Source organism: Gossypium arboreum, chromosome 8, assembly GCF_025698485.1.
Source record: "Gossypium arboreum isolate Shixiya-1 chromosome 8, ASM2569848v2, whole genome shotgun sequence".
Lineage (NCBI taxonomy): Eukaryota > Viridiplantae > Streptophyta > Magnoliopsida > Malvales > Malvaceae > Gossypium > Gossypium arboreum.
Window position 1 is genome coordinate 137123956 of NC_069077.1, and position 116472 is coordinate 137240427.

A 116472-nucleotide genomic window follows, 5' to 3' on the forward strand; every position below is an offset into this window, starting at 1 on the left:
AGCTTAATTTTTTTTAAAGCTTTTTACACCATAAATATAAATATATTTACAATTTGATCCATGTGTTTTTAACATGTTTAGAATAAATTTGTGATGACATTTAACGTCTAAATTAATTGTTAAAACTACAAAAAGACTTGATTTACTATGTTACTGATATATTTTGAAGATTCATTTAGAATATTGTAAAGTTTAAAAATTAATTTGAAATCCGAATCATGAAATTAGGATGTTTGATGCAATTATTCTGGAAAATCGACAACAATAAAATGGGTGTGAATTAGATCTACTCATGAATCGAATGGCTCACCTTTCTTAATAAGCTCGGCTTGACTTGATTTGAACTTGAATAAGAAATTTAATGCATTTCATCAGATTTGATCCAACTCTTTAACTCAATTTAAATAATAAAAATATCAAAATTTAAATATTAACATAAAATATATTTTAAATATTTTATTAATTTTGAAACAATTAAACAAGTCGATAAAATGATTGAAAAACTTGAATTTAAAAATTATTTTGAAATCAAATAAAGATCAACTCGAATCGTGAACACCTCTATTATATGATATTATTATAGTTCTAAGGGCTAAATAGGCTAAATATACCGGGGGTTAAGATTTAGGGAAATAGACAGATTTTAGAAAAAAAGTGAAAGCACGTCTAACTGTACAAGCTTTCCTGATAACTATGCAAAAAGCTCGTTTAACTAGACGTGTTTTCATATACTCTCTCCTTAAATCTTGAAAAAAAAACGTATTTAATCTAATAAAAAATCGACATATATTTGTTAGTGAATTATAAGCATGTTATTATTCATTGATTTTTCCGCAACGTAAAAACTCATAATTTTATAAGAAAGAAGACGTCAACATCCATGTCAAAACTTTTTAACATGACAACATTATCAAATTAAAATTACTCCAAAAAAAAGGAAAAAAACTTTATAGCTATATGAGGTACCCAATCAATTAAAATATTGTTTTTAGGTAAATTACACTATTAGTCCTCTAATTAGTAGTGAGTTTTTGTTTTATTCACCAAATTATAAAAAATTTCAATTTCGTTATTAATGTTTTCGATTGATTCTATTTTTGACACCCTCCATTATACTGTTAACAGAAATGCTGATGTGCCATTTTTATTTAAACAATAACATATTTAGTCTTCAATATTTATATATTTTATCAATTTAGTCATACTATCAAATAATTCAATAAATTCAACTCTTCTATCAAATTGGTCCTTAAACACATTTTGTTTTTTAGTTATATAAAATTGACATGTAGGTTAAAAAGTATCAACCGTTGTGTCATATAATTTTTGATTTATTTGAATTTTCATGAATAAAAATTATTATTTAATTAATTCTTTTAACCTAAAAGAAAATTGGTAATTATTTTTCGAAAACAGGTGATGGTAACATCGTCGGCCACCATCATAGATAGTTTTCTCTAGTATCAGAATTTAAAAAAAAAAAAATTACAAGTCAAAGCGAACTTATAATCCCTAATCAACCTAAACAAAAAAAAAAACCCAAAGGCTTCGAGTAAAACCTCAAATTCACTCGAATTTTTTTCTCAATTTAGTCATTCTAAATAAGCTAATTGTGTAAATTAGTCACTATCGTTAAACTTTCTGTTTTCTTTCAACGGATTGTTGATGTGGCACATTAGCACATTGACTGATAGACACATGACATTTTTGTTGACTTTTGACTAAAGTTTAGGGACCTCCTTATAATTAGTCCAAAATCTCCCCCTAAACTTTATAAAAAGGTCACATGTCAATAACTTAATGGCTAATGTACCACGTTAGCAATCTATTAAAAGAAAACGGAAATTTTAACGGTAGCAACTAATTTGCACAATAATCTTATTTAGAGTGACTAAATTAAGGAAAAAAAATTGGAATGACCAAAATAGAACAAACCCTATTTTAGAGTAACCATGAGTGCAATTTTACCCAAAATTTTAAAATTACTACTCCTTTTATAATTTTTTTAGAATTTTTATATATTCCTAAAAATAATTTAGGCCCTCTTAAACTAATTAAATTATAATTAAATTCTCGTAAAATAATTAAAAATCAAATAAGTCCTTCACGTCAATATTTTTTCATAATAGATGTTATGTCAGTTGTCACGTCATTCCATATTAAATGTCATGTCATCAACCATGTCAGTACCTAACAATTTATCTGGGGCTTCGACAGAAAACCATATTGGAAGAGTTCAAATTAATTACTAACTTTCTACTAAAGGCTCAAATGGTTGTAGTTTTGTACAATGACTCAATTAATTTTTGAATTTTCCAAAGACTTTTTCAATACTTGAACTAATTTTATATTAAACTTTGTAAAAGCAATAATAAATTAGTCATACCTTTGAATGCAGAATAAGAGTCCTTACTTTGAATACTTTTATTGAAAGTAGAATAAGACTTTTGAAGATCAAGCTTACTGTATTGAAAGATTCTTGGGTTACAGTCTAAGATGCCAAGGCTACAGTGGGTGACCAAGAATTTGTAAACTGCTGGTAAATTCCTAGTGGAAAACTCCAGCTTCTACTTTGTCTTTAACCAAAGAATTCAAGCTTTCAAAGAAAGAACACTTTCATTGGAAGTTTTACAGTGTCAAGGTGGCTTTGCCTCTTTCAATACTACTTCTTTTCTTAAAAGAAAATTGTTGGAAGATTGATAGCTTTTTATTTACGAGTTTGTATTTAATATATTGAATAAATTTATTTACTTTCAGTAAGTCATATTAAGAAACGTTATCAATATAATATATTTACAGATATCAATTTACTTTTAGTATTTATATTTATGTATTATAAAATCCTATTTCAGTTCAACTTAATACAAGTCGAACATTGCAGGGTGTTAAATCTATCGTCGATAACGACAATATAGAATGATTGCAAAGCAGAAAGAAAAGGAAAATTAAACACGTAGATTTGGAAACTCTTTCGGGAAAAAAAATTACGGGTAGAGGAGGAGAAATTCACTAATGTTAAAATTTGAATTATACAAGAGGAGTTTTGACTACATATCTATTTAAAAGTTGAAAAACTTTATTCTAATCAAAGTCAAATAAAAAAAGTATAGTTCTATACGAATTCTACTTATTTTTACAACTGTATTATTTCTTTAACTATAACACAAGATCTGTAAAATAAAAATATATATATATATTTTAGGGATCAAAATTAAATTATAAATTTTTGAAAAAATTAAAGTATAATTTTATTATTATACGAGGCTAAATGATAAATTTAGCATATTTAGAGGGTTCCTAAATTGGTCAAAGCAGAAAGTAGAAGAATATTTTGATTTTGTTTTTTGAACGAAGGTTCCTTCCTTTCTTATACTCCAAATTTCCAATTAATACTTTTGAATTTCTCTAAGAAGAAAAAGAAATAAAGTTACTTTTAGATAAAATTATTTTGGGTGGAGTTGTTTTTTTCTCTAGGATCTATAAATATTATTATATTACTATTTAAAAATATAATTTTATTCAATTATTTGCTCTAGAGTTGATGATGGGACAGGTCGGTTCAGGCCGGGCCCAAATAAAATTTTAGGCTCGGGTCCAGCTTGAAATATGGGCCTAAAAAATGTCCAAGCCTCGCCCAAAATAAAATTGTTAAGCCCAAGTCCGACCTGGCCCGACCCATATTAATTTTTTTAACTTATTTCATTAAATAAAAAAATTTAAAATATAATAAATTAAATACATTTAAAAACATAAATGATACTAAAACAATTTATAAAACAATACACAAATTGAAATTGAAAGTGAAATTAGAAATGTAAAGTTAAAAATTTAAAATGATTAAAAATAAAATAAAATTTTTATTATATAATGCCAAAAAAATCTTGCCCGAGAAAACGGGTCTCATTTTTTTGTCCAAGTCCATTTTTTGAACCTATATTTTTTCTTGAATCTCCCGTTTTTGGGGCAAGTCTTTAGGCCGAGTCAGGTGGCCCAACCTATGATCAGGTCTAATTTGCTCTCTCTTTTTCTTTTCATAACTATATTTGTTGACGACTAATTTGTCAACAACTGATTAAATATAGATTTGTTTCCAAAGGCCTGTCCAAAAATTAAGAGGATTTGAATAAATATATAGATTTAAAAAATGAGTTTGGATAAAAAATTAAGACGCATTTAAAAAATGGATTCGGCCTCGAGTAAGACTTTTTTGACCTAAGTTCGACCTGAATTAGCAAAAAGATTTAAAAAAAAAGGTCTATTATTTTCTTACTATTTCGCTACTATTTTCTTGTTGTTTTCTCATTATTCTTTGCTACTATTTCGCTATTATGTTATTATTCTTTGTTATTGGTTCGATATTATATAAATTTTATTTTATTGTTAATTTTGTTACTATTTTAGATGTATACGTTTGTTAAGTTGTACTTATTTTAGTGTCATTTAAGTATAAATATTTTTAATTTATTTTTAATTTTAGAGAAATATTTATTTTAATATTTTAATATTTTTATATAAAAATAATATAAAAAATTAATTAAGACGAATCGAATCGAACCTATTAAAAGGGTCTAAAATTTTGACAAAGCTCCATCTGAACCGAACTATGATATGTCTAATTAAATAGTAATGGAAAAAGAAAATTCCAGAATCTAATTTGTCTTTGACGAAGGATTCAAGCTTTGAAAAGGAAAAGATAAACAAAGTCTTTATAGTGCCAAGATGGCTTTGCCACTTTCAATGATATTTCTTTGTCAGCAAAAAGAAAGTTGGAATTATGAGAAAACTTTTTCCTTTTTCTTTTTTAGAAAAATTATTAAGCAGAGGAGTAAAATTAAAATATATGATAGATTTTAATTTTATTTGTGAAATTAATTTTTTAATAAATAAATAAAATGCAAATAATTTAACAGTGGATATTCATATTAATTTTCCACTCCAGTCCAAATCTATAAAAAAAAAAAGAAAAAAAAAAAAAGAAAGGTTCTTCCCACTTAAATTTAAGAGGTAAGTGGTCTTAGCCATCACACCCATCATTATAATGCAAAACGAACCAAAGCATTTTGGTTCCAAATTCCATACTTCACTTTTGAAGTTTTGGTTTATTGAGAAACTTCTAAAATATAGCTTTAAACGTATAAATATAAATATTTTATAATTAGAAATTTTATCGACGCATACGTATGAAATCCATAAATATAGAACATAGATGTGTGTGTTTATAAATAATATATGATAAATAAGAAAACGTAAGGTTTGAAACTAATAATATTAATGCATATAAAATATGTATGAAATTAAAATAAAAATAGTTTAATTTATGAGTAAAAGAAATAAATAAATACATCGTATTAAGAATATTTATCACGGTGTTGTCATTTTTCTATATCACTTCAGAAAGTTATTAAAAAGAAAATTCAATATTATTAGAAATATATTTTAAAAATTAAATATCGAGTTTACTTGTGACACCAATGCAATAAGTGAGATTATCTATATTAGAAATCCTATCACCAAAGACGAATCTAGGGGAGGCTGGAAGGGGCCCCAGCCCCCCTAAAATGTAAATTTATTATTTAGGCCCTTAAATTTTTTTAAAAATTTTAAATTAGTAAATATAAAATTACACTTCGGCCCCTTAAAATTATAAAAATTTGATTTAATCTTTTAAAAATTATAAATATATAGACTATAAAAAATTAAAATTTCACTCAACTCCTAAAAAATTATTTTGACTTCACCCCTACCTATCACGTGCGTACGCTTGTACAAACCACAAATATAAAACTCAAATGTATGACATCAACGCAATTAATGACATTATCTATATACAGAAAATTGGTAAGAAATATTAAAATTTTTAAAAAAATTATTTAGGAATTATTATTGGTGTAGTTGTAAAGATTTTGTTTATAATCCTTCGAACTTGAGTTCAATCCATAAGCATATTATTTTTAGTTCTTTTATTTAAAAACTATATAAAAATATGAAAGACAAAAAGTCCATCAAAACAATAATAGTAGCCTTTTAATAAAAGAATAGATTAGTAATTTTTAACTGAGTTGATACTTGATTAGCTCGAACACCAACTTAATAAGAGGTTTTGTTAATAGTATAGATATACAATATGACTCTAACAGTGAAATTAGTTAAAAATATTTTTAATAAAGTAATGTATATTAACATAATATTTTTTTCCTTTTACTATTTTTATTTAAAATGCTTAAATGTTTAGATGTTAAACCGAGATTGATGTGTATTTACTTATAAATACTTATCATTCTATTTATGATTTAATTGTTGAATAAATTAATATAATTATTTTAATAAATATTATTATTTAAAAAATTGTTTCCTCAGCCACAAATATGCGATACGAAGTATAAATATTAAATATAATATTTATATTTATATTAAATTGATTTCAGAATATCACAATTTAATTGAGTGACGAAATCAGTTATAAAAATATTATTTATTTTAAATCATAATTAATATTATTTTTCGCATACGAAAACGTTAATCATTATTCAAACCCCGAAAGTACGTCAAATTAAGTAAAAGATTAGACAAAGATTTGTGGTTGGTAAATGTGTTTAGATAGAAACCCAAAACACTAGCTGGTTTGAAAAGGGTTAATTACTTTTTAGCTCTTGAATTATTTAATAAATTGTTTAATGTAATATAATTATGGATAATTATTTGGTCCTAAAATTTAAAATTTCACAAAATAATGACAAGTATCCTTTGAATAGATTCAAAAATATAAAATTAAATAAATAAGATACTTGTTACTGTTATAACCCCGTATTAAATTTGTTTAACGATTGTGTTATTTGTCTAAATTAAAATATGATTGGATAAAAATTTAGTCCTGTTTAAAATATGCACCAGGCTTGATTTCCAATATTTAAGTTTTAAGCTCGACTTAACCCAAAACACTAGAACACGCACATCAAATATTTATTGGACCACATGATGTTATTTAGTTTGGATACTAAATTGAATATTGAAACCAAATTTAAGTATTAAATTGGGAAAAAAAAGCGTAGATGCTAAATTGAACATTGAAGCTAAATATGGGTACCAAATTGTATATTAACCCAATTATTAATATCTCTAACAATAACTGTTGCACGAAAATAATTCCTTTCTTTACGTTGATAAGTTTAGGGATGGCAGAAAAAAAAAATCTTGTAACCGACAGGTTTCGAACTGATTTGACTTAATAGTATTGAGTAGTTTTTTTTTTTAAATCGAGTTTCGAGATGAGTCAAGTCAAGTTAGCTTTATAGAATAGTAGGGTTGGGTCTAGTCGAATTTAGCGTGAAATAACAAAATTACCCTTACATTTTTTAATATTAAATTAAGTTAAAAATCCTTAAACTTTATTACTACCAACATCATTTTATCAGTTTTATTCCCATTTCAACTAGTTTCTTTTTTCCTCTCATTTTAATTTTTTTCCCAAGTCTCCTCATTTCCATTTCTTATTTTTTCTTCTTTGATGTAATACATATTTTTTACTTAGTCATCCCAAGCATGTTTTTTTAAATATTTTAAAATTTAATTAATCACATTTTCAAATAAAAAATTGAATTTGAGTCGTATTGGATCAGATCAAATCAAGATCGGATATATAATTAATTTTTAAATTTGTGTTTGAGATAGGTTAATTTTTTTTTTTTTAAATTCGGAATCAAGTCGAAATCAAAGTATGAAGGTAGAATATTAAGTCTAAGATTAAGGCGAGCAAAAATCCAACCCATTCCATTCTATTGCCATCACTAGACAGGTCACATATAACTAATATAGAATTGAGAGAGGGAGAGAGGGGAAGAAAAAGTAAAAGAAAATTTATTTTAATTATTAGTCCATGTTGCCATGCAGCCATATTGGCTTAAAAAATTATTTAAATTGATTATTACATGTCCAAAGCATTAATTAACAATATCAGAGATGGCTGTATCATTAATTAACATAATAGTAGCAGCCATGAACAGAAAAAGAGAAAAAAAAAAAAAACATAGTAGTAATATATAGTGCATGTGAATCCTAATTAACAGTTATACTTTTTTTAAAAAAATAAAAATTAGATTAAATTTTATCTCACTAGCTCGGGATGTCGGTGAATGAAAATATATTTATAAAATTATTTTAATAAATAATTATTCGTAAAGTGATAAAAAAATTTTCTATTTGAATTTGTTGATTTTTGATTGATAATATAGATGCTATAAATTAAGTGGGGTAGTGAGGAAATTAAGAATTAAGACTGAAAAAGAGAAATTATTATTAGCATAAATCTATTACACCACTTTTGGCCCTAGAGGGTTGGTGTAGTCAAGTGTGAATTTGAAACCTTGATTTGGAAACATAGAAGGGAAAAAGGTAGTCATTAATTTCTTTTGACTTTCACATTTATTAAGAACAAAAATTCCGTATGTATTTAATATATAGATGGCGTATAATTTTATAAATTATTGATAAAGGAGATATCTTGTATAATATAAGTGAATCTATTTTAAATTTATTTTTTTGTGTGTTATAAAAATAAAGAAAATTTAATTTATTAGCTCTATCAGATTGTAAAATTGTTAAAAGTTTCTTAGGAGTTTCAGTAAACACCTGTACATCAACTTTCTTATTAGATACCATTTTAGTTAAATGGTTTGCAGCTAGATTTCTCTCATTTGGGATATATATTACTTGCTATAAGGCTTGAATGATCATCCTGATCAGAATGGAATTCAAAATAGCTAAAGCCCTTTACTAAATAGCTAAAATTCTAAAATTTTCAATTATTTATTTATGTTACTAAAATTACACGGATTCATTTATTATTTTAGAAATTATGTATTTTAAATTGTTTATTCACTTAATAATTAAAAAATGTCAAATTTAAATACATTTGACTGAAAAATCAATAAAGAATTATATATTGATGGATTGGTGGCAGTTGATTTAAGCAAGTCTTTCAATGAAAACAACTAAAGAAAAAAATGGATGAATTAGCATTGGTGAAGAAATTTTCCAATTATTATTTTAATTCATTGAATTAAACATTCATTATAATTGAGTCCCTTAATAATCAAATGCAAATAGGCATACACAAATAGAAGGATATGACAAACTTTGAAACCTTATTAATTTTTTAATGGTACAATAAAAATTTTAACTCTCAATACTTACAATTTTTATCACTTTTGCCCTAACAATTTTTTTTTACAAAAATATTGATTAGACCATTAAATTTTAACGGCGCTATCATGGTCCTCATTGTTGACATAGAGTGGCAAAAAAAGGGTTGAGATGATGCTCTCATTGAAATAAAGTACACATAAATTACCACTTGAGTTGTCATATAAATGTTGTTAAGAAAAATTAATGATTTAGTAAGTATTTTTGTTGGGTAATTTACTAAAAAACGCTCATTTCAAAAATTATTTAAGGAAATGGGCTAATTTTTTGATTATTTACCGAAAAGGTCCGAATTCCCTGAAAGCGCATCCACGTCAGCGCGAACTCAGGGGATGTGTCAGCAAAACGGGTCCCTGGGGGAGCGTTTTGTCCACGTCAGCATAAAGCGTTTCCTTGAGGGCGCGCTTTGTGCTGACGTGGACAAAATGCTCCCCCAGGGACGCGTTTTGCCCCAACACTAACGGTCACTTGACCGTTTGACCTCCAACGGTAAAAAAAAAAATTATAAAAGGCCCCCTCCTTTCATTTTTTCACACAAAAGTCCTCTCATAATTCTCTCTAACTTCTATCAAATTTCTCTCATATTTTCTCAAAGCTCTCTTTAATTTTTGCAAAAAAGGCCTGTTTAATTTTTTTTTTGAATTAGTTTTTTAAATTAAAAATATTCGATCGTGTTAGCAATGGCCAGAGATTTAATTCGTCTCGATAATAAACACATATCCGTCGATCAAATGAAAATGGTAAGTGATAATTTTAATCAATTTTTCAATACTATTTAATTTTTTTCATTTATGCAATTTTAATTAATTTTTATTTTATAATTTTTTATAACAGTCTGTAGATCGAGTGTTGTAATAATATATCCGTAATATGTCTAGTTCTCCATCGCTGTTGATAGAGAATTACTTGCAAGATGCGGGTTTTTGGCATGTGGCCACGATAGGCCGGGGGTGCAAGTTGGACCCAAAACTAATCAGTGCATTGATAGAGAGGTGGAGACCCGAGACGCACACTTTCCATCTTCCATGCGGAGAGTGTACTATCACTCTGGAAGATGTGCAATTGCAATTGGGATTGCCGATAGATGTGTACATAGTTATCGGGTCCACTCAATCTATTGATTGGGGAGCCGTATGCTACGAGTTTTTGGGTGCTATTTCGGATAATATTAACGGATGTCAGATCGAGATAGGCTGGTTATGAGACACATTCTTGAAGCCGGATAATGATTCGACTGAACTAGAAAGAATAGGATATGCTCAGGAATACATTCTTAAGATGATTGGAGGTTATTTGATGCCGGACTTGTCACGAAACTGCGTACATTTGAGGTGACTGCTGAAACTCATTGATTTTAGAGCAGCTGGTGAATTTAGTTGGGGGTCTACCGTGTTAGCAACATTGTACCGGGAGATGTACAGGGCGACGCGACTGAATAAAGCCAAAATCGAAGTTTGCCTATCACTACTGCAATCATGGGCACAGTTCCGCTTTCCATTTTTACGTCCTTGAGTGAACCACCCATATATATTCCCACTGATAACGAGGTAAATTTTATATTAGATTTTACAATTATTACGTAGATTTATAATATAATTGTATGCTAAAAATTTATTTAATTAGGTGGAACCATTGGGCGAGTTATGTTGGAATACCCACCTCTCTTGAAGATATACGAATTCTATTAGACCAACAATCGGAAGCACAAGTAAGTAGTAAATAAAATATATATACATAATAAAATAATTGTTTCGTATTTAGTATTTAGTATTTAGTATTATATATAACTAATATTTTTATTATGTTCATATAGTTTCAATGGACACCATAAAAGGATCTGACAATTCGGGTAGTAATTCTGGATGAATTTTTTCAAAATCTGAACATTTGGCATGTGAAGGTCCCATTGGTCAACTATGCTATTATGGAGATACACCAGTCAAATAGAGTATTGCGGCAATTTGGATTTTGGCAATCGATTTCTGTGGAACTTGAGGTGCTCGATGATGAGCACAAAGTCGACTTACGGCTATTGAATACGAATTGGCCGAGATACTGGTCAGAATATATCAAAATGTAAGAAAATCAGTATGATTATATACCTACTCAAGAATCGATCATCATTCCTAAGTTAGCGTGCGTGCCGGAATACATACCATGGTTTAAGATCCATAGCAAGCCATATTTACTGTCGGAAAAGGAGAGGCGACGACAAATTTGTGTCCAAAGGGAACGACAGAGCCCTTTAAATCCAAGAAGAAGGGATAACGATTCGGGCCCATCAATAGTGCCCACACAACCACCGAGCCCATCAACAGCACCCACATGGTCACCGAGCCTAACACTTCAACCGATGAAACCCATATTACAGCCTTTTCAAATTATGCCAAGTGCGTATCCTAGCCCTTATATGTATCCTAACCGTTATATGTTTTCTTTTTCCAGGCCTAGGGCAGGTTAGAATGTATGGCCCAGTTCATCTCCGTTACCGATTACTCCGAGTCAACTGCCGATCAATAGGCCATCATCGCATGAGGGATCGGACGAGGCGCCGTCGGGGAGCCATTCTTTTTACCAATCCTCATTGCCTTTTGCAATTCAAACACTTTTGCCATGGGTGATGCAAACACCTCCGCATTCATTATTCGATCAAGTTGGGTCATCCTCCCAACACCCACAACTAGATCCCCTACCGGAGGAACCACAATCCCTGCTGGAAGCTAAACCAAGGAGGAATTCAGTGCTTAACTGACGACGACCCTCATGTGGCACTGATTCTGACTGGCACCAACATTGATTTTTTTAATAAAATTGTACAAAGTTTTTTTATATTGTTTCATTTAATAAAATAAAATTTGTTTTTAATATTTTAATTGTAATTTACTTTTTTAATTTTAATAAAATAAATGTTCTTTTGAATAAGGCAATATTTTTAATATTTTTTATATTTTTAATAAAATATAAATAATACAACATAATTTTATTACAACAATTATCAACTATTCCGATTTGGACATGGTTGAGTTGTATGACTTGGGTTCCTACACCATCCGCACAACTTCTGTTGGTTCTTTATTTCTCGGATATCCATATTGTTATGTATTCTAGTCAAGCAAGGTCGACCTTTTGGTTTGCGACGCAATTCTCTATCAGGTAATAACTTAAACGGAGCAAGTGATACAGACCGCTACTTACGTTCATTTGGAATCAGTAGAAATACGTGTCTCTACACGTTGTACATGTATTCTATTTTGTACACTTCGTCGACATAGCTCATGAGATCCAGATGGATATTCTGACAAGCTACAATTACATGAGCGAATGGATAACGTAATGTGTCAAACGTTCCACAGTCGCAAGTCCTATTTCTCAAGTGTACACAATATTGCATGCCAATAATACCTTGGTTCAGTCTGGCGAACTCTGTCACATGAAACTATAGGTTGTCGCGATCGTGACATACTGTGTGCATGGTGTTGGCCCGTGCCTCCACCTTGTTAATTTCTTGCATTACCTTCGTGCACCATACATGGCCTCCCTGCATTTGGCCTTTATAAATTGCATCTCGCTTTGGAAATAGTGTCGCTAAATGAAAATATGCCTCTCACACAACTGATGTTATCGGCAAATAATGCGTTCCTTTTAGAACATAATTTATGCATTCAGTCAGGTTTGAGGTCATATGACCATATTGTAGGCCGCCATTGTATGCTTATGTCCACTGTTCGAAAGGTATGTTACACTAATCTGTGCTTTCTTCGTTAAATGAACGCAAAACCGCCAACATCTCATGAAAACGGTCCTTATTTATCTCATACCCTGCCAATATAAGTTGATAGCGAAAATTACATACCACTCTTTCATTCAGAATAAATTGAATATTACAAACGAAATTATATTAATAGAGATTAAATACCCATGTTGATCACTTGTCGTCATTCAGTTGTAGATCGATATTGCCTATAGTAGTTAGACGCAACGTGCCTTAGGCAATACTGATTGTGTGTGCGATGCCATTGGCTTCCCTGTCGCTTAATTACGGCTAGTATTCCAGTGCCCCGATTCGATATAACACAGATATCAAGTTGGGGGTAGACATACCTCCTTAACCTAGAAAGAAAGAAATCTCAGTCATCAGCTGACTCCCCCGGTGTTATTGCAAATGCAATTGGAAGGATTCTCTTATTGCCATCTTGTGTTACAGCTAACAATAACCGGTGGGTATATCTACCATACATAAAGGTACCGCCAATTTGTACCAATGGCTTGCAGTATAGAAATACGTCCCGGCATTACTTAAAGTTCTAAAACAGATGCTTAAACACTTGACATCCACGGAACAATTGGTCGTTGTAGTACGCATGTACCATTTTAAGGTCTGTTATGCAACCTGGGACATATCTCTCCAACACCTAACACCATTGCCATACTTTATTATATGAAGCGTCCCACTTACCATGCATCTTTTCCAACGCTTTCTGTTTAGCTATCCAAACCTTGCGGTAAGAGGACATGTACCTCAATTGGCTACGAATATTAGCAATTAAGACCGGTACTGAAGTCTTGGGATCTACCATCACCTTCGGTAGTATTAAGCTAGCTAACATATCTGAATCCATCTTCGGATGATCTTGTGAAACATCTGTCAATGAAGTACATTAAATAATGCAACATTACGTGATAACAGTATTATTCAAAAACCCTAAACACCTAGTGATACTGTACCACCAACACATGTATGTGGACCTTTAACTTTTTTATCTTCCACAAGCCTGTTTTTTTCCTCAACGAGGTCATGATTTTCCATGAACATGTATCGTCTTACACTGCACACTTGGCCTCAAACTTATCAGATTTGGATTTAACCATGTTGTAGTTAACCTCGTTCATGATAGTATGTTGTTTCAATGTACCAAAAAAACTATCCTTATTGGAAAACTCCCTACCAATTTCTAATTCAATCGAATCCAATGATGAATTTGTACAATCACACCTTCTGTGTGGTAGATCTGGAAACTCCAACGCATCATCTTGAGATAAATCAACATTATGCATGTGGGTTGGAGGCGAGTATGCCCTGAATCACGGATCTTCTTCTTCTTCATCTGAACACCCTTCAACATCTTCAAGTATGGTTGGAACAGGCTCCGGTTCAAAAAATAATGCAACTTCTGCACCATCGGGCCAGGCTCTTGAGGTGCATCCACATCGGACTCATCATCCGACCCATCATTATCTGCAATGAATGAGGTCCCCTCGCCGGTGAATATCATAGGGAGTATATCATCCCTTCTTGTTGACATTTCATAACGTTCCCAATCAGATGTGGATTGCCAACCACTAGAAGTTGATGTTATTCCCCAGTACGTATTTTCAGTATCAAACATCGACCCACCGAGGTGCATATCTCATCTACCAACGGAGTGTCGTGCAGGGTTTGTGTATTCCATACTACTACCAAACACGGGCGTTTTCGTGTTTTGTCACCCACTTCGGAGTGTCAGACATGAGTCGTGTATTCCACTCGGACAACAGTCGATGTTGAAGTCGCAAATGCATCATTTGGTGATGAAAATTGTACATATAACTCAAGATATTGTGATCCATTGGCAATATGAGTCTGCACCATTAGCTCCAACTTACGAGGACCTTTGATGTCGAATGAGTTTGTAACGACCCAAATTTCAGTGATATCGGAATAGTGATTTGAGATCACTAAATCCGACATGTGAGTTTAGTTATTAGTAAGTAAAAGCTAAGTATGGTTTTAGAAACAATTTCGAATTAGTGAAATTATGAATTAAAAGAAATTTGTAGATTAAATAAGATAAAAACGAGGTATCAAGACCTCAAATTCATAAACTGAGCCATAAATATTTTTATAAATATTTATGGAGTGTTAGTAAGTTAGTATTAAAGTTTCGTTAAGAAATTTTAAGGTTTCGGTAGTGAATTGGGTAAAAAGGACTAAATTGAATTAAGTGCAAAATTGTGAAATGTGATTAAATAGCTCTAGTAATTATTAAAGGAGGACTAAATAGGTAGTTAAACACCTATTATTGGGCTGGAAGGCAGGTGTGTGCTAGAAAAATAAAAATCAAGTGTGAACAAGGGGCAAAATTGGAAATGGGTAAATATTAAATTGTAAAATATGATATATTAGGTAAAAATCTAGAGTTTTCTTCAATTTTCTTCATCTTCTCCAGAAAAAACACCATTGAAGGGTTCTTTTAAGCTGGTCTCTCATATTTCTATTACATGTAAGCTCAATTCTTGATTAATTCTTGTGATTTTTTTGATTTTGAGACTTTTGCAATTAGGTCCTAATATCTAATTCAATAGTTTTTGCTTTTATGAATATCTTAGAAAGTTACCATGAGTAAGTGCTGAAAGTTTATGATGATTTATCATGGAGTTAAGGTTTTAATTTCATTATATGATGATTTTATGAAGAGATTTGCATAGAAATTTATTTTAGGACCTAATTGTGAAAGTTGTCGAAATTAGGGTTTTGTGTTGAAGCTTGGAATGTCAAAGGCTGTGAAGTAGTTTGTAGTGTTTAGATAAAATGATGTTTGAAAGGAATTAGTTTGATTGATGAATAAATTGAATAGGGATTAAATTGTAAAAATTGAAAAGTTTGGGGTAATTGTGTAATTTTAAAAATTAAGGGCGTAAATTGTGAAATAGAATGGAATTGAAATAGATGCTAATGAAGGAATGATTTTATAATTATAGATCAAGAAAATGAAGTGAATTGTAGAAATGAGAAAATTCAAGAATAGTCCCTGAATTTCTACGACTTTTGCAAATTAGCCCAGGTAAGTTCATATGGCAAAGTTCAATTTTTGATATGAAAATCTTATGATTGCTAAATTATTTTATTGTAGATGAATATTATTAGATTGTATTAACTAATGAATAATGTGTAACAAAAAGAACAAATTAGTTGGAACAATGGTTTGAGTGCTTTCATTTTATGATTATAATGAATTGACGGAAAAGATGTGATATATGCTTCCGTATAAGACCATAGCCGGGCTATGGCATCGATATAATGTGATTCGCGTTCCCGTATAAGACCATAGCTAGGCTATGGCATCGGTGTGATGTGATAATATGATTCCGTACAAGACCATATCTGGGATATGGCATCGGTATGATATGTGATCCGTGTAAGACCATGGCAGGGCTATGGCTTCGGTGTGTGATGTGTGACAATGTGAAAGTCCATAGTTTACTATGGCAATGTGATAATGAAGCACTCAATCCCATTATTGTTCCCTAAATTGACAATGGTAATAAATAAGAAATGGGCCCAAAAGAATTAAGTTCGTGAATTACATCATGAAAATTATTCAAATGAGTTTATTAATGAAGTTGTGATTTGCAGGATGAATTAGTTTAACTAATAGATATATGATTGTGTACAGTGTTTGGTAAGATTTGTGTTCTTATGCCTATGAGCTTACTAAGCTTTTATAAGCTTACTTGTGTATGTCATTTGTTTTGTAGATTGACTTATATACATACGGAAGATCGGATCTACAACAAGGATCACACTATCCAGATTTACTCTGGTAGATTTTGTTAAACAACTTTTTGGTTTATATGGCATGTATAGGATTTGATTTAGTAATGTAATTATATGAATAATTAAGTATGCAAACTATGTTGAATGTGATGTTTTGTGATTGGAAAATGAAATATACATGTTTTGGTTTGAGATAATTGATTGGTTGGACTCTATTAGTGTATAATTGTATTTAGGTACAAGAAATGGATAAAAAGAATGATATTTGATTAAGATACATAAGTAAATGTTTTGGGCATGAATAGAGTGTGTTTAGTATGCGAAAATAGCTTTAAAATGATCAAAAATTATGTTTTCACACGGCCAAATCACATGGGCGTGTGCCCAGGCCGTGTGGAAAAGTCAGAATCTACACATGGGCGGGCCACACGGGCATGTTCCAGGCCACACGGGCATGTGCCCCTATCTTCAAGGAAAATTTTCCAAAGTTCCCGGTTTAGTCCTAAATCAATTCTAAAACATATATAGGGCCCCGTAGGCCCGTATTAAGGGCTTTAAGATAAAATTTGATAAGAATTGATCTGAACTGTAAAGTTTATAACTCGGTTTTGTATAAATATTAGTGTATAAGACCAGTAATGCCTCGTAGCCCTATTCTGGTGACGGCTTGGGGTCAGGGGGTGTTACAGAGTCATATCTCACGGGATCAGCCAAAGTACAAAATAGATACTTAATAGACAAAACTTTCATTGGCGTCGTTCCAAAGATTTTACGCCTAATTCTTTTACGAAGTTCTGTCAAATCTATGTTCTGGTTAAAAACTAGTCGCGCTGTGCTCTCCGATAAAAAAAACAACGTCGTTCTTCGTTTCATGGACCTCACCATCATAGTAAATAACATCACTAATACGTTCACTCATCTTCAGTTTTTATTCTACTTTAGCCTCAGTTTCTCTTGCTGAAACTTATGCAACCTCAGAATGAAATTCGACTTATTTATAGTCTAAGGCCAAATAGAAACTATTGTAGCAAAAGAGCGTCCACGTGGGAGCTTTTTTCAGTAATTTTGCTGATAGTGCATCCTGTTTGAAGCGTTTTGGACATTATTTGTTCAGAAACGTCTTCTCAAAATTATTTTTTCAAATACTACTGTAGCAAAAGAGCGTTCACGTGGGAGCTTTTTTCAGTAATTTTGCTGACAGTGCATCCTGCTTGAAGCGTTTTGGACACTATTTGTTTAGAAACGTCTTCTCAAAATTATTTTTCAAATACTACTATAGTAAAAGAGCGTCCACGTGGGAGCTTTTTTAAGTAATTTTGCTGACACTACATCCTGCTTGAAGCGTTTTGGACACTATTTGTTCAGAAACGTCTACTAAATATTATTTTTTCAGATACTATTGTAGCAAAAGAGCGTCCACATGGGAGCTTTTTTCAGTAATTTTGCTGATAGTGCATCCTAATTTAATTAATTAAACCTAAAAACCCTAAACCCTAATTTAATTAATTTTTTAAAATTAATAGTTAATTTAATTAATTAACCTAAACCCTAATTTAATTAATCCTAAAACCATAAACATAATAAAACACTAAACTCTTAAAAACCTTAACCCTAATCCCTAAAATCATAAACCCTAATTTAATTAATTAACCATAAAAAGCCTAATCCCTAATTTAATTAATTATTTTTAAATTAATAGTTAATTTAATTAATTAACCTTAAACCCTAATTTAATTAGCCCTAAAACCCTAAAACCCTAAACTTAATAAAACCCTAAGCTCTTAAAACCATAAACCCTAAAATCATAAATCCTAATTTAATTAGTTAACCATAAAAACCACGAACTTTAATTTAATTGATTTTTAAATTAATAGTTAATTTAATTAATTAACATTAAACCCTAATTTAATTAAACTTAAAACCCTAAACACAATAAAATCCTAAACTCTTAAAACCCGAATTGTAAACCTTAAAATACTAAATCAAGCACAAAAAATCCTAACCCTAAAAAGGGGCAAACCTAGGGGAGCGTTTTGCTGACACATCTCCTAACTTCGCACTGACATGGACGCGCTTTCAGGGAATTTAGACATTTCCGGTAAATAATCCAAAAATTGGCCCATTTCCATAAATAATTTTGAAAATAGACATTTTTTAGTAAATTACCCATTTCTGTTAAAAAAAATTAACTAAAAATGAAAGATTGGTGGTCAACTTGCTAAAAAAAAGAGAGAAAGAATTAGGACATAAATAACAAAATATGTAAGTATTGAAAGCTAAACTTGTTACTATGCCTTTCCTATTTAGACAAATCATTTGACATTCACGATGAGTAGGGACGGAGTCAGAAAATTTTTTGAGGGGGGTCGGAATAAAGTTGTATATTTTTATGATAGTAAAAGTGAAATTTCACCATTTTAATAGCCTATAAGTTTATAATTTTTAAAGGATTAAATCAATCTTTTCTCATTCTTAAGGGGGGCAAAGTGTAATTTTACCATATACCAATTTAAATTTTTTTAAATTATAAAAGGATTAAACGTGCAAATTTTCATTTTAGAGGGGGTTGGGGCCCCTGCCAGCCCACTTGACTCCCCCCCTGATGACGAGCTTCTTTTTTAGTTGTAAAATTTTATTTATATTTTTTTGGTATGTTATATGTTCGTTTTACTGTTTATATTCGAGATTCGTGGTTATCTATTCCAACAATGTTGTTTCCAAGATTCGAATTAGCGTTTTCTCCTTGAGAATGCAATGTAATTTATTATTGCACTCAACATTTGTTGATAAAATTTGTAGCGACGTAAAAATTTTAGCTTGGTCGCTAATTGTGGCGATTTAGTGAAAACTTGAAAAGTGAAGTTTGATTTTAAAAAAAATGGAGTCACCACCGATCATTTTTATATGTGTGATCGGACACCTAATAAAACATCTTTTTGAAAAGAAAATTTATTCTCGAACAAAAACGAAGGCTAAATTTAGGTCTACGTGAAAACCAGAGTAAAATAAGGTTCGGGAGTCGGTTACGCGCGAGGAAGGTATTGGCACCCTCGCGACGCCCAAAATTGGTATATCGTAAAACACGTGTTGTCTTGATTTTCAAAAATACGAGTTCAATGTAATATTTAGTCGTGATCCGATTGAAAGGACGAGAAATTTTAGTTTTTTTTTTAGAAGGACATACCATTTTAACACGAGTCAATTGATGTTCATCCAACATAGTGATGAAATTCGATGACTTAATGTTAAATCGGTACGTTGCCTTGATTATTGAAATTAATTAGAAAGCAAGAATATTATTTTCGACGTAATGTAAAGCAAAATTGATTTGGAATAAACGTAAATAAATGGAAGAGTTAGAAATATATCGAAGCAAATATAAGTGTGACAATAATATTACAAATAATAAATATATATGTAATACTAGACATAATACTAGAATTAAACACGAAATAGAAACAATGAATGTATATACATAATATTAAGAGTATATAAGTAAACTATATATAATGTTTGATAGTAAAATATAACTAATAATGTTAAAATATATACATAATATATACATACATATGTGAAAAATGTATGTACATGATATATAGGAAGAGTATATACATAATAACATTAAAATAAAATAATAGAGATAATAGTGAAAAGAATAAGTATAATAATAAATATAAGAAAATAATATTATATATAAAATATGTGTACAAGAATAGTAAAATATATGTACTAATATTAATAGTAAATATAGTAGGGTAAAATAGATATAATAATAACACGTACATAATACAATAAAAGATATATATACATATATGTGATAAAATATTAAAAGTGTATACATAGTATATATACTAGGGATAATAATAATGGTGAAGAACAAACATTAACAATGTGCTACATAAATGGACGTGAAATAGTAGTATGTACATAAGATCGTATAAAAATATATAATTATGGTACCAAAGTAAATACATAATATATATGAAAACGTAATATAATGTTAGAAATATACATACATAATTGTAGAAATAAAAATATGTATATATAGCACATACTAAAAGAATATTCATATAAGTATACATATGTATGTACTAAAATATATATAATAATATCACTTAAAGAAATACATATTAGAGATGCCTATACGTATTATGGGATTTTAAAAAAAATATATATATATATATATATATATATATAAATAATAATAATAATAAGTAATGAATAAATATAATGAAAATAGTAAATATAGAAGTAAAAGGAGAAAATATAATATATAAACAACAAAAAACTAAGTATAATAATGATATAAAGAAAATAAAACAATAATATGTTAAAATAAATAATAAATATAATAACGCACAATAGTGAAAAGCATGTCTATACGTATATAATAAAATATAGATTAATAATAATAATAATAATAATAATAATAATAATAATAATAATAATAAGGATAATATAAGTATATATATGAAATAGTATATAAAATATATATATAATATAATACATAAGTATATTAAAGACACATACATATAAAAAGATTATACACTAAGACATAATGATAATAATAATATTGAAGTATATAAAATGAATGTAATAAAGATCTTAAAATAAAGAAATAAAGTAGCATCATCAATAAATATACATATACATATACATATGCATACATAATAAACATACACTACTACACGTGATAAATACGATAAATATAATAAGTATATTATAATTAATAAATAACAGAAAATAATAACAAGTTAATTGGAAAATAAATAGTGAACTAACACAAAAGGACTAAATCGAACATGAAACAAATTTTTGGGGCAAATTCGAAAAAGAAATAAAGAAAAAGGATCCAAATGTGAAACGCGCGTAACCTAGGAGGACCAAAATAGCAATTTCCCCTTCCCATCAAAACGCAGCGTATATGAGGGGACTAAATTGAAAACCAAAAAAATATGTGGCCAAATTAAAAAACATGAAAGACTTAATTGCAAAACCTTTAAAAAGTGGAGGGGCTAAACGTGCAAATAACCCATCCGTTAAAAAAACACGCGGATCCTAGAGGGTTGGGTCGGGTCGGTCCGACCCAGGGCAAAACGACGTCGTTTTATGCCCTGGGTCATTAACGCAAAATGGCGCCGTTTCATTAACAATATAAAAGTGAAGTTTCTTTTCTAATTTTCATTTCAGCTGAGTTTTAGGAAAAAAGAAAGGGGAAAGGGTCTAGGGGGCTCTGGGCATGGGCGATTTCTGGCGATCGGACAGCCGTCCGGAGGTGCAAAATCGACCCCATTTTAAGCCCTTTTGTTTCCCCACCCTAGATCTGTAGTTAAAGTATCCAAAAACCTCAACAAAGCCGACAGAAATCAAGAGAAACCTTTCGGTTCTACTCTCCGATTGTCCCAAACAAGGTAACATTTGATATCTTTTGTTTATCTATTTAAGGATAATAGAAATAAAGAGGAAAAGGAACAAAGAAATCACCTTTCCCTTCGATTGCTTCTCAATATTAGTTGTTTTTGTATTGATTTGTTTTTTTTGAATATTTTGAAAAAAAAAGAGAGCCCTGGTACAAACGTTTTCATTCGGTTTTATAGCCTATTTTGTCACACTGTCTGCTTTCTTTTTGTTGCTGTTGCGTGTCTTTCTTGTTTTGCAGGTGGAGCAGGTGGTGGACGGCATGGGTGTTGCGGCGCTGAGGTGACCTTGTTGATGGGGTAGGTGGCTAGGGTTTCATACCATTCTGTTTTGCTTGCTTTTTTTTTTTTTTGGTTGTTGGGCTAGGTCTAGATTTATTGGGCTTGATTATTGGGCTTCAGGGTTTAGGGGTTAGTGGGTTGTTGGGTATTGTTTGGGTTTTAAGGGGTTTGGGTAATTGGGCTAATGGGTATTGGGTAGGTTGTATGGGCTGAAGGGTTGTTAAATGGGTCAACCGGGTTTGTAAAAGGAGTAAATGGGTTTGTAAGGGGTTTAATTAAATGGGTCAGAATTGGCCTGTAACAAAATTATATTTTTATTAGTTAATATATTAGTTATTACCCAAAAATAAGAATTAAAAAAATAATTTTTTATTTGTTCAAGTAATTTTTATAAAAAATCCTAAAATTGATGTCATTTTTTTTAATAATCTCATTATAGGTTTCAATCATATCTACTCCATTTGACACAATACTTAGAACAACTCATGACTTCTCTTTAACCCATAAATCGAAAGATAATGCACTGAAGCGCACTTAAATCATATCCTCAACCATATTTAAATTGTTGTTTTTCTTATATATATACAATATTTGTTTTTCTTATATATATACAATGTAATAAATGAATTTTGTATGCTCATAAATTTATGATGCACATTTTTTCAACTTATAACATTTTTATTTTTTAAAACATGTTTATTATTTAAAAATATTAATTCAATATAACATTTTGGAAAGATGTCAAAGTTAAATGTATTTGACACATCATGTCAAAGTTACAATAATACGTACAATATGTTTGGTTGAAAAGTATAGGTATAAATATAATAACAAATAAATATATTTGAAAAGGAGTCAAACCAAAATTTTTGGGTAAATTATACTAGTAGTCACTTAATTATTAGTAAATTTCTTTTTTGGTCACTCAATTATGAAAGGTTATAAAATGGTCACCCAACTATTAGTACTTATTTTGTTACTCAACTATAAAAAAGTTACAAATGATCACTCAACTATCAATTTTGTCTTTTTTGGTCACAACTAGTTGATGATGGCAGCTTTTAAAATGTGCATAATAATAAATTTAATCCTCAACATTTATAAATTATGTCAATTTAGTCTTTATTCTAAAAAAATTATCTTCAACATTTATACATTGTGTAATTCGGTCTTTCTTCTTCTTCTTTTTTAGTTTTACTCTTTTTTTTTGTAACATTAAGAGTTAACTTTAAAAGAATGAGAAAAGATGAAAATTATTATCTTAAATTTTTAGTGTTTCTATTTTTTGTATATTTTAAATCAAATTTAGCTGATATTTTTAAGCTTTTTAGGTGAAATGGTAAAAAAGAAGAAGAAGCAAAGTTGCAAAAAAAAAAAAACACAAATTACACAATGTGTAAATGTTGATGGTTATATTTCCTAGAATCAAGACTAAATTGACACAATATATAAATGTTGAGGGTTAAAATTGCTATTATGTCAATTTTAAAAACAGCTATCGTTAGCCCAATAGTGACTAAAAAAGACAAAATTGAATAGTTGGGTGACCGAAAAAGAAATTTACTAATAATTAAGTGGCCATTTTATAATTTTTCATAGTTGGATGACCAAAAATGATATCTTAGTAATTAAATTACTACTAGTGTAATTTACCCCTTTTTTTTTTTTTAGGAACAGTTTTTTAGGGTCAAAATGCAAATTCCCAGTGTTGTTCCTCCATCCAAATAACTATAACTAAATTAAATCATTACATGGCACACCTGATCTAAAAAATCGAAATATATCGTAACTTAAATAAGGTTTACTCAATATAAAATTAAGATAAAATTCAAAAGAAATATTAGAAAATCTATAAACAATATTAGATATCTTTAAATATTTTATGTAAAATATAAACATGCTCATAAATATTAAAACAAAATAAAATTAAACAAAAGCTGGATAAAAATTTAGCCTCCAGCCATTAATTTTTTTATATATCAACTTTTATGCTCCAAACAATTCACTTAAATGGTGCATATTTTTACGAATTGCTGAATATAGGGACCTCTTCATAACTTCTATATATAAAGTTATGCATATGTACGTTTTTCCATTAAAAAACATACCGCATTCATAATTTTTTCAAATGAAGCATTAACACCTTCAATAAATACTAAGCACAATTTATGTTAATCAAAATATGATAACCATCATCATTAATAATGTTTTTAATTAACATAACTTAAATTGATAAAATTGAGAAAAAAACGTTTGAAAGTTTTATATATATGAAGAAGAAAAATTTAGGAGAAATTCACGGGAGGAGATTTTTTTTTTAAAATAATTTCATTATAAGTTTTGGTTATATGTGTTCTTTTTTGTATAATATCTAGAATTACACATAACCTATAAATGGGAGTATAATACATTTCAACGCACTGAAACTGATTTCTTCTTGTATTGACAATAATACCTATGTTAATCGAGTTAAGACTCAATCGAAACAGGACAGAGATTTTAACCTCAAAAAATCGACTAATTTGAGAGGGAGGAAAGGATAAGATGGAAACAAAACGAAAACCATTAGCATCGGTTGGAAATTCAAGCAGCCCCACAATATGGTGAAACCATAATCCAATTTCAAAGCCGAAGGGGTAAATCGTAAGTGGGATAGTGACTTGAGACACTATGGGGCCAGTGTGTGTGAACGTGCGTTGGGTAGTTCGGGTCAACTCAAGAATCCTTATTTCCAAAGCTAAATTAATCAATCTTCACTTAATGTAATTTGGCATTAAATTGCCTTGCAATATCTCAGCAATTTCCGTATCAGTTTTCCTTAAATTCACTTTTTTATTATATTTACTTCTTATTTTTTTTTTAAAAAAAGAAATTCTTTGCCCAGCCTATATATATTTCTCCTTCCATCCTAATTCCTTCACAATTCAATCTTTTCTTTCTTTCTTCTCTCAACCAAACAAATAACAGAGTTTATAAAAGAAACCAATCTTTCAAAAAAATTAGAATGGACCGACTCTCGAAATGCGAAGCAAATTATGTGCCACTTACACCCTTGTCGTTCCTCAAAAGAGCTGGCAGTGTGTATGCTAATCGTACGTCCATCATCTACGAGAACACTCGTTTCACTTGGCGTCAAACCTACGAGCGGTGTTGTCGTCTGGCTTCATCTTTACGTTCTCTCAACATACTTAACAACCATGTTGTAAGTTTCTTTCAATCGCCATTTGTGTTACATGTATGTATGTTAGTGTTTTTTTTTTTTTCTTTTCATTGATGTTTAGAAAACATGTCTTTTTCGTAGGTATCTGTGTTGGCTCCTAATGTTCCGGCTATGTATGAGATGCATTTTGCTGTTCCCATGGCTGGTGCTGTTCTTAACACCATTAATAGCAGGCTGGATGCTAAGAATGTTGCCACCATTCTTCGTCACTCTGAGGCCAAGGCCTTGTTTGTTGATTATCAGTACGTGCAGTTGGCTAGCGAGGCTCTTCGGATTTTGATGGCGGATTCACAACAAGGGCAGTCATCGATGCCATTGGTGATTGTCATAGATGATGTAGACTCCCCCACGGGTGTTCGACTTGGGGAGTTGGAATATGAGCAGCTCATCCAAATGGGTAATCCGAGATTTGTCCCCATTGAGGTACAAGATGAGTGGGATCCTATTTCACTCAACTATACATCCGGAACCACATCGGAACCCAAAGGGGTTGTTTACAGTCACAGAGGGGCTTATTTAAGCACTTTATCCTTGATTTTAGGGTGGGAAATGGGGAATGAGCCTGTTTATCTTTGGTCTCTCCCTATGTTCCATTGCAACGGTTGGACCTTCACTTGGGGAATTGCAGCACGAGGTGGAACCAATGTATGTATACGCAATACCACCGCGTACGACATGTACCGAAGCATAGCGACTCACAAAGTGACCCACATGTGTTGCGCGCCCATCGTGTTCAACATCCTCCTCGAAGCCAAACTAAACGAGCGCCGGGAAATTTCCTCTCCCGTCCAAATACTCACCGGCGGTGCACCCCCTCCAGCCCCATTGCTCGAGAAGATGGAACACCTTGGTTTCTACGTAACACATGCTTACGGACTAACAGAAGCCACCGGTCCCGCTTTAGTGTGCGAATGGCAAGCCAAGTGGAACCATCTACCCGCAGAACATAAGGCGAAAATCAAGTCCCGACAAGGAATTAGTGTACTGACGTTAGCAGATGTAGACGTGAAGAACGTGGAAACCATGGAAAGTGTCCCGCAGGATGGGAAAACCATAGGGGAAATCGTTTTGCGTGGAAGTAGTATCATGAAAGGGTATCTCAAAGACGAAGTAGCCACCTCCAAAGCCTTTAAAAAGGGATGGTTCTTCACCGGTGACGTGGGAGTTATACACCCCGATGGGTACCTCGAAATAAAAGACCGATCAAAGGACGTAATCATATCTGGAGGCGAAAACATCAGTAGCGTCGAGCTTGAATCGGTTCTTTACAAACATCCCAGAGTTCTAGAAGCAGCAGTGGTTGCAATGCCGCACCCACGGTGGGGGGAAAGCCCTTGTGCTTTTATTTCATTAAGAGAGAACGAAACCAGCCAAAAAGGCGACGTGAAAGAAGCCGATATTATATCATACTGCCGTAAAAACCTCCCACATTTCATGATCCCAAAGAAGGTGAAGTTTCTATCACAGCTGCCCAAAACTTCAACGGGGAAAATACAGAAATTCCAGCTAAGAGCTATGGCCAAAACATTCCAGGTTACAGAGAAGAAGTCTACGCAAATCAATAAAGAAATTCCTCAATATCACGTGGAGGGTCATGAACAGATTCTTGCTATGTCACGCCTTTGAAAGTCAAAAAGAGATTAGTTAAATTAGTTCAAAGTCATGGAATTGGAATAAACTATACATGCGAGTACTTGTATAGAGGCCCCTTTCCTTGATATTTTTTATTTGCTTTTGTACCCTCTTGCAGATGGCTTGTGAAGAAACACTACTGCTTAATCTATGTTATAAATAAACAATTTTGTTGTTAACTCTGTTTTCTTTTTTATTGTTTAGGAAGATGGTTATCTCTTTTCAAAATCTGATTTGTCAAAAAATGCGTACAATTTCATACAATATCTCCTAGTTTTGAGTTATTATTTAGTCTATTCCTGTAAAGTAAAACAAAAACTTGAATGCACGTCATATGATGATTACTGAAGATATTTAAACTCTTTTAACATGATTCCGAATCGTATTACCTCATAATATGAAAGAAAAAAAAAACCTTCAGAGAATCGAAAATAAAAACCATTTAATTAAAAGAAATCATAATAATCATAAAACCCAAATTGATTATGATTATCAAAGACAAAGACAAAAGGTAGTCAGTGACCTCGACCTCCCAAATGGCAGATTTGTTAGTTAGTCTCTTAAATCTTTATAAAATTACATTTTAGTATAGTGATAAAATTATATATTGACCCCGCAATAATTTATGATTAATCTCTAATCCTCTCGAAGCAATTTTCTAACTTAATCCTTGGTTACTAAAACAATGGTTAAATACTTATTTGGATATGACACAAGAAACATCTAAATATGAAAGCAGTGCCATGAAAAAGAATATTCTTATTTTCATACAGAATTTCAAATTAATTTAATAGATTCTCAACTTAAAGCTTTGCGAATGTAACTTCTCGTATCTCGAAAATTTTGATTTTTATTCTATTGGAACTTAACATAAATATCTTCAATGGTTACATAAAAATCTTCAATGGATTGGTCAGTACATCCATCAAAAGAGGTGGCTATGCCCTCTGCTGTCAGCTCTGCATTTTTGTGGGGGTAATGAAATGTAGGTCATCCTCAATCCATGCTATATATAATAAAGGATGTCAACAAGGTGGATTGTTGTTCACTTGCTTGCTTACTTTATTATCCATTCATTTTAGCTTATAAATAAAGGGGATAATCGTACCTCTTCTTTGAACGAATATTAAGTTGGCACCCTCTAGTTTTAAATATTTAAATCTGAATTTGATTTCTTAAGGAAAAAATATAACAAAAATCGATGGCGGATTTTAAAATATATATATTTTATTATAATGTTTAAGATTTTAAATTTTTATTTTAGAATTATGGTTAATTTTTTTATAAAAGTGTGAAAAATTTTCACTATAATTCAAAGGCTAAATTAATAATTAACTATTTAAATTAACGTGTCATATTATCCTCTTAATGATAGTTAATGGAAAAATGACCAAAATGTAATAATTTAATAATGTTAGCAACTATTATGTAACTTTTAAAAGTTGGGTGACTGAAATGTAATTTTAAACAAAGTTTAAGGACAATTAGTGGAGTTTACCTAATTTTTTTGTGTGTTTTATACCACCTTTTAGAGTTAAAGTGAATTGAAAGAGTATACTCTTTTTCTTATTTTAGTATCGGTTAATTGATGAATTATAAAATACTAAAAATAATTTTTTAAATATATATTTTTAAATTTTAGAGTTAGGATTAAATTGATAAATTTTATAAATATTGAACGCTAAATTTATTAAATTTTTAACATGATTTTAATATTCTAAATAATTTTAATAATTTATATTTATTTTAAAGTTTTAAAATTATTATTAAATTTTAAAAATTTAAAATGATATTTAAACTATAATTCAAGAATTAAATTAATAATAAACCATTTCAATTAATATTTCACACCATCATTTAATATAGGATTAATTTTTATATTTCGAAATATACATAGACTAATTATTTTTTTTTTTATGTCCCCGAGTCAGTGAAAGCTACTGTATTATTTGGCATGTTATTAAGGTAGATGCTTACCTGCCACGCTGCTGTTTCGAGCTGACCATTGTCCCCACTTTGATGTTAATATGTGGGTATCCTCTATCAGTCTAATGAAATCCGTGAGTTTTGTCATTTACCACAAATTACAGAAGTAGCACATAAAATTTTATAAATCTATTCTTACATGTCGCATTCTAATTAATTGGATATGTAACGTGGCACATTTTGATTGTTGTCATATGCCAATCAATTTTTTAACTATATTTAAAGGATCAAATGAGTATTAAGTCAAAATTTTAAATTAGTATATAAAAAAATTGCATTGTCCCCCCCAAATTTTTTTTTTATTTAATCATTTAAAAATTATAAAAATATAAATTATTAAAATGGTAAACTTGTATTTAGTTCTCATTAAAATATACAATTACGTTCTGTTCTAAAAAAATTCCTAACTTCACCCCTGATTTCATGATAAATTTTGACTAGTATTCTCCAAATCCAATTTAGCTTGTAGGGTTGCCTCTAGAAGATTTCAGCTTGTTCTGTTATAAGCTCTCATATCAAGTTTTAGTGCCCCAAAATCTCTTTTATATTTTTTTGAACATTAATCTTATTATATGTTCTTATAATAATGTCTCAAACTACCTATAGTTTCTTCCCAACTCTTAAATAAGAGGATAATACACTTCAGCACACTCGTACTCACATCCTTCTACATTGTTAAAATTTTTTTAATTTTATATCAGCTGGACTAATTTCGCTCCAAGGGGTATGGTATCACTTATTTGTTATTATTGAATAATGCAATGACAATAAATTTGTATTGAATCAAAATGACCGGTAAAATAGATGAGTTTAGAAAATCTAATAACCATTTAACTGGGACACATGAATATACTAAATTAAAGAGTCTCATTAATTATCGATTGAGTATTAATTCGATTGTTGTCGGCATTGTTGTCGGTGTAGAATGGTGTTTATGAGCCGGACTAGATTTAAGTTGGACTTAAGCATAATATTAACATACTTTGTACTTGCTTAAGATTGGCCCAACTCGAAATATAAACTTTGTTTCATGCCTTAGAATTTTATTATATAGGTCGAATAATTTAAATGTTGGGTCGAATCTCCGATCAAGTTGTAATTATTATTATATAACACATACATTTTATTTATCGAGCACTTTACTAGAGATGTGAGGATAAATTTTTGAAAACGTTCATATCAAATAAAATATAAATTTAATTAATATTAACATTTTCAATTATTTTTTATTAACAAAACTTAGTTTCTTATTAACAACCAAGTAATTTAATATATTTATTTTTAAATATCATTTACATATTTATTTTCAATAAAAATCATATACTTTTAAATAAGCATATACGATAGTACTTAAAAAATTTAAGACTAATTTTGTCTTAAAAGATAATTTTAATTTTAATTACACAAGGATGACATATTTGGCTAACCATTGTAATTAGTGGACCCATCAAATTGAGTATAATTGAAACACCCTAATTACACTCTTCAATTCTTAGAGGAGAGTGAGAATTGAAATAATTACACATGTAATTTCAATTTTAAAAAATTATATCATAAGCATGAACACGTATGAGTATTTCGGATGAATATTACGAAAAGTTTCATATATTATAAATCTTAAAAAAATCTATTACAAAAATAATGTGTATTTTATAAAATTATAACAAAAAAATTATATTATTTAAATCCTTAAATTTTTCTAAAGTTATGACAAAAAGTTTTTATAAAAATAAATTATATGTTATAAAGGTGTTATAATATATTTATTTATAAAATTTAAGATCAAAAATATAGACGTAACTTATTTATGTATTCATTATATATATTATAAAAACAATATATTTAATCATAAAAACTTGTTATGATTTTTTTATCGAACTTCTTTATAAAAAATAACTTTTTAAAGTTATGACAAAAATTATATTATTTATAAAAATATTAAGAAAATTATTATAAAACTTTTTTATAAATGTTATATATTATAATTTTATATAATTTTTGCTTAATTTGTATTATAAAAATGATATAACCTAGTATAAGTCTTTTTCCAAATTAAGTTTATAAACATGGGGATTCATGTGTCTTTGTACATATACCTTATCAAGATGATCTAAGGGCTTAGAGAAACAAACTCCATTCATCCAGACAAATGAAATATAATCTCAAACCTAAAGATTTCAAACTATGTTTATAAACAAAGACTTACATTTTCCACTGTCCACATCTGTGTGATCCAACCTATGACATTTGTTGGAACCTAGCAAGTGCTTTCTTATTAATCACAGTTTTGTAATTATCGCCAGCTTGCACCTCAAGGCTGGGGTCCAACTTCTTCACCTGACTTCCAAGTCCTGTACTTTTATCTATTCCCTGTGCTTCAACTGCTTCTGTCATTCCACTTCCATCCTTCCCCATTCCCTATTTTATCACATCAAATGCACACAAACATCAAAACCTAATCCCCCCAAATCTAAAATTGGATGCAACTTTCGGCTTCAAAGTTACAGTTGTTAACAAAATGCCAGCTAAAGAAGATGAGCCTAATGTTATTTTCCCTGTATGCATAACAACTATTACCTAATAATAGAATGCAAAGGTCCAAAACTAGGGAGAAAGTGCTGGACAGGGGGATGCATCAGACAAGGATGTTCAGTTATTTCCCAAAATTTTCTACATATTTGTAGGATCAAAAAGCCATTCATATCCAGCTAATATGTGTTCGAAATGAGCAATTAGGAGGAGTTAGGAGTCAAGTCAGACATAATGGGGACAGAAATTTCAAGGGGAGACGTGTAGCAGCTCAATAGCACTTGAATATGTAATCAACAGCTAAAAGGTGCAAGAGAGAAACAATACCAATCCTTCATGCCAACCCATACTGCGGAGCATTCGGTTGCCCACATTGTTCTCATCAATTGCTTTCTTTGCTGTGATGACCTCGAAACTTTGTACATCATCTGATACAGCCCCCTGTCCACCACCAACTCCAGGTGGGAAAGGCATTGGATCTGAGGAGAATTTTTTGAATGCTAAATCTCAATCTTCAAAATACACAAACGAACAATTTCTCACAAGTTAACAGAAAATTTTAAAGATAAATAAATGAACCAATCAAGTTACACAACCAAGGCCTTTAAGCCACCAACATTAGAAATAAATCCAAGGGATTTTGGAGATAATTTCGATGGTATGAAACAATGATTGGCATAACATGAACAAAGAAGATTCAATAATCTTAAACAAGCTTACTTGAATTCCAGAACTGATCATCAGGTAGATCATCAGTGGTGGAAGATGATGAACCATACAAGTTCCTCCTCTCAGCTGCACGGTCCCTATAAGTGGTTTGAGACTGCTCCTTGTTGGTAGTGGGAGGCACTGGTGCTTCAGAAAACCTTCTTTTACCACTCCCAGTTGTAGTTGAAGGTGCAATAGAACCCGATGCAGATGCATCAGTCCTAAAGGGAGTCATAGATGCAGGATCCGAAGTTGATGACAATGAACCCTCTGCAACTCCACCAGCTGAAGAGGTTGAAACCCTGGCAGATGATCTGGGAAATGGAATATCAGATTTCACCAGGCCCCTTGCAGAACCTCTTATTACTCCCATTAAATTCCCCCCTGAGCTGTTATTTATAGGCCTTGGCTTGACTGGAGACCCCAAACCCCATGTTGATGTAGCTTGGGCAGTTGTATTGACTCCTGAACTTCTTGTATCACCCTCCTTCAGGTCCATCATATCAAATTTATACTTGCTTTTTGCATGTTGTTCAGCTGAAAGAGGCCTATCTTCAGATGAAGCAGACAGGTGATTGTCATTAAGACCTGATTGGGATGCCTTCCCTTCATGACTCCTCTGTTTCCATATGGTTAACACATTATTCATCTTCTTCTTATTAGCCAGTATACTACTCTTTGAAGCAAGTTTTATCTCTCTTGATTTCTCCTTCTCTTTCTTCTCTGCAGCCAGTGCTGCTGCTGCTGCAGCTTCAACCGCATCTGGTAGTGAGGCTGCCTTCTCAACTGATGTGACCATAGCAGCTGGTGCAGATGTTATTACTTTTGAATTACTGGAACCATCACCTTCTCTAGAAAGCTCATATTCTTTACCAGGTATTATTTTGTCATTCTGATCACTGCAAGGGATGTACTGCTGGGATTGGGGGTCGTACAAAAACCAAGTCCCACTGTTACTGTCATAATAAAGGCCTGCATGTTGAAGCAACCGAAAACAAATTAGGCCTAAAATTGCAACCCTTTAGGTGTGTTTGAATAAGGAATTTTTGAAATTTTGAAATGCGTGAGTTAACCAAACACCAACTCAATAATAAAGAAATAAGTAAAAAACCCTTCTATTTGAAAGGTAACAAATATTATTATGAGGGTATCTTTGTTTTTTTTTATATTTTTATATAAAATCTATAAAAAGAACAATTTAAACCTAGAATCTGTATAAAAACAAAGAGCCCTGAGCTTTTGTCATTAGAATTGACGAAAATAAAAGCTATATTAGAAAAGGAAACAATCCCCAAGTTTTATTCAGCTTTCACATCAATATATTCTTGGTAACGACTGAAGCAATAACCCAACTAAACCCCATCCCCACCAATAGCAGCTTGAACTTCGGACACCATGCAATATAAAATGATTTTGAAGCAAAAAAGCATTTGAATGCAAGGGACGCACCCCCAATAAATCAATTTCTAATAAAATAACAATTTTCATTCTACAGTTAGAAAATTTTTAAGTTCTCTGAGAATAAATTTAAAAAAGAAAAATCAATATCCTAATATTTTGACTTCTAATGTGCAAAAGGAAAAAAGCAACGGCATGGAAAACTTCAAGAAAATGCATGCAAACCTGTATTCCTGTCATAGTAAAACCCAGAAGCAGCATCAAAGTAATAACCAGAGGCTTCATCCCACACAAATCCAGAATGCAAAGCTGAATGGTCCAGTTCAACTGCAAATGAACCACCAACCTGCTCCTGCCAGCTAGTAGACTGTTTGTCATCTGGGTTATATTCCTTTGCTGTCCATCCAACAGCATCATACTGAAAGGAAATATAGCAATACCGTAAGTCCAAGAAACATTTAGAACTAAGATGGCAACTAGGATGAACAAAATAAACAGCACCTTGCATCCCATGAAATTACATAAAAATGCAAAAGCTTAAGAAAAGCAATACCAGAGGAGCAGCATGGAATCATCAGCTGGGCCATTATATATATATGCATGTATGCATGCAGATGACTGTACTAATTAGTAAAATCTAAGGTAGTTTGCTTTCAGGTTTTAAGGGTTTATTGTAGGGTATACTCTAGCTAGATTTACAGGGTACTAGATAACAATAAATAAATAAATAAAAGCACCATCTGTGATAATGACCATATGAACATCAAACACTAATAACCATGAAACAGAATAATTATGGCAGCAATAGAACAAAACCCATGGCTATCAGATTATATCCCAAAAGTATTCAGCTAGAAACCCCTGTGAATTTACATGCCGAATTTTTGCAGTCATGAAATTGTACATGCCATAAATTGCATCAGAATAAATTGACTATATCGAAAGCAAAGAAGTTGTAGTATATATACATAACGCATTAACCAGTCATGTTTCAGTGACCTTACAACATTTTCCTTCTTTGCATTTAAAACAAAAAAAAAAAAGAAGGCATTTTCACTCCTAAATGCTCATGATTCTTAAATCTCTTTTATTTCCTTCTGTACCACTAGACCATGGACACTGATAACAAAATAATGAAAAGAGGTGAAACACTCCAATCAGTTCATCGTATTAGTAATAGAGATGATTCTACGTAGGTAATTATATTCTCAATAGAGTAAGGGTTCTTAGTCCATGGAACTCCATTATGATTGATTCTTTTAAGCTTCTAACCCACAACACATCCTAGAAATATGCCACAGCAAAGAGTTGACCAAGGAAGCCAAAATCCAAGAGTAAACGTCACAATATTAATTCTTTCTTCAAAAAAAGGTCCAAGTTCAGTAGACATTGGAAAACAATTGACTTTGCAGGGACACCTTATAGTGACATGATTGTCTACAATTTTTACAACTAACTATTGCTTCGTTTTTCTCAGTATTACTTTATACTTATCACTTCTGTCATTGGAGTTTACCAGATATGGAGTCTTCTTTCTCTCCTTTCTCTCCTTCAGTTCCACGTACACATTTAGAGCTTCTTTCAGTCTTCCCATGTTTTTCTTTTGGGTTCTTATCATCAACTTTCGTGTAAGTAGTAACTGACTCAAAATCTTCTTTCAGTCAGTTCGAAGCACCAAACTACTTCATTGTAATGTAAACATCATGATCATTGCCTCCTAATATTTTGTTTTCTTCCTACATGTTATCTCTCCTTCACATCACATCTAAGATCAATATCTACAATTACATTGACAGTGGTAATTCCGGTTTCTGAGTCTCAAGTGTATTGTCATTTTTGAGTCTTAAGAGACTTTAGCAGGTGGTAGAGGTGATATGGAAGTAGTGTGCAGGCCAGAGCTGGTGATAATGATTTTGTTCTTGGGCCTTGTACTTCTTTTTTCCAGTTAATCAGGCAAATTAAAACCAGATTTATCCACAATCTGGTTTTGAACACTTTTGACCAGGTTTTAATCTTACCTCAGCTGACAAGATTGTCCAGCCTATTCTTGCCAGTACAAGCAGGAAAAAATATATTTATAGTAGAAACTATCATCCATTCAAAAGTACAAAAATCTATGCAGACATCATCATTAAAACTAAAGATACATTCACATACCTGTTGAGAAAAAGCTGCTGCCTCAATTGCAGCAGCTGCAAGGCTACTTGACTGTAAAGATCCCAATGTCCCTGATCTTGGCCCAATAATGCTCCTTGCATATGCTACTCTTAAGATTTGCCCATTCTTCTCAAGGGTTGTCCCATTTGTGGCTTCAAGGGCTTTTGTGGCATCACCAACCTATATGACATCAAACATTCAGAGGTATATAGCTCATTTCATAAATAATTTTGCCAACCAAAAATTCCTAGACAAAATAACAAAAGCAGAAAAGTATTAAGTACAACAGCTTTCAGCCTACAAGGGAGCACGGAATTCTAGAGCATCGTTTATTGAAAGCGACCCCAGGACATAGGATAGTAATATGCGTTAAGTTATCCTACTATGTTGAAAGTGTATTAATGGAGAATAAATCAGTTGAAGAAATTTATGGATGCAGATATTTTCTCTTCATCACCTACAGACATGATGCTCTTCATTTGAACAAGAGAACAGAATTTGTGGTATTCTTCATATATTACATTGCAGGATTAGTAAAAATAACATTTGGAAAATAGCACTATTCTTTTACTTTTGAATAGCCTCTGCTATTATGTATAATATTTATAATTAACTAAAAATAAATGTACAAAAACTCCAAAATGTCATTGGTTGTAAAGAAAAAACCTTTTCCAATAAATATACTAATGTTTGAACCAATGTGCACAATAGAGATGATAAATTTCAAATTTTTAGAATCAATTTTTTTCTTTATTTGCTCAAGAGAAGTGAAACACGCTAAAAAATTTGGGAATACACATTCTCAGGATTGCTTTCTTGACAGCTGCCAATGTGACTTATTAGCAAGACAAGACTATTATCAGATTAATGGCATGTAAACATATTAATAATAAAGAAAACCATTTATAACCCATTCTTATTTGCAGGTATTGTACTTAGATTTAAATATAAAGCACAGTCAAATTACCATAAAGAAGCAAGTCATACCGAATGGTAATGTACAAAAGCAAATCCCCTTGAAACATGGGTGAACTTGTCTCTAACAAGGCGAAGATCCTGCAGATTAAATCCATAAGATTTTGCAGGTGCTAGAAAAGAGTTTTCCTTCAAAAGAGTATCATGATAAACACACAGACCTTAATTGGGGCATATTTAGAAAACTCGTAACGAAGCATTTCCTCATCAGCATTTTCATCCAATCCACGAACAACCAATACATGGGTAGGACCTACTACAGTTCAAATTAATATGATGTGGCAATTACACAAAGATGATAAAAGCCTGCTCAAAGTAAGATCTGAACCAACCTGAATCAGATCCTCTCTTTCCAGTTAAAGATATGTCAGCTACTGGAGCATCATCAGTACGTTGCTCATTACACTGCATAGAAAGTTGAGAGAAAGGACACATCAATTTTGCACTAACTCAGCTGGAAAAATCTTGAACAGTCATTAGGAAAACTGCAGGCTAGCACTAAACTTAATGCACCATCAATAAAAGAAATAAATCAACATAATAGGATTCAGCTGTCACATTTGGGTACACAATATATCAATTTTCAACAGCCAATGTACATGCATTGCAATTTTTGACATCTCAATCCCCGTACATCCCTAGCCTAGCTCCTAGCATCACTTTTTGGTGTGCCTTAATAAAATGGCACATGAAGCTAGCCAACTATAGTTACCTAATTCTGGCTAGTGATAACAGGAAGGTGATCTAAAGATATATCACTGAAAGAAGGCTTCAATAAGTTAATGTTCTAGTCCAAAAAAAAAAAAAATCAGATAGACTGGGAAAGAAAAACTGACCTGAAAACATGCAGTTCGACGTGCAAAATTGACACATCCACAAATTTTGCACATCCAATCAGACCGTAATGTGGTGCTCTTATGATTTGAGTGACCCATTTTCACAGCATTATTACGAGCAGAAGGTCCACCAGTGCCCCCAGTTGGCTTACTACTGTAACAGAATAGATTTCAACATGGCAATAGTTTTGTATGCAAACACATTGTAGGAAAAACATTAAATGAGAACATTCTTTTTTCTTTTTATCATTTAAAAGAAAGGGGAAATAAGTGAGTTTTTTCATCAATTTAAAATGTGGTACTGATTTCAACCATATTCATTCCTCAATGTACAGAAGCTTTAGATAATATTAAAATCAATCAACAAGCATGGAGTAACCCAATGATCCAGGTTTGAACAATGCGCATATAATATACCTCAGACATTTAAGGTTGATGAAGCGGTAATTGTAAGATTTCCATTGCATGGCACCTCTAACTTAAGAACACAAAGGGAGAGTATGGTTTTATGTTTAAAGCAGTTCTGTATTTCAGTTGTCATTTTAAGATTTACAGCTAAACAGAATCATTTCGGCAATTAAATAAGCACTCTTTGGCAAATATACAAGGTTCTTGTGTTCCCTGTTTTCTTCTTTCCGTAGATATTGCATTATTCTCTTTAATTTCCAGCCAATTATACTCTCAAGTTGAAATTAATCAGATTATATTTTGCTAAAACCTTATAAACTCATTTTCTACTATCAAACCTGCAAAGGAATCGAACCAACTGATAAAAGTATTCTGTAAAACCTAGCATCACAGAGCAACATAAAAACTGTGCCACGTAAAAACTGCAATCATGATTGTAGGGAGAATTTACCTGTAATCAAAGACAAGCTTCCTACCATCCACAACAAGACCATCATCACCAATCTTGTCCATCATTGAGCGTGCTGCCCCCTGTTTCAGAAGCAGTTTCCCTCATATAACATTCAATAACACCAAACACAAAGCATTGACTACTAAGATGTGATAGGTACCACTGAAGGAAAATCAATAAAAGCAAATCCATAAGAAATGCCAGAGGTTCGCTCCTTGATCACACGAACATGACGAAGTGGGCCCCATTCAGCCTTATGGTCATATAAAATTGAAAAACTGTTATTTATGTATAACAAGTGACAGAATAATAATATACAACCCCCAAGAAAACAACAAAAAAATATTACAAGAATCTGGCAAAGATCTTCCTCCGTCGTTTTGTGCGATAGACCCTTTACAACAACAGTTGCAGATGGTGCCTGCAAGAAAACATAATCTTCACCCAAATTCAAAGTTTAAAACAAATGCAACGGTAAGAACATGGAAAAATGAAGCACACCACAGAATAATGCTCCAGCTGATATTTCCCTTCTCGGTCCCTTTGCTTCTGAGTTTTCTCATTTTGATAATTATCATAGCTGTCCTCTCTATGGCTTCGCCCATGGCTCCAAACTCGAGGTGACCTTGATCTTGGACGATCATCACATCCACGGGATCGTGACCAAGACCTCTCATGCCTTTTATGTGGACCCTGATCTCTTTCTCTACTGAAACAATCTCGATCACGTGATTGACGCTTCCTCCAACTGCCATCTCTGCAACTGCCTCTTTTATGACAAGAATCATAACTATTTCGACTATATTCATAATTCCTCTCACGGCTGTTGTCCCTGCTCTGATGAGAAATGTGAGGCCTATAATCATAATAATCATATGAGTAGTCTTCCCAATCTCGCCCCCCATACCTAGAGGGCCTGCCAAATTCATGATCACGGATGTTGTCAACACCACGATAGCCATCCTGAAACTTATCAAAATCTTGAAAAGCGATCTCATGATCACAATATGTATCCATGTCCCTATATGAATCCACATAAAGCTTCTGATGATGCCTAAAATCCTCATCACGGGGATATTCTTCCTCATAACTTCTCTCCCTTGATTGAGACCAGACACCAGCAGCAGCAGGAGGGGAATGATTATCCCTCTCTGGAAAATAATGGTGGCAGGTACTTCTTGGGTAAAAACTATCCCTGGAATATCTTTCATCTAGAAATCTCCTCTCATCATAAGAACCACGGACCCTGCCGCAGTATTAAAGAGTGGGAGTGAAGATAAAAATGGGATACAAGGAAGCCAAATGTTTGTGTAAACAAGTATTTCAACAGTGAATGAAATCAAAATTGGCATGGCAACATGAAAGCAAAAGAAAAAAACAAAATTACGCCCTGGCATCACATAATTTTGCGAAGCACAAAAAAGACTGGTACAGAGTTTCTAACTATCAAGCGTTACAGCCATTGGGAGTAAATGAATGGAGACCATAATAAGCAGTGGGAAGCACTCACCGGTAATTGGGTACAGGAACAGCAGAAAACCCCTCAAGAGCCTGTGGATTCAAGAGATAAGCTATGTCAGTGCGAGGAAGAAATATGAATTAGGCAAATGGAGAGTCCATATCCAGAACGCCGCAGGGCTTTGTTTCATATTGGTATAAGGGATGAGATAATGATCCCATTTTATAAAGGAGAAAACCGCAATTACGCTGTTATTATCCCATCCTCGCTGAAGAGGGTAGCGAGCAGGAGCATGATCCATTTTCTCCCTACAAAAGCGTTTCGGTTGGAGGCGTAGAAGAAATTGTCTAAAAACCCTTTCTTTTCAATTCCCTGTAATGTAATCCACAACAACAACAAAAAAAAAAAAGAAACAGAGACGGTTATGCCATTACGAAGAAGCAAGAAACACAATTGCCACGAATTTGGACTTGGCCTTCGAAACCCTCTTTCCATCTTCCATATTCGATTGGTTGATTGGCTGAACTAAATCAGGGAAAATTAATTTAAGCTAACCTAATATAATCGACGTTTCCCCTTATGAACATAGGTCAAACTCCACAATCTGCATCCAATTCATTTACCTGCCTAACCTGCGGTATGATTGAATCAGATCGAATTCAATGAGAAAACCAATTAAACACCTTCGCTTGATCGCCCTTCTCACGATTTGGCAATATGTAACGAATTCTGCAGAATTCAGTTTTAAGGTGGGTTTTTTTCTTTTAGGGAAGGCAACACTTAGCCAGAAAATTGAGTATTTAAACTTTTTTGAAGGGGTTAAAATGTGCTGTTAGTCCCTGTACTTATCTAGAAATTGAGATTTAGTTCCTATACTTTTACATCTATTTTTTCAATTTAAAAATTAAAATCGAATCATTATCTGTCAAAATTAGTTATCTTTAACATGTTTATTTTTTATCAATCATATATAATGTTATATAAAGGCAGTGTAATTAACATGTCAGGTCGGCAAAATTTGATGAAAAAGACTAACAATGTTAATTGATTGATTGAGATTTTAAAAAAAAAAAAAGATATCTTATATTTTAACTTTTTAAGTACAGGGACTAAATTTCAAATTTTATCTAAGTACAAAGACTAATAACAAATTTTAACCTTTTTAAGGTCATGTTACATTCAAAAGTCCTCCAACTATTGATACTTCTTTTAGCTATTCCACTATCAAAAGCTATAAAAAGATCAACCACTGTAAAATAGTCAACTAACCATGAAAAATTATAAAAATTCTAAATTCCTTACTTAAATTGACATAAATATTATATCAATAGTTTTAATAAGAATTATTCATTACAATCACTAAATAAGTAACTAACCAGACAATATTAGCAAAACAAGGGTGACGATTATTATCTAACCCAAGTACTTTGCTGTTGAAAGTTCTGAAAGATAAATATTTTCTTAGAGCTCTAACCCGAGCTTTACTTAATGCTAAAAGTTGCTAAGATTGGGTTTATGGTAGCATGTTGGTTCAGGGGATAACATTATGGTCCCTGAAGATCCTTGGTTGCCAAGGGACCATGGCTTTTATGTTGATGATAGGGTTGAATTTTTAGAATTCGTCATTTAATATGGAGACGAACAGGCAAGTATGAGATATGCAAAAGTTGCAATTTTTGTTTACGGATAGAGACATTTGGAGTTGGACTATTGCTCAAATTTCGATAGTTTGTATGGGGTAAGGGATAGATTGATTTAGCATTTGGATATAATAAAATAAAAAAGAATGATACAAAGTGAAATCGTAAGGTGAAGGAATGTATGTGATGCTCATTGAAAAATATTTTACCTTTCAAAATACAATTACGAGAGAAATGTGACAATATGAATTTGAGTGGTAAGAGTTGTAATAGGTGATAAGGATACCTCACATAAAAAGCATTTTTACTATTAGAATCTTTGGCGTCGGATGGGTACGTGTACTAACTTTGCTTTGGTTGATTGTTTCAAGGTCTTGTTCGACAATCTTCGCAAGAGGCCTCGGAAGAGTTTTGTATGGTTTGCTGGCGGAATGGATCGGATGTACCTTGCTCAATGGTTTTGTCCTGGGTTTCAGCCTCTTGTTCAGCTTGTAACTGATGGCAGTCATGGTGTGGTAGTGGATGAGGAGTATCGTGCAGGATAACGAGTGCTGTGAAGGAGAATGCAAATGAGCTGCAGTTATTATAACACGACGATACAATGAAGAGCATTCGTGCAATATCTATGTTTTCCAAGGGCTTCTGTTCGCCTACAATAGCGGAAATTATGGCTTTGCAGAAAGCCTTGAAGTAGGCAGTGGATAACCTTGCTGCAAGGAACACCATTATCACTGATGCACAGGACATTCACTTGCAGTATATTCTACAGAGGATGATTGGTCCGAATTTGGCAGTAGGAAAATTTTAAAAAATATATAAACTAAATGGTAGTGTAAATGAATAATTATAATTTGTATTATTAATCTGACAATGTTTTCGAGTCAAGAAAATTGAAATCAATGGTTACATTACATCCCTTTTTAAGTACAATGTATTTCTCTGGCGCAAATAAAAGAGAGAAAAGTAGGGCAGTAATAATTCCCATTTTCAAATGCTCTAGCCCAATGTCCTAATCTCACTTTATAATTGGTCTAACAAAATTGGGGGCAGGGGCCAATACGCTGTACAAGAAGTAGCCTTTACTTTTCAATGGTAACTCCCAGTCCCAGAATTGACTGAGCTTCAATAACCAGATAATTACATTCCCTTTTTATGGCAGTAACAAATGCTTCGAGCAAATGATGTCGAAAGCTGCAGGCAACAAGCGCTTTTTATCTATGGGTTGCAGTCAAGTGAAATTCGGGATATTGCGGTGACTGTCTGCAAACTCTCGGATCACTCGTTTCAGCATCCTCCCTCCTTTCCCTTGCATGTGACCGTAATCACTTGTCCTTCCATTGGAGCTCTTGCTCTCGAGATAATCTGAGGCAGCACCGGCGAGGGCCTTCAACCAAACAGGCACTAGCATTTCAGCTTCTCCCTGCTTCAGATAGTCGGCTGGAAGAGCCTGCACCTGGTGAAACAGAAGAAATTCAACAAATACGACAGATTGAACCAACACAGCCGTTCAAATTAGATGGCCTCTCTCCCTCAGAAACATAATACCATTTATATATAGCATACACGGAACAGTAGGTAGCCTGATCTACTGGTATTTACTATTCCCTCAACATGTACAACTGCGTCAGATAGCTAGGCCTATTTTTGAGTGACTACCATTGTCTTAAGACTACTAGCCACGAAAGCTGACATTTGGCATATCTATTTAAGAAGAAAAGCCTAGCTAAGTCAATTCAGCATTGGCACAATGGTAAGATTGTTCAATGGTGACATGGCCGTCGTGCATTGAACTCACAAAAATAATGTCCTACTTAAACACAGCATATCCAATGAGTGGTCTTGTCAACCCTACATTCATTTGGGCATCTCCATGACATGCATATAGGAGAAGCCAAAATAAAAATCGACATAACAGAATCTAAGTCAAAAGGAAAATCAAATCAGCTGCATATATTTGCTTTATTCACATTGGTTAAGCACTAAGATTTGAACGCACACAGTTAGCAAAGATATTCATATGCATCTTAAAGGAGAAGGAAAGCGAGGACAGACCGCTGCTTGTAACCATGAATGCAAGAATTCCCAAGAAAGAACGGTCTTCCAGGTTGTTCTCTCACTCAAACAGCAAAATGCAGCCAATTGTTGCAATATTGTCGCACACTTGTGGACCTATTAAGTTAAAAGGAAAAGAAGAATGATCTCTGAGCTGTACATATATACATGTGCATGTGCATTCATTTATGCATGACATGCTTTGATATATCATGGAAGGTGAGTGGCTTCATTACCTTTACACTGGATTAAAAATATACAAAAAGTTATAACAAACCAAGATCTGAAGCTAGCAGCATTAATTTTCATAAAATATGCATTTTAGCAGAGGCTTATTTATGAGACCATTACCAGTATACTACAAAATATTGTTTCCATATCTTCTAGTTAATAGAACATTTTCTAATGTCAATGCCACTGGCACAACAAAATGTTCATAGATGCACAACTAATCAACCATAAACAATTTTCCTTTTTTTACGGATTTTCCATTTGCTCCAATTTATGCAGCTACTTCACTACATGATCACCTAGAGTAGAAATTTTATTACATAATCAGAGTGACATGGAAATTGTAGCCCGCTTTCTTGAGGCCCTCTATAAACTCCTCATGTTCCTTTATCACACCTTAGTCCATAACTTCTGTCAGTAAGTAAAACTTATTGTCAAATCATCACCTACCAAGTTGATATATTCTTGAACGCAACCTCAACAATTATTGTATTTGTAAAGAAATGCAAGATTTAAACTTCAATTCTGCACCAAATATTCTCTCATTATCATCTCAATACTTCAACAGATGTTAAGCAAGTCCTAAACATTTAAAATTTCCAAGTTCACAATGAAATATCAGTTAATGCCCTGTAATTAAATTTCAAATGTAATAACAAATACATCATATGACATCAAGAATTTATACCAAAATAAGGAATGAATTTTCAAATGAAATGCAGTCAATAATCTATTAAAGATTCAAGAATACTGAATTTACCCGTGACATTGCTGAGACACCAAGTAAAGCATATACTATATTTGATACAAGTCCCTCCCCACTATGGGAAATAACCTGAATTGATGTGGCCCCAAATGATCCTTCAGGAGAAAAGGACATTGATTCCAACAAAGACGCCAGACCAACTTCTAAGAAACCTAGAAGGCTCAGACAAATCACAAAAAAATCCTTTACCAGGTGATAACTATAACAGAATGTAAACCCCCAAAAAAGGATAAAACAAAAATCATAGAGAACATTCAAGCACACCTAAAGAACAAATACAAGTAATTATAATCACTAACATGGGTCACAATTCAGTAATCCAATCGTGCAATATGTTATGAACAGACTCCTATGTTGTGGGTTCATCTGATATTCTGTATTTGCCAATGCCAAAGAACCTTAAAGAAATCTAATAACAGAAATAGATATATCATACATAAACTGGAACTGCTGAAGCAATGTTGTGTGTTGCCAAATGCTATTGCAGGGATAAAACAGAGTGATCATACATGATACCAGAGTGAATATTACTTCCTACTAACATCCACGCCAAGTGAAGCTCAAATACTACAAGTCAAGCAATATATGTGTATCCATATTAGAGAAAAGGACAAGGAGTTGGTTGGTTTAAAGTGATACACAGGGTAGTTTCTGTAGGAATATTCTGTAAATATTTTAGGAATATTTTGTAGATATTTTTTTTATTAAAATCCCTTATTTTAAGGGATCATATCTCTTATTTAGTATCTTTCCTAACTTAGAGTTTCCTAAAGTAGTGTCATAGGTTGTATATAAAAACTCTGATTTATGTTCTATTTAGTATAAAAAATACTCTGATTTCTACATGGTATCAGCTTAGGTTACGATTTCTTTTTCAACCTAGACCATGTCCGAAACTCCTTCTCCTACTTCGGAGATTACTTCAAATCCAGAAAATTTTTCTAGTTCCGATGCTCCATCAGATTCGTCTGGTCTGACTATCACCTGCCATCGATTGAATGGCAACAATTTTCTTGAATGGTCCCAATCGGTTAAGATTTTTCTCTTGGGCAGAGAAAGATTGGACTACGTTACTGGTGAAATCAAGAAGCCTGCTGTGACTGATGCTGGTTTTGCTAAGTGGATGCGTGACAATGGTCAGGTTATGACTTGGCTCCTTCATTCCATGACCCCGAGTATAAGCAGAAACTTTCTTCTTTACACCACAGCCGCTGAAATTTGGAGTGCAGTCCGCGAAACCTACTCTAGCACGGATAACATTGCTGAATTATATCATGTTGAAGATCAAGCAGCCACTCTTAAACAAGGAACCATGCCTGTTACTCTCTACTACAATACCCTTACTGCTCTTTGGCAACAATTAGATTTGTATGCACATTATGATTGGGTAGATCCAAGAGATGCTGCTCTTTATCAGCAAATTGTTACTCAACGAAGACTTTTTCAATTTCTCCAAGGCTTAAATAAGAACCTGGACGAGGTTCGCGGCAGGGTCCTGGCTATTTCTCCTCTTCCCTCCCTTCGAGAGGCTTTCTCTATGGTCAAGAAGGAAGAAAGCCGAAGGTGTGTGATGCTGTCTGATGAACCATCTTCCACTTCTGAAAGATCTGCCTTACTGACCCATCAATCATCTCCCTCTTCCAAACGGGGGAGACCTTGGTGTGATCATTGCAAAAAGCCCGGCCACTCTAAGGAGAAGTGTTGGAAGCTTCATGGTAAGCCTCAGGACTGGAAGTCCAAGCACTCTCAAGATAATAAATCAAGCCTTGTTGCCACCTCTGTTACTAGTTTCACTAAAGAACAGATTGCTGAACTTCAAAAACTATTTGGAAAGTTTCAAGGGTCTTGTGATAAAAGATCCAGAAGGTAACCTTTCTTCTACTGCATTTTTCTCCTCCCAGTTGACTCCTAATTGGATCCTCGATTCTGGTGCTACGGATCATATGACTGGTAACAAGGCATTGTTTCACAATTTTTTCCATACCTTTGGTAAAGCTGTCAAAACGGCTGATGGTACCTTGTGCAAAATAGAGGGACATGGCACTGTTATTCTCAATGAATAGATTGCACTTAAAATGTTCTCTTTGTACCAAATCGGCGTGCAATCTCATCTCTGTTAGTAAATTGTCCATAGACTTGCCTTTGCTCTGTAATTTTTAATGATCGTGATTGTACTTTGCAGGCACTGAACTCGAAGAAGATGATTGGTAAGGCCAGCTTGCATAATGGTCTCTACATCCTCCCTACCTCTCCTAAAATCGAGATCTCCAAGTCATTTACCGCTTTAGGAAAAGTTGATCTTGTTATGTTATGGCACTTTCGTTTAGGCCATCCTAGTTTCCAATACCTTGCAAAATTGTTTCTGCTCTATTCATTAATAAAAGGCCTAATTCTTTTCTTGCAAAGTTTGCTCTCTTGCCAAACATACTAAATCATCTTATTTTCCTTCTACATACAAGCCTTCTTACCCTTTTGCTTTGACCCATAGTGATATTTGGGGCCCTTCTCGGGTGAAGAATGCTGATAATTGTAAGTGGTTTATCACTTTTATTGATGATCACATGAGGATAACTTGGACTTATTTGCTGAAAGATAAATCTGAAACTGCTAGTGTTTTTGTGCAATTTTATAACATGGTTCTCACTCAATTTGGGTCTAAAATCCAGCTCTTTAAATCGATAATGGCGGTGAATTTTTGCTAGGTCTTTAGGTGATTTTTTAAGGAAAAAGGCATAGTTCAGATTAGCTCTTGTGTTGGAACCCCACACAAAGCGGCATTGCCGAAAAGAAAAATAGGCACCTTCTTGAAGTTACTCGTTCTCTTCTATTTACCACTAATGTTCCTAAATATTTGTGGGGAAGCCTTATTAAGCGCCACATATTTAATCAACCGGATGCCTAGTAAGGTTTTAAAATTTCAAACGCCTCAATCTATATTTTTGCAGCACTTTCCTCATTTTAAGCCTATCTCCTCCATTACGCCACTTAAAATTTTTGGCTGCTTTGTTTTTATCCAAAATATTGCTCCTAATAAGTCCAAGTTAGATCCTAAGTCTTTAAAATGTGTATTGGTTGGGTATTCTTCACTTAAGAAGGGTTATAAATGCTATCATCCTCCTTCTAAACGATTTTTCACCACTATGGATATAACATTTAATGAGCGAGATTCCTATTTCACTCAAAGCTGAAATTTGGGAAACATGGAGTGATTTTCAGCCACAACAGTATCTCCTCCTAATCTTCATTCTCAACCTTGAATTGCCATTTTGTTCGCCATTACCTGCAGATCATCACTGTGAATGCTCCCATTGATTCTCTGTAGTACCTATGACTAATTCACCTACACCCACTTTAAAGCAGTCTTCCGAAAATACACCTACTCCAATTGACAGTCTTCAAAAACACCACCACCCAAATAGCTTCGTGTCTACACAAGAAAAGAAGACATATCCACGAGACTGTTTTGCAATCGATTCTTGCCGAGAATTGGATTTGGGTCCGATTGCGAAATGGAAGAAGAAATCGGTAAGTCCACTACTCTAGATGACTTTCCTATTGCTATTAGAAAAGGGGTTAGACAATTGCAACAAGCATCCTATTGAAAAATTTCTGGTTATAATTCATTGATGCCGTCTTTTCAAGCATTTACAGCAACTTTGGATAAAGAACGAGTTCCCACAAGCATAGTTGAAGCTCTAAAGGATCCAAAATGGAGAAGGGTCATTGAAGAGGAAATTTGTGCACTAGAGAAAAATGCTACTTGGACCATTACTGAGACCTTCCTCAAGGAAAAAAGGCTGTCGGTTTGTAAATGGATCTTTGCTGTAAAGTATAACTCCAATGGCAATATCCAACGATACAAAGCTAGACTAGTGGCGGAGGTTTCACGCAAACATATGGGATAGACTTCACGAAACTTTTGCACTGTGGCAAAGCTTAACACTATTCGAGTACTCTAAGTTTGGCTGTAAATTGCGATTGGAAATTACACCAACTTGATGTAAAAAACGCATTTCTTAATGGCAAGCTTGAGGAAGAAGTCTATATGCAATTGCCACCTGGCTCAAAGTCTATTGAAGGTAGCAACAAGGTTTGCAAGCTCAACAAGTCTCTATACGGGTTAAAACAATCACCCAGAGCTTGGTTCGAGAGGTTCACTAAAGTCATTCTTCAAAATGGCTACAAGCAGTCCCTTGCCGATCATACGCTTTTCATCAAGGTAACTTCTACAAATAAGAAAGCTATCCTAATTGTGTATGTGGATGACATCATTCTTCTTGGAGATGATGAGGAAGAGATTAGCAATTTGAAGAAGTTGTTAAGCAGGAATTGAAACCAAGGACTTGGGAAAGCTAAGGTATTTCCTAGGAATGGAGGTGGCAAGATCAAAAGAAGGACTTGTGATCAACCGGAGAAAGTATGTACTTGATTTACTCAAAGCTGGTTTTCTTGGTCGTAAGCCGGTGATACACCAATGGAGGCAAACTTGAGATTCAATAAAGAAGATGAGTCCTTAGTAGACAGAGAGAAATTTCAAAGGTTAGTTGGGAAACTAATCTACTTATCCTTGACAAGGCCGGATATAGCTTTTCCGTAAATGTGATAAGTCAACACATGACTAATCCTCTTGAAGAGCATATGGCGTGACAAATAGAATTCTCAAGTACTTGAAGAAAACTCCGGACACGGCTTAATGTTTAAGAAGACACAAGATGAAGCTGTTAAGATTTTTACAGACTCTAGTTGGTGGAGATCTCACCGAAAGAAGATCCACTAGTGGGTCTTGCACTTTTGTTTGGGGTAACCTTACAACTTGGAGAAGTAAGAAACAATCTGTTGTTTCAAGAAGTAGTCTTGAAGCTGAATTTAGAGCACTAGCTTTGGGGATATCTGAAGGAATTTGGCTACTTAAATTACTAAAAGAACTTGGCACAAATCGGGAGGATCACTTTGAAGTTTTGTGTGATAATCAATCGCCATTCAGATTGCCAAGAACCCATTCAACATGACCGAACAAAGCATGTTGAAATTGATAGGCATTTTATTGTTGATCAAGTCAACAAAAGACAGCCACTCTTTCTTACATTCCTTCGGAAGGATGATTGCGACATTCTTACCAAGGCTTTGCCAAAACACATGTTCAATAAATTCCTATTCAAGCCGGGATTATACAATGTATATTCTCCGACTTGAGGGGAGTGTAGGAATATTCGTAAATATTTTAGGAATATTTTGTAGATATTTTTTATTAAAATCCCTTATTTTAAGGGATCATATCTCCTATTTAGTATCTTTCCTAACTTAGAGTTTCCTAAAGTAGTGTCATAGGTTGTATATAAAAACTCTGATTTATGTTCTATTTAGTATAAAAAATACTCTGATTTCTACAGTTTCCAAAGACAAAATTGAAACTGTAGACATCAGTTGATTGCTTCCTTAAATAACACCATTCTAATTGTGATTGTTAGGATGACAGATCCCATTGAGAGTATAACAACTAGTGTCTCTTATCTTTGATCTCACAAGTACAGGGAAGCAAGTAGTAGTTAACATGAAGTGCTTACAAGATAAGTATGACATAGCTGCAAGTGCTGCCCCGCGATGCATAGCAGTGCAGCATATAGCTGCCTTTTGAAAAGAAATTTCTAGAAGAGCACCAGATGCAGCCAACACTTCCTGAGATTTTTATTGAACAGCAAAAAAGAACATTCGAATTATTTCCTTCCAGAAGGCTAGTCTTAATAAAATGTGTAAAAGGATAAACAGTGAAATAAGAAGTATACTACACCTTACGAGAACTACGAACAAATGTTGATGCAAAATTTGTGTACGCCTCTACTAGGTCAGGCTCTTGGTCACATACATAAGAAGAATTAAGGGCCCTTACTGAAGATGCTTGAGTAAATCGTTCAAATGTGCTAATGAACAAAGGACCATACCCCTCTTTGAGACCAAACTCTTCGATAACAAGAGAAGCTGAGGAGGAGTAAATATTTTGTAAAAGAAAGCTCATTGAATGCTGCTATCTACTATAATATAAATTAAATAAGTATGCATGTGAGCATTTGATATGTGACTACAGCATGCCATGTGCCATATTTACTTCTTGGGAAAAGAAAAAAATAGCATCCACATTATACTACCACATCAGAAAACACCGGCCAAAAATATCAGTGATAAACAAGAAGATTATTACTCCATATTTTGGTTCAGAACTAGAGGATAAAAATTGGCTATATAAGAAAAATGCACTATACAAACCATCTTAAGCAACCGCAACTGTACTTTAGATAATTCTTCAATCATGAGGAAAGATAATAATGATAATTCAGAAGGGCTATTGAGCACTATTATGTCAAATACAAAGTAGACTTTGTATTTATTACAAGATTACTGGAAAAAAATACCATAATACCTAATTGCACCAATTGCTTCAAAACTAGAGCCTGCGTACTTACCAGTTCTGATGTAGCATTCATGACCTTGAAATGACAAAAAGTTTGTAGACAAGCAATCTAATATCTTGGGCAGAAGCATTTCAAAGTGCTCCCCTGCATAATTAAGCAACATCCAGCATTGTAGCATCATGCAATCAAAAGACTCCATGCCCCCAAGTAAAACCCCAATAGTTGATCCTAGAAAAGGAAAGAAAAAAAGGTGAAACATTGTCCAGCACCTGAGGATTGAATTGCCAGCGAAAGAGCACGACAAGCTGCAGTAGATAAACTACTGTTCTCCATATGTTCTGATCTAAAAAGCTTCTCCAGCATAGGCCAAAAAACCCTAATTACAGCAATGATGGGATTATCAGCCGAAGCCTCAGACAGCAGAGGCATTTCTAGATGACTGAAGACAATTCCCATCCTGAAAAACCAGACAACCAAAGATTACACCTCAACTCAAATAGCCACATATCCCATCTGAAGCTCCACCAATGATAGAGTACAACAGCAAAAACTGCATCGAGTAAAGAGTGATATCCAATTCATTACTCTGAATAGAATACCTGTGCAGCCCTCTCGTTGCAAGGCCCAAAATTTGTGTATAAGCAGCTGGATTCTGTCTTAAAGAATGGTTATTATCATCCTCAATCTGAAAGAAAAATAGGCAGTTAGTTTAAATCCAAAACTTAAGAATGTAAAACAACAAAGTCTGCAAAAGTCAATATCAAAAGGAATACAAAGAAGATGCTTCCACAATAAAATTCAAAAAGAGCTGAGTGGTGAATTGACAGTGACATCAAGAACTAAGCAAATAAAATCTAGAGACATTTATTCATTCTCATCTGACAACTGCTCCCTCCAATGTCTACAACACATCTCTCTTTCCAATCAGATGTGTATCTAACACAAAAGCACCCCTCTCAGTATCATTCAGCTTATATTATGACTAAACTGTCCTTGTGAACTTATTATCAACCACCATAGAACAACACCGCACCCTACACCAATCTAAGAGGACAGACAGAATCTAAGATTATGGAGTAACGGCTGGAGTAGAAAACATACAAAAACCTACATGAAGAAACCAGCTAGTATTTTTATTCAAAGGACAATTACTGTTGATTCTCTAAGCTCACCCAGTTTTTGCAGACAGTAAGCAATCTTCACACTGAACCATTACTATATAACACTGAAGCATGTCAAAAGTAATGCTCATATTGTAGACAAAAGTTTTACTCCTCAAAGAACACTAAAATCTCACATACAAAATAGCAGCAAGTGTGCTAAGCAGAATATAAAGGTATACATTCTTATATATCCAATGACTGCAAGTTTGTCTCATTTTTATTCATAATACTCTCATTATGTTTTCTAATTCCCATATATCTCAACAAATAAGAGCTGCACAGTTAAAATGCTTAAAACAAAAGTAGTTTGGTGAAAGAAGACTAGCATAACAAATGGCATGCTGATGAAACATTTTAACACAACAGAAAATTGAAGATACCATGTGACTTGATATCAAGAAAGTAATACATAGCAGAACATTATCTGGTACGAAGTCGTAAGATTAGACTGAAAGCAAAATAAAGATATCCTACGTAGTTGATCCAATTTCATTACAAAGTACAAATCTGAAAGAATCTAAAAACTTTATATTTTGTCTTAGTGCCCATCTAACTACTGGCTTATGTCTAAGCTATACCTGAGTAGAAGTATGTGCTACCTTATACATATCTCACCAGTTGTAGTTATCATATCAGACCAGTTTTACTCTACAGCGAAACAGTTCCAATCGCTCTTCACTCCAGCATCATCATGCTAAGTTACTATCTCAAATTGCAATACCTCATGGTAATTGTCACAATAGCAGGCAGAAAGTGCAACATCCATTAAAAGAAATCACAACTTTTTTTATTAGCTCCTTTACAACCAATTCCTTGATTTAGACTTTTTAAAGCTAACAACTTGCTTCGGTGAATCATGGAAGAATTTTGTACAACCCAGTTAATACAGCTACTAGTAACAACACCAAAAGGGAAAATAAGAACAGAACCATAATAATAGACCAAGTACTGTAAAAAGAAACTGACAAGTTTCCCAATAGCATCATAGCTAGATGATAGCAATTTAGACAACAAGTTGTTCTGCAGCTCTTTGTTGGAAACATAACCAAGGACTAGGCTGATTGCAGTAACAACTTCTTCTTCATCTTCCAAAGGAAGACACTTCTTCTCCAAAGCCTGTAGGAAGAAATGATAAAGAAATCAGAAAACAGGATAATGAACAATATAATTAGCAAGTACCTATTTCAATGAGATATACTACAGCAATAGAAGAGGCAGAGAGGAAAAAGAACATGATAACAAGAAAACAAATTAAATAAAACCAAAAATAATAACAATCAGGAACATGTTCGCAACCAGATGTCGTTAACCTGTTTGATGATCAGTTATATGTAATGAGTTATTCTGAAGTTATGCTTATGAAACAGTAAGCATGAAAAATGACATGGCTTGGAGAGTATACATGTATCTCAAATAAATCCAGAAAGCTTAACCACAATTAGATGAAGTATTAAGTATTTCCACTTTAAAAGAATAAAAAGAACACGAAGAATAGTTACCTCTCCTATCCACATAAAGATATCCAAATTTGATGGCTCATACATCACAGCAGAAGCATCTTCACAAAGTTTACGGAGGGCAGAGGCACAAGCATTTGAGGAGAGAGGTTCTGAAATCCCTGCAGCAAGAAATAATCTGGAAGTAGCAAATTAGTGAGACAATGAAACAGTGCTTCACAGAAAAATTAATGATAGATGTTGCACAATAAATCTTTTTTTCTCTCCTCCCATAAAACATTTCCCTATCATAACAGACAATTATTTCTGTAAAGAATCAAAAACATAAATCTAGTAGAAAAGGAGCACATCATTGCTAAACAATAGGAAACGGGCATCCTTACAGTAAAGGTCTAGCATTAGTTTCCAGGGTAGATATCAACTTGGAATAGGAACCAATAACATCTGCCACTGATCTGTAAACCTAGTTAAGAGAAAATTCCTCCTGAGCAAAATCATTTTTTAACAAACATACATTAAGAAATAATATTCATTGCAAATTAACCAATAACAAACTGACATACAATGCACATGAATCCCTTGAGGTCATCAGAAGGCCAGGAAGACAGCACTGTAACCAACTGCATAACCACTGAGAAATCAAAAGTTTGGCCTCCTTGCAGAACTACATCAGAAACCTGTAATTGCAGGATTCCCACATTATTAATGTTACAAGAAAATATGAGAAACCATACACTTGTGAAGAGTCAAAAAAGATTCCTCCAGTCATATCTCTTATGAAACATATTACAAAACCTATTGAGGAGTTGCACAAGGATATAACATTAGGTTGATGCCACATTAACAGATGCTTGGAAAAGCTAGAACTTTTCGAACATCAAAACAGTGAACTGTGACAAGTGTGACTTAGGCTTCGTTTGGGGCGGCGGTGCGGTGCGGTGCGTTTAGCTTACTTTTTGTCTCACGCTACAGTATCGCTACAGTATCTAATCTCACTGCCACCGCTGTTTTTACACTAACCGCAGGTAAACGCACCGCCCATTCAAACTCACCTTTAAACATAAAATAGATGGAACACAAAAACCTTCAAGAGAGGTGTAAGACAAAAGGACGTACCCATTAAATGCAAAATATGGACATACATATGTTACATTTGCACATGTATAGATTTAATGCATACAACCTCATTGACCATTAGCGCAAGCGGTAAAAACAGTAAATTGGAGTTGGTAGGAGTTCATCATAAAAATTAAAAGGTATACAAAATGGCATCCCATCGAACACCAATTGTCAGGATCAGTCAGCAAATAACTCATACTGTGCAAGACTTTTAGTAAGCTCAGGAAGATGGAAAATGAATAAATTCACCAAGAATTCAGAAGAAACAAAAACCAGTACAAAGGTGCACATTGTCCTTACCACATTGAGGGCAAACAATTTGATTTCCACCTCTTTCCAAGGTATTGCCACGTTTGTGGAAAACCAACCACTGAAGAAAAGCTGCAAATTGAAACAAGAATAAAATGATACAAGATAGAAAGAACACCATATTTTACAATGGAAGCAACTATGGGGAAAAATTCATGAAAAATACAAATAAAAACATGCTAGAATTATTGGTGTATTATATATGCTGATTAACATTCCTCGCAAATAGGTAAGCAGGCAAAATTAACTGAGGGTTCTCCAAATATGTAATAGTGAAATGAAGGTGAAGCCATGTTGGTTCCCAAACTTCAGTGATCATCATAGCATACTAAACTTGACCAATATACAAAACAAACACTTGAAGAGGCATCAAAAAGAATTAAACCAACAAATATGAACTTCATCTTTACGCAAGAGATATCATCAACCAGAACAAATATTAAAACAGGAAAACCACATAAACTTGGATTATTATACAGTATCAGCACCTTCTGTACAAATGTAGCAGGTTGTAGTAGCTGACATATATCCACCAAAAGTTCAACAAGATTCATCCTCAATTGGACAAGACCATCAGCTAAGTCGAAAGTTCTACTCTCATCGCTAAATGTAGATTCATCCACCTACAAAAGACAATTTCAACAAGTTAGTCCTTATTATAACCAAACATCCACCAGCACACGCACACGTCACACATAACACAAAAATGCTAAGTGATATTGAACAGATAGTTAAATTAAGTTGCAGCAATTAAATTAAGTTGCAGCAATGATTCAGCCTTTGAGACAACCATTAAAGTAAGCATTCATGTCAATTGCTGAGTTACTAAAAGTATATCATAGATGAGCAAATTAGGGGACATCAACCCAATTAATCCCATAAGGGTGAGCAGTAGGACTAGCGATTAATCATTTAGACCCCTTTTCTCACCTATCAGCATGTATTAATAATAAAAAACATGAAAGTGAAGAACAGATCTGATATCCACTGAAAATGTGTTCAGATAGTATAGTTCTAAAAAGGCTTTCATGTCCAAGAAGCATTCAAATAAAGACCAATTACATCACTAGGCTACAAGAGTAGCAGAGCTCTATTGAGGTTTCCAAACACATTCATCCAAACGCAAAAGGTGTACAATTTGACCTCCACTGCAAATTAAAGGATGGTTCAGCATGACAACAGAATGCAGCAACTCAAGACAATAAATAAAAGAATGCACTATGCAGCTCAGAATTAAGCTTAGACCCCAAAATGACACGACCTATCATTTTGTTCAAATAATTCAGTTTCCTTTGTCCTTGTGCTTCAACCAAAAAATCTGCTGTTTTGATCAAGATGCTAATACAATTAACCTGAAAAACTGAAAATAAAATTTAGCCAAACTAATTGAGACATCCATAAGTTGGCTCCCATTGGTTGCAATATCACTACTTACTTGCAGCTTTACTTTTAGCTTTTTCAGTTTTTTTTTTTTTTCTGTTCGCAGGACAAAAAATCTAATTTCCGCAAATGACTAAATTGAGTGCCAGAGCAAACATGATAATTACAAATCTTGGTTACACCCATGAATTTTTTCCTTTTTCATAGAGAGAATAGAAAAGATAGCAGAGGGCAAGTAAAGGATTAGGAAATAACCTGAGCACGTAGCAAAAGGGCATCAAGTAATGCTGAGAATACAGAAAAAAACATGCCTTCGACATTTTTTTTATTGGTACCATTAACATCAGGGCCAAGTATATAGCTTGCAAGACTAGACCTGGAAATGAAAGAAGACTGAGATCCTCCAAATAACTAAATTCAATAAAATAGGAAAAAATTTATACTGCAAAACAATATTTGTTTCCACAAATGTTTTGGGAATTACCAAAATTGCAAAGTTGAGTCTGCAATATCCCAGTCTTCACAGGGAAAAGCCACACAGCTGAAAGCAGAAATTACAGGTTATATGCTGAATTTGTGGTTAAAAGAAGGCAAGGAAGAGATTTATGAATAAAAAGCACATGATAACAAAACTATTACAAAAATACAGAAAATTATTGAGGAGAATGCATCCCATCATGGGCCCTTCTCAAATTGTCTTCCCTTTTGCATATTATGATTCATCTCATACTTATGCTGGATCTATTACATGTTTAACAGATCTTTGACACATGATTCTCAATTTAGTTACCATAAACCTGCCAAAGCAAATGGTTATCTGTTCATTTTACCACAATTGGATTTTGACAGAGCAAGGCAAAGGATGAATATGGGAAAAACATGTTCAACAGCCTTCACAGCAATATCAGAATGCAATTGTGATGGTGAATTGAAAGTGTAGATCAAAACATCACCTCAACAGAGCATCTGTCAGTGCACGTGCCTCAGCACTTGCCTCTACAATCAACGATGGTGCCTATAGATAGAAAAAATGGGAAAGGTTAATAAGCAATGAGATGCCCTACATAAAATTGTCCGTGTACATGTGAAACCAGTGTTTACAACGGAGCAAGGTGCAAGCAAGGCACCAAAACCCATATATTGCCCCAAGGCACGGGGTGCAAAACAAATGGCACTCACCTGAGTGAAGCAATACGCAACGGATATGTATGTATATGCCAAAATTAAATATGTGTCTGATAATAAATCTAAAGAGTGGCCTAATAAAAACATTATTATTAACGCCCATGAGACCAAACAAAATACTTACAGCCTGCCCAATTTCGGACATCAAACATGCAAGGCCACCAATCACCTTCACATCTCCCCCAGTAAGCGCAGGTAAAAGAAGCATTTCTTTAAGAAAAGGTACTCTGCATAGCAAAACTTGAGGAAGCCCCTATGAAAACAAGCATAACAGAAACTAGATAAACATATGTAACAAACAAATTTACAAACAAGTAAAGCAAAGAACAAAGGCCCGAAAGCAGACTATTGCACAGGAAAAAATGAGTTAAATAAATAGTTAGTCACATCAAACTGCAACTTCAAAAAATTTGGCAGAACAATACCTCATGACGACTCACTAGTTCAACAAGAACTTCAATGGCCAAGTCAAATGAAGAGGATACCTACAACCACCAGAGCAAATATAAGTATATTATAACTACTTGAGCTCAAAAGTCATTATATTGATAGTGAAAGTTTACCTGCAGTGAATTGAATACAAAATTAAGCAATGGATGTGTTGGAAATGAACCTTCAGGAATCTCAGAGAAGCACCCAGCTCGAACCTAAATAAATAAGAGTAATTGGATAATGAGAGCCATATAATCAGTTGTGTAACAGGCTCTTCTTTCTTGTTTTGTGAGTGTGTGTTGTAAATAAAAACGTGTGAACTCAGGCAGATGTAGCAATAAAAAATGCTATTGTGCTAGGACTGACATAATTTTGATTAACCATCTTACCCAACTGAGTAAGCATCGGAGAACTTTTCTGTTCCTTTCATTTGGTTGCAGGCCACCTTGAAACTTATTTTCAGATTGTTGGAGTAGGAATTCTATAACCATGGGAGTATGAGAAAGAAGCTGCTTTACATAGAAAATAGCAATGATGATAAGTGTTCAATAAAAACGCAGCAGCCCTGGAGAGTAAAATTAAACACAAAACTAGAGAGGGTGGCAAGCACAAAATGGAAAATAGTAGACCTCTTGGCCATACTGGTTTCTGTGGGATGCACTTATTTCAGTATTTTGGGTGTCAACAATTTCTTCTGGAAGAACAGTGAGCATCTCAAGTACGGCAACAATCCCATCATTCTGAGTCCGGAGATTTTGTAGACTATAAAACAGCTGCTCAATAGGTTTCCCATGCTCAACAGAACGAAGTATAAGAGCAGATAGTGCAAGGCAGATTTGGGTTAAAAGCTGTTATCAAGAGAAGAAAATAAGCTTAGCAAGGACAGGATCTTTTTCTTTCTACAGAAAAATAAAATAAAATAATATGGTTTAAACAGAGAAAGTCTTCAGACAAAAAATAAAAAAGCAGCACCTGTGGAGGTCCCGAACTTAACCTTTTAGCAGCCACAAGAAGGGCATTAAGCAAAGCATCTTTAACTCCTAACTGCAAATAATACCCTTCATTCTGGATCTGCAACAAAATATTTGGGAAATAAAAGAGTATTTTTATATAATCCCAAAATCTCAATACTAGTAAAAACAACCTGAACACTTTGAGAAAAAGTAAGTATGTATAGAGAGAAAACAAGCCTGGTGCTATTAATGAACTCCTTCAAAGATATAAAAATTCTCCAAAAAGTGAGGATACCTTCCGTTTGAGAATCTGAGCCGCAAAAAACTCCACTTCAAAATCAGAGGGACAAGGTTGATGATCGGAGGTAAGAATGGAGGTGGCGACCTCCCAGGCTGCCTCAGTCTGCTGGAATTGAACCAACCACTGATTGGCTGCAACGCGGTTAGAAGATTCAGTGTCGTGATTCAGCACATGGACTGCCTGCGCCACCTTCATCTGCAGCTCCATTTTTCTGATTCTAAAATGCTTAACCAAGCATCAAAAGCCAACGGTGGGAGACCACACGACGATGCCAGAAATTCCTTTGATTCATTACTTCATTTCCCTTTCTCACTAATTCCTTGAAGAAGAGCCAAAATTAATCATGCCAATAAATGAAAATTATATAAATCAAATAAATTAGAACAAAGTGAAGTCAAAAGCTACCCTAGTAAGATATGAATTCAATACAATTTCCTGCAAATCAAAGCAAAATGATATTCGCAATTTTAAATTTTCTAAACAAGAAAAAAAAACTAACCTTTGAATTTCGGGATTTAAATGGAGAAAGAAGGGTGAAGCAAATGAAGTGAGACGGCTGATTCTAGGCCTGACAGCAGTGGGTCATCCCTTATGAGCAGCTTTTCAAGTTTTCATTTAGGGTACAAATAAAGGAAAAGGAAATGAGGGCAGAAAGAAGGAAGACCACAAAGGTGGAAAGTAGAAGTAGCAGAAACGGCGGAAGAAAGGATAGAGGTGCTGCCTGATGACGGCGAGAGAGTATAATTTTAGGATTGCAACACTGAGGTCGAGGGGTAAGCGACGACGGAGAGAGAAAATGAGGGAATAAAAATATAAAATGAAAAGAGAAAAATGCTGAGTTTCTAGGGTTCCCCAAATTATTGCGACGGACGATAAATCATTACTACGGACTGTTCGTCGCAAATATTTCTTTTATCTTTTACCAAATTACACTTTGTTTTATGTAAATATATACATAGTTTATAATTTAATCCTAGTATTTGGATATGAGTTAAGTAAAAAAAAAAAAAAAAAGGAAAGACAATATTTTTGGCTAATGGATTTGTTGATTCGGTTTGATTAAATAAATTATTAAAAATTAAAAAAAATATTTTTTTGATCTGTGTTAATTTATAAATTAAATTGATTCAAAACCTTAAAAACTTCCTTATTTTTCCTTCAAAGCATTTACTTAATATCTTTTGTTTTGCCCAACGGAGGTGTTAGTCTCTCGGTTGGTTATCACTCGTTTTTTTCTCTCTCCCACCAACTTTTTATTTCTTTTTTTTCTTTTTCTCATTCACTTTACATGTCTTCTCTCTTTTTTAGTTTGCAGATCTATTTTGTAGATATCTTTATTGTCTTTACAAGTTGTGATAAACAGATGACGATGTATGGCGTTCACTAAAACTCTATCGGCCACCAATAGTGATTTCACGAGTCGATTTGGAACCATGTTATCTTTTAAGTTTTATATGTTTTTTTTTCTATTGTTTAATAAGTCTTCAATTTTAAAAGTTTTTATTTGCTCTTGTAGCATGGTTTTTAGTATTGTTTATACATATAATCTTAATTTTACAAGTAATTTTAAGGATGGTTTTGTTGTCATCCTCTATAATTTGGTGAACGCTTGATTTTTTTGTCGATTTTTGCTCGCCACTTTGGACTATTCGGGACTAATTTTCTTATCATGTTAAATGCTTGCAATAGCTCCAGATATGCCGTGTTTGAGTTGTAACAAAGTCAATTGTCAACGTGTGATAATATTCTATTGATGCTGAGACTAAAGCTTTTATTGTGTTGATGGAGCTTGTCATTCACTATCTACAACGAGTATTTATTATTATTTTTTCCTTAAAAAATTTACCTTTAAAAAAAAGTAAGGCAATAGGGTCTATTATTATAGTATTTAACTTTTAGGATTAAGTTTAATTTGGATGAGCAGTGCGTTTAGTATAAAAATAGTAGTGGTGGTGAGATTATATATTATGACAATAACGTAGCGTGAGATAAAAAAAAAAAACTAAACGCACCGTATTGCACTGCACTGCATTGCACTGCATCACATCAAGCCACCCATCCAAACCACACATTAATTTAGCATTACTGTTGAGAAGTGCTTTCAAAAAGTGTTGTGAAAAAATGCTTATCAGAAATGATTTTGAAAAGTTTAGTTTAAGATTTGAGTATTTAGCATTCTTTGTGAAAAATATTTTCAAAGAGATAAAATGTAATTTGAATATATAACCTATAATACATAAACTTAACAAATTAAAATATTCTTTGTATTTGAATTAAGTTTCAAAAATGGTAATAATTGTATACCTAATATAAATATTAAAACTTTAACATTAGCATTTGCAATTTAAAGTGAATTCATTAAACTACAAGCTATGACATCTCTTATTAATTTCATTTCATAATCACTTGAATTGTTTGGTTCCCCGTCATCATCGTTTTCTATATCATTCACATATTTTGGGTCAATAATATTCCCATATGCCCTGCCAATATTTCTGTGGTCCATAAAATTTGCATCATTTTGATAGACAAGTTTTTAGATAAATTTGTGTATCGTCATTTTAACAATAACGATCATCATTTGCTTTTCAAAACTATAACTTGACATATCCCTTAAAATGACACATTTTTTTTTCAAAACATCAAAATTTCGTTCATTCACAATACTTAATGATGAATTTGAATGATTGAATATATCTTATTTACCATATATAAGTTATTCCTTCTAGTTTTAAAATGTGAAGTTTCTACCTTAAGTGTTTTTCTTTTTTGATTGTTTCCCTTAATGTGAACACTATTTACCGCAGTTTCTTTCTCATTCTCTTCAAGCATGTTATTGTCAACATCCTAAAAAAATTCATTAGGGAGTGTACCCAAAACATGTGCTTGTGATTTTATTACTGATGGCAACTATCCCCCATAAATATCTGGTCTAACTTCCTTTCAAATTCAAGATCAATGCCCAAAGTTTTAAATTATTGAGCTTCAGGCACAACCTACATATAAATTGATAGTTTAATAAGAAATCATCAATAACTTCATAAATAAGAAAAAAAAAACAAAAATAATAAGAATTGTTAATGTACCTTTAGCCTACTCTCCCGCCAATCATCCGATGCATCAACGGTTTTTTTTAATAGAATTCCACCCTAAACCAGTACATTCACCTTTAAACTTTTTTCAAGCCTTCCATGTTTTTTTCAAGGCATCCCACCTATTTTTAAATTGTATTTGTAACAATCCATTTTCAGTAAAATCAGAATAGTAGTTTCAAGACCACAAATCCGAGCCAGAAAGAAAATCTATTTTAATATTGTTGCGTGGTCTGCGTTAAAATAGGAATGCCATATGAAATTTCTGATAATAAATTTTATTGATTATGTGTTTAATTAGGGAAAGAACCAATTTGCATAAAATGCAAAAATTGAATTCTAGCTAGAAGGATCAAATAGCTATAGAATTCAAATTTTGATGTCCTTATATGGTAATTAGACCATTAAAGAAAATTTAGTAGATATTTTTAATAATTCATCCATGAAAAAATTAGAAAAGGCTAAGGACTAAATTGGAAATAAGAAAAATTAAAAGATGAAAATTAATTAAATAAGAAATATCATATTATTTTCATCATCTTCATGCCCAAATTATATGGAAACCCTAAGAGAGAGAAAGGAAACTAATCAAGCTTAATTAGGCAAGTTTTATTGTCTCGTTTTTAGTAATTTTTATATTTTTGAGATCGGAATAACTTAATTTATCTATTTTGGAGATTAATTTGTAAAGATATCAAAGTATAGAAATTTTGCCATGAATGAATATGCTGAAAATTTGAAATTTATGGTAGAAAATGAAAGGTTGTTGATAGATAAACAACTTTTACAATGAGAATTTTGCTGAAATCTTAATTTAGGGACTAAATTGAAAAGTGGTAAAATCTATGGAAAAATTATGATTCTTGTGAAATTTATGGGTTGTTATTATAACATGTAAAATTCAGTTAGGCTTGAATAATGATTAAATTGCATGAATTTCATTTTCCGAGTCTAGGGATGAAATTGAAATTTATGAAAAGTTTAGGGGCAAAATGGTAATTTTGTATAGGGTGAAAATTGAATCCAGTTGAATATGAAATGTGATAAATTGATGATTTAATTCATTTATATAGATCTAGACAACTCAAATTTGAAGCTAGATCGAAAAAATAAAAAGTTTCGGATTAGTAGACTTTTAAATACGAACAAGTATCAAGGTAAGTTCGTGTAACTTAATTATACATGTTAATTTATTTCAATTGAATGTTGTATTTGTATTGAGTATGATATGTACTTATGTAAATTATATGAATATTATAAATACATGAAATGAACACATACTCGAAAATGTTCATAAGATGTTAAGTTTCTTTTGAATAATGAAATTCGATAGATACATGTGATTTCCCGTATTAAATGTGGTCCTGCATATGTTGCAGACATAATATAGTTCGGACAAGCAATCTTGATATAGCCCTATTAAGCATTCTGTTATATAGTTTATGCGAGCATTTTGATCGGTAGTGATTTTGCATGTGTTGCGCACTACCACAATTCTGTGTGAGCGTCCTGTTACATGACTAAATCGGTTGTGATCCAGCATATAATACGGACACAAACGCAGCTCTATGTGAGCATCCTGATATAAACTCTTATAGGCTTCCTGACATGACTCGCTTGAACTCTTTGTTACCTTATCTGGTGCTCTCTGATATTAACTCTTCGGAGTTATCTGTTAAGCTCTATAAGCTCCCTAATTAAAACTTTATGAGTTTCCTGATTAGCCTGGATAAGTGTCCTATTATATGGCCCATCTGAGCATTCTGATATGTGGCTCGAGAGCGTGCTTCCTAATTAAGTGTCCTAATGGGTACCCCTGATTATGAGTTGACGGTTTAGAGTTTTGTACACCTTGTGTGTACTGTCTGAATATCCATCGATATTTCAATAATTCAACGGATAAAACTCCTAACATGAGAAATTATGAAATTAAAATAATCATGTCTCAAATGTTTCTAAAATACCTGAAGATTGTAACATGATGATCTCATCTATGCTTATTTGATGTTTTTGTGAATTATGTGACTAACTTGCTTATTTGAGTCTATTGATTAGGCAAACTTGCAAATTTGTTGGAAAGCATGTTATTGTATGCTTATATTAATGAATGCAATTGGTAAGTTCAATTCCAGTTATACGAACTTACTAAGCATTAAATGCTTACTAGGTTTTATTTTCTTTGTTTTATAGTGCTCAAAAGCTCGTTAAGGTTGGAGAACAGTCAAAACATCATCACACTATCTATCAGCTTGTTTTTGTATAAATAGTAAACTTATTTTGGTAAAATGGCATGTATAGGTTAACTTGAACAAATGTTGACTTGTAAATGATTGTTTGTAATCTAGCCATTGGAATGGCTAGTAAAAGTTTGTTATGACATAATTATAAGATACATCATGATAATTACTAATATGTTTAGTGTGGTTTGATTGAATTATGTTAAACATGTATGTTATTAAAAGGTAATATTATAAATATAAATGCATGTAATGATATATCATGTTAGATGTTAGAATTGGTTTGATTTTAATACTTGAACTGGTTGGTATATGTTTGCAAGTATTGATGTAGGTTGTTGGCAAATTTGGGTGAGAAATAAAACTAGGAAATGACTTTGTTTTGTCCACACGGTTAGACACACGGGCGTGTGTCTTGACCGTGTGTGACACACGGCCTGGTACATGGGCATGTGGTTTGGCCGTATGTCCCCTGCATCTTAAATTTGAGAAACATAATGCTCAAAATTGGGCACACAGGTAAAGACACGAGCGTGTGTCTCAGCCGTGTGTATTACACGACCCAGAACACGGGTGTGTATTTTGGCCGTGTGAAACTTGCATCTAATTTTAGAAAATTAAATTGATCATACGGTCTAGCACAACTGCGTGTGGCTAGTCGTGTGGTACAAGTCAGAGAGTTACACTGGGTCAGACACAGCTTATAGCACGGACGTGTCCTATGGTCACACAGACGTGTCCCTTGACCACACGGGCATGTATATTGGCCGTGTGAAACTTACATCTAATTTTAGAAAATTAAATTGATTACATGGCCTAGCACACGGGCATGTGGCTAGCCGTGTGGTACAAGTCAGAGAGTTACAGTGGGTCAGACACGGCTTAAAGCAATGGCATGTCCTATGGTCACACAGGCGTGTCCCTTGAGCACACGGGCGTGTGTCTCAGCCGTGTGTGCTACACGGTCCAGAACACGGGCGTGTATCTCGACCATGTGAAACCTGCACCTAATTTTAGAAAATTAAATTGATCACACGGCTGGTACAAGTTAGAGAGTTACATGGGGTTAAACACGGCTCACAGCACGGGCATGTCCTATGGTCACACAGGTGTGTCTCTTGACCACACGGGCGTGTGTGCCCTGCATCTAGAAAAATTTTTAAAATTTTGCGAAAAATTCATTGAGTTCTTGATTTTGTCCCGACTCGATTCCAATGTTTATATTAGGCCCCGATGGTCCATTTAAGGGACAATATGACTAGTTTCAGAAATGAATAGTAATTAACATGAATTATATGTAATTGTTCTATAAACTCCGGTAATACTCTGTAACCCTATTTCGACGACGGATACGGGTTAAGAGTATTACAGTATTTGTGAATAAGCCTTACATGTTTCATTCTCGAAGTTGGGCATTCTTTTCAGCCATCACTCTTTTGTTAAATTAGTATCAGGTTTATTTTCTTTTAATATTTATTTAATACAAAAATCGTAAAATATTTCTGTCAGTCTCTTGTCCCATATTACTTTGACTTTTTCAACACTAACTTCAACCGTTGATATAAATATATATGATCACATATAGAAAATTGAAAATCAATATATGATCACATTGCTTTTACTTTTTTTTAAGAATTCTAATCGTTTTTATTTTAAATAAATTTTATTAATTTTATAATTTATTAGAATTTTATATATTTTATAATATTTATAATTTTAATAAGTTTATATCAATTTTAATCATTTTCTAAATTTTTAGATTTTTTAAATATTTTATGGGAAAATATTAGATTAACTCAAAAGTTGTCACATGTCATTATCGATTGATTCGTCAATTTATTTTAACGGTCAATATGGTTAATGATGAAAACCATTAATAATGAGACTTAATTAATTATTTTAATTAACAACAGGGACTTAATTGGGTACAAATTTAATATAGGGGCTTAATTTTATTTTTTTTAGCATTTTCTTTTAAGTACTTTTTTTTACATAAAAACCTAAGTTTTGTTTATGGACTAACTGCGACTAGAAAAATGGTAAAGTTGTTGCCCAACCCCAAATCAGGTTAGTTCCAAGCTAGAATGATACGTAGTTTTACTATTTAAAAACAATAACAATTATTTTTATATTAATATTTGTATAAATTTATAATTAAAGTAAAATAATGATTTAGGCCGAGCTAACTTCACCTAAATTAGAACATACCTTGTCCAGTGGCTGCCCCAAACCAGGCCTGCTAAGCTGTACACATTGTTAGACCCATGAATAAATTTATCATTAAATCGCTTTCTTTCATATATATATATAGAGAGAGAGAGAAAAATTATAAATATAGATATTGTTCATTTCTAATAGTTTAATTCTACATCAACAATTTCATTATGAATTACAGGATTTTTATTTGGATTTAATTTTTTTCCAGTATGAAAATGTTGACGTAGCATTAAACAATCCTTTCTCATATATATATTGTGAAAAATAAAATAGAATAAAATAAATAAAAATAAAGAACACATAAATTTTACGTGGAAACCCTTTCGGGAAAAAAACCACGGGCAGAGGAGAAGAAAATTCACTATGTCGAAAAATTTTTACTCAAATACAAGAGGAATAGACTATGTCTATTTATAGGCTTGCAAAGCCATATTCTAGTAGGATTGAAACACCTTATCCTAATCAATATAAAATAGATGGAGTTTAATAAGGTTTAAAAACCTTATTCTAAAATAAAATAAAAGAAGTCTAGTTCTATATGGATTTTACTTTTATTTTATTTTCCATCGTATTTTATTTAAATAAGAATTTTGGGTCACTTAATTCTAACAATCTCCACCTTGACACAAATTCTCAATGAACAAGTTCTTCATCGCGAACTTTCAATAAACAAGTTCTTCACCTCTTCCAAAAAACCCCTTAAGGGTTTAACTTCAACAATGAACACCAACCAAGTCTAAGCAATGCTCAAACTTGGTTATAGGAAGTGACTTAGTCATCATATCTGCAGGATTTTCATGAGTGCTAATTTTGCTCACAACAATATCACCACGAGCAATAATATCACGAACAAAATGATACCGAATATCAATGTGTTTTGTTCTCTCATGAAACATTTGATCTTTTGTAAGAAAGATGGCACTGATTGTCACCCTTTGCAACAAGCCTTGCTTTATATCCGGGTTCTTCAACTCCAGAGTCCCTTCTTTCTTTTAAACACCCATTTACAACGAATGACCTTTTTACCTTTAGGAAGTTTTACAAGATCCCATGTTACTTTTTGTGGAGTGATTCCTTCTCCTCTTGCATAGCAAACATCCACTTTTCGAGTCTTCACACTAATCGCCTCGAGAATAATTAAATGGCTCTTGATTAGCATCTATATCTTCACCACATTTAAAGCATAAGCAACTAGATCAACCTCGGCATACTTCTTTGGAGGTTTAATTTCTCTTCTTGTCCTGTTTTTGGCGATAGAGTATTGCGGTGAAGAAGCAACTCTATTCTCAATTTTGTCTTGGCTTGAGGAGTTGATTACGTATTAATCGATGCTCCACCGCTTTTGGTTTTCTTTATTGGAAGAGTCTTTAAGAGATAAGTTAGGTAGCATAGCGGTTTCATCAAAAACAACATCTCCGCTAATCACAACTTTTCTATTTTCAGGACACCATAACTTATAGCCTTTTACACCACTTTATAACCAAGAAAACGCATTTAATGGATCTCGGTTCCAATTTTCCATTATCAACATGAGCATACGCAGGACACCCAAAAATCTTTAAATCAAAATAATTAGCGGGATTACGGACCATACCTCTTGTGGAGTCTTTTTCTCAATGGCAAGCGGATGGAGATCGGTTGATCAAAAACATGCGAGAAGGTCGCTTCGCCCAAAATGACTTGTAAGTTGGCATTTGACAACATACATCGAACCTTCTCCATGATCGTTCGTTCATTCGTTCGCAACGCCGCTTTTCTTTGTGGAGTATGACGAACGTCAAGTGTCTCATGATCCTTCGACTTGCACAATCTATTAAACTCATCGAGCGAACTCTAAGCCATTGTGCATGCGGAGGTATTTTATCATTTTCCGTCTGTTTTTCAATCATAATTTTCCAAGACTTAAATGTGGAAAACACATCGCTTTTCGCTTGGGAAGAACGCCCAAACTTTTACGGAAAAATCATCAATAAAGGTTAGCATATAATTAGCTCCACCTCTCGAAGGCACTCTGACGGCCCCACGATCGTAATGGATATACTCCAACGTTTCCTTCGTGTTATGGATTCCTCTAGTGAATCGAACTCTCTTTGCTTCCCAAAACACGGTGCTCACAGAAATTCGGTTTGCAAATTCCTTGCCCATTAAGAAGTCCTCTTTGCTTAATTACGCCATGCCATTCTCACTCATATGCCCTAGGCGATATGCCAAAGTTTAGTAATATCATCATCGACAAGGAAGAGAAGCGGCAATTTGCATCACCGATATGATAGAACCTCAGAAACATATAACTTGGCAATCTTTCTTTGCCCTTTCATCACAACAAGGACCCTTTGAAATCTTTAAAACCCCACTTTCACCGTGTATCTGCCCTTTTGAATCAAGAGTACTCAACGAAATTAAATTTCTTTTCAATTCGGAACATGCCGCACGTCACTAAGTGTTCGACAACTCCATCAAACATCTTAACTTTAATTGTTCCAACACCGCGATTTTACATGAAGCATTATTTCCCATCAAAACAACACCTTGACATCTTTGTTTCATAAGTTGTAAACCAATCCCGATTGGGACTCATGTGGAAGGTGCGACTGAATCAAGTATCCACTCGCTTACTTTAGAATCATTGATGAAGCAACTAGAAGTTCACCATCGCCGTAGTCTTCTACAACATCGCCTTCACCGAAATTTTCCGGTTGTTTTCCTTTTGATTCGCACCTCCCTTTTAATCTTATTTTGTAGCTTATAGCACTTTCGATTTAATGTGCCCTTTCTTCTTGCGAAGTTGCAAGTTTTACCTCTGTTTGAAGATTTCGATCTACCCTTAGATTTACCACGAGGATTCCGTTCTCGTGTTCTACCACGATCATCATCAACATTCCGGTCTTGTCTCCCACGAACAATGAGACCCTCTCCCGAGAGTTGGGTTTAACCACAAGATGCTTCATCTTATCATACGAGGTTAAAGAATCATAAACCTCATCAACTGTGAGAGACTCGCGGCTATATAAAATCGTGTCTCTAAAGGTTGAATAAGACGGGCAACGAACAAAGTAGAATTAACCCTAGATCTTCCTTATCATCTTGAACCTCCATGGCCTCCAAGTTTGAGAGAATTTCTTTAAACACTTTGTTAAGTGTTCGTGTCTGACGCACCTTCCTCCAAACGATGAGCATAAAGACGCCGCTTCATATGCAACTTGCTTGTTAGAGTTTTCGACATACATATTTGTTCTAGCCTCTTCCATAATGCAATGACAGTTTTCTCTTTCATCACATCCCGCAAAATTTCGTTGGACAAATGCGATGTAATTGTGTTAATGCCTTTCGATCCTTACGCTTCTTCTCTTCATCATTAATGTCGAAGGCATCTTATCTATCCTAGCAGGGCATCCTCTAGATCCATCGTGCAAGAAGCGCTTGCATCTTAATTTGCCACAACGCAAATCGGTGTTGCGATCCAACAGAGGAATTTCATACTTCAAAGACGCCATTACCGTGATCGAGATGAATAACCCGGAAGCTCTGATACCAATTTGTGAAAAATAAAATAGAATAAAATAAATAAAAATAAAGAACACATAAATTTTACGTGGAAACCCTTTCGGAAAAAAACCACAGGCAGAGGAGAAGAAAATTCACTATGTCGAAAAATTTTTACTCAAATACAAGAGGAATAGACTATGTCTATTTATAGGCTTGCAAAGCCATATTCTAGTAGGATTGAAACACCTTATCCTAATCAATATAAAATAGATGGAGTTTAATAAGGTTTAAAACCTTATTCTAAAATAAAATAAAAGAAGTCTAGTTCTATATGGATTTTACTTTTATTTTATTTTCCATCGTATTTTATTTAAATAAGAATTTTGGGTCACTTAATTCTAACATATATATATATATATATATATATATATATATTTATATTACACCTAATAAGCCCTTAATTTTAATCTACATACAAGTAAACCCTTAAGCTTTAATTGGTACTCAAATAAGCCCTTAATATTTAGTTTGCATCCAAATAAGCCATTAAATTTCAACTTGTACCTAAATAAAAACTCTCAATATATATGAATTTGAAATAAGGGTAATTTTAAATATAGATCAAAGTATATGGATTTATTTGAGAATAACAAAAGTGCAGGGGTTATTTATAAAAAAACTAGTTTAAGGGCCCTTTTACTAGTTTAGCATTTAACTTTTAACCAAAAAGATAGATGAATGATGCAATTATTTAGAAGGTTATGTATTATAAACATCAATACTATCATGATGAATTTTATTAAAGTATTAATAAAAGCTAATATTTTTAATCAATTAATAATATAAGAGTATTTATGTATTTTAATTTTATTATTTACCATTAGAAATCCTAATACATACTACATGTTTAGAAATAGAGGTGTGTTTGAAAATAACATATAATAAATAATGAATCATGTGGTTTGAACCTAATTAATAATAGCATATGAAATATGTACGATGTTAAAATGGAAAAAATAAATTAAATTATAAGTAAAATGAGATTTAAACACATAAATACATCAAATTTAAAATATTGAATAAGTACTTGTTATTTATCTTGGTGTTGTCATCAATCTTGAGTTGGTGTTGAGTTAACTTGTGACACTAATTCAATCAACAACATTATCAATATATTAAAGCGATAAAGGTAATAAATTGTGTATATTAAAATAAAATGTATAATTAATATTAAAATAAAATTTTGGTTGAGTGGTAAAATTTAAATTTTAGTAATTGACATGTGTTCAAATTCCATCCTATGCCATATTTTTATGATTTTTTAAATAAAAAATTTGAAATACTCTAAATAATATAATTTATTTTAAATACTAAATGACATTTTCTAATAATAAAATTTTTGAATTTTATTTTCCAGCAATACTATCCATATTATCTATGAAATTTGAATTCAAATTCTATATAAAATTAATTTATTTTTGTTATAGAATACTTCATACACTTGGATCTGTTCTGTTGTCCTTGGAGCCCAACCCATCTCGTAAGCCATACGCACGAATTGCACACTTGGTGAGCAATACATGAGAGTTGCACACCTGGCAAGCCATACATTCTACTAATGAGACACATCTAAAGGTACGTGCCGAGCTTAAAGGAAGAAGTGTCACATGCATCACACCTAACTATCTTTTAGTACGTCACATTAGGAACCGTGCCTTATAAATATGAAAGAGTTGCTCCCAATAAGGGATGACCAAAAGTGATCAACAACTTTCTTTTAGAATTTAACATTCTTTAAATATTATTTTCCGAGAATGTAAAAATTAACCAAAATTGTTAATAAAAAAGGAGCCTTATTTAATTGTTATGTTGTTAGCCACGGTGACAACTTTGATTCACATGATGCCTCCCCATTGGACATCTTTTGTGTTGGCAAAGTTTGTTTCTAAGAGTGGAGTAAACATGATGATCTGGATAGGAAGATTGTGAACCCTAATCCATAACTTGAATGTTAAGAAATCTATCTCTTCGAGGGTGGCTCCTAGATTATCTAGGGTTTTCTTTTATCAGCTTTATTGCCAAAGACAACAATAAAATGTTTTACTGGAGCTCACTGAAAGGTCACACCTCGGGCCTAACTTCACTTGTTTTCTCGGCCATGACCTTACCCACCGAAGAATGCTTCTTTACTATTTCGTAGAGTCAGGTTGAAGTTCTACGAGCTCCATATTAAAGGCGCATTCTTCATCTTTGGTGTCGTGAATGGCTGATTTGATGTTTAAATATGTACTAGTAGTTAACAAGGAAACAAAGAAACAACCATGTGAAAATATTGTGGGTAGTTTTGAGTCAACAAATAAAATAATGAGAAGGCTTTCAAAAGGTGATCATAACTTTAACATGACATGTAATGTATCTAATTTAAAATTTTAAGCTCGAAAAATAGGTTTATTTTTTTATTCAAATCAGATCCAGTTTAAGAAAGATAAACTCGAGTCCGACTCGACCCTACTATATTTAATATTTTTAAGTTAGTTTTTATTTAAAAACAATTTTTTAAAACATAACACTAAATAGACTAAAAAATACTAAAATAAAAATTTCTAATACATTAAAAATATTTATATTAAAAACACTAACATAAATATAATAAATGTTTTATTGTATTAAATATAATATTTAAAATTTTATATTTTGGGTTTGGTTATTTAGTTGGGTAAGTTTTTTTATGTTTTGGATAATAAATTTAATTGTGATTAGGTTAGTGATTTAATATAAATATAAATATATAATTATTATTTAACATATATAATTATATAGTATTATTTTATAACATAATATTCGAGCAAGGTCGAGTCGAGCTTGAGCTATAAATCTTGTCTAAGGTCCAACCCATATAAAAAACAAGCCTTAAATTTAACCCAAACCCATTTTTAAGTCTTGTATTTTGTCCAACCCTCTCATTTTCAGACAGGACTTCGGGTTTAGATAGATAATCCAACTTATGAGTAGGTCTAGTTCTGGTTATGAAAAGAAACAGAGAATGCAAAACAGAAGTTGTATTTCTTAAAGCTATATATGTGCATATATTGCAATGTAAATTTGGAAAACAAATTTTGGGAAAATAATTTTTAGAAAAGCTAATATTTAATAGTGTTTTGATGAATATGTGTAAAATGTTTTCTCTTGTTTGATGATTTTTGAAAATATTTTATAAAAATTATTTTAATGAAACAAACATACATTTGAGATTTATGATAAAGAATTTAAATGAAGTGGTGAATTGATTACAAAGTGATGTTAAGGTGAAATTATAATAAATTATGAATTTTCATGATGTTAAGGATTAAATTGTTAACTTTGTGAAATTTATAATTGAAACAAGAGAAGTGATATGCATGAAAATTTGTTATGTGAAATAAGATATTAAAATGAAATATTTGATTAAAGTGCTTGTATGGTGAAAAATAAATTACATGGCAATAGGGACTAAATTGAGAAAATGTACAAAAGTTTAAGTCTAAACAATTTAATATGTGAATAAAGTAAATATGATAAAACTTTAATGAATATGTTATGAGATGATGAAATATGCATAAAGTATTGTAAAAGTGAAATTGTGGAAAAATATGATATTTTTATGATGACAAGGACTAATTTGTTATTTAGAAAATATGTGGATGAAATAATAGAAGTGAAATACATAGAGATTTGATATGTGAAACACAGTATTGAGATAAACTATGTGATTAAAGTGTAACAAGAAATAAAATTTATTTAATATGATTAATTAGTGAATATTAAACTTTTATGACACAAAGAGACTAAATTGAAAAGTTATGAAAGTTTATAAGAAAATATTTATAAGTAAATAATGTGGTAGAGAATGCAACATCCTGATACATACTTTAACCCGATGTTTGGGTCGGTAAAGGGGGTGTTACAGTGAACAAAGCTTTATCAGTTTGAAAAATATCTTACGGAAAATTTTTCTAATAAGTAACGAGGTAATTTTATATGGACTGAAAAACCTTTTATGTTGACCATCATATTTTACATGAAATAAACATTGAAAAGGGCTGGAAATATATTTTGTAAAAATTTATACGTTGAAGCAAACGAAGCCTTAGTTATTGAAATTTCATAAGTTTTCATGTTGAACGCCCAAAATAAAAGAAAATTTGTAAAAATGGCACTGCTATTACAAACTTGTTTTCATTTCAGTCACCAGTTGTTAACTTGGTTAGGCAATGTTATTAGCATTCTTGTACAATCATTTTAGTCACTCAACTTTAATAGTTTTTATTTTGGTCACTTATTTTACTTTTTTAATTTCCTTAAAAAAATTAATTTTCTTTTAAAATTAATTGGTTTCATCCTATTTGAATTCAAAAGAATTATTATTATTTTAATTATACAGTATATAAATAATATTATAAAAATATTATTTAATATTACTTAAAATAGTATTTTATCATTTTAAACAATAAAACAATTATTCCAATGGATTAAAGGTTGAATCCATTTTTAAAAGGTAAATAATATTAGTAGTAATCTAATTATTAATAAATTTTTGTTTTGGTTACTTAATTATAAAAAATACAAAATAGTCATTTAATTATTCAATTTTATTTTTTTACCAAATTATCTTGGATTTTTGGATATTTTTATTTTTATGTTAGTTAGTCATCAGTGACTGAAAAGAGAAAATTGAATAGTTGAAGGATCATTTTGTAACTTTTCATAGTTGAGTGACCAAAAAGAAATTTATTAATAGTTGGGTGACTACTACTGTAATTTAACCTAAAAATAGGACCGTGTTCTGACCAACGCATGGAAGTTTCTAAGAGGGATAAATGTGTAATTGTCCCAAAACAAATAAATGCATGTAGTGGTATAAATATGTTTTAGGGGGTGCGGAAATAGACTCGATTCGTAATTTGCAATCAAATCGTAAAATCCGACGAAATTGCCGTGAAGGAAGAATGGGAAGGTGGAGTCAATTCGTGGTTGCGGTGACTATTCTGGCGGTGGGCATCCTTTCGGCATCAGCCACCGCTAGACCCTGCAAGACATTCTTCGTGGCCTCCTATTCTTTCTCTTTTGAAAACCCTAACGACCCTTCCTCCTCCACCGGATTCGTCACCGTCTTCACCGAGATCGGTCAATTGAGCGTCGTACCACCGAAACCCAAGCCCTCCGATGTCTTCAGCTCTCTCCGTGAGCGCAGTAAGGACATCCTTAGCGTGATCGTCGCTCTTCTCTTCGGCGTCGGTTGCGGCGCTCTCACGGCGGCTACCCTCTACTTGGTCTGGACCCTCTTCTCGGCACGGTCTGATTATCATCGTGCTTGTTTGGAGGATGATGAGAGCGACGGAGAACTTAGCCCTAAGAAGGTTGGGTATGTAACCATTCCCACCGTTAACGTTAAGGAAGTCAATTGATCAAATTATGTGTTTTAAGTCTTTAATATGAAATAAGAATCATGTATAAATTGTTGTGCATTTGGGCGAACTCATGTCTATGTTTATGTATTTTATTTAAAGATCTTTGATAAAAATGTAATCTAATGATATTACTGTATTTGCTACTTCAGATGCTATATACTTGCTTTGTTCTAATGTTTCTTTCATTTGCAATAGCTCCGTTTTATTTAAAGATGTGTTTGCTTTGCAATATTAACATCAGTACCGTTATTCTGTGTTCATTTTTTGATTGTTGATTTTGCAGTCTTCCCATGTGATAGTGATCGAAAAACCCCATTCATCTTTTAAGATTATCATGATTACTTTCTCATTGTCATTGTTTTTATTTGAGTGTACCACTTCATCTGTACCTTTTGTGCTATGATCATGGCAAAATATATACCTTTGCTTCTTTTTGTATGTTAATCTTATTATCCTTTCATTTGATTCCTGCCAATGATTTGTCGGATCACTCATCGACTACCATCTGTACTTATCGGCCTACCATTGTCTGGTATGTGAAACAAAAGAAGCTGCTACCATGTTAGGTAGATTTGGTGGTGCTCTTCATTTACTCTCAAGTCTTGTTATGAATCTTTTTATCCTTCATGTCACCTTAACCATTTTCAGCAGGCACTAATTAACAATTTTATTTACAAGATAAAAGCCAATAGCTTGGTTTACCGATATTACTTTGGCAAACCTTCAAGTTCTGCCGTATGTATATTGTAAAATATGTCACAGTAACATAGTTGTGTCCTTAACATTTGGTTGTATTTTGGAATTGATCGATCACCTCACCTTCTTCTTGGTTGTGTCCTTGGGGAGGTTTTCTTTTCTGATTGAAAACATGACTTGAACTGGTGGAGTTTAGACTGGTGGATAGTGCAGTCTTCATGGTAGGAAACAGTTATTCATAGTGGAGTTACCTTAAGGGATGGTTTAGCCGCATAGGTAATTAAGCATAGTTAGCATTTAAGATGAAATAATTGAGCCAATATCTTATCTTTATGTTGGTCTTACTTTAAATGAAGCTGAAATACTCATGTCAGACACACTCTCATGTGCGACACTCACACCTAAGTAACATAGGTTGTAGGTGTTATAAACTCTATTCTGGTTTTGCCTTTGTTTCCTGGTCGTGGCTTTTCTTAACCTAATTATCTTTCATCAATGATGCATTTCCTCTCACTCTCTCATACATTCAGAAAATGAAAGATATAATGTTATGCTGCTGTGACTTCATTCCGTAAGCTTTTGATAGTACAAGAATGAATCACAATGTTCTGCTATAAGTTTATTTTGGTTATTGTTTTGTTTTTTTGTTTGGTTCATTTGCATTGATGGCTTATGATTTTATAATGATATGAGATTAAGGTATGTTTTGATATAGAGATTATTATGTGAAATAAGAAAGTCTTGGGATTAGATGCTTTTATGAGTTGATGGTAGAGTTGATGCACATGCACATCTGCATATAGATATAGGTGTAAAATCTTTCAACTGTAGGAAAAATTTTAATAATTGAGCATACAGATAGATTCATATTTGGTACTACTCTTAAGTTTTAGATTGTTAGTTCTTCATTGCGTTGGACAAACACAGAATGTGTACATAAACAACAAACTGTTCATCACCAAGTCCTACAATATCAGCCCTGAAGCTGGCTCAAACAACCCCCGGCGGCTGCTGGAAGATGAACTATCTGCCTATTGTTATTTCATTGGATTAACAATTAATTAAGAGTAAGCTACCAAAATTAATATTAACAGTTTTTTCGATAATTTCCGTTATAATTTTAAACATAATTTAATTATATTACACTGAAATGAAGTAAAATGTAATATTTTATGAGGATATTGTGTCTATTGTTAAAAATATAAAATGTAAGTACAAAACACTTAATATTTTAATTAGCACTTTCTGTATATCTTTAAGATTCAAATAAAGTAGAATGTAATTTTAGATTTTGGTTTTTAAAGATTCAAATTAAATAGAATGTGAAAATATGGTTCTAAGATTGTGATTGGTACTTATGAGAAAGTGTTAATTATTATCTCGTATTTATCAAATAAATTATAAATTTTATTAATTTAAACTTTTTGGTAATATTTATTATTAACAAAATTGGTTTATTGTTAATAAATGTGTAATTTAATCTTTTATTTTAAATAAAAATAAATTAATACATTTATTTCAAAATTAATATGTTTAAATTTAAATATTTAATATATTTAAAATAAATTTTAAGTTAAATAATTTTTATGATTTGGGGTGAAAAGTATTATAAAATAAAAGATAAATCAATATTATTCGAATGAATCTGAGAAAAAGTAATTATAATTCTTCTAATATTCCTAATGTTGGAATATTTTTACCAATTAAAATTTTCAAAATGTCTATTTTTATTATATCAAATAGTTTATCGACAATATCTTTATTTATATTGTGTTTATGTAATTTTTTTTGTGTTTAAGATATTTTTATTAATTAATAATTAGAAGAATTAAAAATTATTAATTTTTAGGGCAAAAATTATTTTGTTATATTAAATAGTTTATCGACAATATCTTTATTTATTAATTAATAATTTTCAAAATGTACCGACCCAAATTGAATGGCTATAACTTACACTATGCTAATGCCACTATGTTCCTAATAATATATATTTTTTTTAGAAAAAAAAAACCAAATAAAATTCAGAGGCGAATGAGGGGTATGATTATGTGGGGTTTCACAAAGCGAAGCAACAAAAGGAAAAAAAGTAATAAACGAGTGAGTTGGAGACATTGGAAATACAGCGCGGCGCCTTCTCATACTTTCTTGTCTTCAACCTTTCGCCTGCATCAACCACCGAATAAAATCCATTATTTTATTCTTATGTCCTCATCTCCATTTTTGCATTATCTTCGCCCTATATGGACTCAACTGCAAAAAATGTTTTTCATCCCTTCAAAATGCTCCAATATATAGATAAATATGTAATTTTCTTAATTATCAGTTCTATTTCATATTATTTCACATTAAATTAATATTAATTTTTTAAAATATATTAAACTAGTAGGCAAGGGAGTCGTAGAGCAAAGGGGTTGGCGGGGAGCTGATTCCTTAAAATAAATTTTTTATTTAATCTTTTTATAATTTATAAAATTTTAAATTGGTAATAATAAAATTGTAATTTCATCTCTTCAAAATAATAAAAATTTGATTTAATCCTTTAAAATTATAAAGATATAAACTATTAAAATGATAAAATTACATGTTTATTATTATAAAAATATATAATTTGATTCAATCTTTTTCAAAAAATTTCTAGCTTCATCGCTAAAGCATGGTGACATAAAAATAAGGATAAACTACATCTAAAGTTATTAAATTATTACAAAGTATACAAATAGTTATTGAATTGTTTGAAATCTTTATTTTAGTCATTGGGTTTCTTTTTTCAAATTCGAATAACGAGCTCTAAGCAATATCAATACGGTGGATTAATAAATCAATATCTATTAACAAGTAAAAAAATATACTTTAGATCCAAATTGATCTAATTTACCATCAAAGATCGGAGAAGAAAACAATATGAATTTTAGCTTGTAAAATTTACAACGTTTAAAATTATTTGATGAAAAAAACCCGCATTATAGCGTAGAAGAGGAAAAAGACTTTCTAATTGCATATGTGATACAAATAAAAATATTATACAACAATAATTTTAATAATTTGATACTTTAAATAAAAATATAAATTCACTAATAATTTAATGAAATTAAAATAATTTACCCTCTATTTAATATTATTTTACATTAAATTATTTTAAAAATCTAGCAAGGTGGCATAAAAGTACAGAGGAAACACCAAAACAGTAAAAAAGGACATCCTGACCTGACTACTGCAAAGTGCAAACATATTTGACCCATTTTGTTTGATGCTATCACATGTCCTACGCTTTGGTAGGCCTGACCTGTAATGTCTTTTCATTTTCCACTCGATTTTTCATTTAAATAATAAAGATATTTATGGGGAAATATAATTATATTTTTATAGGGTAAACCACACTGTTGGTTGCTGAATTATGGTTAAATTTTTGTTTTGGTCATTTAAATAAAAAAAGTTATAATTTAGTCATTAAACTGTTTGAAATTTTTTATTTAAGTTAACAAACTATTCCAAAAGTTTTTATTTAAGTTACTAAGCTACTAAGTTTTTTTTTTTTAAAACTTCGCTAGAGAGCTTCAAATAATGATTTAACAATCGGTATGGTGGATTAGTATCTATTGACGAGTAGAAGAATATACCTTAGATCGAAGTCTATTTAAAAGTCAATATCGGAGATTGAAGAAAAAAGTTGTTATATGAAAAAAAACTAAACTGTAAAAAAAGAGAAAAAAAACTTTGAATTAGTTCAAGCAGTGTGAACAAAGAAAGTCATATAACATTAATTTTAATAGCCTAATAGATGTGATCATGGGTGGGTTTGGGCTGAGCCTCAACATAATTTTAAGCTCGTTTTTTAGGCCCAGACTCGGCCTAAAAAATGAGCCTAAATTTTGCCTAAACTCAACTAAAAAAAAAATACTAAAATCCATGCTCGACCTGCCTGCATTAAATTTTTTATATAAAAATAAATTTAAAAAATATAATACATCAAATACACTAAAAATATTAAAATAAATATTTTTTAACAAATTAAAAATAAATTAAAAAGTATTTACTAACACCAAGATAAGTACAAAAATTAACAATAAAAACAATAGTTATATAATATTCAAACAATAACGATAAAAATAATAATAATATAATAGCGAAATTATAACAAAATAGTGGTAGAATAGCACCAAAATATTGGAAACAACAACAAATTGATTTTTTTTGCAAATACAAATTGGGCTCGAGCCAGAGTTAAAAAAAGCTTACTTGATGCCTAACTTGTTTTGAAAACAATCTTCATTTTTTTGCCCAAACCTACTTTTCTGGCAGGCCTTTGGGTCGAGTGACTTAACTCATGATTAAGTCTACAGTTCAGTGACTTAAATAAAAATTTTAAATAGTTGATTGATTAAATTATAATTTTTTAATTAAATAATCAAAATAAAAATTTACTTGTAGTTTAATGACTAATTGTGTAATTTATCCAAAAATATAATAAAAATAATGTATTTTTATGAATAATGATAGTTGATATGAACTTTTGGATCTGTCCGGCTAGTCTTACCTAACTCCGCGTACTAGACTCAAAGTAAGACAAAATTACATGGATTATTTGAGTATTCTCACTTCAATTCTCTTCCTTTTTTTTGTTTTTTGTTTTTTCCTAATGTTAATATATGTTTTTTAATTTTGAATATATTACCATACGATATGAAAAATAATAAATATTTTGAAAAATAGCAAATATAGTATTTTAATAAATAAATAAATAAAAATTATTCCTAATTTATATAATACATATATTATTTTATCTCTGCCTTCACTTTTCTATACTCTCCATAAAAAGAAAAAAAGGTTCACATTTCTAACATTACCCTACAGAAAAATCTCATCCCTCAGACTTTTATATTTATTACAAAGTTTGCGTGACCTTCTCAAACTCATCAAGATTTTTTATCAATTGAGTCTTAACTCGATTGATATAAATATTGAAGATGTGAATTTAAGTATATTGTTATCTTCTTATTTATAAATTAAAAAAATAGATATAATCATTTTCTTTTTGATATAAAAATATGAGTTTTATTAAATCGATTATTAAAAATATCGAATCAGACTAATTATACTTACCTTAACAAATAAAATACAGACCTCTTCTACAAAAGAATTTTTATTATTTTAATCCCAACTCAATACTAAACAAGTACGAACTAATTAAATATTTATATTAACGTATTACCTTTTTCTTGAAATAGATTTTGAAGGAAGAGCGTTACGTCTGAAATTATTATCATCAAAATCTATAAAAAGTTTCCTTTTCTATCATTACCCTAAAAAAATCTCATCCCTTCGATTTTTATTTTATTGTTACAAAATTGCCGTGAGGTCCTCAAATTTGTTTTTATTGCAAAAATACCCTTCAGTTGCCAATCATTTAAGGGGTGTACTAGTTGTATGTATGTTTACGATTTTCATTGTGGAAGGAAGAGATTGATTTGCGTTTGTCATTGAAGGAAGAGACACAAAAAGCGAAAAGAGAGAAGGAGAAAATCAGCCGCCGCCATTGCCATTGCCATTGCCTTCGCCGACGCCGACGCCAATTTTCCATCAGCATCGGCAGCTGTGATTTACTGTCTATATATAATATAACCATAATCTATGCCAGTCCCAGCCTTTGGGTATTCTTTTATTTCCTTATGAACGCCTTGGACAAGCCGTGTTGCTCCTCTTCCTCCTCCTCTTCCAATCTCAGCCGCTTCATTGCCGGCCTCTTAATCTCCCTTCTATTCCATTCATTCCAGCTGATTTCTAATTTCCTCACTCCTATACACCCGTAATTCTTCGTCTCTAATCCATGGATCTGCTCCGCTTCCAAGGTTATTAACCGATTTCTAATATTCATTCTCTTTATTTCATTTTATTTATGAGTTTAATGTTGAACTCTTATGTGTATATATGTGTATGTATGTGTATATATATCAGGCATTGAGAGGCAGGAGGAGGCAGCAGTTCCCTGTGTCATTGTGATAGGAGGTGGTATTTCCGGCCTTGCTGCCGCTCGGACTCTGACTGATGCTTCTTTCAAGGCAATGATTCTACACCATTATTGGTATTGTTATTGTTATCATTTGCTGTTCAATTGACAGACTTTTTGTTTATCTTCAGGTAATCCTGTTGGAATCACGAGAAAGACTTGGTGGTCGCATCCATACTGATTTCTCTTTTGGTTGCCCTGTGGATATGGGAGCTTCATGGAAAGTCATCTTTTTTCTCCTCCTCTTTCTTTAATAGGCTTTAGATCTTGATATTTCTCTTACTTTGCTTCTTTATAATTCCATTGAATGATATCAGGAAATGTTAGATTTCATTTTCTGTCTAGACGTCAGACATTTTTTTTTGGTTTAAAATGTTTGTCAGATACTTGAGATGATCTAAATTGGCTACTAGTGTGCAATGTGGAAGGATAAATGGATATAATCTGCTATTTAAGTTGAAAGAGTGTTCTCTTAGACTTGTTAGCTAGCATTAAAATCATATTTCTCTCTGTCAGTCATATTTTTAATTGCAAAGTCTAAGTGGCTCAGGAGGCTAATATGAATAATGAATCTATGTCTTGTCTATTAATTATCTTTCTAATATTTCAGGCTACACGGAGTATGCAATGAGAATCCCTTAGCTCCATTAATATCCTCTCTGGGCCTTAAATTGTACCGTACTAGTGGTGACAATTCTGTGTTGTATGACCATGATTTGGAAAGGTAATCTTTTCTAACTTTCTGCTTATACGTTTCTAGCATGCTCTCAAGATCACATGCATGGTTCTTCTGACAAATGACAATACCAATACCAATACTGTGCTATTCTTTTCTTTTTCCTCATGGGCCTCACGGCTTTCATCAATCTATATTGCATCATTATACTGGTCTTGGATCCTTTATACATTGTTTCATCCTGCCATATGTCCCAAACTCAGATAAACAATGTTCTTAGTAGACTGAAAGCAGGATATGGCTTGTGAGATTTGTACCATTACTTCATGGAATGAGCAAATCTTTGCCATTGTTAAAGCATGTTCTGTAGTGAATATGGACAATGAATTTGAACATACTCTTCAACGTATATTGACATTAAATGATCACAATACTTAAAAAAAAAATTCAGTTAATCTCATATTTTTTTGAAAAGTAAAAGAACAGACAACATGGATATTTCTTTGTAATCTGTTCTCTGTCATCAATGGGGCAGTCAACGATTAGAATGAATCTTTAAACCTGAAGGTGCCAGCAGTCAATCTTGAGAAGGGGAAGGGAAGGGTCTATGATGGTGTGAGAGAAGGCTATCTTCTGTTGTGTAGGTCAAAGTCCAACCGGCTTTAACTTGTAGAAAGAAATTGTAATAGTCCTGCATGGTTTCCTATTCTTTCATTACTATCTCTATTTTTTTTTCTTTATATGGTTGGTTGTTCTAATCTCTTATTTAATGTGGTTTATATAATTTTTGTATCATGTATTAGTACGTACGTGTCAGCTAGTAATAACCAAAAGTGATACTTTGGCAACATGTATTAGTTCTGTCACGGGTCACATCACTACATGCATGTAAACCAACTTGCAGCTATAGCTTCCTTCATTGTAGTTTGAACTACTTTTGTGAGGATCTAGACTTTACTTTTATCAGTTATGCACTTTTTGATATGGATGGTCGTAAAGTTCCACAAGAGATTGTTGTTGAAGTTGGAGATGTATTCAAGAGAATACTCAAAGAGGTATTGTTCTAAATAAATGATCTAGTTTGTCTTTGCTATAACCGGGCATTGTAATGTCATGTGAAACTCATTTTCCCCCCTATATTTATGCCTCTAGACTGAGAAAGTACGGGATGAACACAAGAAGGACATGTCAGTCCTTAAAGCAATATCAATTGTGCTAGATAGGAATCCTGAGTTAAGGTATTTGTGTTTCGCATCACTATCTCATTACCTTGTTGATAAACATGGGTTTATTTAGTGTCATTGACATGTCCTATTTTTTATAGACAAGAAGGACTTGCCTATGAAGTGATGCAGTGGTACATATGTAGAATGGAAGCTTGGTTTGCTGCAGATACAGATATGATATCCTTGAAATGCTGGGATCAGGCAAGTATTACTTGTTTAACAGCTAAACTCTATTAATTTGCTGTCCTTGTTGGAGACCTGATATCTTTGTTTATGGACATAGTAATTGTTACTTAAACACGATAACAATCTTACACTATGCCTTTCATTTTAAATTTTGAGTTGTCCGTCAGATAGCTTGTGGTGTCATAGATTTGTGAAGAAGGTAAAGATGTAGTAATTTAAACCTGTAATCATGTGCAAAATGATTTACAGGTCTGGAACCATACTAGGTAACACTTCCATACCAATCCATAAAACTTGTTGCAATCATATTAGCTGACCCTTCTTGTGAAAGGAGAATGAAAACTGAGGAGTAACAGTTACATTAGTTTTTATTATACTTGCACAATGACTTGAATTTGGGGTCTATCATGTGGGTTTAACTAAAAGAAAAAGGGGAAAATACCCATCATTGAGAGCACCTACCTGGCTGGCCCTATTACCTTTTTGGTCTTTTTCATCTATCACATGAACATTCGAAAGTCCTTTTCTCTTATTTTCTTCATTTGTATTTTTTTCTAGAAATTTCCATCTGGGTGTCTTCTCAATGGAGCCCCTTCTATTCTAACATTTGACCAGATCAACTCCACTTCAACTTTAAACTCTACCTACATCTTTCACTATTGCAAATCAGAATCTCGAAGCTTTTCAACACTGGTTTGCATGAAGTGACGCTGATTAATTTAGTCATGTTCTAATTGTGTAGAAAACGAAGAAGTTCCTGAAAATTTCACATAAAAACACAACATTTTAGCATTACATTTTAATCCTATAATAGAGTTCAAAACATTTCATCTGATCTATTAAGAAAATTAATGGTTGCTCACTGAAATGGTGGCTGATTTGCGATGTGCAGGAACAAGTCCTTTTGGGTGGTCATGGACTTATGGTGCAGGGTTATGACCCCATAATAAAAGAACTTGCTAAAGATATTGATGTTCGCTTGAATCATAGGTAATGTTTGGTGCATCAAAATGGTTCTCTGATTTGCTAATTACATATCTTTGTTAAATGCTTTAATGCAAGTAAAATAATATTCTGCTCCTGTACCGAAGAGATTTAGTCTAGACAAAGCATATAACTATGCTTGTGTCTCTTTTACTAGTATAGTACTAGATCCAGCATTGACCCTCAATTGGTAACAGGGTTTAGTATGTATTTTGGTGCCCAAAGCTATGGTCAGCTGTTTTGACTTGGTACACAAATTTAAAAATGTGCAATATGGTACTTGAACTTTGCTTCTGTTTACTAAAGCTTGCATCTACCACCGGTGGTAGAGAAGGCATGGCATATCCCCAACCCACTCAGTTACTTCATAATGATGTGGCCCTGGTGGTGGGGAAGATGTGACAGTTCTATGCTTAGTCCTTGCCAGAGTTGTAGAATATGCAATCTGAACCTCGTAGATAAGCAAAATTTGAGTACCTTATTGCACGTTTTAAATTTTAGGTGCAAAATCACATTTGGTTATAGTTAAGGTACCAAATTTGCCTGTTAAGTCTTGCTAACGGTAGAAATTTACTTTTCTATGCTCCATTGATGCTTGCGCTTTATTTCTTCCCTAATTTTCTTCTTCCTTTTTGTTTCATTAATCTGATATTAGAAAGATACAATCTGACGTTTAAATGAGGCCTACACTGTTCTAGCATTTCAACTTTTTGAGATTTTGATCATATATTTACTCAAATTCCATTTTATTTACTTGGGATGTTGAATACTGAAATTGAGTAGCTGTGATCTCCATGTGTACAGTCAGCATGTTACTTTTATTGTTGGGAACTGTAAATATATTCTTGTAGCATATAAAATGACATTTTGTTTCTTTAAATGAAAATTAAGAATGGGAATTGTTTATGGTGCTTGTCAGGCAACAAAGATTTTGATTCTTTTATGGATATTGATGAGTAGGGTTTCTAAAATATCCAGAGGATGTGATAACGTGGTGGTCAATGTTGAGAACGGATTGAGCTTCATTGCTGATGCTGTTATAGTAACTGTACCCCTCGGGGTTCTTAAAGCCAATTTGATTCAGTTTGAACCAAAGTTGCCAGAATGGAAGGTTGCTGCAATTTCAGATATTGGTGTTGGTAACGAAAACAAGATTGCCTTACTATTCGACCGAGTCTTTTGGCCAAATGTTGAGCTGTTAGGCATTGTTGCACGCACTTCTTATTCTTGTGGTTATTTTCTCAATCTTCACAAGGCAACAGGCCATCCTATTCTTGTCTATATGGCTGCTGGAAGATTTGCTGACGATCTCGAGAAGTTTTCTGATGAATATGCTGTGAACTTTGTGATGTCGCAGTTGAAGAAAATGTTTCCTGATGCAACTGAGCCGGTAAATTTATGGCTTCCAGCTATTTATTTTATATAACTTGATTTATCCTACCTAGACTAAACTTGGGTGGTTTAAGGAATTATGTTTGCTAATCTGCCTGAATCTTCTTTCTAAATGTTGATAGAAAATCAAAATAGATATACTAGATTGTACAAGTTTCCGTCATGTTCTATTTTCCATAACATAATTGATCGTCTCCTATGGAAGGTGTGAGCTAATATTTGAGAATGGTAAATGCGAAACAGGTACAATATCTGGTGTCACATTGGGGAACAGATCCAAATTCCCTTGGCTGTTATTCATATGATCCAGTCGGGATGGCAGGAGATGTGTATGATAAGCTTAGAGAACCTTTGGATAATCTTTTCTTTGGAGGGGAAGCAGTTACCGAGGAGCACCAAGGGTCGGTGCACGGAGCTTACTCTTCTGGAGTCCTGGCTGCCAGAAACTGTGAGAGCCATCTCTTAGAGAGATTAGGTGACTTTAGAAAGCTCCAGCTAATCTCCTTTAGTGGTGATGCATTATTAGAACCCATATTTCCTCTCCAGATATCTAGGATGTGAACTTCATTTTACCTATTACAAAGACCTGTCTGAGTTGCCTTGATTTTCTAATTAGATTTAAAAAAGAAAATCATCCAACTTGTTAAAATACTATTATATACTGTATCACTAAATGTGACTACTGCTTTCAATTTCCATCCCCAAAAGGTGGAAGAAAATAAATTTCAGATGTTTGATAGATATGCTGCTTCATTAGTATTTGTTTATTTACTGGCTTCTGATATGCAAGACATGCTATTCATATTTGGGTGTGAGTCTTCCATACAAAAAGCTATTTTTATATAATGGACTTACAAAAAGAATGTAGTTTATGAGATGTTAAAATCAATGAGGAGTTGAAAAGAAGCATGAGCAAAGTAATGGTTAGAATGATGAAGATGATGGAATAATATTATTCATATGTATTACAAGTTAAGACAGGAGAACGATATTAACCTTTATTTTAAACTGAGTGGAAGGGCAAACAATATTCAAACTCAGAATTTATTTAATAAGAGCCAGAGGTACCCTCTCCAACAATACAAGACATCCCCCATCCCTTCTATAAAATCTATATTGATGATGTTAAAAGTAATAACTTAAACTGAAAGCAACTTTTAATCTTCATAGAATATAACTATCTTTGCATTAATATGAAAGTCGAATAAGTGCTTAAATTATAAGACATGATAAAGTCGAGAACAACAAATATAAATTCACATCAATTAATATTTAATATCAGATTTTATTATAATCTGTTTTAATTTAATAGTTATGATTAAAAAATAAAGATGAAAATGAAATTTTGTTTATTTCAAGTGGATTCAAAAGATGTCATTATAATAGATAAGACCTCTCATGCGGTACATATAAAGGAAATGTATACATAATTAGGGATGAGATCACAACGATACCCTCTAATTAGATGGGAAAGAAAATCATCGTCGGAGCAGGTTTATTGCTAATGAAATAGTGCAAATCTTAAGCCCCAGCAATGCCAAGAACCCATATTTCCTGCAATTACACCAAATTGAATATCAAAATATTAGTATTCTTCCTCTGTCTCCTAAGAGTTTATTTCGTTAAACAATCTTATTATAAGTTCTGAACTTCTGATCATATCTACTCTTTTTAACACAATACTTAAAACTATCCATATGCGCTTCAACGCTTTCGAATTCACTTCCTCCTGTCCATTATCCATATTGAGAACTCTAAGATCAATCTTAATCCTTCCAAATTTGAGAATTAGGTCACATAATAAGTTTAAGGTTAAATCACTATGTGTACTTTGCCAACTTTTCTCAGTTTAAATTTTATTTTCAATTTAAGCTTTAAACTTGACAATTAACCTTAAAAGTCTTAGCTTTTCTTAATCCAAATTAAGCCTCGACAATTATCTAGTCCTTAAAAGCCCTAGAATTCAGGCTTTAAAATGAGAAAAAGTATTAAATTTAAATCTCAAATAATGATTTAACTCATAAGTTTATTTTCATCCTGATTTCGGTAGAAATAAAAATTTGATTGAAATAACATTCTTAAATTGCATCATATCAAAATTTTTAAAAAATTTTATGATATGAACAATATTAAAAGTTACGTCATCAAATCTGAATGATTTCTTAAATTTTGTGACCAAAATGAACTAATTATCAATTTTAATGGTGCCCAAATTTAGTGAACAAAATATTTAATTCCCAAGTTGGAACTAAAAAAACCCTAATTGACAAGTTCATAAACTAAAATTCATATTTAACTGACCCTATATCTTCAAACTTCAAGGTATAATAAAACAATAAGTTGAGAAACTATCACTTTCGCATCCGGTTTGAACTTGTATTTAACCTTTGACTAAAATGATCAAAAAATTCGGTTGTTAGGAAACCAATACTCAATTAAAACATTTTTAAGTTTATAAAATTCAAACTGCAATTGACCCTCACGAATAATAAATAAGCAAAGAAGAAGAAATATACCCAATAGTGAGTCGTTTCTGGGGATCTCCGGTGGAATAGCCGGTGAAGTAGAAATAACGGGTGACGGTGTAAAAAAGTCCAAGCGCAGCGGAGATGCAAGGATGAGCCATCCCTCCCAAAATCATCAGTACGAAGAACATAGGCATCATCTCCAGCGAGTTTTGATGCCCTCTCTGCAATCAAAAAATTAATTCAACTCGCTTCGTTTTGAACAATTTTTTTTAGAAGAAGCAAAAAAATAAGAAACAAAAATGAAACCTGAACACAGTTGAAGAGCTTTGCATCTTTGTTCTCGGATTCAAGAGCGTAAAGGGTGGGGTAATAAACCTTATACTTCTTGCGAGCCATCCCTACTTGGATACCCATCCATATGCTGAGAAAGCAGTAAGCCACCACCACTAACACTACGTACCCGTATTCTTTAGCTAAAAACTCCATGGATCTCTCTGATTAGGCTTCCCCTAAGTGATTTCTAAACTTTTTAAATGCCTCTGCCTATCTTTTTAACAACGAACCAAACCCTATCGCTTTTTAATTCCAGATTCTTCCAGTGGGATCTGAATCTGCTCAGACTGACTTAAGTAATTCTTGTGAGAAATTCTATGGAAAGTGAGGTGAGCTTTCCATAACCTCCCTTGTAATAGGGAATGGAATACCGGATTATCCGGTCAAATTATTTTACAGAAAATTTCATTTCATCTTTTCTCATATATAAATTAATCAATTTTGGTATAAAAAACTTATTTTGCATATATATATATACAGTAATAAATTTTAAAATAAAATAAAATAAATAAAATTTATAAGAAATTAATATTTTGCAATTTCGCACCTCATAATTTTTTTTTATATAATAAAAAGAAAGTAATTAAACTACCTTAATCAACAAACTCATACATGAGATGTACCTATTTTATCTTCTGATTGTAATTTCCTAATATGAAAAATAGGGAAATCAATAATTCTAAATTCAACATCCTCCTTAGTACAAGTCTTAGCTAGCCAATCTGTCATCTTGGAATATATTCAAATTTTACGCTTTGGATATGCCTTATTGCTTCGTTAATATTCCTAATAAGAGTAGTGGATAGGTAATTCGCGTTGCTCTCCTTTATTAATTCAATAGCCATTAAACAATCACTTTCCATAAGTATCTTAGTGTAGTTTTTAATCCGAGCTATTTTTAGCCATGCAAGATAGCCTATAATTATGAAGTAACCGTATTTTCTCAACCAATAAATCTTCTAAACCGTGTTACCCGAAGAATCGTGAGAATCTTATATCACTCCTTCATAATTTTTAGTATTTCTACATAATTATTGGTACTCCTTCATAATATGTTATCAAAATTAAGTTTTGTCATTAGAAATCAATTTTGGTATAAAAATATATATTTTTGCTTACTTATAAAATTTGTTTTATATATTAATAAAATTTAAAAAAAAAAGTAAAGCAAATTTTATCAGATGAACTAATATTTAATAATCCATCGTATTTTTGGTAATCCCTCATAATAATTGTGTGATCTTATTAAATTTATTTCATTTATTTAATTTTTCAAAATTTTAAAACTATCATTATATATAATTTATTTCAAACCAACTTTTCGTTATAAAATCTTATTGAAATTTCTTAATATTTCAAAATAATTTTTTACTCCAAAATTTTGTCTTGTTCCAAATCCTCATTTCGAAATCATACAAAATTATAGAAATATCGAAAATTATAAGGAAATAAAAAAGAGAAAATACAAAAGATATTGAGAAAATGCTAAAAAATGAGGAAATATAACAAATTATGAGAAAGTAGCATGATGGAATATAAAAATTATAAGTACAAAAAAAAAAAAAACAAGACGGGTGCAAAAGATATAAGAGACTACCAAAATTGGTTGGTCTCATTAAATTTATTTTATTTATTTAATTTATCAAAATCTTAAAATTATCATTATATATAATTTTTCTCTACCAAATTTTAGCAAGAAAAATAATAATTTAATTTACCAATTTTATCTATCTAAAAATTCTAATAAAATTTCTCAATATTCAAAAATAATATTTTTTCACTCCAAAATATAATTCCCATTCCAAACCTTCATTCCAAAACCATATAAAATATAATGAAATAATACTAGAAATTATGAGAGTGTACCAAGAATTATGAAGGAATACCAAAAAATTTGAGAAAATATCAAAATATTTGAAAGAGGGTCAAAAAGGAAGAAGGAAATACCAAAAATTTAAGGAAGTACAAAAACTTATAAGGGAATATAAAAATTATGAAGAAGTAGAAGAAAACACGAGAAGTACAAAAAAAAAAATTGCTTGGCCTCATTAAATTTATTTAATTTGTCAAAATTTAAAATTATCATTATATATAGTTTTTTCTGTGCCAAATATAACAAGAAAAAATAGTAAATTAAAATTTACCTGGAAATACCAAAATTCTAAGAAATACTACAAATTATAAGGGAATACAAAAAATTATTTGAAAGTACCAAAAATACGAGGGAGTAACAAAATTTCTGAATAAGTATCAAAATTATGAGATAATACCAAAAATTATGAGGAAGTACCAAAAATTATGAGGGACTATAAAAATTGGCTGATCTTAAATTTGTTTCATTTATTTAATTATTTAAAATTTTAAAACTATCATTATATTTAAGTTTTTTCGTACCAAATATTATCATGAAAAAATAATTTAAAAGTTATCATTTTTTCATCTATAAAATCCCAATGAAATTGCTTAATATTAAAAAATAATATATTTTTACCCTAAAATTATATTTCTCATTCCAAATCCTCATTTCAAATTATACAAAAATTATGTGATTATACAAAAAATTCTCGTTTCTATAAATCGAGTTTGTTAATATTAAATAAGGATATTTACGGAGTTAGCATATTGATGAATTGAAAATTGGTTAAGTGATTTAGCCGAAATTATGAGTAAGTAAGGCTTAGGGACTAAATCGTAAAAATTTAATCGCTATAAATTTTTAATTAGAATAAGGCTTGGGGACTTAAATAAAAATTATTCAAATGACCAAAAAAAAATGGACTGATTTGAGATAGATGTTAGTGGGATGTGATGTTAATTATCATAGATTAAGTTAATTAAAGTTTAAGCCTAATTAATTATATGTTCGAAGGACCAAAACAAAAAATGGACTGATTTGAGTTGAAACATGTTATATGTTGTATTGGAATGTTGATTTGATTATGAATTGATAATGATGAAATGTGAATTGAACTATGTGATGAAATTGGAAATTGGTTACCTTATTAACTGTATGGGTTTATACTTTGATTTAGCCGATGATGCACTTTCGTATGCCAATATATTTACTTTGGTTTATCTGATGATGCACTGCATGTGCCAGTATATTTGTTTCGGTTCATCTGATGATGCACTTACGTGTTCCAATATATTTGCTTTGGTTTATCCTACGATGCACCTATGTGCCAGTATGATCACTTCGCTTCATCCGATGATGCACCTTATGTGCCAGTATAATTTCTTCGGCTTGCCCGATGATGCACTATAGGTACCAGTATACTTCGTTCAGTTGATCCGATGATGCACTACGGTGTCAGATTAAGATGTAGATTGACTAATCCATGTATTCGTCTTGAAATTCGAGTCAAGTTAATAGGATTATATAAACATGATTTGGTTATATGATAGATTGAAATGAAATGTGAATTGATTTGGTATAAATGCATACATATGAAATGTGATATTCAATAGCATGTGAAAGACCATGCAAATTGGCTAAAAACAAGCCCTAAGGGCTGATGAAGCAATAACGAGTTAATAGGCTTGGAAATGGTTGAGTACTAAATATGAATGGAACTTATGTGTTTATATGTAGTAATGGTTATTGTGAAATGAATCAGAAATGGTATGTTTTGAGTACATATTAATGTATTGAAATGTAAAGATGATCATATGCAAGTTACTCTGGTAATGGAAGTATTTGGTATGCAACTATGTAAGATTTGATTGTAAAATTTCAGTAGGTTTAATTGTATGCAATAATTTTAAACTTGTTTTGCATTGGCTTAAATTATGGAAATACCACCAATCGTATTTGCTCAGCGTACGATTTGTTTTCTTCGTGCACAAGTATAGTAGATTTCCAAGTGTTCGAGCAGTAAATCCAGCATCCAGCAAGCGATCTCCGACTCAGTAAAGTTTCCATTTTGTTTTAAGTATGACATGTACCTAGGTTGAGTCAAATTTTGGCATAGCATGATACTTATGAACTTTTGGACTTAGAATTGGTATTTTGAAAGTGACTATATGTTTGATTTGTGCAACTTAGATTGTCACAATATTAGCTAGTGTATAAATGTGATATGGTTGCTATTGTAAATGGTAATGTATGTATATATGTATGTATTCTTTTGGCAAGTAGTTTAATGGTTAGTTTAGCGAAGTAACTTAGGTAATTGGATGAAAATGATGAAATGAATGGAATGTATATGTGCTAGAAAGGTTTTATGATTTGAAACTGAACCAATTAGTGATATGATTTTGGCTGAAGAATGTGTTATGATTTGTGAATTGATTGGTTTGTAATATGTTGAAACAATATGTTATGTCGCGGCGAGATCAGGTCACCATGCCATGACAGGACGTCGAGTATGGGTTGTTGCAATGAGGAGCTAAGTCAGTTTGTTGCGCCGCGACGAGGAACTCCCAACGTCAACCTAGAATTTTGTTAATATTACAGTTTAGTCCCAAATCGATATTAGGTTAGTAATAGAGCTTTCGTAGGCTTGTGTAAGACCTGAGAATGAATATAAATGGTATCTAATGCTTATATTACTTGTAATTAACTGTGTAATGGTAATATTTGAATGTAATTTAATTGTAGTTGCTCCGGCAATGAATGTGGCATCTTGTAGATCGGACCTGGTAATCGAGCCAGGTATGGAGTGTTACATACCAGAAATTACGAGGGAATACCAAAAAAGTGAGGAAATATGAAAAATTCTAAGGAAGTACCAAAAATATATATTAATATAGACAATATTTTAGATCAATATTGTGACAGCCCTAATTTGACCCTAGTCGAAAAGTGGTTTCGGGGCCACAAAACCGAGTCATAAAAATAATTAACCGTTATATTCTGTAACGCCCCCTAACCCTATACCGTCATCGGAACAGGGTTACGAGACATTACCAGACAAAGACAATTTCGGTCATTAATTAAAATAAATATTTACACACATCCTAATTTTAAGATGTCGTCCCTTTAATGGGCCCTCGCGGTCCAATATGAACAGTAAATTCAATTCGGGACTAATTTAGAATCACTACGAATTTTTAGTAAATTTCAAAATTCATACTACATACCGTTGCCAACCATAATTTACTCATTTCATGAGTACATCTACAACCTAAATGACTCTCATAAAACATTCTAGGTACATGCCGTTACCAATAATTAACACACTTTACCTTAATGAATTCGGGATCGAACTGGGATGCTGATTCAACGTTCTATCTTTACTAAACTCGCAAGACGAAACAAACCGACACATTGAGTATGGTATACTCATGGTATTTCCATAATCCGAACACTTAATAATATAACAATTAAACTTAAAATCACAATAACAATTATAAGTATTCATTTATTTGTTTTATAGATAAAATTTCAATTACTTACCATATAAATTCTATACAAGTCATATAACAAACACAATAACATATTTGTTCAATTCTTTTCATTTACTTACCGTATAAATTCTATACAATATATTCACAATTCACTTGTTTTCACACTTTACTTCTTAACAATATACCATTTTAATTCATTCTAACATCAATCATCATCCATTTGAACTTCACTCATTTCATGAACCTTTTGGTTCATGTTTTCAATCTCATATCTCAATTTCAATTCTCAATTCAATTTCTCATTTCATTCCAATAGCTCAATCAAATTCACTCGACTTATCTTTTCACTTATTTACCCTATTAACAAGACTCGGACCTTGGCGGATACACGGATCCAACCAAACACACCAATATGGCACCCAAGGCCTCATCGGATAGTTCAAGCAATATTTGACACCCAGTGTCTCATCGGCCTAGCCAAGTAAAGTTGGTACCCAAGACCTCATCGAATCTATCCGAAGAAATATAGTGACACCAGTGTCTCATCGACTCGAGGTCGAAGAATCCTGAACACTTCCAATCCTATGGCATGCCAACTATATCCGCCTCACTGACATCATTAATAGGGTATTCAATTCACTTTCAATTTTTTCAATCAATACACATTTTAATTAATCACATAAATTCATAATTCAATACAATTCAATTCACTTTTCAATAACAAATATCCAAATATCACAAATCTCATATTTAAAATTTTCAAACAATTTATATTTCAATTCAATTAAAATAATCAATATATATTCAATATTCAATATATATATCTATATATATATACGCCAATTCAATCAATATAAATTCAATAAATTCATCACATACGATATCAATCCATTTCATTTGCAAAACACAATAATTCTTACTTCAAAACACTTAATATACATATTAAGAAATAAATTCAACAATTAAGTATTAGGTTCGGATTATAGAAATACAAACCGTAATTTTCGAGCTAACTCCGTTGACTTTGTCTTGTCCTTTCTTAGCCGATATTTCGGTACCACATTGACTACGAAATTAATACAATTCATAATCATTAATACATTACTAATTCATATCTTGAGTTATAGAATTCTAAATTAAGATCCGCTAATTTTTCCTGAAACTAGACTCACAAATCTTCTTACAATAAAATTTTCAGAATTTTTGGTTTAGCCATTAAGTACAGTTTATTCTTTAAATTCACCCCTATTCTACTGTCTGACAGTTTCGTCCCTTCTTTACTAAAAATTAATTATCTCACAGTACAGAACTCGGATAACATTCTCGTTGATTTCTAATGAAAATAGACTCATTAGGGATTCTAAACATATAACTTTAAGACTCTAATTATTTTTATTAAATTTTTGGTGATTTTCCAAAGTCATAACAGGGGAACCCAAATTCATTCTGACCTTGTCTCACAAAATTCATTATATCTCATAATTTACAATTCAATTGCTTATATCGTTTCTTCTATAAGAAACTAGACTCAATAATATTTAATTTCATATTTTATTCATCCTCTAATTCAATTTCTACAATTTTTGGTGATTTTTCAAACTTAGACTACTGCTGCTGTCCAAAATAGTCTTAGTACAAAATGTTGATTTACTTTAATTTCAATTTAATTCTAACTAAATTCACTTACTTTTCTATCTTAATTCATACTTTATTTCTATTCAAATTTCATCCATACTCTCATTTAAATATTAAATTTCCAGCATACTTTCCTAATTTCAAAATTTCATCAATTTAGTCCCTACAACATAAAACTTATAACTTACTTTACAATTTGATCCTATTATCAATTCTAGCTTGAAATTTACTCAATTAAACCCTTAATTTACTATTTTATTCAACATGAACTATACTTGAAAATCTATAAACTCTCAAAATATCAACTTAATTTCATCAAAGTCTTGTTCCAAAGCTTCTAAAACATCAAAATTTAAGAAGAAATAACTTAATTGACTTACCAAATTAAACTTTGAGCCTTGAAACCCAAATTTTCCTTTTTCTTTTTCTTTCTTTCTTTCTCTCCCGTTTCTTCTCTGTTTCGTTTGCTTTCATTCTGTTTCTTATGTTTCTTTACTTATTTATATAATATAATATATAATATAATATACTATAATATAATAATAATTTAATATATATTTTAACACATAAAAAAATCTCAGATTTTTATGTTTATGCCGCCTCACTTAGGACAAATGGCATAATTGCCATTTTGGTCCTCTTCATTTTCTTTTAATCTACAATTCAACTTTCATCCTTTATTCAATTTAGTCATTTTTCCTAATTACTCTTAATTAAACTAAATTTACTTAATTAAACTCTAATTAACCACTCAATTGACTTCGTAAATATTTTTAATAAATATTTACGAATCTATTTTTCAGAAACGGAGACCCGAAAATACACTTTTTCGGTAACGGTAAAATTCGGGTCGTTACATATTCTATGTTTATTATATATGTAAATGCATGTGTGAAAGTTTCATGCTTTGATTTTGTCATTTGTATGTGAAATTTATAAGATATGACTCATGTGATAAGACTTGAAAATGTGATGGGTAAATTTTAAAGTGCCAAATAATGCATGAACTATTGACATGGGGGCCTTGCATGTCAAATAGACCACTTTTAATATAGTGGCCGGCCATAATGATGGTTGATGGATAATATATGTTTTATTTAAGTATTATAATAAGTAATGGCATTATTTTGAAATAAAAATAATTAGTAAAATAAGAAAAAGATGATAAAATAATGGGTGTTCATCTTTCTTTCTTCATTGCCAAAATTGAAAAAGAAAAATATTGAAGAAGAAGCCAAGGCATTCGGCCATGGTTATCTCAATTTAAAGGTATGTAATGTGATTTTTTTTGTAATTGATTATGAAATTAAATTGATAAGTACATAGTATAGTTAACCAATGGTTTAAATTCATGAATCATTGAACATATATCCATTCGGCAAGTTGCTAAATTTGTGTTATTTTGATAAGTTTTTGGGAAGATGTTATTTATATGTTAAAGTAGATTAAATGATGGTTGAATAAGTTGAATTCATTGTTGAGAGGTATGAATTGAAGTTGTCGTATGTATATATATGCATTTTGGAAAGAAAATTTTGTTGTTATTTGATTTTTTTTATATATATATATATATGCACATTCGGTCATGGGGGATAAGATGAATTTAAAATGTTATAGATTGTTTTAAGATTTGTTAAATTGTTGTGGTCATTGCGAATATATGTTTAGTTAAAGAAAATTTTAAAGTGTTTAGTTAATTAGTAGGTTAATGGTGTATGCACAAATTATTTGAAATATAAACTTTGTATGAGTATTAAAAGATGTATATGAATTTGGCCTTGGGAGAATTTTTAGTATAAAATGCTTAAATTCTAGATAGGTTATTGCTTAAATGACCGAATGTGCCAAAGGTAAATGCATGTCAAATTGATCCATATGTGTTAAGGGAATAGGAATAAGTATCAGTTTGATGAACTATATATATATATTCTGCTATATAGTTAAGATATGTACATGAAAATATGATAAGCCATATGAATTTTGTGTTTGTGTATGTGAACTAGATATTTAATGGATATTCGGCTAAAAGGGATTAAAGGTTAAGTCACAGGAATTTTGGTAATATACATATTCGGTCATTAGGGTTATATGTACTTTGGCTATGTGAGTTATGTATTAAGTAAGCTATTTATTTGATATGTATATTCGGTCATAAAGGTATACTTGGAGAAATGTTTAATTAAATTGTATTAGAATGTTTAAAGTGATTAAATGGGTATGACCATTTCGTATTTGAGCTAAAGGTAGCTATATGACCCAGTAAATCTCTTGTCATATTCGACCATAATCTAGCATGATGGGATTTTAATAAGCTAAATTTGTTTGAATTAGCTCAAGAGCATAGAGGGGCAAACTCAGATAAGGGAAAAGAGAAAGTAATCGAATAGCCGTTGTAATCGTTCGACGATATCCGAGGTAAGTTTTGAGTAGTCGCCTTTAGTATAAAAATTTATGATGCCTTGATATGTGTATATTAGATGAATTGTGCCATTTTGATTCTACTTGAATTAAGTTGTGTGATAAATAATCTAAGTATATGAACTATAGTCGAATGGTCAATACGGGTTAAGCTTAATTAATGAAATGTATATGGAGCTTATATTCGCATGTAGCAAATGACTACTAATATGACATGTTCAATGAGACGTTTTAATATATGATTAAATATGCATGATACTTGAGGAATTGTACCCGGGCTTAAAGACTCGCAGGCTATATGCTGGAATGTTATCCGGGCTTAAAGACTCGCAGGCTACGAGCTGGTATTATACCGGGTTTAAATTCCCGCAGGCTGGTGCTAGAAATTTGTTTCAAGTTCTAAGACTTGACAGGTTTGATGCCAGTAAATTAAGTAAGATTACGACATTGAATATCTGCGGAAAACCACCGTCGAGTAAGTACTATATATTTAACATGTTAAGGTACGTATTATGTACTCATATGTGAAATGATTTTAAAGTGAACTATTAGTATTAAAGAACGATATATATATATATATACGTGTGGATGAATACGGTATTTAAGAATAAGAGAATGACCTATTCGGTCAATGTATGTCATTATATGAAAGTATGTGACTTAAAGTAATTGTATGAGCCATATACTGTAGTTAAATATGTGTTGAAAATTTCTTGTGTATTCATATATATATATTCGACCAATAGGCTTTATAATTAGTGTACTTGTGAATATTCGGCCAAGTAATATATAATTAGAATACGAGTTCTGTGATACTTAATGTTCGGTTTAAATGACACGTTTTAATTGTTTGAAATGCTTAAAACTTACTAAGCCTCGAAAGTTTACTCTATTCCTTATTTTGCTGTTTTATAGATTATTGATTTTGGCCACCGACTCGAAGATCGTCAGCAATTCATCCTACTATCTATCTTTTTGGTACAGTTTTATTTTGGTCCTGATATGGCATGTATAGGTTAGGCTGAAGATAACTATGTTTTGTAATTGTAAATATTTTGGCCATATGAAAATGGCATATATATAACACAAAGATCAATATGTATTCAGCTCGATCTCTGTTTATGTTAGTTAATGTGGATGAGAAATTTAATGTTTAGCTCGGTAATACCTTTTTAGCCTAAATCCGACGATCGAATTCGGGTTAGGGGTGTTACAAATATGATAGAGATATCATTTCAATTCAAACATTTACATACATGGCACGTACAAACAGCTTGGTAATTTTAACTGTTAAATTGTTAAAATATTAATTGTATTAAAAGTCACAGACAGGTGTAAAATCACTAAGTTTTTCACTGGTGTAAGTACATTCCTCCCCAGAAATCAATATTAAAAGTTTACCATTCTTTCTTCTATTTTATGCATGTGCGAAGGCTTATAAATAAAATTCCTATAGAGATGCTGATACACAACAAAGAATTGTAAATCAAAACATGAGCATTTAATTTTTTTTAACCTTATTTTCATATTTTAATTTTTTCTTATTTTAACTTTATATTTTTTAATTCTATTCTGCACCATTTGTTTTAACTCAAACAACTGTAGTGCAAGGCTAAATTTATAAGACAAAATATAACTAACAGCTTAAAATTAATGAAAAAAAAGTTGAAAACTTGAAATAACAAAAACATTATGAAGATTTATTGAGAAGATTTCATTGATTCAACCAATCGATAGGTTGAAGAATATACAAACTTATATACAATATTTAGGCTATATTATTTGTAACAATATAGAATTTTTAATTAAAATTTGTTTTTTCTTAAAATGCTATATTTTGCAAAATAAATATATTTATAGAATTAAATTTACTTGTAATTACATGGTGATACAATTACTATTTTTTTTGAACAGTTCACTGGATTTTACTGATAAAAAATAAATAACATAATAAGGAAATGTTCTTGTATAACTTTGAAGCTAAGACCTAAGTAGAAAAAACTAATAGAAGAGAAAACCAACCCAAAAGAGAGTAAATGATCCAAGATAAAAACAAATAACAATTGAAATAAAACAAAATAAGGAAATGAGAAACCTAATCCAGTCACTGTCAACAGCTGGTACCCATTAATTATTCGTCTTTTCGAATCTCTATACCAGCACTTCAACCGATAGCAAGTTTCACAAAAGCTTTCATTTCTGCTGTCCTTATTTATTCAGATCTTCTATGGAGGCTCTTCAATTTAGGTGTCTCGGCCATCTCTCCTCTTGTTCGCGTTGAAAATAGGCGAAATCTGCTCCCTCCAAGTACTCTATGGTGTCCATAAATCGAAGAGAATTGTGTGGATTTTAAAGGACAAAGCAAATATATAGAGAGAGGTCAAACTAATATATATATATATATATATATAATTTTGGAATTGCTAAAATGATTTTTAAAATTTTCAAGTGTTAAAATAAAGTAAATTGTTTGGGTGACAAATTATAAATTTGTACTCTCCTCATTTATGATATTATTTACTTATAAAAATTGATAATAATATTTGTTAATGAGTAAAAATTAAATCATCGAGTTAACTCCATAGAGAAAGAGGGGAGACTATAGAGAGGAGTAGAAGAGAGTACTAAGAGAGAGGGAGTGTAATTTGGTGGTGTTGTGTTTGTCCTTTGTCATGAAAATTTTGAAGAATTATTTAAGGGAGTCACTCATAGGTTGTATATCCTCTTTTAATTGGTGAATCATTATTTAATGTAAATCTTTATTAGATCAACTATATAACTTAACGTGATAAATATGGAAAAGAAGAGAAAAGAGTATTGAGAGAGAGATTGTAATTAGGTAGTGTTGTGTTCATTCTTTGTCGGGAGGAATTTTTGAAAGATATTTAAGTAGAATTTTTAATATTTATATTCCACTTATTGTAATATTACTAATGAATTACTTTAGGCAAAAAAAAATATTAATAATAGGTTAGCATCAATTATATTTTGAGTAAACTACACTTAAGGTTATTAAACTATTAGTAAGTTAATATTTTGGTCTCTCAACTTCAAAAAGTTATAAAATGGTCATTGAACTATTTGAAAGTTTTTATTTAAGCCACGCAACTATTAGAAAGTTTTTATTTAAGTTACTGGACTGTTAAGCTTTTTCTTTAAAACCCGGCTAGCAAGCTCCAAGCAACAATTCGATGATCATCATGGTGGATCAATAACCATTGATGAGTAGAAAAACATACATTAGATCCAAGTTGATCTGACGAACAATGTCAAAGATAAAAGAAAAAAATTGTTTGAATTTTAATTTATAAATTTGTGCCATTCAAAGTTATTTCATAAAATAAAAAGAAAATAAAAACTGAACTTTAGAAGAAAAAGGGAATGAGAGGTTTTGTTTGGCGCAGACGGTCCAATAACTTAAATGAAAACTTTTAAATAATTCAGTGACCATTTTATAACTTTTTTAAATCAAATAGTCAAAATATAAACTTACTAATAATTCAGTGATCTTAGACGTAGTTTATCATTATATTTTATATATTTTTTATTGTGTCTTAGATGAGTTTATAGTTTGTAAAAAGAAAGGGGAAATATCTGAATAGGTAAGCTTAGGTACTATACCTGTTCAATAACACCAACCATACTCACAAGATCGTCACTTCAAAAATAAACAGGCTTACAACCAAGATCAACAGATTTCTTCACTGCATCCACTAGCATCTGAGTCTTTCTACTAATCTCAGGCCATTTAGGATCCAGCAACATCCCAGGTGTCGTTCTAATCCCCGCAACAACCCTCGCAAATTCCTCTACCATCAAACCCTCCTGCGGTAGCTCATCACAATTCACAACTACTCTCTCAGGCTTCACATTCCACCCGATATGAAGATCCACAAACTTTGCACCCAACGTGAACTCGAACGATGCAGAGCTCTCTCGTTGCGGGATGATGAAGTCGTTGAGATTCAAGGAACCTTTGGAACCAGTTATGGTCAAGTCCATGGATGTATCGGCGAGGAAAGAGCAGTGAATGATTGCGTTGGTCGTGGCTCCTGATGATGATGGTTCTGTATACTGAATGGAAGCTGAGAAGGAGATGATGACTCCATCGGAGTTTGTAGTGACGTCCGGTAGGGCGGTGACTACGGTTGGGAGCTGGTAGTTTTTGGCCCATAACACAGCTCCGAGGCAGTACCAGCCAAGGTCACCCAATGCTCCGAGACTATCCAGGTTTCCTTTTACTCTTATGTCATTCTCAAAGAATTCTGGGGATGCTGAAGTTGTTGATGTGCTGTATATCTGAAAACCAAAGAGCAACAAATTCCATTAGTAGATTGATATAATAAATAGGTAGAATTGTGCTATTAGTTCATATAATTTAATAAATTTAGTTCATATACTTTTTGAATTAGTCAATTTTAGTCTCTATACTTTTCAATTTAAAATTTCACTTCTGGCACAAATGGTGGCATTAAAATTTGATCGGTTAAGTTTACTATACAAAACTTGTAGATTTAATTCATGTTCTCCAATTGAATAATTCTTATTTCTTATTCTTTTAGAAATTTAAAATTTCATTCTTAACTGAAACAATAGCAGTTATATCCATTATTCGACATTTTCTGTGAGTAATATGTGAAAATAAAAAACTAACACGACATTACACATTTCATAATATATTTGCCGTATCAAAATTTGGTAACAACAAAACTTAATGAATTCAACTTATTACCATTCGATCAAGATTGCCATTTTAAAATTCGAAAAATAAATGGACTAAAAATGACAAAATTAAAATGTAGAAACTAAACCTACAACTTACATGCGATATAATTACTAATAGAACAATTTACTGATATTTATTTTTACCAACAATCTGGTTTTGTCAGTAAAACAAGTTCAGTGTAGATTAATATATAGTGACAATTTCACTCTTTTCGTCGCTATTACTATAGGCATCCTATAAAATTTTTGAAATATATAGCTGGAATCAAATTCTAAATGAATCTGATAAATTTAACAAAAAACTTACATAATTGACGTTTCCTAAAAGCTTGGAATCAAAGAGCATCTCCTTCATTTTAACAGTCCTAGGATGGTGTAACCACATCGACCCATCCATAAACTGCAGGCCATTAGATTGACATGCTTCAAGTATTGTATCAAGCTCCCCCACATCAAGAGCCGTCGGTTTCTCGATCAGCACATGCTTGCCTTTTTGGGCAGCCATGACCGCCCAATGGACGTGCAAGCTAGTCGGCAATGGCATGTACACCGCATCCACCGACGGGTCATCCAGCAGTTGGTCGTAGCTCCCGTAAATCTTGACCCTTGGGTCCAATCCGTTGTCACTTGCGAATCGCTTTGCTTTGTCTATGGAGCGGCTGGCGACGGCGTGGAGGATGGAATTAGGGGCTAAGTTAATGGCTCTGGCCACTTTTCTTGCTATGTTTGCACATCCCACGATGCCGAAACGAACTTGAGCTACTTCGGTTTCAGCCATTTTTGTTTTTAAAGCTTTGTTTAACTGAGTGTGAAAAACTTGCTTGAACATGCCGTGTTTGAGAATGTTCTAAGGGATGAGGATCGCTTCTATTCCCTTACGTGGCTTCATTTTGGGCCGTATAAGCCTACTTAAGTGGTTATCGCATGATAACTTGCAGGTGGAATAATTTTTATAGGGATTAAAATTTAATTATAAATTTTTAAAAGTAAAATATAATTTTGTTATTAATTCATAATTTCATATTTTTAAAAATTAAATAGAATTTCTTTTTCATTTTGGAAAGTTAAAGTATAGTTTTACAAATAAAATAGCAATTATTCCATATTTAAAGATTCATCTATTGAATTTCGATTTGATCCAATTTTACAATGATATACTTTTTAGGGTAAATTATAAAAATAGTCACTTTTGTTTACTTCAGATTTTAGTCACTTATGTTTGAAATGTTATGTTTTAGTCACTTATGTTATAGTTTTGTTACAAAATGGTCACTTTGCCGTTAAGTTCCGTTATCTCCCTAATAGAAATCCTACGTGACAGTCCAAATTGGTTTTAAATGCCGATTTGGATGTCCAACTAGGACGAGAATAGGTTTTTAATTAAATAAATTTAATTAATTAAATATTTTAAATTAATTACACTTTGAATTGAAAAAGAAAAACTGTTTGTCTCTTTTTCTTTTAATTTTCTATTCCATTTTGATTGAAAAACTATTCTTATCTCAGTTGGACATCAAAGTCGTTAGGGAGATAATGTAGCTTAATGGTAGAGTGGCTACTTCGTAACAAATCGATAACATATGTGACTAAAACGTAACATTTCAAACATAAGTGACTAAAATGTAATCTAGGGCAAACAAAATTGACTATTTTTGTACTTTACCCTACTTTTTATTTTGAAATCAGATTTTGAGGATTTTTTTAATTAAACATTTTGACTTAAAATTGCAATACTACCATTTTGAAAAGTTTTATCAAAATATTCCTCTTTTGATTTTATAATCTATTTAGCTTTTACAAAATTTTATAACATTTTAATTATTAATTTTTCCATATGTAATAAGTAGGTGTAAATGAATGCGAAGTTCGATGAACTGTTTATGAACCATTTATATAACATTCGTTTATGTTTATTTATTAAGTTAAATAAACGAATATAAACAAAATTTTGTATTCATTTAATAAATGAATGAACACGAACAGAGGTGTATTAAGTTCGTTTATATTTACAAACAAGCTCGTTTATGACTCGTTTATTTAGTAATAATATTTTCTTATAAAAATTCTATTAATATATATTAATAAAATTATCCTACTTTGTACTTTTTTCATTTATAATATAATTATTAATATTTATATTTGAGTATTTTATATCTAAACAATACATGCAAGTGTATGCATTTATTGTTTGTTTATTTATTATTTATTAACATTGTTCGTGAACATTAAACAAATAAATATGAACATACATAATTTTAATTTAAACAAACATGAATAAAATTTAAAATTCTTAACGAACACAAACTGAACATAATTAAACTTAAAATAAACAAACGATTATGAAAAAAGGTTTCTGCGTTCAAATTAGATTCATTTACAGCCCTAGAATTAAGATACGTTTAAATTTTATTTATAATATGTATCGTATTTCATCAAAATGAAATGATATCAATTTTGCTGGGTCTACCTTGTTAGGGTCTAAATAAGGGTTAAGATCCTCCTAACATGCATGGGATAATAATAGACAAAAAAAAAAAATTTAAGATAAACTACAAAAATAATCATTTTTATTTGCCCGAAATTACATTTTAATTACTTATATTTAAAATGTTACGTTTTAGTCACTTATGTTATCATTTTATTACAAAGTAGTCATTCTACTGTTAAACACCATTACATCCCTAACAACAATCCTATGTGGCAGTCCAAATGAATTTTAAATGCCAACTTGGATGTCCAACTAAGATAAAAAAAAAAATTCAGTCAAAATGAAAAAGAAAATTAAAAGAAACAAAGACAACGGTTTTTCTTTTTCAATTCAAAGTATAATTAATTTAAAATTTTTACTTAATTAAATTTATTTAATTAAAATCCTATTCTCGTCCTAATTGGACATTCAAATCGACATTTAAAATCCATTTGAACTGTCACGTAACAAAAATGACTATTTTTATAGTTTACCTAAAAAAAAATAATGAAAAGGAGCCAAACCCAACCTCTAAATTAGTACTGCAAGTCAGTTAAAACTAATTCAATTAATGAAAAAAGCAAATTAAATAATATTCAATAGAAAAGAAAAAAAAATAATTTCATTGTATACTACTTGAGGCAAATAATTTCATTGTATACTACTTGAGTGCTTTTGCCTTTATTAAATTTAAGGCCATGAAATAAAAAAGGGCAAAAAAAAACACAATTTTAATGATTGACACAAAAGAGTCTAATAAGGTTAAGAGCAAGAGAAGGCTGTAATTAGCTGAATAAATGTTAAACCCCATCTTCTACAGTCAAAATGGCTATATCATCATTTATCCCAAATCAGTTTTTAATCTAAAAAGAGAGATGCAAACTAAACCTTGTGTAGAACATTTCATCCGCATCTTCATCTACAAATCGGCCATTTTTGACTTCCTATCTGAGCCACCATCGCTGTATTGCAGAAACCGGACCGTTCAAAAACGGAGCATACTGCTGGACAAGAGGATTAACCGTCCTCCCGATCTTTGCCCAAACACTTTGGTGGTAACCAGTTGTAACCGGAGCACGGTACATAAGCTTTAATAGCTGTCAGAGTGGGGAAAAAGGGGTTTAGTCTAATTCATTCATTCTTGAAATATGATTTCAAGAATAATGCATAAAGATCATATAATACAAAAAGCTATAACATGCAAAAGGGGACGATGGGATCAATAAGTTTCCTAGTCTAAAGAAATTCATTCCAACACTGTTTTCAGCATGCATAAAATGGGTTCTCTACCAACCTATCATACCATCCAGACAATTGTTAACCAATAGAAAAAAGAGGTGACAGAAGAAAGAAGCATTACAGACCTGCCAGTACATGAAAGTTTGTATGATATTGCGTTGCCACCTGAAGAATTTGATACAAAATTCAGCAAACTATGAAAGCTGGAGGAGGTGTATCTATTGGCTTAGCAATGAAAAATAAACCAAAAATGGTAAAAAGATATAGGAAGCTGACGAGAACAAAGAAATGATTAGAAGGAAGCCAACTCCGATCTCAGCATGTGAAGAGAGTATGCTAAGAGTAGTGGTGTTCGATTCTACCCACAAACAAGGATCTTCCAAATACTTCCTGCTTAAACAAAAGGAGAAAGTATAAATAAAGGAATGGACAACTAGACCTTCAAGTACAGACATGCACATCCACAAACAACATGGATTTTGTTTCACCCATTTTTGGGCTGAGATTAAAGAATGTTGTAAAGCAAATTGAACTACTCTGCATCTGAAGAATTGGTTAAGATGAAAAAAAAAAAAAAGGGATAAATACTTCAGATTAACATTCATGAAAGGTAAGCTTTCCGTTTCATTAGTACCATTACCTTCTGCGAAAGTTGTGTAAAATCCTCCTTACAGTGCCATAATGCTACTGTCCTATTATCTTAAATGGTATGTAATACTAAGAATGCTGTTTTACTCTAATTGAAGTGTAGCATTATTGTGTGTTACCAAGTAATAAGGATAACAAGCCACTGAAGCAAAGGCCTAGGGGATGGAAAGACAAGGTGAGGCCCAAGGAGGTTATGGGTTCAAATCTCTCCGCCCCCATCTATGAAAGAGTATGTTTATAACATTAAAATGGGAAAAAAATAACAATAATGATCATAACATACTCTTAAAAAGAAAGAAAACAACAGGAGGAAAAAATAGCATGTGATTTCTGTCCATCTGAGAGTCAAGCATTTTCATTTAAAGAATATCATCAATGAATTAACTGAATTTTACTATAATGTTAATAGTCTGATAATTAATTAAAATAATAAAGGATAAAATATATCAGCACTCCGTCGTAGCAGATGGTTTATACATATATGAGTAAAGATCTACCTGTACAAGGTAGAACGATTGAAATTACGCCTTAAGAACTTTGCAACATGTTCAAGTGCTCGGCATAAAATGGGAATCAAAGCAACTGCAGAAAAGAATAATATTGATTCATCACACTAAATGATAAAGAGAATTCCTTAAAACTATTTAGGAACAGAAGAAAGCTTACATTTAAGGCAGAGATGAGAAGTGACAAATGTAAGGCTGTAGATAAAGTAGATAAAATCTTTGGTTGTAATTATTGATTGAAAATACACTTGAATAGCCTGCAAATTCCAGGCCCTTGGTATCTGCATAAACAAAAAGGCTATATTCAAGAGAAGAACCTCAGTAAATCAAATTAAAAGGATGATAAGTTAGCGGAAATAAGCGTACCCCATATAGTGCATACAAAGAGTATAAAGCGGAACAAGCAGTGCCCATGAACGACAGTCGATATGCTCTGATAGAAAGAGTTCTAGTAACAAGTGGAAAGATGGCAAGCACAGCCACGATAAAAACCTGCAAGAGAAAATGTAACCAAAAAATATTGGCAGGAAAGGAAAGGTAGCAGCTGGCTTAGAATTTCATAATGATTTATTAGTCGTTAAAATCAACTAGTGATCTCTCACAGACAGATTGCAAGAATAAATCAGGAAATACAATGCACATTTTACTCATCACTTCCTAATATGCAAATACGCACATGTTGGAGAAAGAAAAGAGTGAGGGTAGGTAGTATACCCAAGCATTGACAGAAAATTGTATTGTTTGCCGATCCCAGCGCATAGAAGTCGTATTTGAAGTGGCAGCTGCTGATGCCCTTGAACTTCTAGTGGTTGAGCCTAAATTACAAATTTAGGATTGATTTCAATGAAGGAAACAGCTCATTAATAAGGACGAGCAAATACACAAAATTCTACAATTTTATGTTATTTAGTGCAAATATTAACTTCTTTGTCTGACCTCATTGGCAAAAACAAGTTTTTACCTGCATTGTGTGCTCGAGTGCTTTCATTCGCTGATGATGATGAGGTTGATGATGAAGCAGATGGATTTGATGACATAGCTTCTACCACAAGGTCAGGATCCTGTTCATAAAACATATCCCATAAATCATCAGATATGAGTTGCCATGTAACAATACTAGAATATTACTGAAAGATGAGTGTACTAGAATGTTACAAACATACATATAGATATAAAAGTCTAATCATTGCAAGAAATTGCATGTAAACAACATTAACGGACAAGACAAGTTCCATCAAGGGGAATAGGACAAAGTTTCCCTCTGATTCTATTTTTCAAGCATGTAGACCATTTTATAAATTACTAAGATTACATCCAATTGTTGCTTCTATCCTTTGCTTTTTGTTTTGAAAAGCCAATTGCAGAAAACTAGTTTTAATGTAAAACCCAAATGTCTATACAATGCCAAGAATTACAAAATGAGTTGCATGGACTTGAGTGGTAAGAGTGGAAGGAATTTGGGCAAGGATCAATTAGGGATCCTAGGTTTGGAACATTGTGACTTTAACTTTCATATACAAATAGGATAATAGAAACATAAGTCAATAGTTATATTGAATCGTTACGTTAGGTTTGGTGATACCTTTTAGTTATTTTCTTATTTAAAACATGATTTTGCTACTTTCTATTAGCTTTTGCTTTATAACAGAATTTAAGGTATTGTTTATTCGTTGCTTTCTTGCTCTTTTGCTTTTGAAACATTTTCTAATAAAGTCCATTTAGATGCAAAAATGCATAATATGTTGAAGAATAGCAATTGTAATTGCAACCTTGAATTTGAAGAACAAAGTGCATAGTTTTCATGTTATCTATAAAAATTATGTTAGAATTGATGTAGTATTACAATCTAAGTTTTCATTCTTAATAAATAATGAACCTGTTGTCCACCATTTACTATTGTTTTTTTAACAACTTTATATAAAATAAAAGCAAATCACATAGAAGAAGTAGCAAAACAAAGAAAGAAATTAACCCGGAAGTACTTCAAGACATATTAGAGCTTTTGAGCAGAAGAAGAAGCAAGCAAATTCATCCAATATTGCATTAACTCAAATTGATTTAATAAAAGCCATAAAAGGGATGAAAACAATATTGCAAACTACACCAAACCCGGTCGATATACCATATATCCCAATTCCAGAACCATGAAGCCAATGGCATTGATACCACAATGGTAACAGTGGAAATGGAATGGACTGCCATAGTTAGAAAATAAAACATGTACTATTGAAGGAACTAAAGTTAAACAATATAAAAGAAAATGGAATCACCCTAGTGGAATAAATATTAGGGAATACTCTTACTACTCTTTAACATCTTTTATTTGTTGATGACTATGTTAACTAATTCAAGATTTGCAGAAATCAAGCATGGTCGCCAGCTCCAAAACTCAATATCAAATTCAAAAGGTGATCAAAAAAGGTCATAAGGTGAACTAGTCCAAATCCTAGTACTTGCACATATCATGATGTTGAGGCAATAAAAACTAAGCAATGGCTGGTAAAAGTACCATGGAAGCCCCTGTATTAGGAGTTAGATTGCATTCTGCCTCCTCTACTAAAAAAGGGGCAAATTAGTCTCTGTACTTAAGATCAAAAAGCAAATTAGTCATTTTTGTTAAAATTTTGATCCATTTGTACTATTAAAAACTGTCGTGGCTGACGAAATAACCATACAGTGACATGTAGCGTGTCATGTATATCTCATGCTAATGTACAGGGATCAAATTTTAACCGTAGAAATGAATTAAATTCATAGAAGGACCAGTTTACTCTTTAATCTAACCTATAGAGACTAATTTGCGCAATTTTTAAGTAGGGAGAGCAAAATACAATCTGACTCCTAGTACAAGTACAAGGGCCTCCATGGTACTTTTACCGCAATGGCTTTTTTTCCTGAGGGGCCAACTGGCCAAGTGATAGCTAACATTTAAAGATTGAAGTAGCAAAAACTATCTCAAGAAGAAATGAATGTGTTAAATCGAAGCAGTGGCTACTGACGTTTGTCATCCCTACCTATAGATGCTTTGTTTTCAAGTTACCAAAGAAATCATATATAAATTCACAAGTTCCAAAATTGAAGAACAACAAAATAAGATTTGAGCTGAAAAAGAAAAGCCCATATACCAAAAGTTCCAACCATCAAATTCTAACCTACCAACACATAACACAATAAACAAGGGTTACAAAAAAAAAAATTAAACGTGAAATTGCAAATTCTCCCTTAATCAGCTGACAAACACAAAACAGAAAGAAACCCAGATTCCAAATTCGTAGAGAAACAAATGGAAAATCTTAAATAAACCCAAAGCACAAATTGATAGAACTATTATAAAAAGAAAAAGAAAGACAAGAAACATACGATATAGCGCTGGTAGAACTTGCGCTTGAAATGATCAACCACATCGGAGCGAGATGCCAGGTGAGGAGGAATCAAGACATTGGACCAATAGTCTGCCCACCTTGGGTCGTTCTCGTAATCGTAGGCAGCGGCCGCCATCTTCTTCAGCTTCTGCGAATCTTCTCTCTCTTCTCCCATCCTTTTTTGTGTTACTTTTGTTCCCAATTGACATTGTTGTGGGTTAATTGTTTAAATTGTCAATTCTGCTAATTTTTTTGTTTTCTTTTAATTTCATAAACTACAGGGTTTATTAATAATAATTTTTTTAAAATTAAAGCAGTAAGGTAAATTAATTTTTAAATAAATCTTATTGTTTATAAAAAAATAAAGAAAAAAATTAAATATTTTATTTTGGGGTGACGATATCTTTTTTTTTGACACAATAACTATAATAAATAAGAGGATAATCTGCTTTAAGACATTCAAACCGATATTTTCCTGCATTGATAACAATATTCGTACTAATCAAGCTTAATTAACAATTTAAGTTTAGTTTTAAAGGGAATTATGACATTAACGGTGAATATGTTAATTTTAATTTTATCTTATTTATAATCAAAATTTTTAGTTTTTTTCTTCAATCAAGTTTTTATTATGTATAGGCTTCGATCAAGCATATGAATTTTTTTATGGGTTTTGTAAAATAGAGAAGAAAGTCTTGAAAAAGATTTGGTTTTTGTTTAGACTTGAAATTTTAATAATTTTTTAAAAAATTTAGATATTTTACATATATATTTTGAATTTTTAGAAATTTTTTATTTTAAAATATTTTAACATAATTTTAATATTTTAATAATTTATATTTATTTAAATTTTTTAGAATTATTGTTAAGAAATTTTAAAAAATCAAAATGATATTTTAGCTATAGTTCAGGGACCAAATTAGTAATTAACCATTCAAATTAACGTTCTACATCATCATTTAACAAATAAAATTTAACGATGAAACTAATTTACACATTTCGAAATGTATTACCCATTTTTTCAATAGAGGGGTCGAAATGCAATTCATGTAATGACCCGAATTTTACCGATACTGAGAAAGTATAATTTCGGATCTCTGTTTGTGAAAAGTGGATTCGTAAATATTTATTTAAAAATATTTACGAAGTAAAATGAGTGATTAATTAGAGTTTAATTAAGTGAATTTAGCTTAATTAAGGATAATTAGATAAAATGATTAAATTGAATGAAGAGTGAAAGTTTAATTATAGAATAAAGAAAAGTAAATGGACTAAAAAGGCAAATAAGCGAAAAGGAGTGCCAAGTGTATGGCAGAAATAAAATACATGTGTAATTAATATAATACATACGTTTGTAATACATGTATGTATTCACTTATTATTTAAGTAAATAATTAATGTATTTACTATTATTTAATTGATATTATTTGATAAATAAATTAAATATAAGACAAGTCTATGGTAAAAATAATTTATATGTGTACCAATAGTATACATACACTTGTAATACACATATATGTTTGCTTATTATATAAGTATATAATATATTATTATTAAAAGTAAAGTAAATAAAAAAAAAGAAAGAATTAGAATGAAAAGAAAGAAGAAAAGAGAAAATTTAAGGTTTGAAGTTTGGAAGTTTAATAGGTAAGTCAATTTAGTCCTTTTACTTAATTTTGATGTTTTAGAAGCTTTGGAACAAGATTTTGATGAAATTAAGTTGATATTTTGAAAGTTATTAGATTTATAGATAATGTTCATGTTGAGTAAAATGATGAATTAAGGGCTAAATTGATAGAAATTCAAGTTAGAAATGAAATAAGGATTGAATTGTAAAATGATTCATAAGTTTTATGCTTTAAGGACTAAATTGAAAGAATTTTGAAATTATGGTTTTATGATGAAAAATAGATAATTATGTGTAAGTTTGGTTAAAAATTGAGTAGAAATAAAGTATGAATTAAGATAAAAAAGTAAGTAAATTTAGTTAGGATTAAATTGAAATTAAAAGTAGACAATCAACATTTTGCACTAAGACTATTATGGACAGCAGCAGTAGTCTAAGTTTGAAAAATCACCAAAAATTGTAGGAATTGAATTAGACGATGAATAAAATATATAATTAAAGCTTATTGAGTCTAGTTTCTTATAGAAGAAACGGTATAAGCAATTGAATTGTAAATTATGAGATATAATGAATTTTGTAAGACAAGGTCAGAATGAATTCGGGTTTCCCTGTTCTGACTTTGAAAAATCACAAAAAATTGGATAAAAATAATTAGAGACTTAAATTTATATTTTTAGAATCCGTAATGAGTCTATTTTTAGGAGAAATCAACGGGAATATTATCTGAGTTTTGTACTGTGAGGTAATTAATTTTTATTGAAGAAGGGTCGAAACTGTCAGACAGCAGAACAAGGATAACTTTAAAGAATAAACTGTACTTATTGGCTAAATAAAAAATTCTGAAAATTTTATGGTAAAAAGATATATGAGTATAGTTTTAGAGAAAATTAGCAGATCTTAATTTTGAGTTTTATAGCTCCAGATATAAACAATTTAGTGACTATGACACAGATGGGCAGCTTGAATATCCATAAAAGTAAATAATAAAAATTATAGATAATGTTACTTACAAGTGTGTTATATACATTAAGGATGTGGAATGGAGAGGAGGAGGAGGAAAATATATATGAATATTCAGTTAGCATGACTAATTTGCATGTTTTAAGCTCATGGACTAAATTGAATAAAAGTAAAACTTTAGGGGGCAAATTTTTGTAAAAATGTTAAAAATGACTAAATTGAAGGGAATGAATTGTTTTATTATCTAAATTAATAAATTGAATGAAATTATCAATTTAAGATTGAATGAAATTTGGGAAAATGGTAAATTACCAATATGCCCCTAAATCTTGTTATTTCTGCAATTTAGTCAGGTAGGTTTGTATATCCTGAATAAGCATGTAAATATGACAATTTAAGTATTGTATCGTATTTTATATGATATTTTGAATTGAATATATGAAAAGGATGTTATATGAAACATGAAAATGAATACTAAATAATATAAATTAATTGAAATTATTCTGAAAATCTCGGTAATGCCTCGTATCCTATCCCGGTCTCAGGTACGGGTATGGGGTATTACAATTCATCCCTAAGTATAGGGACTTCCTTGATGCTTTTACATATTCTAGTAATAAATAAAACAATTATTTACTATTTTGCGAGAAAATAAGTTGACTAGGATGGTGGGGAAATTTTAATTTAAATAATATTATTACAATTTTCATAAAAATATTACCATAACTAAATATATTTAAGCCGGTTTGATAAAGTGTTCAAAAAATTCAATAACTAAAATTAATATTTTCAACAACTTAATTTTTAAACGCATTTGATAACCCATTATAAAAAATAATAAATAGATTATTTTTCTACAAAATGTGTAGAAAATTATAAGTAAATAGAGGCTTACGTATTACTTAATATAGAATAAATTCAATCATTTTTATTTTATTCCATTTCATTTAATATTCTATTATTTTTATCAAAAATAAAATCATATTTAATATTTAATTTTAACTAACATACCAAATAAATTTTTTATAATTTAAATTCAACCCTCAAGTTCTTAGAATTATTTTCAAGCTTATCAAACATAACCTTAGTAATCTCTAATAGCTTTTCAAAAAAGAGTTAAACAAAACCGTTGCCATTTTCAAGCCAAAATTCAAAATAAAACACTTCCATGCTTTTTATGTGCTTTGTTGGAGTTAAAATTAAAATCATCACCATTTAAATGTGTTAACCTATTAATGAATTATTAATAAAAGTATCAGGAAGGTCATTATACTAGAATTAAATTGCGTTTTAACTCTTTCACTAAAAAAATTAATAAAGCAATCATTATACATTAGATCAAAGAACAAACTAATCATTCTTTCAAAATTTTTATCAATTTATTCAGTTAAAATGATCCATATATATCAACATGAAATACACGTGATATGTGACATGTCATTATTTAATTATTTAATAGAACACATCAATCTAAGGTACAGCACTAGTCTGCAAAATGCACATATTG

General features: G+C 31.8%; 8 protein-coding genes and 1 long non-coding RNA gene across 20 annotated transcripts; 3 read left to right on the forward strand and 6 right to left on the reverse strand.

The window, feature by feature from the left end:
* Positions 1–25354: 25354 nt before the first annotated feature.
* On the forward strand, positions 25355–27462 carry LOC108469157 (trans-cinnamate:CoA ligase, peroxisomal-like). The gene is made up of 2 exons (XM_017770046.2): positions 25355–25633; positions 25733–27462. Exons 1-2 carry the CDS (start codon positions 25436–25438, stop codon positions 27275–27277), a joined length of 1743 nt encoding a protein of 580 aa, XP_017625535.1. The 5' UTR covers positions 25355–25435; the 3' UTR covers positions 27278–27462.
* Positions 27463–31311: 3849 nt separating this feature from the next.
* On the reverse strand, positions 31312–41015 carry LOC108469984 (SUPPRESSOR OF ABI3-5-like). 9 transcript variants are annotated; one of them, XM_053031887.1, is made up of 16 exons: positions 40746–40992; positions 40438–40562; positions 40242–40282; positions 39233–39977; positions 39081–39152; positions 38892–38984; positions 38732–38811; positions 37873–38026; positions 37369–37441; positions 37198–37289; positions 37049–37117; positions 36062–36241; positions 34130–34322; positions 32519–33478; positions 32126–32277; positions 31312–31687 (listed from the first exon to the last, which is right to left on the reverse strand). In XM_053031887.1, exons 2-16 carry the CDS (start codon positions 40489–40491, stop codon positions 31508–31510), a joined length of 3138 nt encoding a protein of 1045 aa, XP_052887847.1. In that variant the 5' UTR covers positions 40492–40562; positions 40746–40992; the 3' UTR covers positions 31312–31507. The 9 variants fall into 9 exon arrangements, with proteins under 9 accessions (XP_052887847.1, XP_052887842.1, XP_017626622.1 ...); XM_053031882.1 differs by having other exon boundaries at positions 37198–37292; positions 38892–39152; XM_017771133.2 differs by having other exon boundaries at positions 37873–38023; positions 40438–40992.
* A 1648-nt stretch (positions 41016–42663) lies between these two features.
* On the reverse strand, positions 42664–60509 carry LOC108469575 (transportin MOS14). Of its 3 annotated transcripts, none has more exons than XM_017770475.2 (25): positions 60085–60509; positions 59580–59904; positions 59304–59402; positions 58961–59179; positions 58721–58840; positions 58463–58546; positions 58325–58384; positions 58024–58152; positions 57668–57729; positions 57199–57255; positions 56970–57090; positions 55823–55957; positions 55326–55406; positions 54470–54583; positions 54290–54369; positions 53949–54084; positions 53416–53565; positions 51886–51971; positions 51556–51743; positions 51338–51430; positions 50668–50855; positions 50444–50555; positions 44874–45031; positions 43883–43999; positions 42664–43283 (listed from the first exon to the last, which is right to left on the reverse strand). In XM_017770475.2, exons 2-25 carry the CDS (start codon positions 59790–59792, stop codon positions 43059–43061), a joined length of 3027 nt encoding a protein of 1008 aa, XP_017625964.1. In that variant the 5' UTR covers positions 59793–59904; positions 60085–60509; the 3' UTR covers positions 42664–43058. The 3 variants fall into 3 exon arrangements, with proteins under 3 accessions (XP_017625964.1, XP_017625965.1, XP_017625966.1); XM_017770476.2 differs by having other exon boundaries at positions 59580–59897; positions 60085–60503; XM_017770477.2 differs by lacking the exons at positions 59304–59402; positions 59580–59904; positions 60085–60509 and having other exon boundaries at positions 58974–59105.
* Positions 60510–75503: 14994 nt separating this feature from the next.
* Positions 75504–76238, forward strand: LOC108467853 (uncharacterized). The gene has a single exon (XM_017768663.2). It carries the CDS (start codon positions 75603–75605, stop codon positions 76059–76061), a length of 459 nt encoding a protein of 152 aa, XP_017624152.1. The 5' UTR covers positions 75504–75602; the 3' UTR covers positions 76062–76238.
* Positions 76239–82008: 5770 nt separating this feature from the next.
* On the forward strand, positions 82009–87969 carry LOC108469685 (probable polyamine oxidase 4). The gene is made up of 10 exons (XM_053031700.1): positions 82009–82606; positions 82713–82816; positions 82896–82983; positions 83374–83488; positions 84408–84495; positions 84593–84678; positions 84765–84867; positions 85745–85842; positions 86797–87226; positions 87472–87969. Exons 1-10 carry the CDS (start codon positions 82585–82587, stop codon positions 87787–87789), a joined length of 1452 nt encoding a protein of 483 aa, XP_052887660.1. The 5' UTR covers positions 82009–82584; the 3' UTR covers positions 87790–87969.
* A 524-nt stretch (positions 87970–88493) lies between these two features.
* Positions 88494–90419, reverse strand: LOC108469686 (uncharacterized). Its single transcript, XM_017770672.2, has 3 exons — positions 90003–90419; positions 89745–89917; positions 88494–88782 (listed from the first exon to the last, which is right to left on the reverse strand). Exons 1-3 carry the CDS (start codon positions 90180–90182, stop codon positions 88707–88709), a joined length of 429 nt encoding a protein of 142 aa, XP_017626161.1. The 5' UTR covers positions 90183–90419; the 3' UTR covers positions 88494–88706.
* A 4130-nt stretch (positions 90420–94549) lies between these two features.
* Positions 94550–95263, reverse strand: LOC128296472 (uncharacterized). Its single transcript, XR_008287084.1, has 2 exons — positions 95217–95263; positions 94550–94667 (listed from the first exon to the last, which is right to left on the reverse strand). It is a non-coding gene; the product is annotated as an uncharacterized LOC128296472 (long non-coding RNA).
* A 6068-nt stretch (positions 95264–101331) lies between these two features.
* Positions 101332–105064, reverse strand: LOC108469024 (uncharacterized oxidoreductase At4g09670-like). Of its 2 annotated transcripts, XM_017769908.2 has the most exons (3): positions 104464–105064; positions 103053–103730; positions 101332–101743 (listed from the first exon to the last, which is right to left on the reverse strand). In XM_017769908.2, exons 1-2 carry the CDS (start codon positions 104983–104985, stop codon positions 103092–103094), a joined length of 1161 nt encoding a protein of 386 aa, XP_017625397.1. In that variant the 5' UTR covers positions 104986–105064; the 3' UTR covers positions 101332–101743; positions 103053–103091. The 2 variants fall into 2 exon arrangements, with proteins under 2 accessions (XP_017625397.1, XP_017625398.1); XM_017769909.2 differs by lacking the exon at positions 101332–101743 and having other exon boundaries at positions 102995–103730; positions 104464–105063.
* Positions 105065–107327: 2263 nt separating this feature from the next.
* LOC108467870 (uncharacterized) lies at positions 107328–112617 on the reverse strand. The gene is made up of 9 exons (XM_017768684.2): positions 112377–112617; positions 109978–110077; positions 109731–109831; positions 109383–109508; positions 109177–109297; positions 109008–109092; positions 108139–108252; positions 107988–108027; positions 107328–107720 (listed from the first exon to the last, which is right to left on the reverse strand). Exons 1-9 carry the CDS (start codon positions 112551–112553, stop codon positions 107568–107570), a joined length of 1017 nt encoding a protein of 338 aa, XP_017624173.1. The 5' UTR covers positions 112554–112617; the 3' UTR covers positions 107328–107567.
* Positions 112618–116472: the final 3855 nt, after the last annotated feature.

Bases quoted from the DNA above. Each gene is read 5' to 3' on its own strand.
- LOC108469157 (XM_017770046.2), top strand. From the start codon at position 25,436: ATGGACCGACTCTCGAAATGCGAAGCAAATTATGTGCCACTTACACCC. The intron at 25,634-25,732 runs GTAAGTTTCTTT...TCTTTTTCGTAG, and splicing joins ACATACTTAACAACCATGTT to GTATCTGTGTTGGCTCCTAA.
- LOC108469575 (XM_017770475.2), bottom strand. From the start codon at position 59,792: ATGGAGCTGCAGATGAAGGTGGCGCAGGCAGTCCATGTGCTGAATCAC. The intron at 58,385-58,462 runs GTAAACTTTCAC...TGGTGGTTGTAG, and splicing joins TTGTATTCAATTCACTGCAG to GTATCCTCTTCATTTGACTT. The intron at 51,972-53,415 runs GTCAGTTTCTTT...TTTTTCTTTCAG, and splicing joins ATGATGCTATTGGGAAACTT to ATTGAGGATGATAATAACCA.
- LOC108467870 (XM_017768684.2), bottom strand. From the start codon at position 112,553: ATGGGAGAAGAGAGAGAAGATTCGCAGAAGCTGAAGAAGATGGCGGCC. The intron at 110,078-112,376 runs GTATGTTTCTTG...TTTTATGAACAG, and splicing joins AGTTCTACCAGCGCTATATC to GATCCTGACCTTGTGGTAGA. The intron at 108,028-108,138 runs GTCAGCTTCCTA...CAAATTCTTCAG, and splicing joins CTAATCATTTCTTTGTTCTC to GTGGCAACGCAATATCATAC.
- LOC108469685 (XM_053031700.1), top strand. From the start codon at position 82,585: ATGGATCTGCTCCGCTTCCAAG. The intron at 82,607-82,712 runs GTTATTAACCGA...TATATATATCAG, and splicing joins GGATCTGCTCCGCTTCCAAG to GCATTGAGAGGCAGGAGGAG. The intron at 82,984-83,373 runs GGAAAGTCATCT...TCTAATATTTCA, and splicing joins TGTGGATATGGGAGCTTCAT to GGCTACACGGAGTATGCAAT.
- LOC108467853 (XM_017768663.2), top strand. From the start codon at position 75,603: ATGGGAAGGTGGAGTCAATTCGTGGTTGCGGTGACTATTCTGGCGGTG.
- LOC108469686 (XM_017770672.2), bottom strand. From the start codon at position 90,182: ATGGAGTTTTTAGCTAAAGAATACGGGTACGTAGTGTTAGTGGTGGTG. The intron at 89,918-90,002 runs GTTTCATTTTTG...TTTTGATTGCAG, and splicing joins AGCTCTTCAACTGTGTTCAG to AGAGGGCATCAAAACTCGCT. The intron at 88,783-89,744 runs GTATATTTCTTC...GTGTAATTGCAG, and splicing joins CAGAAACGACTCACTATTGG to GAAATATGGGTTCTTGGCAT.
- LOC108469984 (XM_053031882.1), bottom strand. From the start codon at position 40,491: ATGGATCATGCTCCTGCTCGCTACCCTCTTCAGCGAGGATGGGATAAT. The intron at 38,812-38,891 runs GTACCTATCACA...CTTCTGAAACAG, and splicing joins TTATTGATTTTCCTTCAGTG to GGGGCAGCACGCTCAATGAT. The intron at 37,118-37,197 runs GTCTGTGTGTTT...TTTAATCTGCAG, and splicing joins CTAAATATGCCCCAATTAAG to GATCTTCGCCTTGTTAGAGA.
- LOC108469024 (XM_017769908.2), bottom strand. From the start codon at position 104,985: ATGTTCAAGCAAGTTTTTCACACTCAGTTAAACAAAGCTTTAAAAACA. The intron at 103,731-104,463 runs GTAAGTTTTTTG...TTTGGTTTTCAG, and splicing joins TTTTAGGAAACGTCAATTAT to ATATACAGCACATCAACAAC.